At 34.2% G+C, this 144179-nt stretch overlaps 1 protein-coding gene and 1 long non-coding RNA gene across 4 annotated transcripts; both read right to left on the bottom strand.

Moving 5' to 3' along the window:
* Positions 1-31699: 31699 nt before the first annotated feature.
* Positions 31700-116013, bottom strand: MDFIC (MyoD family inhibitor domain containing). 3 transcript variants are annotated; one of them, XM_039861027.1, is made up of 5 exons: positions 115524-116010; positions 115038-115212; positions 97122-97244; positions 67834-68109; positions 31701-34402 (listed from the first exon to the last, which is right to left on the bottom strand). In XM_039861027.1, the coding sequence occupies exons 2-5, from the start codon at positions 115120-115122 to the stop codon at positions 34155-34157; spliced, it is 732 nt and encodes a 243-aa protein (XP_039716961.1). In that variant the 5' UTR covers positions 115123-115212; positions 115524-116010; the 3' UTR covers positions 31701-34154. The 3 variants fall into 3 exon arrangements, with proteins under 3 accessions (XP_039716963.1, XP_039716961.1, XP_039716962.1); XM_039861028.1 differs by lacking the exon at positions 115524-116010 and adding an exon at positions 115393-115411; XM_039861029.1 differs by lacking the exon at positions 97122-97244 and having other exon boundaries at positions 31700-34402; positions 115524-116013.
* Positions 57453-61679, bottom strand: LOC120601235 (uncharacterized). Its single transcript, XR_005652405.1, has 2 exons — positions 59849-61679; positions 57453-59530 (listed from the first exon to the last, which is right to left on the bottom strand). It is a non-coding gene; the product is annotated as an uncharacterized LOC120601235 (long non-coding RNA).
* Positions 116014-144179: the final 28166 nt, after the last annotated feature.

The raw sequence follows: 144179 nt of genomic DNA on the forward strand, positions 1-144179 counted from the left end.
CAAAGCCATGTTTTGAGAATGCTGATCCAGCAGGTATATAAGACAGTTTGAAGTATAGAGGAAATGACAATGAAGTGACAAATTACTAATGCAGTTGTCTAAAGAAGAGGTATGAAAGACCTTAACTTAGGTGGTAACAGTAGCAATACAATGAAAAAAAAAAAATAGGGAATACACATGAGACACATTGTAGTATTGTGGAAATAGCTCTACAAGATTTGGCAACTGATTGAATGCGAATGTTACACAGGAGGAAAACTTCAGAGAGCCTTGACAATTGTTCCTAGCCTGATTCCAGAAGTAATTTGTTACCCACATGTGGTAAATTAACACTTTGAGTGACGGTGTATCAATTTACAAATTACTCCTTTCAGAGTATTAATGATTCAATAGCATAATCACTATGGCATTATTTTTATTGGCATTTGCATTAATAAATATTTCATGAGCAACCCAAAATTACAGTGCCTATACTTTGAAGAATAGGTATTCCTCCAAAATATAAAATACAAACCCCATGCCAAAAATTCTGTAAATATTTATAAATAAAATAATTCCTTTGAGTAGAAGATTAATTATGATGATTTTCACTTATGCTTAATGTTAAGTAGTTTTGTTTATGTCATTATAAATTGGAGCATTTGAAGAATTGAGCAGCATGAATTCCAGCAATAATTTAAGTGTTACATTGAGAGAGTTTCATAAAATCTCTAGATCTCAGTTGTCTTATCTGTAAATTGAAGAAAATATTTTATCCACCTGACAGCAATAGTCTGAATCAGATATTTTCCCCTGTGTTAAAAAAAATGTGTGTATGTGTGTGTGGTGATTATGGAAAAAGCAATGGCTGAGGAGTCCAATGTCTTGTGATCCACTCTATTTCAAATGATGTAAGAATTAGATAAACAATCTCTAATTTTCTTTTGTTTTGCGTTCTAAAGTTCAAAATTTAATATCATGGAATATGATACTTTCAAGAGGAGGAGTGTAGCAAGATAGCAAGGAAAACTAACATACTAAATTACTATAAAGATGGTAAGACAGTGGCCTAGATCTAAGAGAAGAGGAGTCATAGAAATGTGCTTAGCCTTCCTTCAGATGATGGCAAGGCAAGGCCTTTCTCTAAAAGTGTATATATGATTTTGTTGCCGTTTTCAAATCGAGGAGATGGCTTTGTTTTATAGAAAAATATAAGAGAATTTGCAAGAGAAGTCTTCTGCTCTATACAAATGCCAGGGATGCAATAAAGAAGGCACTTTATTTGGTGGCATTTTTGCAGATTTCTTTTCACCATGCCTATGTAGGCATGTAAGTAAAATAAATTAGTGATTTAGTAGGACTGAATTGATGAAGTGCAGCAATAAAGACTGCCAGGTATAGGAATAATTCAGTCTTTTATTTTAAGCCACTGAAAAGCTATAACACCAGAGGGAAATAGTCACACCATCAGCAAGTGCATAGAAAATGCTTTTACACCATTGGAAAATGCTCTGCCAAATTTCTCAAAGAATTATGAAGTGAATCAAACTAAGTAAGCCAAACCATCAAACATCAGGAAGACAGGTGTGAGTAGCTGGTACGCACAATTTTCCTGACACATGTCATTTAGACAAGCAGGCCAGAGGATTATATAAAATGTAAATACAAAATGATGAAAATACAGCATCAAGACCACTACTTTCAGAGAAAAAAAAAAAGATAAAATTAGAATTATGAGCATGGCACTGAGCTGTGGTAAAAATAGCAAGTTACTTAACAGGAAAAGTAGAAAGAACTGAAGTTATTCAGTTTGGAGGAAAGAAATAAATCAACAAATATTTATATAACACTTACTATGTGCCAGGCTTTGTGCTCAGGTACTTCAGATGCCTTGTTGGGGCTTATGTTCTAGAGGAAGAAAAATAGACAATAAACATAGTAAATTAGACAGTATATTAGAAAGGGATATGCAATGGATAAAAAGAAGAAATAGAGTAATGGTTGAAGTTTTGGTTCTACCTGAGGAGGATATAGACAGAATAGTCAGAGTAAAATGCATTGAAATGTTTAGCAAAGACTTGAAAAGTCTGAGAGCATTAGCCAAGTGATAAGTGGGGGAAAGGCGTTCTAGGCAGAATGAACAGCTGGAGCTGAAGTCCTGAGATGTGTGTGTGCATGACATATTGAGGAATAGCAAGGAGTTTAGTGTAGCTTGAAAAGAAAATATGAGTGGGGCAGTTGTAGGCAGCCAATAAGGTCAGAGAGTGGGTGGTTGTGAGTAGACCATGTAATCAAGTTGAGTGTGGAGGACATCTTGGAAAGAATGTTGACTTTTACTTGGGGTTTTAGACAGAGGGTAACATTATTGGCACAGAGGAATTAGAACCTCTGTGTCGAGAATAGACTGGGAATGGTGCAGGTAAACTATTAGGAGGCTATGGAAATCAGAATACAAACAAATGTAGCACAACTTCGATGAAGATGTGTTCTGAGCTGATTACCTGTAAAGAAAGTTATGTAGTATGTTATTTATTTTTTCTTTCCCAGACTGAATTGTATCCAAGTGCATATAAAAAGCATGGTGAATTTCAGAAGAGAGGAAGGGAATTGTCCAAACCTGGAGATTTGGCTTCTTTCTCTTTAAACATCTTCAGAGAGTCCCTCCATTTATTAATTCGAGTACTTTTTTTTTCTCCTCTAAATCCAAAACCATATTGCTGGTTCTTTCCTCTAGCCTAAACTCTAATTTCTTGCCTCCAAATACCTGCTAGTTTCCACTTGGTCATGCATCCATTTTCTCAAATCAGTGTTTCCAAAACATATCTTCTCACCACCCAATTTAATTGTCTTAATCATGAGTCCACAAGTCTGTCAGTCATTCTGGGCTAAAATCAGAAGCCTTTCTCATTCATAACTCTTTATCCCATATATCATAGGCAATCTTTGAAAGATGTTAATGATTTCTTCAAAATATCTCTTGTCTAAATTGTTGCTTTTTTTTCTCTATGTCCATCACCTAAAACAAAGTACATCTCATCCCTATATTACTGTAAAAGTTCCCAATGTTACCTCATCCAATTGATCCTAAGAATCTCATGAACACTATTTCACTGACATGCAGAACACTTCAAATATATGCAGTGTGTGAACTAGCATCTAAAGAAGGATCATTAAATGTACCAATATTATTTAAATGAGCAAAAGAAAAGGTAGTTTTGTTTGTATGAGTATTAATTTGTCAAATATATAATGATTTGAAAGATAGGCCAGGAAAAATAAAAATTTTTAAAAATGAGATTTCATTTGCCGACATCAAATTGGAAAAGTTGTTTTCAATGATGACATTCATTGTCAATGAGGTATTGGTATGAGGTCAAATGGACACAACCTTTCTGTAAAGCAATCTGGCAATACCTATTGAGAGCTTTCAAAAATTCTCTTGGTAGTATAATTAAAATTTTATTTGTTTACTTAAGAAAGAAAAAATTTCAGGATAAAGCTATTTATAAATATATTTTTAAAGAATTAGTTACAAAAATAAAGAATGTCTTTCATATTCATCTTATCTTCTTTATCTTTACTGTTCCCGTTCCACAGAAGAATCCTTTATCGAGATTCCTAAAATGTTCTTCTAACTAGACTCTGGTCATGTTTCCTTCCAATGTACTCTCTATGCTTGCAACTAGAATGAGCTTTCTAAAACATTGTTCTCAGTGATACTTTCTGCAATGATTGGAAAGTTCTATGTCTGGATTTTTTAATATAGCAGCCACTAGACTCATGTGACTATTGAACAGGTAAAATGTGGCTAGTGCAATGTAATAAATGAATTTTTAACTATACTTACTTTTAATTAATTTAAATTCAAATAGCCCCATATGCCTAGTGGCTACAATATTGACATCTCAGTTCTAAAATATATGTGCCTTTTGACGGCTCCCTATTGTTAAAAAGTTCTCAAATTATAACATACTGGATAGGCATGATCTTCTGAATAGCTTGTTAGTAAAGTAGATGCTAAGGTTTTATTCTATTTGTTTATAGAATTGAAAGGCTGAGTGCCTATTAGACTAATAGTCATTTTCATACAGAGTCTGAAGGTGAGGGGGCTAGATGAGATGATCATTTTTCTTCTACTTTAGAGATTGACAGAAATAAGAGAGGAGAGTGATAGTCTTGGCTTAAGCTTAGACAAATGGTTGATATAGAACAGACCTATCTTTCACCACCCCCACATTCAGAGGCTTATTCACTTTGTTTTAAACAAAATGCTTTAAGTGCTTTCCCTAAATTTTAGGATTTTAAAACTCAGATCTAGGAATGATGTCCTTTTAACTACTAATTTTAAGGGCAAGAATCAACATGACACATAATAGAAACATATAATTAACTCTATTACATTAGAAAAATTCATTTATCACATGGGTAAGCCATATCTCTGTGGGTAGGATGTGTGAATATCTCTATTATTCCACATTCTTCCATTATGCTTTACCCTATTTTGCCAAACAATAGTGAACTTCTTAATATATACTAAGTGTTCCTATTCACTGAGAATCTCTTATGTGCTAGGTACCTGTCATGCATTTGTTAATTTAATTTTTGTACAATTTTATGAGGTGAATATATCATCACTAATTTTATATAAGAAGAAAATCAGTCGTGGTTTAAGTAATTTACCCATTATTATATAACCAATAATCAGTATGATAGGAAGAACTATATGTAGGAGCAATTGATGAGATACTCATAAAACAGCATGGACAGATCCTAAAAATTTGATATGAGTGGAAAAAATAATATTATGTACAATATCACTTACTAAAACTAAAAACTATATGAAAGAATACCTCAATAACATATATATAATAGAATATATTTAATAGAATATACATTTAATAGAATATGTGTGTGTGTAATATAATATATGGGAGTGGGGGATGTGGATAAAATAAACTAAATGAATAGATGCATGCATGCATGCATGCATGAATAAAACTAAAGAATGGTCTTGTTTGAGCCAATTATAATATGCCAAGATGCCAGGACCTGGAAACAGAGAGAGATAGAGATACAGATAGGAAAATAGAAGAGAGAAGAGGAGAGAATGAAAGAGAGAGAGAGAATAAGACAATATGTTAATTATAGCAAAAGTTTTCCTTTATAAGGAGAGAGCTAGCATTGGACTATATTAATGACAATTGTGAATTGCCTTTTAAAGTTTTAAAATATTAATCTATCATACTGTATGCATTACTGAATGAAAGCATTGGGTACCAAAATTTCAGGTTTTAGCAATATCTCCATTATTATTCACAAGTAAACTGATGTTTTGCTAGGGAGCTGAGAGAGCAGTTAACTTTGTCAGTTTATGATTCGCTCACTGTTTGTTTCCCAGTTGTCATAGTTGTCTTGCACATGTTTATTTTTAAGCATCGTTTCTCTTAGAATAAAAATTTCTAGAGAGTTGTTAGGTATATAATTGGTTTGGTATATTCTTTTATGTATTATATTTAACAAAATCATATCTACACCTATCTCTTACTATGTGCCGGAAATTGCTAAATTCTTTAATGAATGTAAAATACTTCTGATGATTATGAAGTATGAAGTACTCCCAAAGCCTGATTTTTTTTTTTTTACCAACTATACTTATCATGGTTAGTATTAAATTTAGTCCTAACATCTAGAACAATCAAATTTATGCTAACACATGCAGATTGTTTTAATTATATAATTCCAGCCAGTCATTCCAGGAAATTATATCAAAAAAAAGATTAAACTGCAGCTTGAACAGCAGAAAGTACTACTAGAAAGATTCCCTGTGCATAAAAAAATTGATTCATATTTAACTATTCTTCAAGATGTTTGTCAATATTTTGCTACCTTTTGCTTATGTTTGTGTATATATTCCTCACCAAAATGACTAGCAGAAGGAAAATATTTAAAAGTGGTATCTAACCCCAAAATAACCCAACATTCCTTTTCTTTGTTGTTGTTGACCAAATCTGGTTCTAATACTGAGTGGAATTTCCAAACATGACCCCAGGGCAAGACAGAAAGAAAAAGTCAACATATTTCCCAAGGTATTAAAACTATCAGAAGGAAGTTCTAGTATTTCCTTAAATACACACAAAGCGAAATGAATCAAGATATGATGTCATGCTTTATTGAAGTATTTATTTTCATTACAATTTGCATAGTTCTTCAAGGTCAAAATGACATCGGTTTTACTAGAAAATATGGGATTTGCATCGCATAAATCATTCTCTACTGTTTAGAAAACAAACCATGAATTTTCATGAATTTAGGACTCAACTCTAGGAACTAGAGGGTATCAAAATTCAAAGATAAATGAGTACTCCTTTTTAAAGGCTTTGTTGGGGAAAAAAAGTTAACTTTTGTGGTTATTTTGAAAAAAAAAAATGCAAAGACCAGTACTGTCTATCCTTTTTTCTTTTAGAAGTTGTGGTGGCCTTTTTTTCAGCAGTATAATTCCCTGACATCCCCCTACTCTGCCATTCTACTAAATTTCCTCTCACATCTTCTATACCCCCTCCCACATACACAGGACAGAAGTGGAACAAGTAGAGAAGAAAATGATGAGAGTAATGCTAAGGGAAGACAGCAGTGTGTTTAATATCACAAGATCAGAGGGAGCCCAGAAGCAGAACCTAGAAAAATCCTTTCACAGCATGCAACATAGAACAAAAATCCCCAGAAAACTCAAATACTACTATTATCATGTTTCAAAACAAGAAAGCTAAGAAAGGTGACAAAAGGACCCAAGAAAGGATAGCACATACTTTCAGCTACCTGTGTGTCAGGTGGAAAGTTTTCATCAGAACCCTTTAATTCTTTCTTTTGATGTGTAAGCCCAATCAAGACAATAATATGTCCTTGAACCAAAATGAATTCTCTATGATGGACTATCACTCTGGGTGATAAACAAAGCTTTTAAAGATATAAACTAGCTCCATAGGTGGCCTTCATTCACTTCAAGAAAGCTTTTGATTAAAATAAAAATGTATGTAGGAGCAAAGTTGAATAAAGGCGTACAAAAAGTTTTATTCCATTTGGGACAAATAAACAGGAAAATGAGAGCTTTTCAATAACTCTACAAGAGAGACAAATTGATCAAAACAGACAGTAAGATAAAAGGAGAAAAAACAACTTCCCTTCAACTGCTTCAAAATTTTTGCTTTTGGAAGAATAACCATTAAGTGTTGAAATACTCCTAAATCTTTTCTGTAGTGTTGCCTTACTTGCTCAACAACAAGTATGAACATAAGTTCAATGGGCTTAGCTAAGAAAGCTGAAAAGCAAATTAAAGTTAAAGGAAACTTGTGACTTCTGACCTAATGGCAATCTGTTTTGAGCAGCCTTCACAGATGGAAAGGTAGATACCGATGCAAGCAAGTGAAAGAAACCAAAAAGCAAGTGAGAAATGGAAGAACAATGGGAAATAAAAGGAAGAAATTGAGCCTGGATTTTCAACCTAAAGATAAATTCTAATGGATAGGAATTTCTTCTGGCTCAAAGCTATAGAAAGCTACAGTAAAAATGGTATCTCATGCTACCTAGTCAAAATGGAAATATAGAAGCTCTAATTATTGAGTGACAAGAAAAATTAGTTATTATAAATTTAATGACCTAAATAAGTATTCTGTTGTGTGAGTATAACATAAAACTTTCCAAAGACAGCTCTCTCAAGGCAATTTCGCAGGTGCGATCCCTAGAAGCACACCTATTTTTCAGAATTTGGAGCAGATAAGAGAAATTTGGAATGGAGAGTATTGTTAGTAAATGTACCACTTAATTTCTTAGAGTACCAGAGTACTCAAAAATGTCTGAGGTAGTGCCAAGCCATTCACTTCAAGTTCTCCAAAAGCACATTTTTAAAAAATACAAACTTTGGGAAAGAGAGAGGTTGAATTTGGTTAAGTTTGGCTGAATTTAATTAGCTATTATTTTTCTAGGGGAAATAAAAAATGAAAACTGTACATGAACCAACATTTAAGCTACCACACAGAAGTTCTGCTGGCAGATTGGATGGTTCATAGAGCAAAGTTATTGCAATATGACTTTACTGTAGAGAAGACATAATATATGATGTTGTATTTTTTCATTTTTAACTTTCAAAATTTTGATCGTTAAGAATTATGAAAATGTTAAAATGTTAATATGTAAATAAAAGATAAATATTTAAATTAATTTAAAATGTTTCCTTTCTCATTTATCATATTGTATTGAAATAAAAGTGAATATAATGAAAACACAACAAATTGAACTCGAATTCTTCTACAATTCAAATTATTAGGCAAATCCCTCAAATGTACAATCAGATAGTAACGATTCTTTACTTGTCTTGATAATGGGGGACTGGTACAACAAGAATAATTTAAATCAATATTTGTTACTCAAATTTATTTAAAATAATGTTTTAAATAACATTATTTTATCCATTTTCTTATATCAAATATGCTTATTAAATCAGAACAAATGCTTAAAGACATTAATAAATTCACTAACAATAGGATTCTGTTTTTTAAAGTTATATATATTTCATTGTTGAAAAAGTGCTAAATGCTTGAAGGAAGCATAGAAACATCTATAAGTATTGATGTTCATAAGGAAATCATGTACCAATGCATTTAAGCAATTTTAACTGTTTTATTCAAATAATTTTAAAGATCTAGGCTGAGTGATTTTGTTTTTGTGCAAAACATTATGTAAAACATCAATATAAATAAATCATCAGTTTAAAAATAGTATTTAAATATCTAGCCTTTAAATATTATCAGCAATTTTTCCTAGCATAAAAAGTAGAAATTTGGAATAAAACAAATTACAAAAATCATTAAAAGTATCCTAATCTCACCAAGAGAAAGTCACTATTAAGTATATTTTCCTGAGAGAAAGTGACACAATACTTTATAAAATTGGGATTGACTGAAAAAAAAAGCAATGTTTTCATATATAAAAGATATTTGTACTTTCCCTGTAATATTTGTTGTAACAATTTTCCCACTTAGCCAATTTGCCCCATAATGATGTTTTTGTGTTATTTAGTCATTTAACTTTTTATGAAATCACATCAGGTTTTTTTCTTAATGATTTCTTCCATTATTTTAAACCTAAAGTCATTAAAGATTTATCTAAAAAGTGTAACCTGATTGGAGCTGTCCTTTCGAGAGACAAATCTTGAATGTTTAGCTTTAGGATCTCTTTATTCTCTTTAAAATTATTGAGAACTCCAAAGTATCTGTCAATAGTTTCTATATTATATATTAAAACCAAGGAATTTTTAAAATCTGTATTTATCAATTCATTCATAAAAGCAATAATAAACCCATCATATATTAAAACAAATAGAATGTTTTTTGAAAATTAACAATATTTCTAAGAAAAATATTATAGAAGAAAACTTTCATAGTTTTATAGTTTTGCAAATCTCTATTACATATATAATATCTTCTTTTATATTCAATCTGTTGCAGATTGATGTTTTGGTTGAAATATGGGAGGATAATCCAGCCTCACAAGGATATGTTGATAGAAAATGAAAGAGTATTATAATAGCCTTTTCAAATAATTATGTATTTTTCTTTTTTGATGCCTCACTTCCACACACATGCACAGTATACAAGTAGTAATTTCTTAAAGCTGGGGTCCCCAATCTTTTTGGCACCAGAGACCAGTGCTCCTATGAGAATCTAATGCCTGATGATTTGAGGTGGAGCTGAGGTGGTGATGCTAGCTAGCACTGAGGAGTGGCTGTAAATACAGATAAAAGCTTCCCTTGCTAGCCTGCTGCTCCTCAACTCCTAACAGGCCATGGTCCGGTACCAGGCCACAGCATGGAGGTTGGGGAACCCTGTCTTAAAGGTTAGTTGCAATGAGAAACCTGAAGACATTAATAAACTTTTTGTACTATTGCATCAAAACTCATATTAACTCATCTTGCACTTAGAATGGTCTTTAAGTCACAAATGATTTTTTAACATCATTTCTTTGAGAAAACTTGGTTCCCTAAGTTATACATATCTTCCAAATGTTGACATATTTCATATAAAATATTTTTTAAAATCACATTCATTGCTATATTGACCAATTCTTTTAATAAAAAAAAAAAGGATTTTGAGTATTGGGTATAAGCTTTCAAAAACTAATTTTCACTTGAAAACTCAAATGTTATTATTGACAGCAAATACTCACAGTTGTGTTTCTTGAGGTGATAGACTTACTTCATCCATTTTCAAGATAATGTCTGCCAGGTACCCAAGTCTGAATAACTATATTTGCCTATTAGTAATTTCTTCATGTAAAAAAATGGTGTACCATGAAAAAAAGTGGCTTGTTCAGCTTTTGTAATTTGTTTTTTTCCAAATTTCTACTTTTTATGCCAGGAAAATTACTGATATTGTTTAAAGTCTAGATATTTAAATATTATTTTTTAACTGATGATTTATTTATATTGTTGTTTTACTACACAAAACCAAAATCACTTTGCCTAAATCTTTAAAATTATTTGAATGAAAGAATTCAATCATACAAGACTTTTTCCTCAAGGCAATCATTTTATTGTAGCATGCAGAAGTGCTCTAATTTTGTCAGTGTATTTTAAAAGTCCTGTACCTAACGATTGAGATTTAATTTATTAATAATTATTACTGCTTCATCAAAGACATTCTCAAGTAAAAATGGCATCTTCTTTTAATTTACGTGGGTGTTTATTCCAGACAAGCACACTACAGGCAGCATCACTTTCTTTGTTTACAGCGTCAGCCTCCCGACTGTCTGTCTCCTTGCATCTACTCATTCTCACAATAATAACCAGAATGATCCTTTTAAAATGTAAATCATGCTTCCAAAACATAGCGTATGGAAAGGGAAAAATAGTAACTTTAAGTGGAAAAACGTGGCAGACACCACTGTAACCAAACAATTAAGGTTAATGTTACCAGTGAGGTCCTGTGACTATCACATATGCTCTTATGTGACAGGATGAGAGATTCATTTCTGTGGTATTCTTTCACCAAACCTGTAATCTCATTCTAATCATGAGCAAAACATCAGAGAAACCCAGGATGGATGACACTGTACAGGATAAACAGGCCACTATTTCTCAAGATTTTCAAAGTCATGAAAAATAAGGAAAGACAAACTATCACAGACCAGAGGAGACTGGGGAGCTACACCAACTCAAAGAAATGTGGTACTGGGTTATGGAACAGAAAAAGAATATTAATGTGGAAACTGATAAAATCCAAATAAACCTGGAATGTGGCTAATGGTAAAGGACCAGTGTTGGTTATTCACTTTTGACAAAGATATCATGTAAGATATTTACAATGGAGGAAACCGAGTGAGATGTATATGGGAACTCTCATTATTATATCTGCAAAGTTTCAGTAAATCTGAAATTATTTCAAAATGAAATATTTATTGGGAAGGGGGAAACTTAAGGTAGATCATTTCACTCCTCTGCTCAGAATTCTTTGTTAGCTTCTCAGCTCACTCAAAGTTAAAGCCTTAAGTGGTTAACAATGCCTACATATTCTGGTAACCCATGAACTTTCTAATGTCTTTTCCTACATAGTCTCTCCTAAATAGTCTCTCTTAGTCACTTTGCTTCAGCCATTCAGGGCTCTGTGCTGTTTTTCTGACACATTAAGCATGTATCTGCCTCAGGACCTTTGCTCTTGCTTTTTCCTCTGTCAGGAACATCCCTCTCCCAGATAGCAACATGATTTATTCTCTGACTTTCTTCTGTTCTCTGCACAAATTTCACCCTATACCAAGTCTTCTTCAGAATATTTATATACAATAATAACCATGTGTCCCACTCTGACAGTCCTTATTCCATTTACACTGCTTTATTTTTTTTTCCATCTGCTATAACATCACTAGCTGATATATTTACTTGTCCATTTGTTTATTTCCTCTCTCTAGAATGTAATCTTTTTGAAAGTAGGAACATTGTCTTGTTCACTGCTGTTCTTCAGCGTTTAGAACAGAACCTATTACTACACAGTCACCTCTCAGTAAATCTGTTTTGAATAACAAGTCAACAATGAAGTGTTCATGGTTTTGATTCAAAATAAGAAATGTAAGTAATATATATTTATGTTTTGCTATGAAGCTGCCAACCATTATTTTGGGGGAAAACCTGTAACTTATTCTGACATTATAACTTTAATTAGTTTTATATGTTAAAATCTTTTGATGATATTAACTAGCAAGGTTTTTTTCAATGTCTTTTGTTAGCAAAATAAAATAGTCTAAAATCTTATGTTTATTTTCAAAACTGATTCTGAAAATTTTACTGGTCTAAGAAATGCAAAAATTTGATTTTGACTTCTATATATTACAAGGTTCTAGAGAGATTCAGGGAAAAATATACTACTAAATATCAGCATAGGACTATATTTCAATGGATGCCACTATTAATTTAAATATTATTGGTGTGAAATAGCAAGTTTCATATCTTGTAATTCTGATAGCTTCTCTCAAGAATCAGGTAAAAAAAAAAAACTCAATAAATCTTATCTTCTGAAAGGGAATTATTTTTATCTATTTGTAGAACAGAAAAACAGGCTGGAAAAATAATCTAGGTCTTTTTTCCAAGACAAAGATATAGTTAAATGATGTATTGGTTATGCTTATCTAATTTTCCCCATATGAATATGTAGGTCTGCTGTTTTTAAATATATATATTTCTTATTTTAATTCACATTGTCACTAGATAAGTGACAATCTAAGTAAAAAGTACACAGTATTAGAGAAAAACGTCCTTCAAGGTCTGATTGCATTGTCCTTTACTAATTGTGCCTAACAATTTATTCAAACTTTGAAACCTTTTTTTTTAAAAAAAATTATTCTTTATACAATTTATAAATAACAATAGGAAATGAAAGGCTATGTTATTGTATTTCAAGTTACTATATTTCTTGAAAATTAAATTATTTTCTTTATATATTTTCAGAATTCTAAATGATAAAAAGCTTTCACTGGATTTCAAGCTTTATTCAAATGTTATTTCATATTTTTAATTGTTTTTATTTGGATTAACATGGTTATAATTGAACTAAAAAATAATGTTTTATTTTTAATATTTATAGAACTAATACACTTAAAAACTAAGCTCACTGAGTCCCTATTTTTCCTGCTTCCATTCTCTCTACCTCCTAGAAAGTTGGGTCTAGATTCTGGGTAATTGTGATTTAGTAGACCCGATAATAATATTTTATATATGGCAGTGAAGAGAACCAAATTTTGCTACTCTGAAGCTGCTTTTTGGTTATTGATTTAAGAAATAAGACTTAGAGCATTTGACCCTCCCAGTTTTCCTGCCCAAGAGATTCAGAAAGAAAAACCAGCTTTAGGAAGGGGATCTTGGTTTAATCATCTTAGGAATCTTCAGCCTGGCATTAGTCAGAAATATTCCAAGCCTATTAGCTAGATATTCTCTGTGTCCCATTGTTTCTGAGTTGTTTAGCAAGAATTTGCCTGCCATATATGTTCCATTCTTCCTCAATTATCTATAAATTGCTCATTCTCACTTTTGAAATCCAATACCCTATTCCCTCCTTTCACCTTCATCCAAAATGTCATATATGCCCAATGTTGCCTCACTGTCCTTGGAATTTTCATGCATATGTGAATTCCTCATGCTCATGCTCATGTATTAAAAAAGTTGATTTTCTCCTGTTAATCTGTCTCTGTTAATTTGATTTTTAGCCCAGCTAGAAAAACTTAGAAAGTGGGATAAAAAGCGTTCATTTTTTTAGGTCCAACATAAGCTTATATGTGTTTTAAGATCATCAAATTATTAAAGTATGGAAGAAAGTTCTGAGGTTAGAAATGTAATTAATAAGTGCTCTCCTGTAGAAGAACGCCAATTTGAACCCTGCTCAAAACTAATCCTAAACTTTAGGTGTCAGTTTATAACCTGCAAAAGACTTACATCACATGCATTTCCACAATTCTGTGTAAATTAGCTTTTTCTATGTGGAAGTTTTATCTTTTGACCACCTTCACCCATTTCGCCCACACCCTGCCTCAGGCCACCGCCAATCTGTTCACTGTATCTATGAGTTCAGGTTTGCTTTTGTTGTTTTGTTGTTGCATTTTGTAGAGTCCATGCATAAATGAGATCATATAGCATTTACCTTTTTCTCTCTGGCTTATTTCACTTAGCATATTGACCTCAAGTCCCATCCATGTTGCAAATGGCAGGAACTCCTTCTTTTTTTTTATAACAATATATTCCTGCATGTGTGTGTGCATCACATTTTCTTCATTTATGTTATAAATGCTGCAATGAACATGGCAGTGCAGATATATATATATTTTGAGTTAGTGTTTTTATTTCCTTCAGATAAATATTCAAAAATGGAATTGCTAAATAATATGTTAGTTCCATTATTATTTTTTTGAGGAATCTCTGTACTATTTCCCATAGTGGCTGTACCAATTTATAATTCCCATCAACAGTGCACAAGTATTCCTTTTTCTCCATATCCTCGCCAACACTTGTTTGTTAATTTATTGATAATAGCTATTCTGACAGATGTGAGATATCTTATTGTGGTTTTGATTTGCATTTCCCTAATAATCAGTGATATTGAGTATCATTTCATGTACCTGTTGGCCTTTTGTATGTCTTCTTTGACAAAACATCTATTCAGATCCTCTGCTCACTTTTTAATCGTTTTTGTTATTGTTGTTGTTGTTGTTATGTTGTTTTGTTTCGCTATCGAGTTCTATAAATTAGCTTTTTTTAATATTATATTTGCTTCTAGTCAAGGTAGCATTTTAAGTTTATTATTTAAAGTCCTCCTTTACTTGAAATATATAGCAATGTGGAAAACAGAAATATATTTTTGTACAGAAAAGATATATAGAGAGATCTACGTTATGTATCTATCTATATATGTTCAAAACAGGACTAAATGGCACTATGGAATAGTCTCGAATAGGTACACAAAGAGGTAAGGGAAGCTGAGGCCATGGGATGACTGGACTCTAGACTTAGGTTAAGATAGCAAGAAGTTCACTTACTGCAATGTAATGAAAATTACATCAGCCTCAGTTCTTAAAAAAAGTGTAGGATATTCTTTCCTATTCCCTGTACCCAGTTCCCACTGTACTTTGAGAGCAGATAAAAATAGTTGCTTTGGATCACTAAGGACTATGGTTTAAATGATGATATTTACCTTGTGAGGCAGGAGTGAGGGAACTCAGATTTCAAGCCAAGCCTGAACTCAATCTAGATATTGGCTCAATTAATCAATTTGAAATATTTCCAGTCAGGAGTCACTGATCATCAACCAAAACCTGATTCTGACAAGGTGGCCCAAAGGGGCCAAATGGAACAACTCAACAATTCCTAGACAGTAGAAAGAGAAAGACCTGGAATTGAGAGAAGGAAAAATAAGTATGCATTGAAAAATAAGCATTCAGAAAATGAGTTCATATCACATAAAATAAAAATAATAAAACGATTTGACAATGACTTTAGAACTTTGGCTCATTAAATAAATAATCCTGGGAAATAATTATTTGAAAAAGAATTTGTTCTATCTTAACCATAAATAACTATTAATAGGAAAATGGTTAAATGATGTCCATATTGTGAAATCGTATAAACTTGTTTGTTGGGAGAATATCCTCCATAGCACCACTCACATTTCTGCAGGTCTTGCAAAAATGTTTGTATAATGAATAGCCTGGGAAGATAGAAAAGCGTATCTCCTTCTGGAGCGTGGACCATGTTTGTTTACCTTCCAATATATTAAACATAATATCTTCCTCCAGAGCAGAAAAATAAAGCATGTTTACTTATTGCCAATTAATAAAGATTTGGGTTCTCTAAGCTTGAGTCACTCAACCTGTATTTACAGGCATTGCCTATCCTTCTTTGTGTTACCTGTGGGGACTGGAGCACAGGGAATTGGTATAAATGCTGATATTCTGGATATTGCCATTGATATTAGTAAGAAAGTTCTTTGTTTCTAACCCAAGAGTCTTGTGTCTTCTGCCAGCATCTATGATTTGGTGGCAGGCTAGCTTTTAACTTACAAATAGAGTAAAATCTCAGCCTCTTCAGAGTTATCGATATTTTTTAAAAGTTGAAGTAAGTTTTTATGATATAATGTGGGAAGATCTCCAAGACATACTGTTAAGAAAAAAATTATATATAAATACACACATACCACACACAGTATAAACCCATATCTAAAACCAAAGTATAAAAATAAGCATGTAAATATTTAAAGAAAATTTTGGAAGCATATATACCAAATAATAAAAAATGATTATTTACCTATTGAAAGAAAAATATGATTGGGAATTTGAGTTAGAAGTAGGTGGAACAATGACTAGGGTACTGAGGAGAAAAAGTCCAAGCAGTTGACTTAGGATCCATTCAGTCTCCTTGGGGGTGGGGAACACATTTGAGTGAAAGAAAATAAAGAAAAATAGATTGATCTAATCTTTTACTAGACTTATATGTAAATAGACTAATAATATTTGATAGGAGAAAGACAGCTTATCCACAGAAATGGCTCAGCAGAATGTCCTAGGATATATGATATGGATTTATAAGGCATGACTCTTTGAAGAATGCACCATAAATTATAGAACTCTGGGTGTAAAACGGATGTATTTTATAAGTCAAATGCTCCTGACTATGTCAGATAACTCTGTAAAACCTTATTTAGAGGCCTTATATATTATTTTGGGCCAGAGATAGCATGTCTAATTGTAGGAAGAGAGATCTGGAAAGCCACATGGAAACCCCAGATCTCTCTGTTTCATCTATGCTTTGATTGAGAATATCCTTAAAATTATTTATAAAGCTTGATACTGGGTGACATATCTGATTTGTGTGAGTCTGATTTAACAATTCAATACTTTACTCCTTAAACCACTAACCTCCTAACCTTCTCTACCCAATCATTGTACTTTGATTGTTCTTGACAAAATCATCAAAATTCCAATGAACTTATTTAAACATCTTCTTATATATTTGCCTACTGAAACTATCATTTGTTTCTTTTTATAATTTTTTTCTTGGATTCTATTACACAGTTTCTTCCTGGTGTTTTTCTACTTTTCTGATAGTTCATTATTTAATGAGCATTTACTTTACCGTTAAGTACTTTGCACACATTTTTATTTAATACAACACTCCTATGATCTAAGTGTTATTGTCTATTTATTTCACAGAAGAGCAAAATGAAGCTCAGAGAATGCAGCAATGTGCTCCAATTCAAATAGAGCCTAGATCAAACTCAAGCCTTTATGATTTAAAATTTTGTGCACTTAACACTTTTTTCTCCATCTTTTCCTCTTTAAATCTTTTTTTTTTCTTTGCTTTTCTACACTTCCGTTCTTCCTCCAAATTTAAGTTTTTAAAACTAAAGGAGAAGCACTTTGAGAGTTTGATGAAAGCTTTGAACTTATTTCTTAGGAAAGGGCATATAGAAATAAATACAACCGTATTCTGCATTATCAATGGGTTTACTCTGAAATCTGACCATGTCAAGATGTGTCTGTCTACATATTTACTGTGGTGATCTCATCAAGTTGAGTAGCTTCAACTAGGGTCTATTTGCTGTGACCTTTTGGAGCAGACATATCTGGTGCCTTGACTTACATCCTCTAAGTTTGACCTCTGTTTTCAGCTGTAAATGGGGTAGATAGTTCCTTGTGGGTGCCCACCTATCTCATGTTAACCAAATCTGGCATCAAGAATCCCCTTACTAGCTTTCTGCACCAGGGTTTCATGCTCAGATCCTGTGGGAGTGGGGCTGGCTAGAGCAAGTACAGCTTACAGGTGTAGGGTTTTAACACTCTCTGGGACAATGTCAGCCAATGAAGTAAGAGTTCATAGATCAATGTCCCTGCCTCTTCTCCTTTAGGTGCACATTTCTGGAATGCATTCTGTGCCTTTCTCGGCTGCTACTGGCAAAATTGTGCCTAAATATCACGGTAACAGCCTCAATAACACTTTCAAACTAGCTTTTCCTCCTTACCTATCTCCCTCTCTCTAATCTCTCAATCCTGCTCTCTGGATCACCTCCTAAATAAGCCAAATACAAGTTCCTGCTTCAGCCTCTATAATTAGGGCAATTGTATTCTACTAAAACAACTCTCAAGTTTACTTTTTTGTCCTGACCTCTTTTTTTTTGAGAACTCATCTCTCATGTCAAGCTGCCTGAATATTTTAATTTTCATGTGTGTTCATTTTCAGCACATTCTGCTCATCTAATGTTCTTTATCTTAGTGACATTACTATAGATAGTTCAGGATAAAAATTTTGGTGTCATCTTTGACTTTTTCCTAATCTTCATTCTTATATTCTATTACTACGTCCTACCTGTTTGATCATCAATATATCTCTTGAACAGTTTATCCCCATTCTCTTAACCCTACTTCCAAAGCTTTGGTAGTCTTAAGTTAGAGACAACCATTGACCTCTCTAAAACAGTGGTCTCATTTATGACCTCAGTTTCTCCCTACTCTCTTCCTCATCTACAATAACTGTTTGCCTAAATGATGTCTCTAAAACACAAACTAGAAACTGTATTTTCCCACTCTAAATTATTACACATAGAAGAAAATATGAATTGGTTGACATGGCATAAAAATACAATTTGGTCACAATTTATATTCTCGGTCTAATTTTCCACCCTATCTCTCCCATATAAATTGTTTTTTTAGATACATCGTACATTCTCTGGTCTTGGGCCATGCTATGCTCTCCAAAGCTTCATGTATTTGTAGATGCTATTCCTTCTTCTTCAGGTGTCCTCCCTTTCCTCCCTTGCCTGACTGGGAAACTCAAAATTATCCTTCAAGGACTGGCTTAAATGATATTTTCATCATAATTTTTGTTTTCATAAACCTCAATTTTTTTGTAATCTCATACAATTTTCATATTTCTTTAAGTCTTCTTACAATGCATTTTTTTCTAATTTATTCATATCTTTATTTCTCTCAGTCTACTTTGTGCTTTGGAAATTCAGGAGCCAACTCTGATTCATGTCATCTTCCCAGTGCCTAGAAGAAAGTAACCACTTAAAAATGTGTGCCAAACATAACTGGAAGGTACTGATAATGTCAAGAGGGAATTAAGCATTGAAGAAAAGCTCATGGCAAAGAGGATGGTAGACTTAGGAGAAGATATTTATAAATAGGCAATTTGGGAGAAATGAAGAGTGATGAATGAAAATAGAACTCTAATATAAAAAGAAAGGCAAAAAGTCATAAGAAGAAAAATGTCCATAGATAAGATACAAAGAGAAGAGAGATGCAGATGATACAGATAGATGTTCAGGTTCAGGGATTTTGCTATAATTTACATATATATTACTCTGTGTGTGTGTGTGTGTGTGTGTGTGTGTGTGTGTGTGTGTGTGTGTGTGTGTATGTATCTCCACAGGTTAATAGTGTTAAATTTTCTAAGTGCTATCATTGTTTATACAAACTCTGTATTATCAGAATTAATTTAACATTGCAAATTATTCCTTAAAAATTATTGTACACATAAAGGCAACATGTATACAATAATGTTAAGCGATTAAGATGATAATTTCTATTTTGAAATGTTTTACAACTGCAATTTCCCTCTTGATGCTCCAGGCTTGTATATAAGAAAGAAGGTTGAATATAAGTTTCTGAGTTTCTCATATTTTACCCGATCTAAATGCCAGAAATAGAGCTCCATGAGCAGGTGTTAGGCTGCCATAAAATCTCTGAAACTTTCACAATTTAAAAAACTTGACATGCTTCATCCTACAAGTAACTTCAGAGGAAATAGAATTGATTTACGATATTAATTGCTATTGCTAGACCAGGGCAAGCAAGTAGAAAAAAATTGCAACTTTTTAAAATTTTAATACAGAAGACATGTTGTGGAGATACCAGACCTGTTATGACATCCAAACTTTCTGAATTCATGTGTAAAAGGATTTCTCATAGCTCTAATAAAAAAGAGTTTTTACGTTTGAGAACAGTGTTCTTTATCAAGGCCCTGCAGTGATATGATAGTCTTTTGTGCCACAATTTGATGTTCTATGAATTTTTTTTGTCAGATACACTGCCAATATTTTCTTAGTACATTATAATCACATTTACCTCTTCTTTCCCTAACCACGTCTTCTGTTTAACTGGGCTATTTTGCCATGTGTTTCTCTTCTTAAAAGTAGACAGCAAGGATTCTGATGTATGTGTTACAGTCAGATTTTGCTAGAGAAGTGTAAGCAAACCTCTTCAACTCAGTTATTCTGGATATTCTTCCATAATATAGGTGGGCACATTCAATCTTATTTTTATCAATACACCATAAAATGTTCATAGTTTCTGGGATCTTTTTATAATGGATCTTATCTTTGTATGTGTAGCTTATCTGAATATGATAGAAATTTATATATCTAACTGAGTTGGAAGCAATCGGAAGATATAAATGCAAACCGGAAAATGATATAAACGGTTTTTAGACTAAGTGGATACCTTACAAATATAAACATAGAGATTGTATTTTTAATTTTTATTATTCTCCCATGATGAAGTTCAATATAGGTTATTAACATTGCTTCTGTCAGAACTTATATAGGGGTGTGTGTGTGTGTGTGTGTGTGTGTGTGTGTGTGTTCCTAGTTTCTCCCATTACCTTGTAAGAGTTCCTAGACCATAAACTATCCCTGTGAATTGATTCCACACTCTCTCAAATATGACTTTTCATAAGGCAAGTCCTTTAAAAATACAACATTTCATGTATTTCTCAGACTACATGTCAAATCAGTATCATGCAAACATAATACTTTTACTACCTTCTTGGAGCATGGTGTTGAGAGGAAAAAATTTAATGTATCTGTGCGACATCTACATTAATGCAATGGCACAATATTGAAACTGCTTTTATCTGCCACATTTCTCAAATGAAAGCGGCAGCTAAATTTTATGGTAGTTTAACTGTGAACCTTGCATACAATCTTGCCTATGTGGATATGGCCTTTTGGTATGATTAAGGTAGTAGTCTTTATTCTGCATCTTAGACTTTAAAAGTTGCTATGGATATAAGCCTATCATGTAGTCATGTCTATACCGTAAAATCTTTCCAAAGTGTGCAGCAAATTCTTGATAGAATTCATAGGTCTTTCAAGAAATTAGAGCAAAATTTCCCCTGGCATTCTGAAGCAGCTGTAGAGGAGACAGTAGTGTACCTAGGTTTACAGAGATACTGGACATGAACTTGTCAATGATTCTTGAATGGTTTTGGAACAATCTCCCAATTATTTGCATCTTCTGCTGTCTACATTCTAATAACTTTTTACTCCACACACAAGAAGATTTTAAGTTCCATTATTTGAATAAACAATGGCTGCAATTAATTATTTGGAGGCAAATACAGCCTCTTTTAGGTAGAGTTCAGTTCAGTCTTTCAGAGAGGTTTACCACTAGACAGAAAAAGAGGCTGCAGATAACTTCCCATGTGAATATGTTTAAATGGCTTAGAAAGGGATCCTGTTTTAAATATACTTATATTTTTGTGTAAATTGAGTATGCTAGAGTCCTTGCTGTGATGCTGGTAAACTCCTTGTATTACCCAGAATCAACATTAACTTTCCTTTAGCTGTTCTGATTAAATGAGAGACATTCACTATTGGCAAATCTCCCATGGAGTAAGCAGAGCTCTCATGTTCCTAGCCACAATACCAGTAATGACATGATTCTGAGAGGATTTGAAACTCTACCTCAACAAATTTATTTGTTTTTTAATATATAGTCAAAGTAATACTTTGGCATTGTAATGTGATTCTTGACAGGGCTAAGGTAAAGTTATCATGCTAAACTGAAATGTTTTTGGCAGTTGTCTCCTCTGTAACAATAAAATTGTGTGTACTGTAATATCTGACAACCACAGTGCTACTTCTAGTTCTAAAACTTATAATACTTTGTTAATGCAAACTCAGAATGTAATTATGCAATGTATTATCCCATTATTTTTTTCATTTAGAAAATCTTTTTGAAAGACAATCTCCAAATTCGACATAATGAGAATTTTTCAGTGAACATAAAAAGAATATAACTTTTTCATTACAAAGATATACAGGAATTTTGATATTTTTCAAAATCATATTTGTTAAAATTTAAGAAAGCATAAAAGTAAAATGTTCTCTCATTAAATATTAACTTCAGAAAAAGTAATTTATCTTAGGCGGATGCTCTTTTTTTTGAAAATTGCAGTATAATTGATAATACACTATTATATTAGTTTCAGGTGTACAACATAGTGATTCAATATTTACATACATTAGAAAGTGATCACCATAAAAAAGTCTACTTAGTATCTATCATGTGCAAAATTAATAAAATGTTATTGTCTATATTCCCTGTGCTATACATTACATCCCCACAACTTGTTTATCTTATAACTGGAAGTTTGTACCTCTTGATACTATTTACCTGTTTTGCTCACCAAACTCCCTTCTACTCTTTCAATCATCAGTTTGTTCTGTGTGTCTTTGAGTCTGGTCTTGTTTTATTTGTTTGGATTTGTTATTTGTTTTTTAGACTCCACATATAAATGAAATCATATTACACTTGTCTGTAAAGAATAAATGATTAAAATGCTAACACTGCATGTCAGCGCTAAGCTGATCGAGAAGGGAAGGTTTCGGTGGCGAGACGCCCAGTTGGAAGAATGTACAAGAGGCAGATATGAGATTGAAACAGCAGGCACCAACTTTATTGCAGGGAGTGCAGTTCTATTGTGGGGAGTGCGCTTCTGCTTCTGTTCTTCTTCTGCTCCCCTTCTTGTGCTCCTCTTCTGCTGCCCAGGCAACCACATGGCTCCACATATATCAGAGTACAATAGTGGCATTCAGCCACATATGTGATACAATAAGTTGAATTATGTTTACATATTTTAGGCACAGGTGCCCTACTACTCTCACGTAACATTCTAAATCCGGGTCCTATTTCTAGCCAAGGGCCAAATCACAGCCAGACCTGAGACCCGCCAGGCCTGGGACTCACACTGCACATTGAAATATTTTTTTAAATAGGTAAATTTGGGTATCACCTCTGCCTAATTATTTGTATCACCTATATACTTGAGTATAATTTATTACATTTTAGGTCAAAGAACTTTTTAAAAGTGTTTTTTTCTAAAAGAAAATATAATCCAGATGAATGGCAACCTTTTTACTTTATAATATATGATAAGCCTCAGCATGTGACTTCTTTTATTCTATGCCATGGTTATAGAACAAACACACTCAAAAAATCAGAATATACAACATTAAAAAATTTGGCCAATTTAAGTTTCCACTATTATGGTTTGGATTCCCATTGTGGTCCTCCATACTTTCAACAATTATTAAATAGTTTTATAAACAGATAAAAGCCCTCAGCTCATATTTTATTATTCAGTTGTCAGATACAAATTGAACTTCTAGCTGGGCAGTTGCATTATTATTCCCTTCAAGTACCAGCCTCTACCACTAGGGGTAAGAAGAACTCAAGTGGCTCCCTTTGCCCTGGTAGCTCCCCTTATTCCATATTAATCTTAGTAAGCATCTATATTTTAAAGAACTCCTTGAAATTTTATTAGTATTTGCAATGTGAATTTAATTTTTTTTTTAAGAAAACAATTTAATTCAATGATCATTTTGCAATTTTTGTGAAGAATAAAATAGTTAAAGAAGGATTGGGTCATTTTATTGGAACTAAGGAAACAGAAAGTGTGACGCACAGAAATTAAGACAAATTAGGTAACCTCTTGGGGCCAGTAAACACCCTTCCAGACTAACACAAAAGTGGGAACACACCCAGTTGAAAATTTGAATCAGGTTGCTCAAAAAGGCAAAGGCTGGCAAGAATATAACTCTAGAAGATTTACTCACTAAAGTCCAACCAAAGAGATTTGGGTAATACATTACCTAAGACTTATGACCGAAATACATTTGCTCATTAAGCCAATTAGATGATAATTTATTTAACCAACCAATTAGTAATCAGTAACTGGTTAGTGATCTGTCAATTTTCTTAAAAATGAACAAACTACTATGTTTATAGTCCAGTGAAATTTCTCCTCTCATTTATTATGCTAATTATAACATTATAATCCAGTGTGATGTTGTAATACATATCCCATTTTATACATTGTTATTCATTCTATATATATATATATATGTATATATATGCATATATTCATTCATTTTTATATTCATGAATTACTTCAACAAATATATAAATTAGCACTTCTTATATATCAGGCATTCAAGAGATCCTTTGTCTATGTCTCTTTGTTCCTGTCTTCCTCTCAGTTCTTCTCCCCACACTTTGGCTTACATACATTAGCATACATCCCTAGCAAACCAGAGAACTGGAAGATTTTACTCTGTCTTTGCCTTACTAGTTCACCCACATGAACACCCACGTACACTACCATCTCCACCATGTAAACCCTAAATGGAATTCTGATGAAGTTTTCTACTATTGGTGAAACTGTTTACAAGCACTTTCAGATCTGTTATCTCACTTAATGAAAACATGGCATTTGCCGCCTGTAACAATGTACATTAAAACTTCTGTGAACTAGACTTTTATTTAACATTCATACAGCTGGTTTTCTATTCAAACACCAAGCCCATTCAACGTGTCCATTCTTCTGGCATTATCTTTCAGTTCTCTTTCAGAAATGTGTTAAATTCACTTTCCCTCTTTCTGTTGCTATAGTCAGTGCCTTAGTTCGGGCCCTCACCATCTTTTGCAAAAATAAATGTACAATCTTTTAACTGTTTTATTCTTAATCCCCTCTAGTCCATCCATACTGCTGCCCCAATCAAATTATGTCAAAATATAAATTTGATATCACCATCACCTGGATTAAAATCCTCAGAAGGCTTCACATTGTTTACAGAAACCATCAGTAAGGCACTTATGGTGCTGCCTTATTGGATGGACTCAGTTCTGCTTCTTCCCATTGCCTGCTACTCTCTATCCTTTCCACATCGTTGTGACTTCAGAACATATAAATAAGTACTTACTTTTTCTCCAAATCCCAATTCAAACGTTTACTTCTGAGAAACCTTCCTAACTTTCCTAGGGAGCTTTAGTCACTCTCACCTCTCTGTTCTCATAACAATTATGCCTGTCTCTATTATAACTCTTTAATTCTATCAAACAATGTGCATTCTCTCTCTCTCTCTCTCTCCTTCTCTCTCTCAACTGAGAATGATGAACACTCTGCTATCATTTGTATCAGCACAGGGTCTAGCACAAACAGGTGACCAGTAAATGCTTCTCCACTTACTAATTGAATATTTGAGGCATCAATTAAAATGTTGTCAATTTACTAACTTAGGTTTGAGCTGGATGTCTAAAGTTGATATTAGACCTACTTTAGCTTGGAATTATTTAACTCTGAAGGCAAATGGATGTCATGATAAGTTGTTTTATTATTATTGGTTACATTCATATAGGGTCCCCAAATAGAATATTTCTGGAGAGATTAATTTTCAAGCTAAAATGGTTATTGTGTGACTATTTTTATTAATAATGATGGTTGAATCATTTCGGGTTGTAGGTGAAACTGTTTACAAGCACTTTCCTCTCCCATTCCCAGCTTCTTTATAGTGTCAAATCTTAGCATGAAAATGTGTGAGCATTGAACCTGAAATTACTAAGTAAATTTCAGACTTGTCTACTGATGATATTAGATTTGACTAACTGTCCATGTTAAAAAAAAAATCTAAGAGACCACCAGAATTTACATTATTTTGATAAATCTTAGAAACACATGATAACAAGTTTTGATTCAGGATTTGGGTGCATTTGCATACATACAAACTCACACTTCCTCACTACCTCATTAGAGTACTGGCAGGAAACAGATGGCTCACTCAAAGGGCTTAATTGAAGAGCATTTAATAAAAGAGATTGTTTACAGAGGAATATTCACTTGTAAGGTAACCAAAAAGGGAGTTTAAAGTGCCAGGAACTAGTTACAGTGGGAAACATTACTTCTTCATGCCTGAAGGGGCAAGAGCATGGAGCTATAGCTGTGGGATAGGGGTTGCTGCACAAGAGCACCTTGTGAGAAAAACGGAATTGTAAAAAAATCACTGCCTGGCAGGAAGGGGTGGGAATTATTACCTTGACCTCTCTCTATCCTTCTACCTTCTGATTTCTGGTCAGCATTTGTCATCAGCCAAAGCCAACTAGAAACCAAAATACAAGGTAGCCTGACACAAAGCAGGCAGAAACAGTGAACAGATCTGGAGGGACAAATGGCAAACGACCAGCAAACTATCTTTGGAAGAATATCTAATTTTTGATTCCTCATCCATCTAGAAAAAAAAAAAGACAAATCATTGTTAAGTAGACACAAGACCATGAGATATTGACTTTTGGGTTAATGCATGCAATAAGAGATGAGAAACACAGTAGTTCTGATTTTCCGTTTCCCTTAGAGCTCACACTACTGAAGGTAGGAAAGATAGGAGACAAGAGACAAAGCAGGTAAATACTTCACATCCCCATCTCCCCACTTCGGCTTTAAGCAGAGCAGTTGCAATTAAATCTATTTATTATATTAAGTTATATGTAAGATTAGTTAAGAAATATACCATTCTAATGGGAAGATCTGGGAATAGAAACCAGATTTCTTAGGTCTATTGGGAACTGTGTTAGGAAATAAACTTCAGAAATGTGTCCTCCTATTTTTTTATCTGTAAAATGGAAGTAAAAGTATATATCTTAGATAAATCATAGGGTTGTGAAGATCAAATGAGGAAATGGATATGGATTCCTTTTGAAAAGTTAAACAAGTTCTAAAATGTCAGGCCCAATCACTTTTGGATGCTACCTTACAAAGCTGGCCCCTGAGTGTATGTTTGCCAATCATCACATCCTCTCTTTCTGGCTATCTTTCCTCTACACATGGAGCACTTCACTCAACTCCAACTTAAACATCACATACAAAGGAATGATAAGCAGTAAGAAAATCCCAATGTGGTGGCAATACCATGGCGTGTTAAAAAGAAAGAACTATATTCTGTTGAACTCCGTTTTCGTGGTGCATAACTCCCCTTTCCATAGGTCCTATTAACTTCAAAGGGAGCTTCGTGCATGTAAATGATTATATTTATTGGATGCGCTAACTCCTTCTTATCCTCCGGGCACAATTAGAAATATCATAGAAAAATGAATGTCAGAGACTTGGATCCATATTTGATATTCTATGGGAAATTTCCCATAGTTACAGATGTTAAAATTCCTGCCCAATGGTCCAGTCATGAATTTGTAGTATTTATTTTTCTATCATTCTTGGAATTATTATTTTCTCTGCTTTTAGAATATTCATTTTTACATTAAAGAAAAAATATTATCTTTAGGTCCAGATAAGCTAGTGATAAAATCTTAGCTTGTCATACAACTTGATACAATAATAGAAATTTAGACTGCATGGCCTTTCTCTTTCAAGGAATTGTTACTGCTTCTCTGAGATTATATCATAAATACTTATAACAATTCTGTTCATACTTCAAGTTCACTCTGGGAACTGCTGGTAGTGAGTTTATAGGAAGTAAATTCCTGGTTGCCCAGTTTAATATTATATACACTAAACCACACTGTAATTTTAGTATTCATTGTAAACTTAGGTCATTATCAATATTTTTGTTAGGGTAGCTATAAACTCAGGTTTTCTCCAGTTGAAATCACCACAATGAAAACAGATGTATGGAGAGCTGCACTTTTACACTGATTTGTTGTTTGTTCTCTTTATTTTTTTAAATTTATTTTTCTGTTACAATTGACAATATTATATTGGTTTCTGGTGTACAACATAGTGATTAGACATTTGTATACTTAATGAAGTAATTCAGTTGTTTGTTCTCTTTAAATTCAGTTAGTTGTCTCATAGCTCTTGGTGGAAGTGTCTTCAGAACTAATTCTGACAGCTTAATGCCCTCATCTCAGCAGTGAATATAAGGACCTTGAAAGTGTTGTAGACATGAATCTTCAGTAATTTTATAAATATTATACATCCAAGAGGGCAGCTTAACTTTTGAACTGTACATTTTTTTAAAAGAGACAAAAAAGGAGAAAAATAGGAGAAGTGTCTCAGATTAAATATTTAAAACTATTATGAAAGAGAAAATGTATACTATTAAACAATGAATATCTTTACTGGAAATGTACCCACATGTAATTGGTGGTGTGAAAGAAACAAAGATTTTTTTTGTAATATTTTGATAAGCAATACAGCTTACAAAAGATTTATTCCAACTAACCTTGTAGACAAATAAAATAGTATCAAGTTAATATGCATCCACTTTGAATTATTTGTAAGAAGTAAGCAAAGACAGTCTAATTTTAGTAAATATTTAGAGAGCAAAACAATCCAAAGTATATATAACCATCAAATTTCTAGTGAAAATGTATGTAAGTGGGCTTATTTTGAAAGAAAATTCCTACTCCCAGTGTCATAACCAATTAAATTCTCCAGGTAATGACCCCATTTGCATAGTGAGTGAAACCCACAAGTGGGAATTTTAATGGGCACACCACCTGAGTACAGTAATTGAGAGTGACACAACTTGAACTAGTTTTGTGCTTACCCCACTGAAAATTCTACTCATATTATTTTTAATGTCAAGCTACAAGTCAAATTTCAAGATGATGGATTTGTTCTTTTTTAAGCACCGAGTCTGAATAAAAGAAATGCTTTAATTCTGTTATGCATTGCATATCTTTGCTTTAACTAATCTGTAGTTCTGATTCTAACCATTGCTTCATTTTCTTTAGTGATTGGAATTTAATTTTATTCATTAATTTGTGAATAATTAGGTAAAAAATAATGTCCTCAGCAGCCAAATTGCTTTTGGATTGCTATTTAATGTACTTTTACCAGAATATTTATTATAGTTAAGCTGGCAGAATAGTTTACTAACGTGTAATTGTGTAAATATGCTCAATTATTTTTTCTGATGATCTAACAAAATCTAATATAAAATGTATTCATGGGTATTTCCCTCCTCCTTCACCTCAACACCAATAAAACAGTTCCTGCAGAGCTGATCAGAGATGCCTTGTCATCTGAAGGTGTTCCTTTTGAAAAATATTCTCCTTATCTCTCAGGCACTATTCATGTCCTTGAAAGAAATGTGCATTCTGATTGAGGGATCATATGATGTCCACATTAAATTATATAACAAAGCTGATCTCAAGATTCTAAGAGTCATTACACACAGGTTGAACTGCGCTTTCTGGATTTTAAAATGACATTTTAAAACATCTTTTGTTTCATTCTAAGATTGCTTGAGATCCTAACTATTTGTAGGTGTTTGACACCACTCTACCACATCTGTAATTGGCATAGCATCCAGCAGACAAGCTCTGTACATTTTTACACTGCAACCTACCAAGTTAAGAAATGTATTGGTTCAATATAAAACAGCAGGCTGTTTTTAGACATAGTTACTAGTGCACAAGCTTTAATATGGCTTTGCTTCATCCTATAATGAGATCTTTTGGTTCCCTGCTCAACAGGCTTTTATTCCTTTGCAAAAGGCTATGAACTATGTCAAGTGAATCAGCTGCTTTTGTACACCCTCTTTCTTGGCTTTGGAATGTAATTCCTTTGCTTCCACCATTTTATGCATCAGATAGGACTTAAGAACCTTTTCAATTTTTCAAGTTAAACTTAGAATTTGTTTGAATTTGCTTTTCACTATTTTCCTAATAATTACATTCTCAACTGAATCTCACACAAAGACCTGCCTGGAAGTGAACACTTACTTGTAGAGCTATACTTTGTCTTTAATATATATATATATTCAACCAATATATATATATTCTTTAATATCATATATCTATAATACATACATACACACACACACACACACACACAACACACACACAAACACACCCCACAAAGGATGGTTATCTAAAAATGATTTCTTCATGATCACCTCACAACTAAATTCAGGATTCTCTTTTCGTGAGCACTGAGGTAAGGGATGGAGAGCATAAATAATGGCAAAACAATGGAACTAGAAGTAGTAGACACAGTTCAGTTGGAAGGCAGCAAATTCCTCATGTTAACATTTGGGAGCTCAGGAGCTATAGTTATAGCCCCAGTGGAAATGTTACACTACTGTCCCTGTTTGATGAAGAATGGGGTGGTGTAGATTTCTGCTTGCCTACAGATCCTGCTTTCTAGGTGGGGCTTGGCTCTGGCTTTGCTTATATTTCTTTTTACCTCAAGACTGTCCATTGACTTCATTACAATTTATTTATACAATATTTTGATTCATAATTCAAAGTAGAGGGAGTAGCCATTGGGAATTTTGCAATGTGAAGAAGATACATGATGGGTTTAGTCATCGGTGATAGCTTTTGCAAAAACTACCCTCCAGTTAGGGCTATATCATAATGTTATGCCCTCTCCACAACCCCTTCCATTTTGACCAAAATCTCTAAAAGTAATCTTAAATAAGCAAGTAAATATTAGTAGTCTCACTATAGGAACTAAATTTTTCTCATAGGAAATATCAAAATCAGACTTCTTCCCTGGATTGAAACTTCCTTAGTGTTAGATGACTCTTCTGAGTAAAAAATTATAGGTTAAAAGGGAGTATGGAAATGAAGGGTTAAAAGGACTTCCCCTTATAGTACTTAATCCTTGATTTAAAAAAATAGTAAGTGTGGAATAAACCCTATTGATATATTAACTGCCTTTTAAAAGTACAAAAGAGAAAAATGGATATTATAGTATTTGATGAAATTTTACCTTGCCTGTCAGATTAGATGTAACAAATCTACAGGCCTACAAATCACAAGTAATCGGAAAGGGCATAAAGGTCTTGAATAATTTAAAAAATAATCTTATTAATAAGTACACTTATTCATTAGATGGTTGGGTAAATCTAAGCATTTAAACTGGAATTCAAGAAGGCAAGCCATAGAGATTCTGGACTTGCGTCTTATTTATGTTAGGCCGTGACTTTGACGTTTCTAACATTAGAATCTAGGACACTAATAAAATTTATATGGAACATTACCCTATAAGGTTGCCTTGGTTACTCCTTGAACTGTTCAGAGAAAAACCGACTACTCCAGGTGAGAAAAATGGGTATAGTTGATACACTGTAAGAACACAAAAATTAAATTATTATATTTATAAATAAAAAGCCTCCTAAATAAAGCTATTTGGGGGTTAAATACTAAAACTTTCCTACCACTTAAAAATTGTGCCAACTTAAACTCTAGATGAAAATACTTCTGATGATTTACTTTTGGGTAAAATTTATTAAGTCTAATACCTAATTTCATAGACCTTTCATGTTTAAGTATATTAAAAAATTACCTTAGTTTTTATGTTAGGTGATAATTCCAAAACAAATAAATAGAAACAAGTTACAAAAAAAAGGTACAATTTTGACCTATTACAAATCTTTTAAAAACACTATGTTTTGAAATCAAATCTTAGTTGTGATTTGCAGTATAAACTGATTTGAATCTTTCATAGTTCATTATGCATATGAGACATGTGACTTACATAAGAAGACTAGGAAATCTTTAGAAAGGGAAGTAACAAGATTTAAAAAAGCCTCAGGTTTTAAAATTATAATTGAATTTGTTCAAATATCAGTCAATTAGTGTATCAATTAGATAGAAAATATGCTAAAGCACAATAGAGAAATCATTTTTTTATTTAAAATAATGTATTCAGGATAATACAGGTCCAGTTTAAAAATATTTAAGATTAAGTTTCCACATTTAAAATGATACCAAATTTATAACTCTAAATATAGCACTTAGTCATGATGGCCATATAATCAACAAAACATTTTCATACAGAAATTCTAAAACATATTGAAACTATTTTCACATTTGCCTACTTTTTTTTTTCACTTTTTAAAAAAATCATACAAGGCACTTTATGGAATGTCTGTAGTCTACAGGAAAAATACTGTGAATATAAATATGAAAAAAGAAATTCTGCTATTAACGTTCTCTGTTATAGAGAAACATTATTTTAAAAGTGCTAATATTTTTATCTCAAATAGTAGCAGAATATATTTAAATATTAGACAAACCACTTAGAAAATTCTGCAGGATAAAAAGTGAAATATTTTAACAATTCCAGGTTATCAGAAGGCTTTATATGTCAATACACAGATGACACTCTCACATCTTAATATATATGCCTAAGTTAATTCTGGGTATATGTAAATATTCAGATTCTGGTTACTATAAAATAGTACAAAGCTATTCGTATATTTGATGTAACAAACAAAACTCTTTAGACAAGGATGAGAAAGACATATGTTTACTAGAATTCTATTTAAAACAGAAATTTTAAAGGTATATGTGTTTGTTTGTGTGTGTAAATAGCACTAAATGGGGAATTAAAGATTATTTTCTTTTTAAAGTCCTTTAAATAATGACATAACTAAAAACTAGGTTTCACTTCAAAGAAAAAACCAAAGGTAGCCTTTCCATGCTTTAGGTTTAAATCTCTTTAAAAGTTGAGATTTGCTAAAAGCTTCCTAAAAAATATTTGTTTTTACTATTTGTTTTACTATTAATTTGATATCCAGTAAGAAGAACTGAAAATAACTCTTAATCCAAAGTATATTTTTAAAATCTCTAAAAGGAATTACATTAAATCAAACAAAACTACAACTGTGGGAAGATCAAATTTAGTAGGAAAGCTCATAGTATGAAAATTTTCTCTCCCTTTTATCTGCACAACCAGTCTCTATCTCAATAACTATACACTTACTCATGTAATTGACTTATTTCAGTACACTTAAGGTTCTTTATAACCCGCCATATTGGTTTAGTTTTATATGAAATTGCAATACTGAAATTTGGTCACAGTAGTGGATATTGAGACTCCCACTACATCAGAACGAATGCTTTGCACTGAAGATTAACTGTGTTTATAAAATATAACATTGGTTAAAAAACAATCCAAAACAAACAAACGTACACCCCACCCTCTGAAAAAAAGACCTACAGCTATGAAATTAAAAAAGAAAGCTTTTGAATAAATCAAAATCAAAATATTGAATTTTAATATTAAAGATCTCCTAATTTAAATGCAGTTCATCAAAAGTATTCCATATTCTTTATAAAATATAGCTCTTTATTTGGCAAATCATTGTTTTATCACAAACAATAATTTTTAAATTATATGTAATAAAATGAATATTTGAAATTAAATTTTATAGTTTTCTTAATATAAGCTGTAGTCCTATGACTAAAGAAAATACTTACTTAAGAAGTTTTTAACTGCTTAAGTGCACACAGAGTTCAGGCTGTTCACCTAAAACTTTGTCCTAAATCTAAATAATTAATTCAAACAGATGAATCACTCATCCTAAGAAGCTTCCTCAAATGCTACATTCTTCTTGAAGCCTCCTGAATATTCCAGTAGATATTAGCTGTTTTTTTCTGTGTATTCCTATAGGTTTTTGAGTTTCATTCTCTTATAATCCTCACTTCAGTATGCCTTCTGGAATGGTTCATTCTTTATAGGTCTTTTTCTTCTGTTAAACTGTATTCTCCTCTGGATGGGAACTGAATGACATCTGTCTCTGAGTCTCAGCAGGAGATTATACACAGTAGGCACCCAATGTCTGCTGAACAAGTGGAGAAAGTGGAGAACAGACAATGGAGATCAATACTGGGTGCCCAACTATTGTTTGGGTTTGTTTCTCAAAGTTTATTTTAAAGTAAAATATGTTTACTGTTAACCATTAATAGATAAACATCAAAAATAAATTGTCTAGTTTTAACACCCACTGAAAATAATACATTTGGAGCAAGGGGCTCCTGAGAATTATTAAAAGAAATAGAAATATGCATATAAAGGAGGAGACATTCATTTTTTTTTCGGGGGGGAGGGGTCAAAATGTCTCTCAGTCATTGTAACCCATAAAAAAGTTTAAAAGTAGTTAAAACTTCACATATTAAACCATGTAGATTTGGTTAGAGAATAAAGGTCTTCTGAGATTACTTAAAATGAGTTAACAGTGCAAACACTGAGTTGCTTCATGAGAATCTTGCCATGTGCTTTTTCTTCCTCCTTAAACATTTTAAAAAACTCTCCAGTTTTAATATAAACAAAAGATAAATATTTATGAAGGAAAACAAATTCCACAGCATTCCATACAAATTTCCAAACAGTCTGATGATTCACAACAGGCATCCATGATGCCACAATCCATGTCACAAGGGCAGTTGCAGTCATCCCCCATTTCATCTCCACAGCAACAGCAGCAGGCTTCTGATGTGCATATGCCACACGAAGCTTGTCCCAGGACAATATTGCAGAGGGTTAGGAATTCACAGAACAAGCAGGCCAGGATACAGTGGACACAACAATCTTCATTTTCAATTGGGAAGAGTCCACATAGTGAGAAAAAGAAGAAACACAAAATATATAAGTGTCATCAATAGACTGAATAATGATTTGATCAAAATAAGTAATCCAGAACCCAATGACAAACAGTCCTAAAAGTCTTTTGTGGGCAAGAAGCTCAAGAAGAAACTTAAGTTAAATTTTAAATGATCAATCTTTAGAGGTAGATAGATACTCCATATGAGAAACAAATATCATAGTTGTGTATACATGCGCATGCACATCTAGACTAGATTATTATTCTCTTACACTGTGCAATGGTCCTTGTTCCTAGGTTCCACTTTTCTATGCCTCTTACCCATCTTCCCTATATTCGATTGCTCTCTATAACAAAGAATAAAATGAATCTATGACACTAAAATCCTTCAGAAATAGAAATTTCTTTCAACTCCACTGACCTGCTCTAAAATTAAAAGGAAAAAAAAATGTAAACATGACATACTTGGTACATTATTGAATAATTGAATAAATAGTTAAATTTAAATCTATTAAACTGGGATCAGCATGTTTTATTTTACAATAAAACTGACTCAATTTCATAGTATCAATTTTTCTTTTCATTTTGTAGGAATTAAAGAAAAATAGACTCTCTGGTCGGGTCTAACCATTGTTTCTGGAATCTAAGTTCTGCCTATTTCTAACAAAGAATTTGTACCTTAGCAAATATGAATAATGATACAATAACATGGCTTTCCTACTTCCTGTGTGGCGAAGTACTTTACATTTTTTATTATTTCCTGAATCATCTCTAATAATGCCTCTCTAATCAATAATGTTTATCAAACTTCATGAGCTGACATAAAGGGGTGAAAAATCAAACAGATTACAATCTTTAAATTTAGTACTCCATATTCTAAACTTTTCTTTAGAATTTGGGAGCAAGAGAGAGGAGCAGTTGAAGAAAATTTCTATTTCTAGAGGATCTGAACATGTCATAAAATCATTTACGACCAATGTTATAAGACGTTTGTCTAATTTCAGAAGCATTAGTGAATTTTATCAGGATTATTTCCGGGTTTTGTGTTGCTGTTGTTGGTTGGTAGAGGTTTTTTATCTTTTTTTTTTTTTTTTTTTTGTATTTCGTACAATGCAAGCTTTAATGAGGCATTCTGCTTTCAACAACAGCAGCAATACATAACAATCTCCACTCCATCCCACTGTCATAGCCCTTTGTGTTTCTGTATTTGGCTTTAAAGCTGAGTGCTTTTAATGAGTTTCAGTAAACTGTGTGACCATCTATAATAAATCACCCAACTCGTTGAACATACATGTTTCTCTATACTCTCCAACTTCATAGAGAGTCTCTAACTTTGTAAAAGGAAGGAATGTGGAAACACAAGGTCATACTCTACATACCAGATGGCGAAAGCGGGGAAGGTCAGAAAAGAACTCAAGGAAAACTCCAGAGTTGTTGGTACAATTAAAGGTTAAAAGAAGACACCAAGCTTTCCTTCTACTCTTCTCAGTGCCAACCCCACCCTCAAATGCAATGATCTGTAGAACAGCCAGAAAAAGCTCATAAAGTTATAAGAGTCTGCAGGTTGTTTTCCATCTCCTCCTAATGTTTTTAGTAGTATCCAGTCATTTCAGGAGAAAGCTGAAAGCAGCTACATGAATCCAAGTCTGCAGCCTTGGAAAGTTCTGGGTTTCTAAAGCATATCTGTGGTTTCCTTCTTTCTACATTCTTTCTATGAACTTTTATCCCGATACTTGTCTTACGTATCTCTGTACAGTTGAGCTCTTCCAGGAGTATATTATCATTAGTTGTAAAATATTTGATGTTATAAAGAACTAGCTTTATTATTATTAAGAAAATAGTGTTTAACTAGCAAGACAATTCCATTCGATATACCTTCAACAAATACCCATATTAACTGATTCTAACAACACTTCTGACCTTAACTTTCTTTTCTTTTGTAGAATGCTTATATTTCAAGACTGAAAGGAAGAATCTACAAAAACTCATTTGGCAATGAAGACTCTTTAACTGATTAATCTTAAAACTCTAAGAATAGTTATTGAGTATTAGATTCTTTATGTATCAATCGTAAACTACAACATACATAGAACTGTATGTGATGGATCGATTGATTTTATAGGGGAAAGATTTACAGGGGTCGTCCCACCCAGCCTTCGAAATAGAGGATTATAATATCTTCAAAGCCTTCTTTGGTCCCTTACTAAGTCCCTTCCTATCCTGAGATATAATCACTATCTTGAATGGTGAACAAAATTTATTTATTTATTTATTTTTTACAACAGTGAACATGTAAACATCCCTACATAATCTATCAGAAAGGAAATGACACCATATGAATTACTGGGAGTAGCATTTTTTTGGTCAACATTATGTGTTTCAGATTTATTCTAGTTGATTCATGTAGCTTTAGTTCATCTATTTTCTAGGTGTATAGTATTCCATTGATTCAATATGTCATAATTTATTTATCTACCCTACTATTTATAAACATTTTGGTCATTTCCAGTGTTTTTGCTATTATAAACATGACTGTCTGAAACAGTTTAGTGCACGTCTCCTAGAGTACACATGCTAAATAACTAGCAATAAAATCATTGGGTCACAGGATGTGCATACGTTTAATATTATTAGGTGATACCAAATTTGTTTCCAAAGTGATTGCTCTAAAATTTACTCCCACCACCCAAGTATGAGAATGATCATTACTCCACATCTACATCAATCACTGAGATTGTCATACTTTCATATATACCAATTAGTTGAGTGTGAAAAAGGCATCTCATGGTGGTTTTACCTTGTATTTACTTATTTACATGTTTGTTGGCCATTCATGTTTCCTGTTCTTTGGAATGGCTGTTTAAGGTGTTCATGTTCTCATCTCACTTTTCTATCACCGAAATAAATAGTTTATTTATTTTTTATTTATTTATAGAAGTTCTTCATATATTCAAGATATTAGTCCCTTGTCAAAATCATTATCTTTTCTCAGTATGTGGCTTTTCTTGTTTAAAATAACAAAAGACAGATGAGTTAATTTTTGGAACTTGAGAGTTTCAAATGATGAAAAGAAATCTAAATCAAATCTTGTAGTTAGCCAGAGATATGGGGTTACATGGCTGAGGATGTGAAGTGACAATGGACAAGAGATGGTGTTAACAAGATTTGATAGCACAATGAAATAAAAAGTTTCAGTGTCTGATTCAAAACAAAGGAGTCCATCCATACCTATATACTTAAAGTTAGAAGAAACCAGTAAGTAATCCAGAGGAAGAGATCGAATGTGATCGGTGTGAAATCAACAGCCCTCAGAATGTAAAGGGATAGGGAGTGGCATTCCAACCTAAACAACTCATTGCCACTCATAGGATATATTCATTTGAGAATTACAGTCTTTTCCAGATCTTAAGACAATAATAACTGTTATAAAGAAATTAGAAGCTGTAAGTCAAGAATAAAATCGCGTCAAACTCCGATTCTTAGCCAACAAGATCTACAAATTAAGTCAGTTAAATTGTCTTTGTATTTTTTAGTAAATAAAGAAAATGGAAAAATAAAGTTCTTTGCTCTAAATAGAGAAAACGCTCCTTTTCTAGCCTATTTTCTACAACACAATGTGATTTCTATAACAAATAGGTATAAGAGGTGGTTTTATATAGAATGGGGAGCATAGTGTTAATGAAGGAAAAGTATTCATTTGCTGTTGTCAGAATTAAGAAATGTGTTGCTGCAAATATATTTTCTCATTCAGATGGTTGTCTCTTTACCTTATCTTAGGAGAGGAAATGTTTTAATCACTCTTTCATTTTTTTTAAAAACTATTTATTTAGAAAACTTACTTTATACTATGTTTTAAGCTCTTTATAAATGTTAATTCATTTATTTCTAATAACATTCCTAAGAATTAGTTCTGGTATCATCTCCATTTTACCAATACAGAGAGAGACTTTCAGGAAATTTAGGAATTTACCCAAGTCATAGAGGCAATAAGTAGCAGAGCCAGGGTCAGAACCCATACAGTTAGTGTCCGTGGTCTATGCTCTAATTCAGTGTGCTGTGTTTATTGCCACTGCAGGGAAGGGTCTCTCCTAACACTTACTTCATCTTCCTGGGAGAATGATCAGTAATAAATTTTTAAAAAATTATTTCTCTTTCTGATCTGTTTTTAGCCTTGAGTCAAGTCTCTTTTCCTTTCTAAAGATGATTCTGAATTTCAGTTTTAATGAAAAGTTGATAGTAAATGTTAACCTTCAACAAGAACAAAGTTTATGAGTTGGAAAACCGATAAACTGCCAGTCACATTGTCAAAATAGACATAAGAGAGAGATGGTGTCTCTATCAAAAGAAAAAAGTCTGTAAGTTTAAAACATAAAAATTAAGGTCCCTGGTATTGTAGAGATTACATAGGAACTCTAGTGGTAATGGCAAAGGTCTCAAAAGAATAAGCTCTTTATGTAACTATTAAAACTTACAAAATATAAATATCTTCTTTAAACACAGAGTCTACATAATTTTCTAGAAAAGCATGTTGGGCTACTCTGAAAAACCAAATCTATTAAGAGGCCCCTAAAAAAGCCACAAACCAAATTACATTTTAGAGATTAAAGTGATACTAAAGGTGCATTTACAGAGACGCCTACCAGAAACTTTCATTTCCTGTACTTTATAAGTCGAGAAATACCTTGATATAACAAAAAATAAATTTAAAAAATGAATCCCTAATACTATCATATCAACTCAATTTCATAATCTAATTTTCATTCCTTGACTGAAACATTTTCTTTTCCACTTTCTAGAAAGTGACTTGATTATGACTTGGGCTAAGGAAAAGGTTAAAATAAACTTAGAAGAAATATCTTTTACAGTTTCTACCGCTACCACTCCCCCCACCAGAGGAATCAAGAATCATAAAAGGCATTATGATATTGTTTTTATTTCAAGCAAAGAGAGAACTAAAAGAATTATCAAACTAAGAAGACTTAAATAGAGGAACAAACTTTAAAAAAGTGAGTCCTTTGTATCCATGTAGTTCACTGTCAGAAATAATTTTTGTCCCTGTTCTTGAGGTTTTTAGTTTTTATGATTTTATTCAGCTATATTTGCATTTTTTGTCAAAAGTGTTTAACTTCCGTGAAGACAACCAGTTCTGGGATAGGGGCCTGTTCCAAACTGGTCCAAGCAAGGACTGCACAACTCAGTGTACTACTGAGAGCAGAATATGTCACAAGACAACTATTGTAAATTTAGGAAAAGAAAGGTACATGCCAGCAGCCAAATGGCTGAAAAAAAAGCATAAAAGGAAATCCTTAGCACATTTGATTTTAAAAAAAGGAAGAAGAATAATTACTGCAGACACAAACCCAAACAAAATCTTTGCATTCTATGAAAATTCAGTGTTAAACCCACACAGCTGGCATATCTGGAAATCATCTAGCTTCCCAATATCATGAAGGGAACAACTGCAACCTACTTAAACAGCATCTCAGGTGACTGGTGAGAATACATGTGACTAATCCAAGAGGCTTTGTTGTGTTTAAAATGAGACTGAAAATTTGTTTCTATCAGAACATGTTACTTTAATAAGGAAATTATCCCCAGTTGATTTCCTCAATCATATGTAGCCAAAAATACTAGGAAAATATGGGGAAAACAGTCTTTTTATAGTAAAAGGAACCCTAAGAGCCATCAGAAAATTTGCACAGTAAACTCAGCTCTATTTTAAACAAGTCTCTTATATTTCTTTAGTTTCCTTTTTTTAAGATGTGGTATGACAGCTGCTCTGAATTTCTTGGAACGAAGACTGAACAGCGAAGTACAGGGAGGGCAAAGAGCAGTGAGTTCTGAGAATAACTCACAGCCCATTTTTGAGCAAATGTAGATTTGCACGTGTTTTATCTTGACCAATCTCTAATAGCATTTCCTATGACTTAAAATGCTTAAAAATACTTTCTTAATCAGGCTCTTATCATGTAAACTATATACTGAGAAACGAAGGTTCATTATCCTTTTTAACAGGTTAATAGTATGCCAAAAAGTACCACAGATTAGAACGTGAGCAGTCAGTTATATGTAACCATAATTTAGGAAATTGCAATTGAGATCAAACCTGGTAGTAAAGCTACAAAGAACCCGCAGGTATTCCCATGTCTTCAGCTGCTAAGGCTCACATCTGCCTAGCAGGAGTATAAGGGGACTCATTGTGCAGAGGAAGCTCGACTGGGTGAAGGCATTCCACTTTCTAGATAATGCTTTCTTGAGACTGTTGTTTCTCAACACAATCAAAAAGCAGTCTAGAAGTGGGTTTTGGTAATCCTGAATCACAGCCAGGATGTCTAAGTTAGTATCTGGCCTCTGTGAAAAGCCAGATGTGAGGGACGAGATGCAGACATCTCCAGGGAGTTCTGCTCCTCAAGTGTTCATGAGTGCAGGAAATACTTACTAATACAGTATGGTAGCTCAGCTCCAAGTAGTTCTGTGTTTCCAAGCCAGAGGACACACAGCATCTGGCCTACAGCCTTGGAATGACCTGCTGCCTGCATAAATTGGAAATGCGCCTCCTACACAGAACCCTCTGGCACACTGCTGTCCTCCCCGTGAGGCCCTGCATCTTAGCCAGAACACAGTCAACATTTTCCTACTGGAAAAGAAAGTGAGTTAGGTCAGAAGGTAAGAGAAAGAGAACTACATTTTCCACTGCAATACAAAGACGATCACACTTAAAGAAACAATAATAATCTTTACTATTGTCTTTCCTCTCAACGAACTCAAAAAAACTAGAAAAAAAAAATCACCTTTCTCCCACACCCCACGAAGTGACTCCTCAATAATCTTCCCACCATGTGTTCGAATTCTGGAATCCATCCATCTCCTGTGAGAGGTGCATTCATATTTTAAATTACAGTAAGTGGATAGCAGATTTTTTTTGTTTGTTTCTATTATTCTATTACCCTGCTGCTTCCTGATCTGTTGTTGATTCATTAAATATTCCAAAGCTATTTTATCCAGTAATTGTTGGTCATGACTTAACTGGAGCACTGATTCAAGTAGTCTTTCTAAAAAATCACATTTTACAAAGTCTAGGAAGGTAACATATATACTAGGATACATCTTATTTCCTTGGAGCTTTACAGACAATTCTGAAGAGGAGCAAAAGTTCAGTTAGCAGAGATGTTTATTTAAAACACTTTATATGTAGAGTTAGTATGTGAGCAGAGCGGAGGGGAAAGAAAAGCTTAAAAATGTCACTAGTACAAATAATATTTACGTTAGCTTACTGAAACTTTCCAATACTTGATGATCACAAATTTGAGAGCTGGTAATAATAACAGTACTGTTTTAATAGGGTTATGGTGAGGATTAAAAAAGACAATGCATATAATATTCTCAATAAAAGAGTTATCATTTACTTACTAAATATTATTACTATGATAGCAACAAGAAATCTACCAATGTTTCTTTCACTCACTCTGATTACCACAACAAAATAAGGCCATTCTACTTAACATAAGGAGGTTTACAAAAGGCTTAAACTTAAAATGAGAGAACCAAGAAGGCAACTATAAGAGAATCTGCGGAAGAGTAGAACAGAAATCTGCCTGGAAAGAACTAGTAAATTTTGTGTTTCGCTACAGCAGAAGGTTTAAAAATAATCAACTTTTTCCATATTTAAATTAATACCTATTTATTTTCTCAGGAAGCTAAAAAGCAAAATAGTGAAACTATACTTGAATCTATTCAATGCTGACTATATTAAGCTGGCCAGCTGAAATATCTTTAGTCCAAAAAGTTTAATCAATAACAAGGTCGAATATAACTTCTGGATACCAAAATCTACTTTAGATCTTAAAAGCATTTTCCTATGAAGAATAAACGTTTAACAGTTTGTTAAAGTTGGTCACAATACCATCTATAGCTAGAACAAAATATAAAAAAGTAAATCCTCTAGTTTTAGTGAAAATATGTATTTGTATAAAAACGATCTAAAAAATTTCTCACAAAAGCTTAACTTAATATTTTTCCTATTTTTATTTTTGCAACTGTGCTTACTTCACAATTCACATTTCAGTTTCACTTCTTCATTGTGCTTGTTTGAGTATGTGCAAGGTATATTGTAAAACGAAAGCAGCTTTTGTTTTTTTTAAAGCCACATAGTACCCACTGAGATAATCCTGCAAAAGCTGATGATGACGACGATGATAAAATAGCACCCATGCCATATTGGATGCTTTTTATTTATTTGTATTGAGATATAATTGACATATAACATTGTATTAGTTTCATGTATACAAAATGATTCAATTATTTGTACATACTGTGATATGATCACCATAATGTTAACATCTGTCATTATAATTACACATTTTTGTTTCTTGTGATGAGAACTTTTAAGATCTACTCTCTTAAAATCTTTCAAATATGTAATACAGTATTACTAACTCTACACACAGTGCTAGACATTACCTCCCCATTACTCATTTATTTTATAACCGGAAGTTTGTACCTTTTCACATCCTTCACGAATTTTACACTCCTCCATGCCCTGCCTGTGCCCATGGACAATCGGTTCTTTGCATCTATGAGCTCAGTTGTTTGTTGTTGTTGTTGTTGTTGTTAATTCCACATATAAGATTATATTTGTTTTTCTCTATCTGATTTACTTCAGTAATGATCTTGATGACCTAAGGGTTTATCTATGTAGTTGCAAATGGCAGGATTTCTTTTTTTTTTTTTTAATGCTTGAATAACACTCCATTGTATGTATATACACCACTTTTTTATTCATCCATTCATCAATGGACATTTAGATTGCTTCTATACCTTAGTTATTGTAAATAATGCTGCAATGAACATGGGGGTGCACATATCTTTGTTAGTGTTTTCATTTCCTTCAGATAGATACTGAGAAGTAGAATTACTGTATCATGTGGTAATTCTATTTTTAATTTTCAGATGAACCTCCATACTGTTTCCCATAGAGGCTACACCAATTTACATTCCCATCAATGGTGCAAAGGTGTTCCCTTTTCTCCACATCCCTGCCAATGCTTATTATTTCTTGTCTTTTGGTAACAGCCATTCTTACATGTGTGAAAGGATATCTTATTGTGGTTTTGATTTGCATTTCCCTTATGATTAATGATACTGAGCACCTTTGCATGTACCTGTTGTCCATCTATAAGTCTTTTTTGGAAAATGTCTATTCAGATCCTCTGTGCATTTTTTAATTAGATTGCTGTTTTGTATAACCCTTTATTGGATATATGATTTGCAAATATTTTCTCTTATTTCATAGGTTGCCTTTTCATTGTATTGATGGTTTCATCTACTGTGCAGAAGCTTTTTTAAATTTGATGTAGTTCTACTTGTTTATTTTTGCTTTTGTTGCCTTTGATTTTGGTGTCAAATCCAAAAAATCATCACCAAGATTGATGTCAAGGAGCTTACCACCTATGCTTTTTACTGGAAGTTTTATAGTTTCAGGTCTTATGTTCAAGTCTTTAATCTTTTTTGAGAGAGAGAGAGAGAGAGAGGGGGGTGGGTGTGCGTGTATGTGTGTGTATGTGTGTGCGTGTGTCTGTGTATGGGGTAAGATAATGCCCATGTGGCTGTCCTGTTTCCCCAGCACCATTTCTTGAAGAGACTATCCTTTCCCCATTGTATATTTTTGCTCTGTTTTGTAAATCAATTGACTATATACATGTGGGTTTATTTCTGGACTCTCTATTCAGTTTGATTGATCTATGTGTCTGTTTTTATTCTAATACCATGCTGTTTTGATTACTATAGCTTCATAATACAGTTTGACTTCAGGAAGCGTGATGCCTCCAGCTTTGCTATTTTTTCTCAAGACTGGTTTGGCTATTTGGGGTCTTTAATAGATCCATACGAATTTTAGGATTGTTCTATTTCTGTGAAAAACGCCATTGGAATTTTAATAGGGATTGCTCTGAATCTGTAGATTGCTTTGGACAGTATGGACCTTTTAACAATATTAATTCTTCCAATCCATGAGTATGCAATATCTTCCCATTTATGTCACCTTCAATTTCCTTCACCACTATCTTATAGCTTTCAGAGTATAGATCTTTCACTTCCTTGGTTGAAGTTATTTCTAGGTATTTTATTCTTTTTGATGCAATTGTAAATGGGACTGTTTTCTTAATTTCTACTTTTGGTAGATCATTATTATACATAGAAATGCAACATATATTTGTATATTGTTCTTGTATCCTGCAACTTTACCAAATTCATTTATTAGTTCTAATATTTTTTTGACAGACTCCTTAGGGTTTTCTATACATAATATCATGTCATCTGCAAATAGTGACAGTTTTACTTCTTCCTTTCAAATCAGATACCTTCTTTTTCTTTTCCTTGCTTAATTGCTCTAGTTAGGATTTCTAATACTCTATTGAATAAAAGTGGCAAGAGTGGGCATCCTGTCCACTTCCTGGTCTTAGTGGAAAAGGTTTCAACTTTTCACCATTGAGTATGATATTAACTGTGGGTTTATCATATATGACCTTCAATATGTTGAGGTATGTTCCCTCTACATAAATTTTGTTTAGAGATGTATTTTTTTTTAAATTATAAATTGATGCTGAATTTTGTCAAATGCTTTTTTTGCATCTATTGAGATGGACATATAATTTTTGTCCTTCATTTTGTTAATGTAGTGTAACACATTGATTGATTAGTAGCTGCTGAATCATCCTTGAATCCCTAGAATAAATCCCACCTGATCTTGGTGTATGATCCTTTAAATATATTGTTGAATTTGGTTTATTGGTTTGCTAAAGTTTTGCTGAGGATTTTTGCATCTATGTTCATCAGGGATATAATTTACTTTTCTTGTGGTATCCTTGTCTAGTTTTGGTATCAGGGTGATGCTGGCCATGTAAAATAATTTTGGAAGTGCTTCCTCCTCTTCTATATTTGAGAAGAGTTTGAGAAGAATTGGTGGTAATTCTTCTTTAAGCGTTTGGTAGAATTCACCGGTGAAAGCATTTGGTCTTGATTTTGTTTATTGGGAGGGTTTTGATTACTGATTCAAACTCAATACTAGTAATTGTTCTGTTCAGATTTTCTATTTCTTCATGATTTGGTCTTGGTAGGTTATACGTTTCTATGAATTTCCCAATTTCTTCTAGGTTGTCAAATTTGTTGCCATATAATTGTTCATAGTAATCTCTCATGATCATTTGTATTTCTGTGATATGAGTTGTGACAGCTCATCTTTTACTTCTAATTTTGAATCCTCTCTTTTTTTCTTGATGAGTCTAGTTAAAGGGTCTTGCATTTTGTTTACCTTTTCAGAAAGGCAGCTCTTGAGTTTCACTGACCCTTTCTATTGTCTTTTTAGTCCCTAGTTCATTTATTTTCACTTGATTTTTTATTTTTCTTTTCTTCTACTAACTTTGGGCTTCATTTGATCTTCTTTTAGTTCTTTGAAGTGAGCAGTTAGAGTGTTTATTTGAGATTATTCTTTTTCTTGAGGTAGGTATTTATCGCTATGAACTTCCCTTGTAGAACTGCTTTTGCTGCATCCCATTAATTTTGGTATGTTGTATACCCATTTTCATTTGTCTCAAGGTATTTTTTATCTCTCTTTTAATTTCTTCTTTGACCATTAAACAATGATCAGTAGCATGTTCTTAAATTTCCACGTGTTTGTGAATTTTCCTTTTTTTTTTGTAATTGATTTCTATGTGTCAGAAAAGATGCTTGATATAAATTTCAACCTTCTTAAATTTATTAAGACTTGCTTTGTGGCCTGACATGATCTATCCTAAAGATTGTTCCACTTGAGAAGAATGTGTATTCTGCTGCTTTTGGATGGAATATTCTGTGAATATCTGTTAAGTCCATCTGATTGTTAAAGCCTTTGTTTTCTAATTAATTTTCTTTCTGGATGACCTATCCATAAATTAAAGTGGAGTATTAAAGTCCCCTACTATTATTGTATTTATGTCTATTTCTCCTTTTAAGTCTGTTAATATTTGCTTTATGTTTTTACATGATTCTATGTTGGATGCATAAATATTTACAAATTGTTATATCCTCTTACTGGATTGACCCCTTTATCATGTAATGACTTTCTTTGTCTCTTCTTATAGTATTTGTTTTAAAGTCTCCTTTGCCTAATATAGGCATAGCTATCCCATCTTTCTTTTGGTTTCCATTTGAATGGAATATCTTTTTCCTTCCCTTCACTTTTTGTCTGCATGTGTCCTTACAGCTGAAGCGAGTATGTTGTAGGTAGCATATAGACGGGTTTTTCTTTTTTTTTTTTTTTAAATCTATTTGACCATTCTGTTTTTTAATTGAAGGATTCAGTCCATTTACATTTAAAATATGTATTGATTGGTATGTACTTATTGCCATTTTGTCCATTGTTTTCTGGGTGTTTTGTAGTTCCACTGTTTTTTGTTTTTTTTGTTTTTTTTGTTTTTTTCCTTCTCTTGCTTTCTTCCATTGTGACTTGATGATTTTCTATAGTGGTATGTTTAGATTCCTCTCTCTTTATGTTCTATGTATCTACTATAGGCTTCTGCTTTGTGTTTACCATAAGGTTTCCGTACAACTACTTATATTTCTAACACTCAGTCTACTTTAAGTTGATAACAACTTAAGTTTTAACGTACTCTAAAGCTCTACTTTTTTACTCTCCCTGCTTTTTATGTTTTTGATATCACAGTTTACATCTTTTTATCTTGTGCATCCCTTAACTACTTATTATACTTATAGCTATTTTTACTACTTTTATCTTTTAACCTTGATACTAACTTTATAAGTGATTAATCCACCATATTTAAACCATTAGGTTATTCTGAATTTTACTGTATACTTACCTTTACCAACGAGACTTAAATTTTCATATGTTGTCCTGTTACTAATTAGTCCCCTTTCTTTTCATCTTAAAGAAGTTCCTTTAACATTTCTTCTAAAGCTGGCTTAGGGGTACTGAACTCCTTTAGCTATTGTATACCTAGAAAATAATTTCTTTTGCCATTCTGAATGACAGTTTTGTGGGATAGAGTACTCTTGGTTGGAAAGTTTTTTTTTTATTTTTATTTTTCTTTCAGCACTTTGAATATATCATATCATTCTCTTCTGGTCTGCAATGTTTCTGCTGAAAAAATCTGCTCTCAGTCTTATGGGGGTTCTTTTGAATGTAACAAATTGTTTTACTATTGCTGCTTTGATGATTCTCTCCTTGTCTTTAATTTTTGACATTTTAATTATAATATGTCTTGGTACAGATCTCTTTGGGTTTATCTTATTTGAAACTCTCTGTGCTTCCTGGATCTAGATGTCTGTTTCTTTCCCCAGATAAGGGAAGTTTTCAACTATTATTTCCTCAGATAAGTTTTCTTCCCTTTCTTTTCTCTCTCTCTTCTCTTTCTATGACCCCTATAATGTAAATGTTGATCCACTTAATGTTGTCCCATAAGTCCCTTAAGCTACCTTCACTTTTTTTTTTTCATTCTTTTTTCTTTCAGCTACTCTGATTGGGTGAGATCCACTGCCCTTTTTTTTCAAGTTCACTGATCTTTTCTTCTTCATGTAGTCTGCTGTTGAATCCCTCCAGTGTATTTGTCAATTCAATTTTGTATTCTTCAGTTCTGTGACTTCTGCTTGATACTTTTATATTTCCGTCTCTTTGTTGAAGTTTTCATTGTGTTTATCCATTCTTCTCCCAAGTTCAGTGAGCAACATTATTTTCAACTCTTTATCAGGTAAATCACTTATTATCTGTTTAATTAATCCATTTCACATTTAGAAAAAAAAAAAGCAGAGCTTGTTGCTCATGTTAATTTAATTTTACATAAACATGCTCTTTGGGGCTGAAGCAAATCTGACTGGTTTTCAATGTGAAAATAAAATATAAAAACTGTTCTTGGAGTTATTTCTAAATAGAACTTGTCTCTAATCCTAATATAACAGAAATGTATACATAAATGAGATTCATCAAATGAATCTTTGGCTAATAATTGTTTGAAAACAATGTTAACATTACATGTTGGAATGCTGCTTTTTCTAGGATTTGACATTTCAGCAATCGAGAATTACTATATTTTGTATATGAAAATAACACTACTAAAAAACAGAATGCTATAAATAGAATGATGTCATTTGTTTCCAAAGACTATTGATATACTAGAGCAATGCAAAAATAATAATAAAGGCAAGATATTTCATGGCCCTCCTTGGAGTAAGATTAAGACTGCAATCCGCGAGTTAGCTTGGGGTAAACACTGCAGCCATAAGCGCCACTGGCAAGTATTCTTGAGGAAAACGAGAAATGGGTTAAGGACTGTTTTAGGTTTCATCTTGTTCTTTCTTTCGAAAACATACTTTTTTTTTTCATTTTTCTTGACTGTGTTGTCTTCTATATATTAGATAAAACAGCCACCTCTTCTAGTCTAAAGGAGTGGCCTCATGTAGGAGATAAACATACTTGTTCAACCCTGCCCTAGCTCTTAGTTGTCTCTCAAACCTTTGTGATTTTCCAAACAACCTATTTTATTTTTAGTAGCTCCCAGTATTTGAGGGTATGCAAGACCTGTCATTGCCCCAAGGGGAGGATCTAAGTCAGCACCTAGATTCAGATTAATTAGAAGCCAGCCTCTCAGGTAGCAGCTTCCAAAGTTTGGAAATATATACAATCCTCTGGGACCACAAGCCTAAGTCTTTCTGGCTACCAGGGCAAATAATCTAGAGGTGTCTCCATGGTGGCAGTTGCAAAAATCAGAGCACCATATGAGTGTACAATTTTTTTTTTTCCCCAAGATATACTAGTGATGTGGAGTGGGGTAGAGGGAGAGCTCTGAGATGGCATCTACTGGTCTGTTTCCCCAGACTGCATACCAGTGGGCCCCTAAATGTGTGCCAAACTCGAAGCCTGCTTAAGGTTGAAGTTCAAGTCAAGTCAATAGGCCTCTTTCACAGAGTCACTGAGAATGTGTTTCAGTCTGCTATCTGTGTAGTGTCATGAGAGTGGTGGTTGTCTAAGAATTGTTTTTCTGGTGTTTCAGTCCCAGGAACTCAAGCCCTCCTGGCCACCAGAGATAGGTGATCAAGTGGTGTCCCTGGGCAGCAGCCACAAAACCCAGGGCACCAGACACATGTACAAGCTTGTCTCTGGGAAATATTAGCAATCTGGAGGGTGGCAGAAGAAATACACATAGATAGAACCTTCCTTCTTAGGTGTCTGGAGAGGATTAAAGTCAGCAAGCTGGAGAGAGAGGGAGAGAGGGAAAGAGACAGAGAGACAAAGAGATAGACAAAGAGGGAGGCAGGGGGACAGCGCAAAGATGACACCTGCCAGTCTCCATCCTTAGAGAGTACCCCAAGAGGCCCCTAAGTGCCTGACCCTCAGGCCAATGCTTTAAGATAAGAAAATAAGTCTCTTTCACATAAGGTCTTGAGCACTTCTCAATAGACTGCCTCTGTGCTAGGTTCTGGGGAGGGGAGACTCCAGACATGCAAGCCCTTTAAGAGCCGTTTCTTAGTTTAGTATAACCTTGTGAATATCAAAAAAAAACCCAAGCCCAGTGTTTTTCAAAGCTAGATGTTTTGGGGGCTCATCTCTCAGGTACTGATCTCAAAAGTCAAGGTTCCCAAAGTACAGTTCAAATACGTCACTCCTTAGTGAGAAACTCTAGGTTTGGGGTCCTTCCCAACTGTGGGTCGCCACACCAAAGGTGGGGTTTATGGTGCACTTGTGTCTCAGCCTCTCCTATTGGTTTTGATGTGTTTTGTTTTGTTTTGTTTTTCCTCATTTGCTTGATATGTAGGATTCCCAGCTAGTTTTTAGGTTTTCTTCAGAAGAAATTGCTCCATACGTAGATGCAGATTTTGTGTGTCTGTGGGAGAAGGTGAGTTTAGGATTTTCCCATATTGTCGTCTTGAACCAAAACTCCGCATAACCAATGCTTTTAGTCAGTGGTCCCCAAACTTTTTGGCATCAGGGACCAGTGCTCCTGTGAGAATCTACTGCCTGATGATCTGAGGTAGAGCTGAGGCAATGATGCTAGCACTGGGGAGTGGCTGCAAATACAATGAAGCTTCGTTCACTCACCTGCGACTCACTCCCTGTTGAGCAGCCCAGTTCCTAACAGGCCACACACCTGTATCAGTCTGTGGCCCGGGGGTTGGGGAACCTAGCTTTTAGTCACTCATATTTACCTATTACAGAGACCTATAGGTTGCCAGGTCACCTGTGACATGAGGTCTTCATGGCAGCGTGGGTGTAAACAAACACACTAAGAGGAAGCTGACAGCATTCACAGGGCTGAGGTCAGACACAACGATTCTCCAAGTACTCGAGCATTTCTTAGCAAGAGTCTAAAAGGCACTTCTGAAATCCAAAGGTCTGAGGCCAAGTGTGGCTGTTCTGCAGGCCCCCATGGAGGCAGAGGCAGCATCCCCAGCAGGAGGTACAGGCTTCATGCAAACAAGAGGAGCATCATCTTGAGAAGGCCCAGGAGGTACTCACTAGCCCTAACCAAAGAGGCACAACAGTCTAACATATACTCTAGGCAAGATGAAGAGGAACAAGCCAAGTGAAATGTTACAGCAAAACGAGACACCAGAGCATATTTCAAAGCAGTGCACAGGAGGTAAATCCTGTTATTTATGGAATTAATTTGTGAATCATGGCATTGTTACTCTTTCCACATTCCTCCCTCTCCACCCATGTTATTTGTTAATATCATTTGATTTTTTTAAGGCACTATCACAAGACTCAGATGAGATGAACAGGATAGTATGACATTGAAATTATGAGGTATAAATACCTCCACCTTAATTTAGTTTATAAACAATTCCAGAGCCAAAAAAAATCTATGAACATGTTGTTTGCAAGTGCTCTAAAACTGACAAAAGCAGATAAACTGGGTTTTTCTCATACAAAAAAAAAAAAAAATAGAGTAACTATATTATTTTAAATTGTGGAAAAGAAGATAAAAATAAAAACCTTTTTACCAAGCTGTCTCCCAATCCTCTGCACTTCATCAGGGCCACCCTCAAATGAGGTTTTCCTGAGTCACAGCTCATTACCTACTATGGTAGTTTGGGCAGGCAAATGCTAGAACTCCTAAAAGAAATCCCATTCGTGCCTGTGGTGGATGTTGCTGTTTGTATGTTTGGTTTCAGTGAGTCTTCTAGCAACAGGGAAATACCATTCTTGAGGGCACAAAAACAAAGATGTGTCAATTCATCATCACCCTGCTGCCTTCATGAGTAGCAAAGATAGTCAAGTGTTAATCCAATTATTAGGATTTAGAAAATTAAAACCTATTTTCTAATCTTGACTATGCCACTAATTAGTGAAGAATCTTGAACAAGTCTCACTCACTGTCTAATTAGTGAAGAATCTTGAACAAGTCTCACTCACTGTCTATATGTAATAAAGAGGGAAATGATCTCCAAGTGCACTTCAAGCACTAAGTTTCTATGATGATACAATGTACTTTCTATAAACAACAGATTTTAAGTCTAGCTCATGATCTTTTATTGGCCTTGAACACAGTCATTACTTGGCGTAACACAACATTCAAAGCACAATGAAAAGTTAATTAATGATAAATACAAGATGACTTCAAGCTGGCTAAGCCCCAGGAGCAGATGGTCAGATGGCATGTGTTAGAGGAAGAGAAAGCAAAGGTGATTCCAGCCAGTGGGGAAGCTATGCAAAGGCACAGAGGTAAGAATATGATAGTTTTTGAGATGAGAGTAGCTCAATATTGTTGGGGCAGGAAAAAACATAAAGCTTTTAATTTTCCGTTTCAGAAATGAAGAGGCAGGGGGATGGTATCAGTAATAACATGGTATCAGTGGGGTCAGGCAGGATGAGCTTTGAGGAATGTAAAGGAGGTAGGATTAGCAGGAGTTGATAAGATACCAAATGAGGCAGTGATGAGAACAGTCATATGAGACTCCCTGGTTTCTGGAGACATTTACCAAGGAATATTGAAAGAAAAATATAGTTCAGTTTAAAATATTTTGAACATAAGACATAGTAAGTATGAGGATACTCAAATGGAAATATCCGAGATGTGGCTGGAGACACTAGTCTGGACCTTGGGAGATGGATTTGGGCAAGGGAATTAGAAATAGCTGAAAGTTGTAGTGAATAAAATTATTACATTGCCCAGGGAGAATGTACTAAGTGCAAAGAGAAGAGAATGGAAGGGGACAACGACATTTAAAGAAAAGACTGAAGAATAGGAGTAGGAAGAAGAAACAGATTTAACAAGGGAGTAGAAGCTCCATAAAAGTGGGGTGCTATGAAAGCAAGAGAGAAAAGCAGTTCATGGAAATTGTGTCAAACACTGTTTAGCCAGAGAAATTTCAGTGATGTGATAGGGACACAAATGAATAGCATTGAGTGAGGAGTGAGTGAAAAATGAGGAAGTACAGACCAGCAAGGCAAATATCTTTTCAAGAAGTCTGTGAAGGGAAAGAGAAACCTGAGGAAAAACTTCAAAGGGATGCAGAATCAAGGAAGAGATATGCACAAACACTTACACTCTAAATATATACACTGTTGAATAGGGAAGGCTTGCATATGTGTACTGTTCTCTGGAAAAGAGTTAGAATATGAAAAGAGCCACTCAGTGGAGTGAGTGGACATTAGGATCTGCAGCAACAGGAAGGGAGGCATCTCTCTTTGAAATGGAAGATAAAAGCAGGTTCAATTTTAGGTAAGTTTGTAGGTGGGGCCCAAAGTGGACAGACCCTGAAGGAATTGCTAGATGGCCTCTTCTCTTCATGGAGAGTAAGAGAAAGTTTTGAGGAGTTTCGTTTTAATGAGAACTAGCAACAAAATGAAATAGCCATTGTGGAAAATGGGAGAGGGCAGGTCTGCTTGTCTTTAGAGTTCACAGCTCAGCCCAGCACCCAAAAGAGTGCTTGCCAAAGATCAATCCTGATAATGATTTGTTAAACAATTTAGGGACATGGAAGATTTGGTGAGTGAATCTGGGAATCCAGTTGAGATTCGAGACCACACATGGGTAAGTGACAGTGATTTTAATGGACATCAAGGTTTCTTCAGTAGTGCTCAGCAACTTGTTGAAAAGACAATCTTGATTTTTGGTTCTTAAAAACAGGTATGCCATAATGACAGGGTCTCAGGAAAGTTAGGTGATTCATCAAGAGATACAAATTTGGATTAGGAAGAAAATGTATGGGAGGGCAGATACATATATATGGTCAATTGGGGTTCAAGAGCCAGTATGTTTATACTTATTTCTAACTAAAAGTATATTTTGAAAAAATGTAACAAGAATAATTAAAGGCGCTAGGTGAAAAATAAAACGGGACTGCTTTACAGAATCTAGTACACAGGTCTGAGCACATAGCAAACCCTTAATAAATACCTGTTGACTCGATGAAATTCATTTGTATGGGCTGAAGCAAAGATTACTTTTGGTTTAACTTTAACTTCTGTCACTCCACAGAACACATTTTCTAGGAGATATCTACCATAGATGTTGAAAAGTTCTTTCTAAAAAAACTATTCTTCTGTCATTCCAAAATGCAATTTCTCGCTGAGCATAATTATTAGGAAAAAAATAAACTTCAACTTCCAGTGTCAACTTTAAATTATGTTATGGTATAGGAATATTATTCCCCAAGAGGTCCAGTTTCTCCAATTTGATTTCCCAAGAGAAGTCAGAGCAGAAATTTAAGCAGGTTTAATATGTCTTTGGAAGACTAGCATATTCATCTATTTTCTTCTTTTCTTTCAATTATTTTCACATTTCCCCCCAAATCCTGGATTTCTCAATCTTCTAGGAGACAACTATTATTTATCTTTATGAATATTTCCCCTTCAAAATATGGAATATGATTAATTTCCCTGAGAAAACTGTTTTATAATTATTCAAGTTTATTCTTCTAACTGCCTTCTATATCCACTTGAGAAAATGTGTACCACCTTCCTTTTTCCCTTCAGTCAAGAGTATAAGAAGTAGGGAAGCCAGTGCAAATTATCAGGGTCTTGAGGTGAGAAGGGGTCCTGAGACCACACTAAGTTTCTTATCAATTAAAATCTCTTTGGAAAATTTGACTGAGAGCCCTGAAACAAACCTTTCACCAGGTTGTTGACTTTTGATATGCTTCCTGTTTTCTCCTGTACTTATTTATGGAGAGTTAAATTATGATTACCCAAATTGTGGCATGCAAAACCATGAAGTTAATTTTCTCCGTGTCTCTGTATCCATGCCTTGGTAAAAGTATGTCATTAAAATACAAACATGAGAACAACAGGAATTTACTATTTACTATAGTTTAGTTTTTTAAGGTAGAAATTTGGATATGTCCTTTATTCTTATTTCAATTTCATATGATCAAAAAAAAAGCTATAAAAAACCTGTTTTCTATGTTATGAAAACTGCATACAGAAATATAAGTTTATAAAACAAGTACATTACAAAAGATATTATTTATACTATAAAGGATGCCAAGGGAGCTACAGCAGGTAATCTTGTGTGTGTGTGTGTGTGTGTGTGTGTGTGTGTGTGTGTGTGTGTACCACTTACGCAAAATAATATTTTTAAATGTGTAAAATAAAATAAAAATAATTTCAAAAGAAAACAATTATATTGAAATAGCTATCATAATTTTTTAAATGGAGGTAGAATAAATATGTGCAGCATTTTGTAACACATTAATAACAAGATCTAGTGGTAGTCTGATAACTATTCTAATTTTAAAGTAGTGATTTATATATATTTATGCTATAGTTCATGATTTCTGCAATAACTATAATATTAAAGTTTCAGTGACAAAGTCACAGGTACTAAAAATGCAACTGAAGTTTATTACTTACATTTATAGTTGAGAGAAATGTTAAATTTCATTTAAAAGATGGAAGTTAATAAAATTAAGTTGCTCTTTTTTTCTCATCAAAGTCACGGACCCCCTCCCAAAGCAAAGAACCCCTAAGCAGAGGGATCATAAGTGAATCTTTCAAATAGCTTCCTAGTATACTCAGACCTTCAATATAAAACATTTTTCACCTTGTAAGAGTTTTTCAGCAACTTTATATCATGAGCTCCCTTCTAGCCTATTTTTTAGTAGTTGAGAGTTGCACAAATTAATTATAAATGGTTCTCGAAAGTGTAATAGTTAACAGTATATGTAAGTATTAAAATTAATGAAAATATTTCTAAGAGAAACTAGTATTTCTGCATTATTTCAATTAGTTTTAAGAGACACGCAGCGTCATTTGAGAATGTAATTAGAAAAAAACAAAATAAATAGCAAAGCAAATATGTATTCTGAAAGAAAACAACTAAAATACTATGAGAATCTAATTCAATCTAGAAAAAAAAATTATTGTTAAAAAAGTTTTGAGTCTTAGATGAAGATTTTTGGAGCTATTTTTTTTTTTTAAACTATGCACCCATACTCACAAACATACAAGTTAAGAATAAAACTATTTGGAAAAAGTTTTAAAACATTACTATTGAAAATGTCATGAATCACTGCCACTTGAGTCCTTCTAAATTGCAATAAATTGTTTAACGAAATCAGGCAAAATTTCTAACTGAAATGAATCAGGAGGAAGAGAAAGTAAGAAAAGGAGAGAAAGCGGGGAGGGATAAAGGAGAGAAAGGGAAGGGAGGAGAGAGAGACACAGATGGACAGACGTATTCCTAGACATGAAAGGCATACTTTTGATCCTGCTCCTTCAGAATCTTCTTTTTTAGAAATTCCATGTTTAAAGTTAGTTTCCCCCAATACTATAATTCTCTCTTGTTAAACATTTTAGTGTCTATTTAGTCAGCAAAGCAATAGATCTTTTGAGTATATAGAGATAATAGTAGGGATACACAAAGGAAGGAATTGAAATAATGTGGTAATAAAATAATGGAGAAAAATAGGAAATTTATGAAGGAACCTAAGACAACAATAAAATATATAGTATTATCAAAACAATTTTAATTAGAGACAAAGGAACATAAATATAACACAGTTAGGCTTAAAATTTTGAATTCTCTCTTTTTTTTTCAAGATTGTCTGTGGACAGACCACATGGCATTTGGACATGAATTAAGATATGCATTATACAACAGTATTTTGTTTTTTTCAGTGTATCAGCTGATTTAAATATTTCAATTCTTCTATCCTCAAAAATGAAGTTAATTTTTTAAAAGGTAAAACACTTCAGCTAAAGTGGAAAAATTTAGGCTAAAATTAAATACAAAATATAAAGAAAGTTTTGATTTATCGTGAGCATTGAGATAAAGTTTTATTTTAATGGTCACCTCAAATATTTGAAGATAAAAATTATATTCAGTGAACAATACTCTGATACCACTTCCCCTATGTCTACACTTCATAAACTACAAGAGACATCATGAGTCATCATCCAATTTTCGTCAGAAGATTCAAAACATCCTGCACATTCCTATCTCTCCCCCAAAACTTCCCCTTGGAGAATTATAGTATTATGCAGTGTCTAGTGTCATTATTATAACCATGAAATAATTTTTTTGAAATCCTTCTAAAGTGAATGGAAACTTTTAGCATATTTAACATCATTCCAAATGATAACATGGAAGGTTTTCTTCTATGGAAGGTTTCCAAAACTGCAAATCTATTATACAAAACCCTACTGGTCATTTGAAAGACCTAGTTAACTAAATAGAAAGTACCTCATAGGTATAAGGCACTGTATTAAAGCAGTCACTATAAAAGATCACCTCAAAGCATGGCTACTTTCTTCTAATGATCTAAAAACTGAAAGAGATGATATGATTTAAATATTGGTATAGATATAGATACAGATGCCAATCTATAACCACAATAGAAAGTATTTTGTAATGGATCTCTTCCCCTCTCACCTACTCAAGGGTATCCTTCTCCTGAATCATCAATATCTCCTCTCCATGAGCTCATACCAACAGCACTCAACAAATAAAATCCCATTTCTAAACACATTCCCCTTTAGCTCACAGCCCTTCTACTATTTTCGTTCAGGAAAACTCCTTGGAGTAGCCAAGACTTGCAATCTTTAACTTTTTATTCTCTCTAGAACCCACTGCAATTAGACTTTTGTCCCCATCACAACACCAAAGTATGAAGGCCACCAATGATCTTCAGAAGACAATGTCAGTGGTCACTTCTCATTCGTCTTATTAATGAATGCGTTTGATATCAAATGCAGTTGCATTTGATACATGATCATTCTCTCAATCTTGAAACACATTATTCACTTTGTTTCTAAGATGTCTTTCTTTACTGGTTCCTTCTGCATTATGGATTACATTATTCATCTCCATTCTTTTTCATGGTTCCTTTTCATTTTCTGACCTCTCTACACTGAAGTGGTTCAGGGCTCAGTTCTTGGAATACTTAACTTTACCTACTTTCTGGACAGTTCTTAATCCTACATGCATATTAAAATCATGTGGAGAGCTTCTAAAGGATGCTGATGCCTTGGCCCCATTCCATTGCATTCTAAGGGTAAAGCCCAGAAGCTCTTACTACAAATACCCAGGGTGTCAGGGTTGAGACCCCAGTCCTAGGTGATCCTATCCACTGAACATTCTGTACTCTAGTGACTCACAAAACGTGTCTCCACCTGCAGACCTTTCCTCTGAACTCCAGACTCCTCTATCCAACCACCTATTTCACATCATCACTTGGATAGATAACAGGCATTTTAAATCCAAAGTGTTGAAATTCAAACTCCTGATCTTCCTCCCCAAACCAAACTGTTCTTCTCACAGTCTTCCAATCTGCATTAATTATAGCTCCATACTTTCAACTGCTCAGGTCAAATAAGTCAGAGTCATCTTTAATTCCTATCTTTCTTTCACAGTGAAATTTCATCCTTTAGTAAATCTTACTTTGCCTTCAAAATATATCCATATGCAACATCTTGCCACTGCTACTCTGACCCAACTCCGTCATCTCCCATATGAATTATTGCAAGAGTCACACAGCAGGCCTCTTCTTCTTTGGTCCTTGTGTACCTGTAGCCTACTCTTAGTACAAAAGGCAGGCAGTGCTTAAAAATGGTTAGTCAGATTATGTCAATTATCTGCTCAAAATTTGCCATTGGCTTCCCAGTTCGCTCAGATCAAAATCAAAACTCTAGCTTATTAGGCCCTCCATTATCTGCTCCCCACTTCATTGTTCAGTTCTTAGAGCCATCTGACATTAGAATAAGATACCTGAATGTATCTAATATCTTTGGTTACCTCCAGGAACAACACAAAAGGAAAAGGATTCTATTAACATCTTGTATTAAAAATTTGTCAGATTCTCAAAGAAGCCGATGAATCAAAAATGATCAGCATCACTGCGTACAAGACTACCACAATTAGTCAAAATTCCAATTTATTATAGGTTAAGTCTTAACTTTTTCAAGTCTTTTAATGTGTCCTACTCTTCACAAGCAAATATAAATTTAACATTTTAAAATTAAGCTACCATTTTTTATTTTTCTGAATTATGTTTCCTTATTCATCTTTTCTATACTTTTCTTCTAAGGCTTTAACTGCTTGTTTACTTGTTTATGTTTCATTGTACATCCTTTCTAATACTACATTATGTGTAAAAGCTATTATTAAATGCAATTAGAGGCGTTAACAAACCAAAATATAAGAAGTTATCAACTTCCATCAACCTGTGGTCCAAAACAAAAAGTGTCAAAATTGGAACTCAGAATCATAAATGCCTGCCCTGTCAATGCCTTATGTTCAAGTGCAATTACTGCTCCTGGAATGAGGTAGGAGTAGAACTTGATATAGGCATTTAAACTATTTGAAAGGTTACATTTCCTCATATAAAGCCATTTCATAAAAGTTACTCAAAGGCTTCTAATATTAATCGACTATGCAACTCATACAGGATGGAGTCATGTAGGTTAACCATTCACTAAAGGCTTCTCTGGTTGCTCAGATCTCTTGTTATTATAATAGATGTGCATTCACATAATTCAGTATACTGAATTCTAGATCTAAACTGTAAAGAAATGATATGTTGGCTTGTCAAGAAAGTGTCATTATTACCTTCTTAAAATTTTCAAACTTTCTCTTTCTCTTGAATTCTTTCCAACCAAATATAAACATACTCAAATCTTTCTCATACTAAAACAAAATAACACAAAATAAACAAAATGGCCTCCCTGACCCACACTCCTACTCTGGAGTTTGGCCTTTTTGGAGCTATTGTTTCCTCACATTCCACTCCCCACGTCACACTGGCTTCTCCATGAAAGTGTCTCTTAATTAGGTCACCAAATGACACCCACATTGTTAAATCCAAAAGAATTATTTCAATACTCATCCTACTGAAGGTGTCGACAATAACTGGTTCAGTATCTGTTGCAGTCCTCTTTCTCTCCTTAAAACACTCCTTCCCCAGCCTCTATGACACCACCCTCTCCAATTTGTTTCTTTTCTCACCCTTCTTATTATTTGCTCTCAGCCAGATAATCTTCCTCTTCTCTTTGCTCTAATCTCTCCCCTAGGCTATCTTATCAGTGCCATGGTCTCACTCTGATTTATTCTATCTGACATCACCTCTGGAGAAAAGTCTTAACATTCCGTGGGATTGTCTCCCAAGCGCTCAAGCCTAACCCACATTCCTGTCCCACCAAACTGGCTGGCATTCAGTGATCCCTGAGTCACTTAGTTCTCATCCATCTGACCTTTTATCTTAAATCTCTACTTAAGAAAACTCACCCAGATTCAGTTTCCAATATCCTCTCTAAGAGAACAAATGTAAATTAGTATGCTGGCTTCTAACTCCTCTCAGGCTCCAGTGTATATTTTCAAGTTCTCTTGGACTGTGTACTATCATTTGAAACTGAACAGGTCTAAAATTCAATTTACACTCAGCCTCAAACTACATTCAGCTATTCCTCATGATTTCCTAATTTCTATTCACTTCCACAGCGAATGGAACTACAAAATTAATGACAGTCCTGCTTAGGCTAAATGTCTGACTGCTGCTCCACCTCTATTCAGCTTTAGCCTTGGCCCAGGCCCCTCACACAATCCTCAAACCCTAACAAAAACCTTCGAGTTCTCTACTACCTGCCTTGGCACAGCTCTTTGTGTTGAAAGTAATCTTTCATCTTAGAGAAGCTAGCTGACCGATTTACTTAGCTTTATTTTTTGACCTAACAAAAAACATCACCTAAACTTTTCAACACTGTACAAACAAAAGAATTAAAACTTTGGTGTATTAATAGGGTCGTAAGATTTGTTCGATTCTTTCCATTTAGCCTATTATTCTGAAGCTGAGTTTCTAAAATAGTCGCTTCACTCTGACACCCCACACCGCAAAGTTTCCTGGCCAATTTATCTGTATCTCCATTGTTTTATTTCCTCCCCACCCATCTCCTGAGTGAATGCTAAGCTAATTTAAATTCTTAGAGCGGTGGCCTGAAACGGCTTGTCTATAAAACCAAAAAAACCAAAAGTGGAATTCATACACAGCTGATAGCATCTACTCCTTCTCTAACATAGACTGCAAAGCTGTCAGCTATTATAAAAGAAGTGCTCACAGATTTGACGCATATTTAAGGTGTTTCTATGTTACAAATGTTAAATTATATATATATATTTCAGGACCTCATAAAATCTTCCCTTTGCTCCTCATCAAATAGATGGGTATAAAAATAATTTACTATAAGTCATAAATTATATAGTTAACCTATTTTCTTAAAAAAGTGTATTTAAATATTTACTTTCAGCCCTAAAGTAACACTTACCACTTAAAAATATTTTAAATAGATAATTGTTTGTCGTTTTTAAGAACAGCTGATTAAATATTTCAAGTAAATTAAAAGTGATGATTTATAATTGCAGAATGGTTTATACTTTGACATATTCAACTTTGATCATGCCTGCTCTCTACACACATACACACACCTTTCTCTTTGTATTACTGTTGTTCCATAGTTTGTTAGCTGAGCAGTGAAATTTATTAAAATCCCGTTTTTCATTGAACTGGCAAATATTGCATCGCAAAGCAGAATTCCAAACCTTTCTCCCACACAATTATTCTGACACGGGATAGAAGGCACTGTGTCTGGGAAAATAGAACAAAATATCATCCAGGCACATTAAGCGCTTTGAGAAATGCAGCAACATATTTTGCCAAAGTCCCAGAAAATTGGTTTCTGGAAGCTCAGATTATAACACTACGGTCATACCATAAAGTCCTATTATAATCCTTTCACTAAAATACTAGAACTTCTACAATTACAGGCAAAACTGAGAACTTCCTATGGATAAAAAAAAAAAAAAAGGATTTTACAATACTACTAAAACAAAGAATAAACCATTCAAGTTCAATTTTACTTTTCTAATTATTTTTCTGGTTTTAGGATTTGGGAATGTGTAGTTAACTGAAAACTGTATAAAATAAGGAGAACACTTCATGGGGTTGGATGCAGGAGTTCTGAGTTCCAATCTTACCTCAGTTGAGTTTCTTTTCGCCTTTTTTTTTAGCTCAAATATTTATACTCTCTTTTATCTCTCCACATTCTCTCCTTGAGGATTTCAGCCATTCCTGAGGTTTTGACCATTATGTCTACCAGATGTTAAAGAATAAGTATCAAAGTTCTCCGGTTTATATTTCTTACTTGCTTCAGCATTTACTGAACACTGATGATAAGCCAGGCACTAGGCTGTGTGCTAGAATTTAAGGGATAAACAAGACGAGTCTTTGCCTTCAATGAGACTACATTTTAGTGCAGGAAGACAGACAGGAAAACAGATAAACTTCAGTATCACTTTGTATATATATAGAGGGTACCATGGAGACCCAAAAAAGAGACAATTAGCCCAACATTGAGGATCAGGATATGATTACTGAGTTAAGTTCTGAAAAATATGTGCACAGGTCAAGAAGGCAAATAAAGTTATGAGAACATTCCAGGCTGAAAAGAAGCAAAGGCATTCAGCTGTGTCACTTAACCATGCGCGAAGGAACCTTTAAGCATTTCAGTGACAGCACAATTTCAGGTGCAAGGAGTTAGGTCAGGATGATGAGGCGAGAAAGGGAAGCAGTAAGGTCAAGGAAAAATGTTTTTTTTTTACCATTTTACCAGTGATTCTCAAGGAAGGAAGGGACATATATGAGTCACTTAGTGGGCGTTTCAAACTGTCCTGCTCAATTGTGCTATATCCCCTTTGAAGGCTCTGTGCCTGCCTCACCCAGACTGTCTCCCAGAGAGTCACTCCTACGAAGGGTATGTTGCCCTGTGCCTATGGTATGTTCTGAAAAACTGCTACATTCGGAATACAAGGGGAAATACACTGAAAAGAGGGAAAGAAGGGGAGTCTAAAAACAGAGACAGAGAAAGGTCATAGAGATAAGCCAAGAGGCCAGTTTAAAGGAAAAAAAAAAAAAAAAAGAACCAGTAAAATCGGAGGACTGAACTTAAGTCCTTCCATAGGTCCAAGGACTTCCTAAAGAGCTTGTTAGCTTCCTAAGGTCAAAAAGTCTAAACCCAATTCATTGGTTTCATTTTTGATAATAGTTCATGACTAAAGTATAAAAAGATTGTAAAGGAAATTAGAGTGCAGGTACAGTATTTATTACAGGTAAGAAGGCATCCTGGTTTCAGATGACTGATCTACGAATTTCTGCATTATTGGAGAGAAAATAAAATATAATGTTTCAAAGAAATATACAGTATAATTGATATAAAATGATGTCCTTCAGAGAAGTCATATATATCTGGCTATACAGCTTCAGAAGAACAGGGCGTTCGAGGCTGTGTACGGACTAGTTCTTTCTCACCATTTCAGACTCATTTCTCCTAACTTAACTTCTTAGCAACAATAATTAGTTTATGGGTCACTGCACAAAATGCATGATTCCTTAAGGCCCCTTCAGCCTTGAATTCCTCCCTCAACTCCCTAGTCTCACCTTATCTTTCAGATCTCCATCCAGGCATTGCCTTCTCCAGGAAGCTAACATACCTGACCTCTCCCTGCGTGCTCCTTAAGAATGATGATGAAAACCAGAGGTAACATTTCGAATATTTCATCTGGGCCAGCTGTGTTCTAACTCAACTAAATACAGTATCAACTCCTTTTCACAACAATCCTATGAAGTAAGTATTAATAATATCCCCATCTTATAGATAAGACACTGAGGCACAAAGAGGTTAAGAAACCTACCCAAGGACACATGGCAAGTCAGTGGTAAAGCCAATATATGAACCCAAGACTAGTTCCAGTCTATGCTCTAATGACTAGCGTATATTTCCTCCGTGTGATTAAAAACAAGCCTGATTCTGGGTGCTGCTTCGTATATGATGCTCCCGACTCTCTTGTTCAGTATTTGTGTTCGATGAGCTGCTGGGTTTGGATATACATTTCTCTATAAATACTAAATCTATAATACCAACATGAAGTGTAAATTATCAAACATTGCTGAAAAGCATAAAATCTCTTCTAAAAATATCTTTGCTGGAACTTAATTTTTACAAAATTGTACAGCTGTAACTGGAACACCTAAAATGTGTTAGGATTTGCCATTCCTAGGATAAGAAAACTATCTTAAAGTCTAATGAAAACCCTTGGCAATTTGAATGTTATATGATACTAAATTATGCTATAATTATTTCAAAGGTCAAGAATCTTAAACATTTAGTCTTAAAACTCTACACTGGGTGATGCAATCATAAAATTAAAGTATGTATGAAAATATTTAATTAAACAAAACAAGTAGAAATCTACTAATTTAAATACCTTTAAATAAAATGTACAATATTTTCTCACATGGTATTTTTTTCCTCTATTGCATAAAAAGAACTTTTTACAAGAACATTTTTATAATGAACATGAGCACATACTTTATTTTCCATTGCTTGTTTCAAGAAAGAGGAGGATAAAGTGGTTTGGAATAAAACATTGTATTGCTTATTAACTCCTGGGAAACTCTTTGAAGCTAAAGTACTGGGGTATCACTGTAAATTAACAAGGAAAAAAAAAATGACTCAGACACAGTCCAGGCTTTTGGTAATTTGGAGTCTAGTAGAGAAGGAAAATGAACATTGAGTATAGGTGTGAGAATTTTTTTTTTAAATTTTAGTAGAAAGGCAAATCTATACTAATAAGAAGATCCCTGCCTCACTTGCAGCTGTAACACCAACATCCAATATGATATTGTAATGGCCAATAAATTACCTTTTACTCAGAAGACTTTAATAAGGCAAAATATCAGTGGTTAATAGCATAGACTGTGGAGCCAGAATTGTCTGGGTTTAAATCTCAATTCTATCATGTGCCAACTGACTTTGGTGAGTTCATTTAACCTATCTGTTCCTCAGTTTTCTCATGTATAATCAGATAATTACATAAAATTCATAGAATTACAGTGCTTTTGGGAGAATTAAATGAGTTCCTGTGAGCAAAGCAGGTAGAACAATACCTGGTATATACAATGAATCTATGGAACTAACTACATAAATCAACATAGCTTAAAAAGAGAATATGATGGAGCACATGTCTCTTTGCATTCAGGCTTTAGGTAACCCATAGTTAAAGACATATTAAAATATGTCACCAACCCACTGTCTCAACTATGTGGCTAGGACAATCAACTCCGTATAAGCAACAGATCCATATCCTAGCAGTCTTTTCCAAATTTGGTCAGTAAAACCTTTAGTGTTCTTAATGAAACACTATGAAATGGTTTAATATTGAATTCTGTCATCTGAACCAGAAAAATGCCCCTCTACTTGTCAATATTATTTATGTGCAATACAAATATCATAACCATAAGCACCACTTATATAGGGAAAAAAAAAAAAACACCGCCAAACTGGGCTTGGTAGATATTTTTTGAGGTTTTCAGTGAATATTCTTTTACTATTCATTTGATCATTTTGCTGAAAGAACAGGCATAGATGATGAAGACAAGAAAAATGTGCAACAAAAAGAAAACCACAGAACTGAAAACATTTGAGCTATTAAATCTCCCCATTGTTATTTCTTTTTAAAAAATAATTTCTAATCATTTTGATAAGTTTCACAAATTGAGCCTGTTCAGAATTTTCTGTTCTGAAATATAGGCCTTCTGAAATCCTGATGCTATCCCTGTTCATCAAAACTCTTTCTGCTGTTGCCTTATTCTATTCTTCAGGTATTAGATTTCTCCTCAACCAAGTATCCCTCATAATCTACGCAGCAAAAGATCTGTCCTGAGAGTGAAGCAGCTTTGCTGTAGAGAGAGCATCACAGAATCTTGAAATCAAAACTTACTTTGAAGATTTCTAAAGCACACCATTTTATGGGGGGGCGGGGGGCGGGGAATAAGCCCCAGAGAAACCCAAGTCTCCCAGCTAGCTGATGGCAGAGCTGAGAATGTTTTCTTTTAAATTTGCCATCTACCAGTTCTGTGCTTGTTCTGTTTGTTCCTTTGTTTAACTACGGCACAATGCCAGAAAATAAACTTAACTTCAAAACTGAAAATCAGAAACAACAAAGATTTCAGACCACAACCTTAAATAGCGAAAAAAAAAGCATGAAGACATCTAACTTTGAGAAAATATGAACTTGGACAATGGAATTTACAACAGTCAAAACAAAATAAACCTACAACTGGCTAAATTCTATAGCCTAAGAGTGAAGTTATGGATAGGAAATTGTACAATGTATTTAGTTATCTTCATTTTGTTTTATACTCCTTATGCCCCCCAAACCCAATCAGGAACATGTTTTGTGATAAAATCAGGATTACAAGGGACTTCTCTTATTCATATCTTTGTGGTGGGCCAAAAGTGTATGTGTATGTAAGAGGGGAAAATGAAGAAGGGAAAAGGGAGAAGGGGAGGAAGAGAGATTTCGTTTATATACTATTGATTTTCCTTTTCCTTTATATATTGCTCATAAAGCTTCATTATTCACACGTGATATTATAAGTAAGAAAATAATGAAAAATTTTATAAAAATTCCATAAGCAATTTCAAGTTGGAGTGATATGTAAATGTTACTATTCTTTACAATAATTAAATATCAAATGGAAAATAAGAGGTTAGGGGCATAATAAGTAAATTCAAATGTATAAAACAAGTAGAATTCAATTGCATTCAATTATTTTATCCAATCACCTAGAAGCAAAGATCCTCTAAAGAAAATTGCATTGCCTTCCCAACTCCTTGGAGAGCCAGTTTAGTTAACAGCCTACCTATGCTTCAGAGATGACCATGCAGCTAACATGTCAAACTCATTTTAAAGTGTCAATCATGTCCCTTTCAATCTAATTAGTTTGGAAAGTAGTGTCACTGACCTGGATCTATGCAGACCATTTATTATCATATCATTTGATCAACCTAACACTTTACCTTAGTTGAGTTTGAGACACCTGTAGCCAAAATGTAATATCCTTTCTTCCCTTCATTATGGGTAACTCTCAATATGATTTCCTATTTACAACTTAATTTATCTCTATGAATAAGCACGGCCAATTTCAGAGGCATCCATAGAATTTCCATTATTTAAGATTTCATGAAAATTATATATATCAGAAAATAGAATATTTGAGTTGTGATGCTCAAGAATGGCTAAAAAGCAGAAAGAGGAAGAGCAGAGGAACAAGGATACTTTGGGAGAAATGTGAGACCTTAGGTATAGAGGGGAGATTATTCTTTTTTAAATATAATACAGCAAGCTATTTATATATTTAAAAAAAATGTCTGTAAGTTATAAACACATTGTCATCACCTGGGTTTGTGTTATAATAACAGTAAGCTTTCTCAGGTTCATAGTAACCTTGACTTTATTTAACCTGGGCAAGGGCAGGATGAGGCAGAATTGAAGAGATAATAACTAGTTCCTACGAGGAGCTAAAGGCAAGGCCGCAGTGAGCTTGGAATGGGGCAGGATATCAGGGTGGTTGGTGGCAGCACTGGTGGCCAGAAGACACTGGTCAGTCAAGCAACAGAGATCACCTAGCCCACTCCCTGGCAAGAACATGAAAATTAACAAATCCTTTTCTGGTTTTAGTTTTACATATTTAAGAATCGATTTACAAGACAAAAATACAAGCAGGTAATCTTATCTCTGAACCACAGAATAACATACTACATTAGGAAGAAAAAAAATACTTACACATGTTCATATGTCACTGTAATGTTGTATTCATATTTTTAAATGTGGTATAAAAAAAAAAAGAATAGCAGTTATATTTAAAGTAATGACTACTCACTTTAGGAGACAATAATCTAAAAGTAGGATGTCAACTACAAATATTTCCTTTCATAGCCGGTGCTCTCCTTTAGGAAAGTTAAGTTGCATTTTACCAAAATCTCTGTTTGTCTGGCAAATGAGCAAGATTCTTCATTTAAGTTTGCTTGATCAAATAATTATTAGTGAAAACTATTTTATACCTGGTCAAATAAAATATGCATTTATCTCAAACTTACCTTCAGGTGAAGAGCCTGGCTTTTGGGAAAAGACTGCATTCACTCTACTCTTCTTACTGATATCGCTGTTTACGGACAAGCTGGATTGTATTTTTCTATGCATTTTTTGCGAAACAGGTGCTGAAAGTTTTTGATTTTCTGAAGATACATATTTGTCCCCATGGTGAATTCCATTTCCATTGCTCAGACTTTTGTGGCAGTTCTTTACCTTGCCTATTTCTTCTTCACTCAGTTCCTGGGCTGAAGTTTGAAGCTGAGGCAAGCGCTGAGGTTGGGCTATGTAAAAAAAAACAGGAAAAGTTTATCTGGTTAAAAAAGAAATTAATATTTGAAAATAATCAAAATACATTCAGTAGCATACTTTTTTTGGATTTCACCCATGATACTAAAAATAAAGAGGAAAGGAAAAGAAAGTAAAATACTAATAAAAATGGACATAATGATAATAAACATGAAATGTAACATAAATAATAACAAATAAACATAGAGAAAGTATACTAAAAAGGAAAATGAGAAAAGGAATCCTCAAAGGCAACTTTACCCAATGGATGTAAAAAGAGAAGAGAAAACAGTGTTTTCTTTGTAAAGAAAATTTAAGTTAGAAATCTAAAAAAAGAATTCAATCCTCATTCAACAGTAAAAGTGGATTGTTTTATACGTACCAAGTCCTCTTTTGCTAGAGACACTAAAGTATTCTCTTGCTATCCCTGATAACACTAAACTATTCAATTATCTTTTGAAATAAAAGAAAAAAGATGTCAGGTATCAAGCTAGATAATATTAGAGAAATAGAGTTTTCTTTTTAATTCCATTTAAAACCCTGGAGAAGAAATTTTTCTTTATTTATTCCTTAATTTGATTTTAAAATAAACCATTTATTAACAGTTAGGAATAGAAAAGTATGTTTTTAATCTGATAAAACATATGTTCCAAAATTAAATGTCGACATTTTAGACATGCTCCCATTTAGGTCAGAACCAAGAAAAGAATCCCTACTTTTCCCGCTCTGATGGAACATTACACTAGAGGTTCTGGTGAAAGCAATAAGCACAAAAAAAGAAATAATAGGTCTGAGTCTTTGAAAGAAATAAACAACATTTTTGATATGTGTATATAATCTAAGAAATTATAACTCTTGAAAAACTAAGAATTAAGCAAGAAATATAGATAAGATTAATCACATTAAATCACAACAAAGTTCCTCTATGCCAAGAGTAACCAAATAGCAAATATACAAGAGAAAAATTAACTCTTCACAATAACAGAAGTAATAATAACTCAAAGCACACCCCACTGTCAAAAAAAAAAAAAAAGCCAAGAGAAAAAAAAAATACCTGTAAGTATCTAGAAATTAAGCTACAAAAAATTAGGCACAGATTTTATAACAAAAATTATAAAACTTTATTGAAGGTCATAAAAGAAAGACTTAATAAGTGTAGAGAGTATAAAGGTTAATTCTGATACGTTAATTCTCTCCAATTTACTTATTTAGTATAATTTCCATAAAAATTCCAACAGGCATTTTTATGGAACTTGGCAAGCTAATTCAAAAGTTTATAAGGAAGAGTAATCAAGAATCACTAAGGAAATTTTAAGGAAGAAAAAGAGAATTGTGGGACTTGACTTACTAAATAAAGAGTCTTATTAAAAATGACAGTCAAATATGTGGTGACAGAAATCTAATTATAGGAGATGAACACACAATGCAATATATATATTCCTTATTGTTAAATTGTACATCTGAAAGGTATTGGATTTCATTAATCAATGTCATCGTAAAAATTAATTTAAAAAATAAACTAAAATAAATTAAAAAAGAAAAAAAAGAAAAAATTGACAATAACTAAAGCAGTACGGTGCTGGTCCAGATATAGACATATAAACCAATGGAACAGCAGAAAAAGTTCCTAAAATGTATGTGTGTGTGAATGTAAATGCATGTATATCTCATACAAGTAAATTCTAAATGTATTAAATGCCTATATATGAAAAGCAAAACTTTTTAGCTTAAAAGAAAAATATGAGGCTATTTTAGTAGCATGACACTAAGGAAGGTCAAACTAATTTGATTCTTTGGATAATGAATCATAAAACAAGCAGGATAACTAGTCAACATCCGTGATGCCCAGCACTTCTGAACACCCTAACAGATTTTTGGTAAGTTCCTCTGTCCCATTCCTAGACCCCTCTGCCGTTAGGAAGCAGGTATGTGACAGAAGTTCTATCAAGCAGAAGTGTGCTTTACATGTAGAAGTGACCAATGCAAGATGGTAGCCACACCAGGGAGGTGGAGCCTCTAAGCCCAGACAGTGAAGAAGGTCTTGGAAGTGGTGTTTTCAATAGAGAAGCCCCATTAAATACATAGGCATGATCCTTGGCTGTGTAACTTTAGGGCTTGTCTCTGTGCTGAAATTAATTTATTTTCTATTTAAATTAACCAAAATGGATTCTGGCTTTTGCAGTAAGAGCCCTAGTTGCTCCCCAAAAGTTATCTGTTTACATAGATTAAGTAATGAGATTATTAAAATCAACATTTACCTTGATTATGTAGCTCCTAAACAAAGTTATCAAATCATAGGTAGCATTTCAGTTAAAAACAAGAGCAACAACAAAAACCGTCCGTGGTCAAAATTTATTATTTTATAATTTCTTGGAATTTAAAAAGCTAAAACTGCTGTTTTAATTAGTGTTATTTTCCATTTATGATTATGAACAGTTATGAAATGTAAACTAAATCTGAATAGTAAGAACTCTTCAACTTAAAAAAACGTATCGCCTGCAAAGCCATAAGATATATATGGCATTGATAATGTCTAAAAGGGACTGAATATCTGTGACCTGCAGAACAGCTAAGACTGGATATATATTTTTATCAAAGAAGTTTGCATTTGAGTATGCCTTTGGCACACATTGTTGACTTCTGTTCTAGTTCACATATCCTATGTCTTTTGAAGAAAACTATCTTAATGTATCAAAATATTTTACTCATGAATGTACATATTTCAAGAAGACAAATTCATTTTTGATTTAAGAAAAGCATGCTTTCATACCAAGTCTATTAATATTTGTAACTGATTTATAAAATTAATACATAATTCCTCTTACAGTTTTTTAATCCTTTAGTAATAAAGAATAATTGTCTAAAAATTAAATATTTGGGAATACCACAAATTAATGGTTGTAAAATGTATCAAAATATTTTGTTTTTCTCCTAACTTCTGATGAAAAGGAAAAAAAGAAGAAAGGTTACTTCTCTGTTTAAAAGCTATATACACCTTTCTCATAACTAAAATCAGCAATCAAAGCATCTGCAAAAGGAGATCTATTTCTTATGGGTGAGCAGTCATTTGATCTAGAGATTAATTTGCTGCTCCTGAAACTTCTTGTATCAACTAGAATGACATCCTAATGACTGCTATTGAACATAAAGCTAGTTATGCATATTTATTTAAAAGGATGCCAAAGAAGACAGTTAAACCTAATTTGGTGTTCTTTTCAGAGCACTTTCCAGCAATCTCACCAAATAAATTGAATGTGTTGGGCCACTTTTTCTCTAAAAAGAATAATTTAAGCAATCTAAGAGCTTGATTACTTTGAAATGTCACTGACCAATGCTGGGGAGACTCGTCAATCAAAAATGTCCTGTCATAATCCATAAATCAAAACAAATTTAAAATTATTATTTTAAAACTTAAATTAAAAACTACTGTTATAGTTAAACATTCTGAATAAATAAAAGTAAAGATAGTAAAAGACAACTATGTCTTGTCACCAAATTCTAAAACTGACAGATCTGACCTTTTTCTACTATCAAAGTTGACTATTTGCAAATTACTGGGTATGGGCAAAGTGATATTCAAACACATCTTTAATGATTTATCTACATTTCAGTCTTCAAAATGATATCTATTTCTGTTGGCAGATAAATGATTGTACATTTATTTTTCTTTCACTGTTACCTAATTATTTCTACTATCAGTTGCATTATGTTCAGGTAACCAAGTATTATCTCTTCACTCCAGTTTTTTTTTAACATTAAAACTTTCTTAGTTTTATTATTTTTTCAGATGCATGCAGCAAATGTCAAATAAAAACTGAAGAAAACTTAGAGATATTAGTTATCTCAACAGACATTTATTTTAACTTAATTGATAATTTTTCATGAGTGCGACTTGAATCTTACAGTAAAAAGACAACTAAAACCAAGTTGGAAACACGATTTTATTCTCAAATAAAGAATAAAAACATTTGACTGATTTAACCATAACTACCTGGCTTTAAACAGATTTCTTTTCCTTATTGTGTGTGGCTTTAAAAAAAAAAAAAAAAGCACGCTAATATGGGAACGACACAATGCTCCTTAAAACACAAGTGATGCCTAGGGACCTTCACTCTCCCTTTAATGATCCACTGCTCTCATTCAGCTGTCTTTCTTTTTTCAAATCTTTACATATGTGACAGCTCTCAAAAGTAGACCATAGACCATCTGGCATTTTCAGAGGTGTAACTTGTGCAAATTCAGCTCTATTGGGAGCACACTGCTATCTTCTGCCTTCGTTATAAAGGGACAATAGAATGTAGAACTTACGAGTTGTTTTGAATTATTCATTTTTTTTGCCTGTATATTCAAGAAATTTTACAAACTCTGCATTTTGTACTACATAATCACATGTGTTAAAGGTACAAAGAAACTTTTTGACACCTTTTTTCTACAGAAAGCTGGCATTTTGTTTGATATGTGAACATTCAGGCATCTGTTATATCATTCTAAACAGGAAGGGTGCTTCTACAAAAGATTCCATTTTAAACTTACTCTATAAGAGCAAGAAAAAAAAAGTATTCTTGATATTCAGTAACAAATACAATACACATCAAAATTTCAAATACCAGTTATATGAACATTCAGCATCTTTAAACTTAGATAGCATTGGTCACCTGCTTACCATATGTGTAAAGAACTTTAAAAAAAATCATTACTCACACAAGGCAGCATGATTGTAATTTTAATGAATAGTTACAAATGTCTTAAGAAATACTGTGCTTTCTATCTAGGTTCAAACGTTTTCAATCAGGAAGGAAACCAACAGAATTAGATGTAGTGATTTTCAATAAAAATAATAAATATGGGAGTAATGAGTCAATAGCATGAACTTCTTCTGATAATGTTTTTTAAAACCTGGGTGATATTGTAGCTTAGTAATAACTATACTTAAAACTGTGGCTGCTGCAGCAGCAACATAAAGCAACATTTTGTTATAGCATATAACCTGTTACTATGTGTAAATCATCTGCAGTTGCTGGTCTCTACATAAATCAGATTTAATAAAATTATAAAAGAATTCTCATGCCACTTAGTCATTTGAAATGATCATTGTGTACATACAAAAAAATCAAAATTAAATGCTTAGGATTTAAAATTGTCAATAACAGAATGATACAGAATGATCTAAATAGAATATTGAAGAGAGAAAATAACTTGGTACAAACTGAAATTACTGTTCCTAGGAATAGTTACAAAGTTTTTACTGGTTGCCCAATAACTCTGCTACTCTGTGGTCACTATGAAACAAACGCACGCATGCACAATAATAATAAGTCACACACACATACAAAGCGAGCACACACACACACACACACACAGTATGTATGGTAATGGTAGAGAATTTATATATATACATATAAATTTATATATATATAAAACAAAAGTGTTTTATAATATAAATATATAATATACATCTATGTATACAGCTTTAAGTTACTGCAATATATACTAATATATTAAACCTATATTACTTTATTATTATAATTTAGGCTAAAATCAACTAAAATAAATGTGCTAATGGACAACTCTGTTCATCAGCTCGGTGTGCAGACCCTAGGTGGCCCCTGCACCCTAGCATGTAAACAGTCTCAAAGTTCCTAATATTTTCTACCTCTATTTCCTTAGTTCTCCTCCATGGGCCTTCTGGAATTTTTTATTTACTTCTTGAGCTTCTGAATTCTTTCATTGTATATTTTATTTTCCTTCTTTATTTTATTTAATGTATATACAAATATATTGAAACAGATTTTGAAACTGTGACTTTTTCTGAAACATTGATCAATTCGAAAAACCCAAATTCTCTGACTATATGATGGGGAACTTGCATCACGAAGGGGATTGTCTTATGATATTGCACATCTAACAGCATTTCAACAGTAATTCAGTTTTCATTACTGCAAAATAAATCACGGGGTGGCAGGGGTTAGAGGTACTTCTCAAAACAAGAGGATAAACGTTTAAAAATTCTTTGGAGAATCATTTTTTTCTGTGTTTGATAAAGAACATTTAGAAAGTACTAAACATTTTAAGTAGAGCCTGAAGGGAGAGACTGCTAACTTTTTTACAAATCCATTCTCCCTTTGTCCTGAGTGCTTGGCTAACCCATTTCCCAGCCTTCCTTGCAGTTGATTGAGCCATGTATCCATGTTAGTTCTGAAGTAATAAGAGAAGAAATTATTTCTGCCACATCTGGGCCTGGGCCTTAGGTCTTGGGTGCGTCCTCTCTATGTTTTCTTTCTTCTACTTGACAGCAACCCAGCTTTGACCACAGCTGAGAGAATATCTTAAGGGATGCTCGAGAAACCAAACAGAAGGAATCTGCATGGCAGCAGGAAGGAGAGCTTCTCACTGAGTGAATGATCACCTCATACAGTTATATAAAAAATAAACTTTTATTTAGCCATGGGATTAATACTGAGATCCATTGTTATAAAACACCCATAGCTTCTACCAAGGCCTACTAACAACTGTGCATAATTATATACATATATATATGTGTGTATATATTATAATATAATATAATATAATATAATATAATTAATATAATATAATATAATGTACTTGAACTACCCTAGCCCAAATGATCCAAAAGATACCATATTTCACTAGAAAAAAAGAAACACAATATATTAGTAGCAATAGAAAGACCACTGCCAAATCCAGCCTGTGGTGGATCTCAGAAAGTAGCTGCTCAGCTTTACAATGCAGGAGGTGGTTAGCGCTGAGGGATGATAATGCTTCATGCAGTTTTAGAGAAAGAGTACCCCGCTATATTCTGCCATTTGAAGACAACTTCATAACTAGCTCAAATTTCAATCCTTACCATGGCTGGGAGGAACTGAGATAGACAGCCAACCATCCTGCTTTGCTCAGGACTCAGAGATGTAGAACTTTCAGTTTTAGAACCAGAACAGTCCCTGACAAACTGAACGAGTTGGTCATTTTTATATCAGAAGCAATTTGTACACAACTATTTTCCATAAACAAAATACTGGCAATAACAGATGGTGGGAAGTGCATAGGCTTCGAACAACACCCACCAGAATTCTAGAGTCAGTATTTCTCAGTTCTGTGAACTCGAGAAACTTACTTCAACTCTCTAGGCATTAGGATCATCACTGGCAAAATAAGATAGAATGAAAGATCCTCATAAGTATGGGGAGGTTTAACTTCCTAGTTCCATACCATTGTTTTTCCCATTCCTTCCCCTCTCCTACCTAATTTTCCCATTTCTTTCTAGTTTACAATTTGGCTTTTATTTTTTTATTCTGTGGTACCAGGTTTTTCTTTCTATAAATCAACTCAAAACCTTCTGTAGATAAACAGTTTTCAAATACATATACAAACATTACCTTTCATTTTTCAGAAAAATTACAACTTGATAGAAAAATATAATCAAAGATAAAGATTGAAAAAAGCAATTGGCATTCTCTTTAAAGATTTGCATGTATTACTGAAAAGTCCCCAGACAATAAACCAATGAATAACAAAAATCTTTATTATATCTCCTCTAAATGTAGCTTTACTCTAATGCTTGTTTTTATCCTCAAATGAATGACAAGTTTGGTCTTACCAGCTATTGTGCATCATAGTTTCTAGTTAACTTATCTGGATAATATGAGCCTACCACTCATACATTTGAGAACAGAATATTGTCAGTTAGAGTTAGCAGATTTCATTATGGATTGCTGTCTGCAAACTTTATTTATATTTTAAAAGATCATACAGCCCTCCCATAGTGAAGATGGGGTTTCTGTCTGTTATGGTATCACTTTATTTTCTGACTCAACTGACAAAGTTGCCCTCTGCTTATAATTACTTATAATTGTATAATAAGTATTTATAAATGAATATATATGTACCTACGTCCTACAGATAATAAATACCCTAACAGTATTTCTTTATGACAGAAAATATTAATTCAATAAAAAGAGCACAAAGGAACCATCTTCCAAAAACCTATTTTACATATTGAAATCTTTATAATACAGTAAGCTTACAAGGAATAATGTCTTCATGTTCTTTTGAAGAATCACGCCTGAGTTTTCTAATAGGTAATAATGGGCATATTCAGGACAAATATATCTTTTTTTTTAAGATATAAAAGGTATTTCTTTTGTTTTTTTAAATAATCAATTATTGGGCAACCAAAATTTTGAAAGTCCTACTGTTACTGTGTTGTTTCAACAAAGAAGCTTTCCTCGGAATCCTCAAAACACTAGCAAGGTAAGAAGTACCAGGTAGCTATTACTCATACTTCAATCTTCAGACCATGAGTTAAACAGCTCTTTGAACTTGCTAATGTTTCACTGTAAGGTTTTAGGAAAAGATGACAAATAATTATTAGTTTTTGTTTTTATAAGTAATCACCTAAAATGCACCTGATTGTCTATCACAACGGGTAGAACATATACAAGTCTTTTTTTTTTTTTCTCAAATCTTATCTTTTTAAAGAACATGTCAGACATACTTAACTAAGTTCAGCAACTACAAACTTTAAGCAATTTATATATAAATTGGTATTGACTTTTCTTCTGCTGTTTTTAAAAAGGTCACTTGACAGTGAAAATAGGTGGATAACAGCTATGAAAAGTATACACTGTAAACCCCAAATATGTGACACTTCAGAATTCACCCAAAGACCACAAAGCATGTAAGCAGACTTCCCATTAAGAAGCACGTGATGCTGTTAAGTTTCAACTTAATACACTTGTAAACACACTAAGAAAAACACAGAAATGCTTTCTGATACAGGTCCTAGAATCCAGTACGTCATTTGAGTGCCATTTGCTCTCCTCCACGTGATAAGAGCTCTCTGGTAAGGGAAGCATAGAAGTCAAAAAACTAGACACCAAGAACTCTGACCTAATATAGAAAATTACATCAGGAATAGGCTGTTGAGATGTGATATTAGCAAAAAAAAAAAGGAAAAGAAAGGCAAGAATGGGAGAAAATAAGATCATCACTCCATCCTAGGCTGGAGGATCAGCAGTCAGTATGAAACGATAGTAAAGTATTTAGTTAAAATAAGCCGCCATCAGTTCTTGGGACACAGATCATGTGCATACTAAGGCTGGAGCTATAGGGTAACTATAAAAAACTACTTATATATCAGTATATTGAACTTCTTATGGCTTTCAGTAGCTGCTACAATAAAACAACAAATTCCACTCTAACTGCCCAAGGTAGAAGCCAACTAGAAAAAGTAGGCAATTTTATTTTTAAAAAGCTGTTTTTACCTGCAAGCAACAGAACCCTAGCCAGCAACATTCAGATACACTGGATATTGTATAAATTCAAGAATGTACTCCCCTCCTCTGTACTGACAAATTTCAAAAAGCCTTCATTGCCTGACTGCAGGCCTTGGTGAGTAGAGCAAGGGCTGGATTTCAGCCCCCACTTGCCTTTGTGCAATTCACAAATACACAACCATAAGCAACAGCCCTGGTAGCCAATGATATGGGACCACTAAAGTTCAGATAGTTATATATGTTAGCTGAGTTTCAGCAGTCAAATTATTTATTACAGTCTAAATTAAGTATGCTGAATAGGTAAAAATGAAGTGCTGGGAAATGGAATAAGAGATATTAGGAAAGAGCATGAGCTATGGAAGCCTAAAACTCCAGGTTTTCCAAGTGTCTCCCTCACCCACTGCCCATCAGTAGTTCATATAACTCATTCACGAGGGATACGGCCTGGGGAAGAAGCAGCTGTAGGGTCAAGCCTACCACACTCAGAAATAGAGCTAGTGACGGGAAGCCATTAAATTGAGACTAAAGGAGACAGAGGGAGCCCAGAGCTCAAAAGTAAAAGTGGCAAGGCAATGGACTGGAGTCAAAGATCATTATTTGACACTTTTTTGGTGGCAGTTACCAGAAAATGGAGTCCTCCATCACCATCTCCAAAGAAAGGACACTGATGCTAACAAAGACATTAAAGAAACTATATTGCTAGAAAAAACCCTATCCTAGCAAATAAAGGCTTGTGATTGTTCCATCCTAAGGCAATCCCTGAATCTAAGTCCCCATTAAAAAAAAAAAAAAAAAAGAACTACTAAGGCCCCTGAAAGAGAAGAATCTTCCTAAAGGCCTTTTCAGAGATGGTGGTAAAGGACATCCAACAAGGGAAATCTTAGTAGATAATCCTGGGATAAGACATCCACTGGCCACAGAACCCAGGCCAACGTTAGGAAAGAAACTCAATAAAGAGTCCCTGCCACAGCACCTTCTGTACTATTTTTAACCAAGGAATATGGGTATTCCCTAAACAAGTACTGTACTTGAGAAGTTACAGTGCAGCTATCTTATATTTCTTTCACCATTATACAATCAGATATGTTTTAAGACATAAGTTACAGGATCATGAGGAGCTACAACCAAATTTGATCAAGATTTCTAAAGCATTTTAGAGAAGAAAAAACATCACCCAGAGTCTATGGATCAATGAGCACATAACATTAGCTCTAGATGTATCATCTAGACGTGACCTCTTTGTTTCTCAGAGAGGCAGAGTACACATTTTTGCTTGAAGAAAAATTAGATCTCATTTAGTAGAAATATTTTGAAATTATATATGGGAATAAAAGGTATCTGTGCATACACACACACACAAACACAAACACAAATGTGTGCTGGTTAGCCAAGAACTGGACCATAGTAGACACCAACTCTTGGTCCATCCAACATCACCCCCTTTTTTCTGGTGGAAATATAAATAGTAATGAGAGTGGGACCTCAATTTACTGACAACAACCCTTCAAAAAAAACACTTTTAGTTACACACATTTTACACATAGAACTTAACACTAGACATTTTCTGACTTGCCTTTGATTATATAGTGAGCTCCTTAAGGATAAGATTCCATCTTCTTAGAGTTCCATCAACCTTATCAAACATATACTTGCTGACAAAGAGCCTTGTGTAATGTTCAGCACCCAGTGGACACTCAGTGAAAATTAACTGATGATGATAAATTATACTAGCTTTTAAGCTGTCACTTGATCCCAGTATATAACAACCTTCCTGAATAAATCAAGCAACAGTTTGCTATTCAATACCATTATAAACTTCATCCTTCGCCTTCATGAGTCTAGGGAATTGCTGTAAAAGCATAATATGAGGATGGTGGAACTATAGCAAGGATTAAAAAAATTATCTATTATAACAAGGGAATTAAAGCTTCAGTTACAGATATCTTAGTATGTGTAGGGAAAAACATCAAAAATACTAGTTAAGTGAACTTTTTAATAATAGTGGAAAAAAAGTCAATACCAATTTATATATAAAGTTTTCCCCCTCCCTAATAAAAGTAAATCTAACTTAATATACAAGTAAAACTGGTATCTCCTTGAGGTTAGAGAGCAATGGAAATGCAAATGAAATCTCATTTAGAAGATATAAAATTATGTAGAGGAAACTATGAATTGCTAACTGAACATTTAAAAAGTAAATGTATTTCCAGTAGCTTATACAATGTAAACCAGAAAAAAAAATGAATTGTTATGAACTCCCCAGTTTTAATATATCTCACAACCCTCGAAGTTCATTGGTGAGTATTTGTTATTAGGATAGCTTTTCACTCTTCAATAAATTCCTTTAAGATATGGCCTGAGACAAAGAAACCCTTGTGCTTTACTCCTAATAAAAATTCTCATTATAGATGAAGCTTTCTCTGACATAATTTGAAACTTTAGGACTCCAAGCAAAGTTCTAAGAATTGACTCTAAGACTAGGATGGTCATAATTATCATGCCCAACCTCTACCTATTAGAGATCTGGTGAACAAGCTGCTTATCCCACATAAATAACACTATTCAAAAAAAAAAAGTGCAATAAAGTTTTCTAAACCTGTGAAGATATATTCATATACATATATTTTAAATTATTTTTTATATGTGAATCATAGATTACAGCTTCATGATAGTGGAAAGCTTTCAATATGTAAGTAAAAATAACACTATTTGCTCATTATTCTCATCTTGTCTTCTATGATGAAACCTCTTCCCTCCTTATATAGGGCTGCTTTAAAATCTGGGAAATAAGAATTTTAGATCCTTGTTGTCATCAATATTTCAAGACTATTTTAACCTCTGTGGGAATGTTACCTAAACATAAACACCAGGAAATGCCTAAACACAGAGTAACAAAGTCATTAACCATATTTAAATATTAACATGAATGAGACTATTTACACAAGCATTTCTTCCTCTAATTTTGCATTAAAACCCAGTAAATCTGTCAAGGTACTTTGGCTGCGAACTAAAGTTATTATAAAATATTTGTTTAGTATATACTATAGTGCCAGCCACTGTTTTATGCATAAGGGATATTACAGTGAACAATTTTACAAACACCTTGCCCTCACGAAGCTTGTAGATATTTATTATCTCATATAATAAGAATAGGGCAACTATATTATTATTAATTTTGCAAGATCTATATTTTCTTTGTCATCCTTAGCCTGTCAACTTTCCCATCAGGCTCTCCCCCTCACAGTTATAGGACTCTTTGACACAGCTCAAAACATCACATCCAAAGATGACAGCCTCAAAAAAAGAGGGTGCTCTTTCCAACTGTATCTTTAAGAATACAAAAATCCCTTTTCCGGAAAGCCTCCAGAAGATGTCCTATTGGTCAGTACTGGGTCACATGTTGACCCCAAAGCTCCTCCCTTTCTGCCCCCAGAGCAAAATTTGTTTAAAGGTCTGCCCTCTCCACCTTACTGTGTGCTCCTCTTTAGGAAGAAACATGCCATTCATTCATTTGTACAGTCACTCAATGAGCATTTATGTGATACATCTAAGTGCCTAGCACTTCTGAATATCTGCTCTAGCACCTCAAACAGTGGTCAAGTCACTTAGAAAAATGAATGAAAGAATGATAGAATGATAGAAGGAAACAGTAATGATCATTCTATAGATCACAATTTCAATCATTTAAATAAATCTTAATAAGTATATATTGCTTACCTAGAAAGGTAAGCAAGAAAAACAGAAGCACACTTGCCTTCTTCCTCACCTCCCTGATAATGACTTCTATTTAATCCAGACGATTTTTCAAACCTCTAGCAAGTATCTTAATTCTCCAAACCTCAATAACAATCCCACACACATTGTGTAATTTATAAGGCCAGTAATTATTTGTAATTTAACTGAATTGAAAAATAAGAATGCCAGATTTATTTATCACAATAGGCCTCATATTAATTTCATCAATATTTAGAAGAATATCACTCTGTTTTTCAACAATAGACAAAAACTTATTAATGATAACTGTAGGTAGTAAAAATTAATCTGAAACTATAAGAAATCTTAGCACTTGAAGATAAAGATGTTTTCTTTATGTGTTATGCATTCTTTTACCAAATATTTATTGAACATCTACTATGTATCAGACACAGTAGAGGTGAATAAAAAAAAATTAAACATGGAACTAAACAAATAATAAACAGAATATACAATTTAAAATTATGATAATGCTATAAAAGAAAAGTACTACTTAAGAGAAAATGACCAGGGAAACTATTTTGGTTTGGATAGCTAGGCACGGCATTTCAACACAGACCTGAGGGGAAAGGGGCCTTCAAAGAGAATGAGTAACAGGATTTCAGGCCAGGCTAACAACACCTGCCAAGCCTGGAAGCGGGCTGGGTCAGCACATATTTTTTTTAACTGATGGAAAGCCAGTGTGGCTAGAGAATATCACAAAGTTCTCTGGACAATCATATATTCATCGCCCAATTCAAATTATAAACATTATCAAATATATTAGAAAAATCACAGAATGTGCTTGCATAAACTCTTCCTGGCAATATTCTTTCAGATAGTGTACTTTTTATCATATATGCCGTTATTACAATAAATCATTTACTTATAAGACCACTCTCTTGGCTTAAATACATACTGTGAATCAAAACATTCCCAATAAAAGAGTTCTTAGGAAGTTACATAAAGAGGCCATCAACTGTATATAAAAATTAAAATATAACCACAATTTGAAATATTAAGAAACATTTATAGAAATCTTACTTTAATTACTTTCCAAGAAAGAAACACATATAACCATTTCTCCGAAATGCACAAATCTATTTATATTGCAATTGCATGGGAACTGTTCTGAGTCTAGAAAGAATAACATGAATAATTTGATGTTCTTTAATAGTAAAATGAATGGATGTGAGGAATCTTGCTGCTGTTCTTACGAATCTGCTCAGATTTTAGAAATGAGACTATGACTCATATGTATTTGTCTTCATATTTTATTCCAGTTTCCTAAATCAGATTCCTTTTTTCATTTAAAACACTATCCTCTACTAGTAGCTCTCGCCCTTTTTCCACCTCCCCAGGGTTTATTTGAGCAACATGCACCCTTTAGTAATACCTTGTGTGATTGCAAAAAAAACACACCCTCTCCAGAGATTCCCCTATCTCTTGCCTTTCGCACTCCACTGGAGAATCTTAACTCTAATACTGGAACCACAGATGGATGGAATGCTGACCAAGAGCAATTTTTATCATAAAGGCAAACTCTAAGAAGAAAACAAAATAGGCAATTGGACAGTGAATTCAATCTACCTGGGCCCTTAAAAATTCCTATTAATTTCTAGTAATTATTTTCTATTAATATAGTCTTTCGAATCCCACCAAAAAAAAACACACTGTGGTTTATAAATTGCAAATGGTAATTACATATTCTCATTGATAATCAAAGACCATTTTCAAGACTTATTGCCCTGCTTCTGCCAATAACTACCTGGGTATCTTTGGACAAATGGTTTATCTCTTTTTGCTTCAATACTTCAACTGAAAAAACACAGAGGTTGAACACACTGATCTCTAAGATACCTTCCCTAACTTTATTGCAAGAGAATAGGTCCATAATTCAATGTCAACATGTAGAAAAACATAATATCTTGAAAACAATCTGGAAAAAAAAATGTAAGCACATACTTCATCAGGTCCCTGTAATTTAGAATCTAAGCAACCTAGATAATATCATTTGACATCATTATTAAAATTTTATTTTTCTAGAGACAGAAGGATAAGAGGATAAAAGATATGACACCTTAAATGGAAATATTCATCAAGAACAAGATTATACTGAAGGAGTGATAGTAGTGATTGAGTACTTTTCTGTCCATCTATAGCCAACAGTTACTAATTTAACAAGGTTCAAATCCCCCAGCTCTTAGCCAGGTGTCAGGAGCTCTGGGCTGCTATTAGTGACAATGGCAACCAGCAGGAGGTAAGATTAAATCTCTTCCATCATTTTTTTTTTCAAAATTGGAAAATGAATAAACAGAGAATATAAAAATTAATATTTTTCTCTATTGGTCTGCGACATCTGGATCATGATCATCAATGCTTAAAAGGAAAAGAGGATGTGACTGTTATATATGTCTCCTCATTCAGGCAGTTGATTTCACTATGCCCTGTGGTCAATATGCCACTCGTACCCATGCTCTTCTATGTCAGGCACTGAGAGTCTGGAGCCTCCTTGGTTTAAATTCTCCAGAGTATCACCCTGTGAGAGTCCCAGTGTGGCAGGTAACAAGGCTGCTCAGTTTGGGGATTGGAGGAGAACCAATGTCCTAAGTCTTCCGTATTCAGACTTTCAACCTACACTCTTCTCCGCTCTCATCGTCATCCCATGCCTCCAAATTTTAAGCCTTTTAGGGTAGTGCCATATTGTGTCACATTGGCACTTTGGTTCTGACTTCTCAGCACTACAAAGTCAGTTATTATTTTTCCATCTACTTTCTATCTTCCAGAAAATTCTTAACATGTATGATCCACTGTTTTCTTTTCTATTTTTTCTCTCCTTAAATTTATGTCTTTTAAAAATTATTAATTTACTATCATTTAAGTCGGAATTCTAGAAAATGTAGAATATGTATGTTCAAGCTGCCATGTTGAGAAAAACATATTTTATTTCTTAAAAAAAAAAAACCTCAAGAAAACTTGGCAAAATGTTAATAGTTGTTAAATCTGTGTGGTTGGTACATTGGTGTTTGCAATATTCTTTCATATATTTTAATATCTAAGATATTTCATTTAAAACTGAAAAATAATTTTGAAGTAAAGAGAGGTCTACTCAGTGCAGTAGCTCATTTTCTCACATTTTTGTAGGAAGCTCTGTTGATGTGTTTTGGGTTTTTGTTTTTGTTTTTTTCTTTTCAGGATCATATAAAAGAGACTATCACATGCATACTCAACTCTATCCCCTAACTCCTAGATAGTAAAAGAGAGAATCCAGAGGGTCATACTCTACTTTTCTCTGCCAGTCCTCTGTATAGTATCTCTGGATTAGCCTTAAAATGTGATTAAAGGAAGAGAAAGTTTCCATTCTTCCCAAGTCATAACTCAAAGTGGTCATGTACTTCTTTCTTTAACTTACATAGTAATTATTCTCATCATTTGTGTAAAACTATTATCTATCTAGAGACTTAAACCTAACATTTCCATTGAGATTTTCATGTCTGAGAGAAGGAAGTACCTCTATCTATATTCTTAAGATGCAGAAGTTGAAGTTGAAAGACAAAAGTGACTTGCGCAATACTCCACAGCTAATAAGTTTTAGGCAGAAGCAGAATCCAAATCATACGTATAGGCTTTCTCTAAGCACTGGTCTTGCACGCCACCCCTTTACTGTGTCTGACCAGGAGCCTCACTCCCGCCAAAAATTGAGCAAGCTAACAAGTAAGTCAAGCTTTTGGCCATTATTTCATTTTCATTTTTCCTCCATATGCTTTTTTTTTGGGGGGGGGCGCTCTATTTAGAATATGGGATTTAAGCTAATTGGCTTGGCACATGTGTACCTTCCCTTACTCAAAAAAAGCACCATGCAATGTCTGTACCTTCCATCAGTGACACCTCCAATTTTTCCAAAGTCTTCATGTATAATCATTATCAGTGTGTGAGAGTTCAGCAGTTAGTTGGCAAGGCATACTAGAGTGGATTGCATCAGGTCTGACTGGCTGGAAACTCAGTTAAACCAGCCCTTATGAAGACTTAAAAAATTAAGTTTCTGAATAATTAAATTCCTTTATTGCATTTTCCAAGGGAATGAGTTTAAATATCGTACGCCAAAAAAAAAAACAAAAAACAAAAAACAAAAAAACATAGGGATATATTGGATGTGGAGAGGCAAATAATAACGAGCCTTTCCTGCAAATAGACCACCCACAAATATTCCCACATTTGTATTAATACCCAAAGAAGTGAAAATGACACTGTACCTGCAATTAAAAGAAAAATAATAAAACCATCCCGAAATGTTTACCGTCATCCTTACCCTCCTCAAGAAATGCTATTTTAGGATTATAAACTACTCATTTTTTCAATTCATTGTAATTTAGTGTTTCAAACACTAAAATGGACACTAAAATCTGTCATTATTACTGACCAAGCTATAACCGCTCTTACTCAGGCTGCCAGAGCTGTAGATTCTGACTCTGTGAGCTTAGTTATCCTATTTTGTTTTTTAGGTCCAAGAAGTGGTGGTTGGGCTTTTGTTTGTTTGTTTTTGTAAGAAAAAAATAAATGCAGAAAATGAGCACTCCCACACATTTGCGCTTTTTGCACATTAAGTATGCACTCTGTGAACTGTTCCTTTTAAATATTTTTACTTTAACGCTATAGATGTCATCAGAAAAACAAATTAAATTGAAGACTTCTTCCCAGTGAGTGTTATAACAAACCTCTCATTTTCTTTAGGCTTAATGGAGACAAGGAACTGATCACGTACCTAGTGTTTATCAAAATAAACAAACCTGAGAAAGATGACGAGCAAGGAGCAATGAATCCTTGGCTAAGCAATGGGCTCCTTTTCTCAGGAAAAGAATCTTTTGAATGTATTTAAGAAAACAATGATAAACTGAACAAATTTCAGAGTGCAAAAGAAGAAAAGGTACAGTATTTTCTTTTTGTGTTTTAAAAACCCAGGAGTAGATGGTAAACTGTATTTGAGGAGGATTTTACACTATATGCACTGTATGTATGATAGCCTATTTTCCACAATAAAACTGTAAGCTTTGAAGGAACTCCCTCAAGGTAAGAATGATTAGATATTTTACTGTGCAAGGATGATTTAGTTAGGAATATTTTTTCCTAGTAGAAAAGTTATTTCTTCCACAGAGGCAGTTTCTTCACTTAACTTACTAAAATCAGTTTATTCCAAACTCTGTTTTCCTCTTCCTCTCTCAGAATATATTTATTTCACAATTCTAAGTATTACTCTGAGTGCCAATTTTCTAGAAGATGCATTATTCAATTTTGTAAATGAATAACTCTTAATAGCTTAATGACCAAATCCAAAGCTTAAATATTATAATTCTGATTATTATTATATAAGCAAATAATTATTATTGGTTATTGGCTGCAAACAATTGTGCCAGAAGTTGTATAGAACTTGCATTTCCCAGCAGGCCTATAAATATGTTATTCTTTTTCTTTTAATAACTCATCCTAAGTGAGCAAACTATGAACTTTTATACAATAAGAATGGTTTAAAACTATCCCTAATAAATCTTCTCACTCTTTCGCTATACTTCCATACCATTGAAAGAAATAGCTGATATTGCATAAAGTTTTGAAATACACTATTCTCCAAAGCATATGCTTTATCAGCAATTTATTTTAACATCCACATCTCCTTCTCAAAGGGAATTGAAACTAATTATATATTGTCCCAAATGCCTAGATACCACTGATAACATATGAATTCATATATTATTCAAAAAGCCGATCTTTTTTTTTTAACTTATTAATATGACTCTTAGGTAAACTGTATCTCTATTATAAGGGACTTTGCCTTACTCCAAGAACAAACTCTAGCTGTAATAGTTACAGAGATATTCCTTTCAATATATCTACAAACACTTGATTGGAAAGCTGTTTATTTCACAGGTTGTTTAACTGAAAGCTTACTCCAACTCGGGAGATAATGCAAAAAGAAGATGAAAGCAGCACCGGACATTTATAATTCTTCAGAAAAACAAGCAAAAGAGTTTTCATTAATAAAAAAAATTGACTCATATATGACATAATCCTTGATTTTAGTTTAATATATCAGGATTCCTAAAATAACCAAATAATTATTTATAGCTACATCAAGTTATAGAATCTAAGGTCTTTCCATTGTGCCATCCATCCTCACTGTGCCATTTAACAAGGCTACAAATATAAATAATAATAGTTTTTTTCCAATATTATAAAACTTAAATAAAATTTATACCTTCATACCACAAAAAGAACAACAAATGCTAAGATTCTCTATCTCTTGGAATGAGACCAATTTCTAATGGAGGCAATGAGTAAATGAGTTCTGAAAACTAAAAAAGGCTTTTTTCTAAGATATTAAGTAAAAATTAAGCCCAGAAATTGTCTTGAATTTATCACAACGAAGATGAAATTCTGAAGGGGTAGAGTATGTTGCAATTTTCCCAAATTTTTCTGACCCAACACAAAGGCAGGATATAGTCACATCATTAATAGTGGTAGAATGACAATAATTTCCAACTAGGGAAATGCATCAGAATTTTGGGCTTTGAATAAGGTAATAACTGCCACCTCCCCTGTGATTTTAATACAATCTCTAGGAGACCATAAACACCACAAAATCTCTACCTTTCCCTCTATTCCACCCTTGATTTGAGGATCACTGCTGGATAATTGCAGTATTAGCTGTGTGACCCTAGGCAAGCTGCCTGACTTTTCTGAGCTCAGTCCCATCTACAGATAATACTCATCCTACCTGCCTGATGAAGTTGCTGATAGGCCAACTTAGATCATTAATTTGAAATTTTTCATTAACTATAAAAAACTATAAGTAATAACATTGTTAATATCACTAATAAAAAGCATCCTTTGAAATGCATGAACTGTAGACTGAGAAAATTAGCTCCTTAAGAGCAGCAAAGATAGTCAATCCGCATTTTAAGACAAATTACTAAAGCTTAACCAATTCAAAGCTGTCAGTCTCCTACAGAGAAGCTAAATGTAGTGGAAAGGTGCAAATTTTCATTTATTCAACAATTAACATATAAGTGTTAGGAACAAGCTCTGTTCATGGCCCTGGGTTATACCCTGTTAGGGTTGCAAAACTGAATGAGATGCCAATCCTGCCTCTAAGGAGCCTTCAGTTCAGTGACAGGGAAAAGGACCATCACTATGTGCACTATAATTTTGAAGTTAAGAAGTCCTTTAGGAGAGACAAAGATAAACACTCTGCGAGTCCAGGAGACAAGGGAATCACAGAAGGCCTGCTCATATGGCTAAAGATGTGGGGAGACAGATAACATGCGTGAAACTTGAGAGAAGGAAAACACTGGACAGGTAGAGAGACATATTTGTGCTATGGCAAAAGTCAATGAAAGGAATTAGTGGAGGGAAAAGCAAAACATTTTTTATTTCCACAGTCAATCATCCAAAATAGTTTATTGAAAGTTTACTATGGTCCCAGAATGAGGCTAATTGCTGGGGATACAACTTAAAGCCAGTAGACATTAGACATATAATAGCAAAAATTAATTTCAAATTGGGACAATGACTAAAAAGGAAAGGGTGCTATGAGAAGTAGAAAAACTCATTTCAGCTTGAGAAGTCTAGGAAGGCCTCTAATACCAGTATCTGAAGGTTTTAAAAGAGACTTCCCTGACTTTTCATGTGTCTTGCTGCAAAACTCAGGGACTTGGTTAAAATGCAGCTTATGGTGAAGAACTGTGGATAATAGATTTACCACCAAGTCCCGAAGTACTGCTTGAAGGAAACACTAGGCAAGTCCCAGTGTTGACTCTCAGTGGTGCTTTGAAGAAAGGGGAATGGAGCTCCTGAAAGGAGTGGAAAGGGAATTCCATCAACACTCCTCATTCTGATACACCTCCTCCCATTCCCTATTGAGCCTATGGAGCAAGAGCAGGTCCTACTCCTTCTGTGGCTGGATAAAAGCAGGGAATCACTGCCACTTGGCAGTTGTTCCATATAGATACACAAACTACTCACGCTTGTGACTAACAAATCAACTAATTTGCCAAGACCATAAAAACTCCTCCAAAAGCTCTTCCCAATCTAGTACTCTGGGTTTAGGATAAACTATCTCAGTCACCTAACCTCATGACCATAACTTGGGCCTTACCTTCCCCTGGGATTGTTCCACCTCAGAAATCTTAAATTCATATTTCCAATTCTCATAATCCATGTTCTCTTTCCAGTTGTCCCATTCACTTACTGTATCCATACCTGTTTTGTTTTCTTTCTTAAAGAATAGAAACCTTTAGGGATGGATAGCCTTTCTGGGTTTTTTTTCCCCTTATTTGTAAGACCCTTCCTATCTTTACTTCCTTCTCTACCCATCCAACATCCACCACTTATCACTGCAAACTCTTTTTGGACAATGTTCTTAAATCCTTTCTCCATTGTCCTTTCAACACATCTATCATCTGTCCAAACTAAAAACCTTAACTTCCTTCCAGCACCTATTATTTCCTTTCCCCGTATGTCTTATTGACTATACCCCATAAAAAGTGGAATCCATCTACTTCTTGTCATCCTACCTGCCAGTACCTCAGTCTAAGATACCTTCCTTTCTCAGTTGGATTGATACAAGTCTCCCAGCTGGCATCTTAATGCCTTCAGGTCTTCCCGTTCTTATTTTCTAATGATTGCAAGAGTAATTATCATAAATATAGCCAAATTACAATATAAATTTGATTAAGTTGCTAATCTAACATCTTCCATATTCCTTTAACCCTTTGATAACAGATTCTTTCCTTCCCACCTCTCTCCAAACCTCATCTAACATTTTACATCCTAGCTTGTACAAAACTTCTCCAACTCACCTCAAACTGGCCAGATTCTCTCTTATCTCCAACCTGTATGTATGTTATTCTTTTGGCTTGAAACACTCTAACTCCAACCCTTCCCATGGGTTGGCTAACTCCTTTAGATATAATCCTAGACATCACTTCCTCTGGAAAGCCTTTTCTGACTCCTCCCTCAAACAAGGATATGTGCTTCTCAAATGCGAACAGACAGCACCTGCACTTCCCATCATAGCACTCAAAACACTCATTATCATTTCAGGATGAACAGTCTGTCTCTTCCACCAGACTGTAAACTCTGAATGCAGACACAACACCTGTATTGTTCATCACTGTAGCCCCATCATAACATTGTATCGGCATACTGTAAGCACTACTTCTTAATGTAACTAATTTTTATTGTTTTCAAAGTTATAGTTTGACTCCTAATCCTAATAACAATATGTTCTACAAAAAATAATTTACATGAAAATTCACAGAGTGTTTATTCCAGGAAGTTTGAAGATTGAGAACTAAAGTTATCTAGACTGCAGCATTTATGGTCTTGATCATTAAATGTTATTTATTTCTTCAGTGGTTAGCATTTCAGAGTAATCTTACAGCTAGTTCCCAGGCCTTAGCTCTTCCCTAGGTTTTAAGAACTCCCAAATGGAAAAGGAATAAATCTGGTTCCCTCACTGAGACTTCAGTCACCACTTGTTATTTCAATACCATCTCAACTTCTTTAAGAAAAATCAATCAATTTTAGGAATATCAGGAAGAGACTGAAAATCTTTGACAAAGTGTAGTAAAATATAGATTGGAAATTGAATGAGTCATGGTATGTAAGAGTTAAGAGTAAAGTAACAAATTAGAATAAAAGTAACAAATACTACTACTACTACTACTACTACTACTACTACTATAGAATAAAGTAACAAATTAAAATAATAAGAACAATAGTAACAACATTCATTGTTATACTATACAAAGCACTTAAAAAACATTTAGAAGAGCAGAGAAAGATAAGAGAAGGAAGAGGGAAGGAGAGAGAGAAGTAAAGAGGGCGAGAAGGTAGGGAGTAAGCAGAGAAATGAGGGATGAAGAAGGGAGGGAACTAAAGTAGTCTCAACTTTTTTCTTATAGATAGGAAGGAAAAATAAGGAATATGGGAGCAAAATGCCATAAATAAAGTGTTATTCTTACCCACCTCAATAGACCCTAAATGTTATCAAAGCACTGCTATAAGTTCACTGAGAACTCTTCAGATTAGCCTTATTGGTGAATAGCAGTCAAACTGGGGGCTTGATTGCTTTAATATCATTAGAGTCATCTATAAATATTTGAAATGACATGAATGAACCATGCGTGGTTTGGGAGTACAAAGGGGGTTAGAAGGAATTTTTTAAAATGTAGTGATTTAGAATCTTTATCATAGGACCTTAAAGTCTGAAATAATAGGAGCAACATGTGTAAAACACCTCTTCCCTCCTCTTATTAATTCAATACACTTAAGTTATCAAATATTTATTAAGCTGATTGTTGTGTACATAAATATTAAGGGTCTCAGAAAGACCTGGTCTACGTCCTGCATGTCTAGACATGTAACCCAATGGAACCATGGAGGGAAAAAAAAATAGCAGAAAAAACAACAACAAAGCCTTAAAACTGATATTTTGGCCTAAAGACAATAAAAATAAAAACTGATAAATTCTTTGAACGTTTACTCTCTTAGTAAGCACACTATATGCATTTTCTTGTATAATCCTCAAAAATTACACAATGGAGTATACAGTATCAGTACCTCCATCTTAAAAATGAGAAAGTGGAGTTCAAAGAGGTTAGGTGACTTGCCCAACACCAGTAGTCATGACACATCCAGGGTCTGAATCCTGGCACTTGGCTTCCATTGGCTCCAGGACCTTGAACACAAGATGCTCAAAACAAGGGATGAGCAATGGTTCACTCTAGTTTCTTGGGCAGAACACAGATGAGTATGGAACAAAGCACCCTGAAGAAGAACTGCCAGAGAACTTAAGCTCCATTCTGGAATGCAGCCTAATGGCTATCTTTGACTAGTGAGATAAATATGGGTAGCCATCAGAATGGCTTATGATTATCCACCCAACACTAAATCAATTCACAAATTGAATTGTGGACTAATTGATCATTAAAAATTCCTCTTTAACAGCAATAATCAAAGAATCTATACCGCAGCCCCGTAAGTGTTTAGTCAGTACATTGAAAAATATATATATCTTTTTTTTTTCTGAGAGACAAATGGGCTAAAGACACTAGCAAGATGAAAGTCCTGTGCCTTTCTCCCAAGATGGGCTTCAAAAATGAATGAGCATGAAATATTAGAGAAAGAATAAGATTACCTGAGAAAGGTAACACAAAAGTTACATCTCCCAGCTTACTGGGTGTTACTTATCGGGGGTGAGAGTGTTGTTTATAGCCTCTTTTATTTAAAGTGAATTCTAAAGAAAACCAAATAAGCCTTAACATAATGTGCATTCAAACATGAGGGCTGCTGAAAAAAAAAAAAATTAATCCAAACCTTTCAGTGCTCTTTCCTTACCATCAAAAAAAGAAATGTCCTAAGTATAGAAATTGTACATCTGAGTATCTGCCTTTCTTTCAGTATTTTACATAGAGGAAGAGTTCTCGACAGTGATGAAATGTTATTATTAAGGAATGACCAATTGTAAGTTGGCAAAGGCTAGGAAAAGAAATAATAGTGTTTCAAATATCGGAGGATGCCAAGAGAAAGGTTTCAAGTAGTAAGATGAGTGAAAAAGCATAATGCATCAGCTCCATAAAAAGGAGGCAGGTGTGAATGAGAGAAAGAGGGCTTGCATTCTACTATCAATTTAGCGCTTACTATTATGAGAGCTAAAAACTCTTCAAAATGAATAAATGGGTTAAATAGAATGGGGATTACCATTTAAGTAGAGCATTCTAACTTTGCTTCAGATCATGGGAATTCTACAAAATCACAAAGGAGAGAATTAGCAGAACAAAATAGTTTAATTTAATGGGAAATTTATTTCAGAAGAGAAGCTAAGGAAAATTTCTGGAGTTAAGTAATGACATTTAGAATTATGAAACATTTATGCAAAAGCAATATCCAAGGATAAAGTTAAGAAATAAAAATTTTCAGAAAGACCTAGAAAAATCTGAGATAGAGACCTGAGGCACTTTAGAAAAAAGAACAAAGAAAATGTAAGCTCTCTCTATATAGAAAATAATTAGAATAGTAGAATTTGACCTAAATTAAAGGAAAATATTATACATGCCTATGAGTAGAAGCAAAGAAAGATACGCAAACACACATATACACATGTCTACCTTAGAAAGTCACCTGAAGACTGAGACCAAATGTTACTTCTGCTTCTTTTCTAGTCTAATTAAAACATGAAATGTTGCCTATTGCTCCTCATCAGTTTATACATTTTACATATATTATAAATTAAATAGAAAAATGAATACTGAGGTTGTCACTTCATTGCAACATTCATTTAACTAAGTCAGAGGAATAGTGATTATTTAAAAAAAGCATAGCTCCAAATCATATATTGTATCACTTACGATAATCAGAAAGGAAAAGCCAAAGTCTTAACTGGTGTTTCCATAAAAAGATGAACTTGACAATTTAAGCCCCACTTCAAAAATTAAATTATACCCCCAAATATTTTCCCAGACTATGAAAGCCTTTTAAACTGTAAAAGAAAAAAAAAATCAGAAAATGAAAAATAAAACTTTCCAAATATAAAATTTTCTCATAAAACTTCTATTTACTTTTTAACTCTTTACTGATTTGATTTAGTTTTTTTTTTTAAAACAAATGAGTAGTTTGAATCATCTTTTTAATTTACATTTCATAAGAAAGAGAATCACAATGCGCATTCCCTGACCAGATTATGTGTGGTCTATTTATTCGAAATGTTTGATTCCATATGGACTTCTTCTCTTTTATTTATAACTTCCAGAAAGAATTCTGTCTTATGAGTTAGCAACTCAAGGGCAATTTGGAATCCAGGTCCTAAGAACGCAGTACCTAAGGTCTGCCACCTGCAATGTTTTCTAGAAGTACCAAAATACGCAAACAAAGTTCGAACTTCTGTGTGCATAACCAACCAAATATGAGCCACAAGTGGGTGGTCCACCGAGGTCAGGGTTAAAGTTCATAGAATAATTTGGAAATTATTCTCAGCTTGGATCTCGTTTATGAGGCCTGAGAATACACCCTTTAATTAGAATACAATTTCCAAAGCAGCCACTCCCTTGACTTTCCAGAGCTCAGTTATTCTCAGAAAAGTAAAAACAGCTTCATCATACTGACAGCTAACAGTCCCCTATAAATTATGCCTTAAATGTCCAACAAAGAAGGCAGCAGCTATGTAGGAAAACGAGATGTTAGCTGTCAGCTCTCACTAACCATTCTCAAGAATAGATAGAGAATAAGAAGTCATATTAAACAGACTCACTCTCCTTTACTCCTTGCGTATGCAGCTGAGCTGTCCCATGGAAGCTTGGAAAAAGAGTGGGTTGTGCATTTGAAAATGTTCCCACAGCCCAGCCGGCCTCATTTTTCTGACGATTCCTCAATCCTGTCAACCTCACACTACAGTGGGAACACTAAAAGCAATTCCATGAAAGCTAACTGTCTGCCTCTTCCTCAATGCTCAGGGAGCCACACAGGACTCCTGGAACAAGAGCCAGCTGGGTCCTGACTCACCACAAATGTCCCCGTCCTCCCCCATGCATCTCTGAGCCAGAGCTCTCTTTCCAGGGTCTATTGTTGTTACGAAAAGTTTACTAGGCCCCAAAAATGTGCTAGATGTTGAATCAAGAGGAAAATACATCTCCCTAACAAACACTAAATTATGTCAAGAGAGTCAAAGATTCTATGGGAAAGGCCAAAGAAAGAAATTCAGGCAGCTTTGTAGAGTTTTGTATTAGGGACCTGGAATAGCAGAAGCTATCACAATATTAAACTTTCAAATGCTATCCAGACTTGAATTGGGTTTAAAGATGACATAAAACATTCCATTTTGGCAATCCAGACATCAAATCTTTTTGTAGACCCAACAAAAATCTCTTTTGTCTAGAAAAATGTGACCAGGAAAATAACAAAAAAAATAATTTTTGAAATTTGTTATCAGAATTCCATGCATGCTAAAACCCAGAAATATTTGGAAATTCTTGTCAGCTTATGTTTCGGGCAGGAGCAGCATTACTATCTTTGGCCATTATCCTCTGTATATCCATTTGTCTGTCAATTTTCCCAGTACCTCTCTCAGAGGGGGCCATAAATCTCTCTCTGCATTCTTTCAGTGCATATTAGTAAGAAACTAGACAGTTCCCAAATACTCCAGCATCCTATGGTACGAGCTGCATCATTATCTCAATAAAGAAACGATTTCATGTAATTTACAGTATTTTTTATCACTGTCCACTTAATCCATATAGACAATAGAGTACTTCATTTAAAATCCATTCCCTTTAATGGTATGAATTCTATGATAAAAACGAGCTTGATCAAAGAGCAAAAATTTTTAACACATTAAACATGACTCTCCATATCCTTATGCAATAGTGCTTACATTTCAGTTTTTGTCATGAGTTCTTATTAACTTTTTCCTAGTTCCCTTGGGAAAGTAGGGAACTAAATCAATTATATGAAACACACACACACACACACACACACACACACACACACACACATTAAAATTCTGACTATAAAAAAAAATGAGAAAACAGTTGTGCTCCTAAAAGGTGGAGGTAAAATTGTCTCTACGAACTCTTCTAGCTCTAACTCTCCAGTTGTTAGGAAATCACAGGTAAAATATGCCAGTATCTCACAAAATCATTTTTCACAACAGCAGAGTTAACATTTGGGTAGAAGAAAACCAATACATGTTTGGGGGATAAATGTATACTTGAAATAATGTATTGCTTGATTCTTTGGAAAAAGCTATATAAATTTTGTTCCCCACTAATTTGAGTCTCATTTTCTCCAATTTCATTCCATTCTCCAAGACAAAGTGTTAAAAACCAAAATGATTCTAAAATTAAATCAAGACAAACTCTCTTTTAGAGCTCTTGTTTGAAATCTTGAAATTTCCTTCAATGGTGTTTTTATTCTTATTGTATGTTTTCTACTAAGTTGATTTTTCCCTTTTATTCTGCTTTATTCAGGTTGGTTTTCAGTTAGGGATAGATACTGGGCATTCTAGAAGTAAAGGAAATATTCAAAAATCCAAAGTAAGTGTAATATGTAACACACAAAAAAAGTCTATATTATGAAGTTGTCTGAACCGAATTAAATTAAATCAAAACAAAACAAAACAAAACAAAAAAAAAACCTTTGTTTCCAGAAAGGAATCCTTTTCCTCTGACCACACTGGGAATAAGAATAAGACATGGTAACTTGGTTATCATAAGTGAGAATTCCAAAAGATTTACTCCTATGCTCTTCCAGGTGTAGCATAGCAGTGATCTTTATACTTACACATTTACTACAGAGAATAATTCATTATATGGTAAATTTATCTCACGCCCACTTAGGGAAACTTAGTGACCAGACCTAAGCTTCAGAGGAGAAACTGACAGTCATCTGAATAGCAGCCAAAAGATATTGGTATTCCCAGACATTCTCAGAGTGAAATGAAAACATACCAAAGCCTTTATATGTATTCTGTTGAGCAAGAACACAGAGAAAAAAATAAAAAGAAACTAAGTAGTGATAAAAATGTTAATTGTAAAAAACAAAGTTTGGCTAAAAGAACAGGGGCCACAATGGCATTATCAAAGTACTACTTAATGTCTTTTAGCTTTGTCTTTATCTTTTCAGTTTCACAGTCCACTATGCTGAGAATTGTCTGACTTCCACTTAGTCACTGCTCAAGAAGGAATTAGGTTTTGTCTAAATCTCTATGAGAACTGAGTCCAAAATGTACAGGTCAATTCTTCCTTTCTAAAGAAAGAATGAAAACAAAGTATTATTTACATCCTAGTTCTAGCTTTACATTTTAAAATACACATAAAAACACTTTCAGAAAAACTCTGAAAACTCTGATTTCTAGATTTCCAGAGAAATTAACTCAGAGCATATTATCACAGTCATATCTTTAAGTCATTCCAATTTTCTCGAAAAATACTTACTTCTGATGAGTTCATCATCTGAACAATTTCCCCAAATGGACTGGTCTTGCATCTCTCCATGTGTAAAGCAACTATTGGTGACTTGAGTTATATCTCTCTCAGTATTTTCTTTATCACATTTTTCTGAATAAGAAAACATACATTTATTATCATTAAATGTGACATATCTTTCTTTTTTCACTTTATAGATTTTTCTTCTAAATGCTTCTAAGTCTGCCATAAGAAAATGGCAACAGTATCTCTGTTGACTGTTGCATACATATTGACTCAATAACAGATATTTATTGAGCACCTACTATATGCCTAGCATTGAAGAAATGGAGATATTCACAGTAAAAGTAATCTTTTGAGAGTATTGTAAACACATTACAGGAACACAGCAAGCGATCTGCCAGACACAGAAATGTGGAAATGTCGTATCAAAAATAAAAGTGAGTGAGTCCATACACGTAGAGTGTGGGGGCAGTAGGGAAAACACTAATAAGAAGACACTCTAATGAGTGGTATATATAAAAGTCAGACTGCAGTTAAATGAGAAGTGAAGAGATACAGAGTTCTCTCCATAAATACTTAGGAAAGAGTCAAGAATTATGTTATACATTCTAGAGAGGAAGAGTGTTTAGAATTAGGGACTTATATGTGGGTTTATAAGTTCTCAAAAGGAAAGTCAATAAGTAAGGAAAAGTAACATCTCGTTGACAACAAAACTCTCACAAAAAGAAAACTACACAGTAAAATGCATATTATAAGAGGTCTGAGCACAAAAACATTCAAAGGAAGAAAAAAATTCATTAGAATTCAGAGCTCAAGAAAGGCCTTATTTTAAAAAAAAGGGGGGAGTGTATGTTGGATGGTCTTTAAAGATCAGTGGGAATTCTAAAAGTAGATGTGGGAGAAAGTTCATTCCAGGTGGAAGAATAGCATGGTCGAACTCCAAAAGCAGACACTGGGCAATAATGGTCCTAAATCTGGACTGAGAGTACTTTAAGAGGAACATTAGGAGATAAGACAGTAAAGGTTTGAATAGAGACAAAGAATGGATATTTTTATGCCAAGGTAAGAAATCTGGACCTAATTTAAAAAGCAAGATAAATAAGTGAAAGTCGCCATTGAAGCTTTAATGAATTGCCTAATCAGGGCCATGCATTAGGAAGATTAATAAATTTGTGCACATCAGTGGTTCTCAATTCTGACTACATTTTAATTCACCTGGCGGAGGGGGGGGTGCTTTTTAAAAAAACATATTTCTTGGCCTCATCACCAAAGATTCTATTTCAATTTAGGGGAGGGGCACTTAGGTGATTCTACTTCACTTGTATCCTTGAGAATCACTGGAGTATGGATGTATCTAACAGGGAGAAGAGAGTAAGAAAAACCAAAGGGAGACTTGGCATGGTAGAGGTAGAAGTTGATGGGAGTTTAATCAACTGGATAACAAGGCAGAAAATGGGGTTGATGTGAGAAAATAACTAGAGGTTTGCATATATAATTGAAAAGAAGGGACTGGAGATGACTGAGTTCTCTTAGTCCAGACTTGACTGAGAAAACCTGGAGACCAGGAAAATAAATTATTAGTCAAATAATTTATTAATCAATATATATACACACACACACATACACATACACACACACACACATACATGCACACACATATATATATATATATATATTTATACATAGTATATGTTTAGGCATTATGCTAGGCAGAAGGCATACAACAAATTATGAGACGCAGCCCAGGCCTTCATGGAGTTGACAGTCTAGTGAATGAGTTTAGTGGTGGATATTTGAATTTGCAGTCACAAATAAGATTAGAGCTAGAAACAATCACCTTCCTAAACTTGATTGCTGAAGCCATCCAAATGACTAGTCTCACCAAAAGAGTGAGTATATTAAAAGAAGTGTATCAAATGGGGTCTGTACATTTAGAAAGAATCAAAGAAGGAAGAAAAGCTAGATAATATCAAGCCATGGAAGTAAGGAAAGGAGAGTCAAACAGAAGTTTTTAGTCAACTGTATTAACATTTCCTGTGAAAGGAAAATATGTCTGCACAAGCAAAAGTTTCTCATGTACCATGGAGATTTCACAATTGGAAAATTCTGCCATGAAACACATTTCAACACATGAAAATAGATGGACACCCACTTAGGACTAAGTCCAGAGGCTAAGAGCTCCAAAAAATATAGGGCCTTCAATGCTGAGTATTTTTAGAAAGCAAAATCATATTCAGAGAGCAGTAAAATATAAATTGGAAGCATGCTAAACCAATATGGTCTAGATTTATGTAACATTTACTTAGTATTATCATAGAGAAAATTATCTTCATGAGATGTGTTAGTTTCAATTAAAATTTTTGTTTTTTTAAACTCCAAAAATATTTCCACTTCTACAGTCAATTCAAGGCCTTTCTGAGAGTCTCAATAGAAAAGATCTTTAAACAAACTCACTCGTACACATGAGCTCTCTCATCAGCAGAGTCCATTACTTGTTGTTACTGTTATGTAGTTGGCTGCCGCCAGGTGTCATGCTAGTAGGCTTGATTCAATTAGTAACTTTAATAGAAGCTGAATGAAATTAATTATATAATTTTGAGCTGTTCAAGTTTAATTCCATTAAAATTAATTCATGAAACCAGGGCATTATGAAGCATTGCTGACTAAAAGAAAATAGATATGAATAAAGCCTCTAGACACACTTGACTCACATTTGAATCATGTCCAATATTCAAGTACTAAACACAGAACCTCTCAACAATCCATTGAATAAATGAAATTGCCATGTGGTCCATATACACACAGATTTAGTACTGATCTACTACTAAGAGGAAAATAAAGTTCTTCCTGCTCTAGATATTTTTAAAGAATAGCTTATCATATGTTTTTTTCATATGTGAAATTCTAGAATTAGATGATCCCAAAGTCCTTCTCAAATTAAAAAAGAAAACTATCATTCTCTTTCTTATGTTCAAGGAACAATAAATGACATATAATTACTATTAAAACACAATCATTAGTCTATACAACTTTGCCTCCTTTGAAAACTAAATATCTTGGCTCAAAAGTTGGTGTCAGGCTTTTGCTATGATCCCTAGCACCCAGCCCAATGCAAAACTCAAAAAACAATCCATGTATAAAATTTAAATTGACCATTGCCAATTCTCCACTTCTATAAACTAAACTCTGTGACCACTTTACTATTCTATGACTTTCTCATGTGTGTACATTATTTTATGTCATTATCGTATATGGCCAGGTTGGAGGTCTCTGTTCTAAGTAAGCTCTACTGTACTAAATAATTTAGAGAAAACTTAGAAGAGCCTATCAGATATTGAGATACATACCTTGCTTCTCCTTACCTTGTCACAGTACTCCAATTAATCAGAAAACGCAATTTTATCTAATTGCAATTAATACAGAGGTATTTAGTTCTGTCTCTATGTCAGGACAACTACAAGAATACAAAACCTGAATTATATATAATGCCAATCGGTTGTACTAATAGATGAATATTTAACATGATTTAGATATTAAAATAAAAAGTAAAGACACTTTAAAATAGCATTAGACCAAAGCATAGTCGTATACCACTGGCATTTGCTTCCAAAAGGCTAGTTCTCAGGCATTCCAGTGAGCCTACTCTGAACACAGAAGTGCAAAAGAATCTTTGAATAAAGAAAAAAGAGCTTTGTTCCTGACAACAAATCATCTAGCTTGGGAAACCAAACATACACATGAAACAATCAAGCAAGTACAAAACAGAAAGTAATGAAAACTGCCCTGGGTCATAATTCTGGCTCAAAGACTGACCAGCTGTGTGACTGGGTCTGGGCTTCATTCTCTTTAGTGGGAAATGAAGGCAGTGAGCTGGATGGTTGTGGAGGCCTTTTTGGCTCTAATATCCTGTAAACCTGACCCTGTGCAAGGGCTAAACAATAGAACCAAAACTTCATATCCACACTGAAGGGTGTCTAGAACAGAGTAGAAGGAGTCATAGAAGAACGTTTGTAAGGCATTGGATTTGAGTTAATTCTCAAAGAAAGTGACAAGCATGAATTAAGCAAAAGAATCAAGGGGAAAAAAGAGTTCTAAACAATGAATTTAAATACAATATGTCCTATTCAAAAATCAATACTCTTTAATTTTTGCTATTTTTCTAAAGAAGGGCATGGATGGTGAGAAGTAATCTCTCTCTAATCTTGATTATTCCTGCTGAAGAAGAATGAGAAAGATTCAGGTAAATAGAATTTCCATTCAATTTAAAATTACATAGTTGGCATTATCCAAATTTAAAACTTTGAGAGTTTTACTTATCTCTGACAATTGGAGAACAAAATAATTGAAAAGAGAAAAATGATTAAAAAGTGATTAAAGAGAGAAAAATTTAAGAGCATTACAAATAGGTAAATTGAATAATAATAATAGATGTAAAGTATTATATGTGCCATATAGTAGCCACTCAGCTGGTATGTGGTTGTTAAATAAATACAAAGAAAAAGTGAAATACTTTTTTTGTTGAAAAAATTAATGAATTTTTTCAATTACATTATCAGCAATTTTCAAAGGACTTTATTTGATCTTCAGAACTATAACCAATATAAAGAAGAAAATGTTAGCTGAATTTTATTGATGAGAAAAAAGCGTGAGTCTCAGAGACAGATATTCAGTTGGAAATAGGATGTTAAAACCCAGAATTGGAAAGGATTTTACGTTTCAGCTAACTTAATATCCTACCAGTGCAGAAAACCCAACTGCAACGCTCATCCTTTCCCCAAAATCCTAAGGAAAGAGAACACTTTATTCTTGGTCAGTTTGGTTCATAAATAAATTATTCTTCATTTTGAACATCAATCTGCTGTCAGGTAATTTATAACTAGTCCCAGTTCTGAATGTTGTAAGTAGAAATAGTAAGACTAAACTTTTCTATAAGACAACCATTCGAACTATCGAAGATGGGTTTTTTTTCCATCAATTTGTAATCAAGTCAATGTAATATCTCAATAACTAAATACTTTTAACAGATAAAGTAACAGGAGAATCTAGGAATGTTGCATAAGGATGGAATTCACTTGTCGAAGTTACTAATGAACTTTCAAATACAGTAGAAAGTACTCTCCAAAGTTTTCCAAGAAATAGGAACAATACTGTCCCTAAAAGTCCAGATATTTGAATCCTTCCTGATAATAAAAAGACTCTCATTATGGTCTCTGGGACAGAAATACAATCCCTAAGTTGTACTTTGCACTGAAGAAGTGGTTTAGGGCACAGGATCTGAAATCATGGTGCCCAGGTCCACCACAAATGATATGGATCCTGGGCAGGTTAATCTTTACAGATTCTTCATCTGTAAAATGGGAATAACAACAGTACCTAACTCATAAGGTGGTTGTGGAAAGAAATGGAATCATGCCTGGAAAGCAGAGTGTCTGGTATGCAATAAAGGCTTGATCACACTTGTTATTATTAAGAGTTATTGCAATAAGCACCTTTTTAAAAGCTGCTATAAACGTATCAGAGGGAGACTCTTGAGGGAAATATCTAATCCCTAAGTGAAAAACCATGCAAGAAATCTGTTTCCAGGCTGAATATAAGGAAAACTATTTCTTCCTCTGAGAAGCTGTATGTTATTTCTTTTTCATTATGGACAATAAAAATTGTATTAAAGAAAACATTTTCTTTTTTATTCAAATTTACAGACAAAATTGAATACGTGGGTTTGACTCCACTGTCTAAGACTGTACATTTTGATTTCTCCCCAGGTTTGGATTTCCTTATTTTCATTATTCCGTAATTCTGTTTTAATCTTTTTCAAAAATGTTCTCTTATAAGCCACCTCAAATATTTTGCTGAAGTAGGCAGAGAAATATGTAAATGCACAAACTATTTATCAAATACATTTTCTATTTGTTATTCATACTTTATTTGCTCACTTCATGAAAGACTAATGTAAATGACAGAGCTTAGCAGATATCCTTAGAAAATCTTATAAAACCTCATAAAACATAATCAGTGTAAAATATACTTATTGCTTATAGAAAGTAGTATAGCAGCTTTTTTTTTACTTGAATTTTGAGACTTTTCAATGTCAGATCACATCTACTTCAATTAAATATTTGATGATAACCTAGGACAGAGTGTAATCCACATAAAATTTGTATATTCTTATTGCTATGCAATCTATATTCATATCTCCTTTATTTGTAAACAAAATTTCTTTAAACAGTTTTACTCTTCTATTCACATACGAGCATTATTTCAGATAATCTATTTTATTCCAGTTTATGAAATCTCAAGCAATCTAAGACAAAAATCTCTGGGAAAAGTAAAAAATATAGGTCTGTATTTCCCAGAGGCTCAGAACAATGTGGAAATATACAAATGCTTCTCAAATGTAACCTTTAATAAACCAAAGATAAGGAAGACCTGAGGCTCTGGAATTTTACTTCTTCACTGATCCAGAAAAACAAAAGTCCCTCAAGCTGAATGACCTTTAAGAAAACCTACCTGCTTTGCTTAATGTCCTGAAATGGATTAAAATCTCATTTCCAAAACACATGTTGCAATAACCAAAGCATTTTTAACAGATAAATAAGCAAATACATAATGTTGTAATTTTATAAATACAAAAAATTATACAATCACAGATATACTGTTTGTTGAATAAATTTAATGCTTAAATCAATTTAATCAATTAATTATTACCAATATTTTGAAACACAAGACTGAGCAAAATCTAAAATGCATTCTTTCCAAGGGCTTCTTATGCTTTTAGAAATTTATAGTGTGTTCGGATCTAAAAGAATGAAAAGGTTGGGAGTAAATACCGAAGACTGAGTTATACAGACAGCAAAGTGGCAAAAGATTACAAAATTACATGCATATGTAATTACTATGTAAGTGATAGGTACAAAAATCCTGCAATATTTCAAATAATATCTCAAATCAGGGCTCTAAATAAATTGGAGAAGAGAAATTAGGTACTTTCCACTTCAAAAAGAGTATTGGAGAGGTTAGATGACAGCAGGCTGATAGGGGAGAAGACCAGGACTCATTATCTCAGTCATCTTCATCTCCTGTACCTTTTATATCTAAATCTAAAGTTCCTCATCTGCAAAATATTTTTTTGCAGGACGACTGACCCTGAGGCAAAGTAAACTCCAGCCTCCTCAATTACAGGTTCAATTGTGCTCTTTCCACCGAGGAGTATATTCATGTTAAAGCCACTCATGGGCTCATGAAATTTGGAGTTAGATGGACTCTTAAAGGTCTCTTAGCCCAACCTAATAGCATTAATTTATATGAAAACATTCAATAGCCAACATCCCTGAGAATAAGCCAAGGAGAGTTGGCATGAATACTTCTAAGAATAGGAAAACAGCCTCAGAGGACAGTTTACTCAATTTTGAGACTGCTTAATTATTCAGACTTCACAATTGTCTAAGATCTACTTCCTTATAATTTCCACTGATTTACCAAATTTTGCTCTTTGCAGTTAAACCAAATAAAGTCTAACCTTCCCTCAGTGTGACAGTCCCATATTAGAAAGCCTCTCATGTGTTTGTCTTTTTCTTCCCTGTGCTAAATACCCTCAATTCAGTCAATGGTTTTTCAGTGTTCACATTCTATTCACTCCCCTAGGCATGACAGTCTTCTTACTCTTGCCTAGAAAATTGTCATGAAAGAGTTTGCTCACTCATTGCTGAAATCCAGAGACGCCCTATCTATAGCTAAGTAAGTTCCCTTACTTAGCAGTCAATTAATACTATTACCAAAAGGAACTGACAACTCTACCATTTTCTCCTTTTTAAAAATGATGACACACACCCTTCTTTAGTCTTTTAGCATGATTACTGTTATAAGTGCCACAATTTTAAAACTTTTCTGTTACCTCTCAGTTACAATGAGTTATTTATCAAGAACACTTTCTTTCCCAAGCTCTCCGGTTAACAAGAATGAAAGCCAATGGAAATTAAAAGTGAACCAAAGAGAAAGCATTTGAGATCTTGCTCTCCAGCATATATTGTCAGTTTGGCTCACATAAACTCTTGTAAAAATTAAAAAAAAAAAAAGAACCAACCAAAGATGCTTGTTTAATCTGAAAAGATATTTCGAAGATATGATTGGAAGCTGTCTTGAAATAAATAAGTGACAGAGGATGGAGAAGAACATTCCAAAAGTGGTAGGGCCACAAATAAGATAAAAGAATTAGAAGTATATTGAAATTGATTTCTTAGACTTCAGAATAATGGATATAGATTAAAAGTCAAGGGATGTGTCCTCACTGGTAATTTTCCTATAGACCAAAATCAGGGGCCCCTCATTTAACTCACTAATCCAGCCTCTTACCTTCTGGACCATCTCTCTGGGACATTGCTTCTTTGGATTGTCCTTTGGGAACACCGACCCATTCTTGCTCTTCAATCTTTGCAATCTCATTAACTCCCAGTTTCAGTCACTTCAAGGAGGATAACTTGTAAATCCATTTCTCTAGCCCTGATTCCTGTTCTGACCTAAATATTTGAAGTTTCAACTCTACATGATTATATCTTTAGCAACACAAACACATTTCCTAAAATTCATCTCTATTTCTTTTCTATCCCTGCCTGTTTTTCCAATGGTGGTCCGAATTCTGGTCGGTGGCAGTCAAAGAGTCATTTTTCAACTGCCCCAGCATAATCAAGTACCAGATCCTGCTAGTTAGAACTTCCTAATTTCTCTCAAATCTGTACTTAATTTTCCATACCTACTACCAGGGCCTTTAATCTTTTTATCCTCAAGCCATAATTTTTTTTCTTAACACAGAGATTGAATATCTTAATCTTTTGCTCAAGTATTAAATTCATTTTGCATATTGATGAAAAACTGATATAGTTTTTTTAACATTATACTCTTACACGTTTGTAAACTCCTACGCTTTTCTCACGCTCCAAAATTTTATCTTGTATCTCAGTGAGAAATAAATAGTAAAATACCTCAACTAAAGAGCTTGCATGTTGCTTGGGTAATGGAAGAAATAAGAACAAAGTAGGTCTACGTACAGAGAGACCCAAAAGTTCAATGGCTGATCTATCATAAAAGAGAAGAAGTATATCTTGGAATAGAAAACGTGATGAGAGGAAGCTGGTTCCTTTGTACTCAGCCACCTACCTACCTTCAGAAGGCCTGTCACCTGTTCAACCACAAGATGCCTTATTTTTAGTCCTCAACTCTGTATAATTTAAATCAAAAACATCTACGAACTGTGTATTCTTCAGCTGGGGCCAATAGCAGCACAATTCAAACAAAACTAACTTTTTTTGCCATCCTGAGATTCCCTCTCAACCTCTAACTTTGTATGTTCCATTTTGTACCAGTCAGCTGGCAACTCACCATACACTAATCTTTCATATGGTACTTATGGTAATCTTGAATTGATACTTAGACAGGGATTACAACTTAATTTGGCACATATTCATACCTCATCCTATAAGTTTACAAATTCCTTGTAGGCAAAACTATGTATTAAACATTTTAAATATTCACAAGACTTTGTACATGATAGGCACAAAAAATACTTGTTGACAGGGTTTCTCTTTCAAATAAATGTTGATATAAATGTGCTGGCATGAAAAATTATTTCAGACTTTATTCCTGAAACTACGAAAAAATAAGGCACAAAAGCACATGTAGATGAATCATCTTACTTCAGATCTTGTGGGTGTGAATCTAAAAACAGAAGTGGACTGCAAGTAGAAACCACAAACGAAATTAATGTTAAAATAACTCTTTTCATAGTTCCTACTTAGTGAACCTTAAGTGATTAGAATTAGAATCTAGAAAATACAACTCAATTTCAAAAAGTTAAGGTTAAAAACTTGCCTCCTTCAGGATATGTGTGCTAATATAAAAACAATATGAAAAGTTTAAGTAACTTCAGTAAAGTGTTAATGGCAAGATAGAGAGCAAGGGGAACAAAGAGAGAGAGAGAGAGAGAGAGAGAAAGACAGAGCAAAAAGGAAAAAGAAAGAGAGTGGAGTACCCAAAACACTGGTGCATTAGCACACAGCTGATCAAGATAGCAGGAAGGGTTGCAGCGTCTTTAATCTGCTCTAACAAATCACAAAAGTTAAACTATCCAAACTTCTAGAATCTAGCCAGTACCTAATCAATGAGCCCTTAATAAAAATTAAATGAATATTTTTAGAAATAAAAACATAAAAATTACGCCCCCTTCCTTTACACAGTACAATAATCACAGTAACTTAGAAAGACAATTTGGTTGGTTTCTCTTTTTTTGTTGCTCTAATTTTCCATTTGCAAATGGTATAACTCTAGATTATGTCAATTTTTGTTTCCATATTTCCCCATATCTTTAGGAAATAAGATTCAAAGAAACAGGAAAGGCCCTTACACACCCTAAAATTCCACAGCTTCCCCAGTAACTCTGTAAAGGTCAATTATGTATATTAAACCCTTGTATGTGAACTGACCAAACAAGGCCAACTGGCATGATTCTTGCTGGCCAGAAATGTTAGCTTGCCAGTTGCACTTCTGGTTTCTCTGGCTCCCCAAACAGCCTGAAACACAACATCAGTTAGTACAAATATACTCTTCCCACACATATGCGATCCTCCTCCCTTCCCCTTGTCCCCACTACTTTCACTCTGCCAACTTCTAATTCTGTACTAATTCTAAAAATCCATTCTATCTTCTTCTATTCCCATGTTCCTGCATGCTCCTTGCTAAGAAAGGCAATCAACCATGCTGACCATGTCCACTAAAATTTTATGCTATTTGTTCTTAGCTAAGCCTTCACTGTTACTGAGTAGCCCTTTTGTTTGCCCCAAACTGACTCCCTCTTGAATTCTTCATTCTTCAGATCTTTTCCACACATCTCATATTTCCTGACTCATCTTGACCCCATTTGCTTTCAGTGAATGTTACCATTTTTTTTACTGAGAAGATCTAGGCCTTGAATATTCTTTTTATACCAAATTTTCTCTTAGATTATCATTCATCCTTTTCTCCAATTCCCATCTCAAAGGGGAACATTCCTACCTTTCCTAAGACTGGTCTCTTCACCCCATTCCTTCCCAAAATTTTACTCTTTAAATTACAAATACCTACCACATCGCTGCTCTAGCACATGCCCTTTTTATCTTCAATCTATTTCTATCCTTGGCTTTCTTTCCATTAATGTGTGGTGAGCATGCTAAAAATTCATGCATCCAAAAATAATCCTCTATACACCTTGTTTCTCCTTTAACAAACTCAACTCTTCTCATCTTCTCATCTTCCATGACTGCTAAACATCTAACGTTTCTGTGACCAACCCTAATAGACTTTTTTCTGTATTATTTTCCTTCTTTTCCTTAAAGTATAGTCATTCCCCCAAATCTGGTCCTCAGTCCTCTCTCTCACTCTTGTACCTGGTTGTGAACTCAGTCTGTGAGCCTGACCCTTACTACTCTTTTAGTTACAAATTCTCTTTTTCATTGGCTACTGACTATCATGGCTATCATGCCTAGGTATAAGTTCCATAGACCCAACATGATCAAAAGAAGATTCAGCAGCTCCTCCTATATTTTCACTCAGGCTGAAAAGCAAATTTATGAATTACCTTAACTTTCTATCTTTCCACTATCTCCCACATTAAATGTTTTACTCAACCATATCAATTCAATAAATGTGGCCACTGAGATTGGTTTTAAGAGATTCCAAGATGAATAAGTAAATATCAATGCCCTCAAGGGGCTCGCATAGCTAGGAAGAGCTCTATCTTTGGCTATTCTTAAATCCATTTTCTCAATTCCACTTCCAATGGTGTTGCCCTAGGCTCTCTAATCTTTTGTCAGGCTATTATAATATCCTTCTGGATAATCACTGTCTTCACTCTTGCCCCTCCCTCCAAAATCATCTTTTAAATTGACATCAGATTTATTTTCCTGAAAACACCAATTTGGTACTGTCCTTCCCCTTTCAAGAGCTTTTAAGCCTACCAAAAGCATATGCAAACTCCTTTGCAGGAGAATCGGGGCCATCCTCGAAATGACTTTAGCCTGTCTTTACAACTTTACCTCATTCCCTGCTCCTTCATGCAGTCCAAACAATTTCTTAGCGAAGCTGAAGTACTTAACATTCTGTAATAAACCCCTCTGAGGCTTGGTTTCTACCATCCATCTCCACAGGGCTGAGTCCTGTGACCATGCTTCTTGGTCCAATTCAAATCAAACATTTCCTTGAGGTTTTTCCAAATGCCCTAGCTAGAGATGCTTTCTCTATTCCATGTTCTGCCATCTCATTTTCTTTGTGTCTCCATTATAGCACCTATCAGTCTACCTTGTGTGAATGTGTATTCCCCCATCATTCTGGAAGCCTCAGATTTCATTCATCAATTTGTTTCTCTCTGCACTTGTCATATATCAGGGATATTGTGTGTGTGTGTGTGTGTGTGTGTGTGTAGAGAGGTGCATCTAAGTAGGGCAGAAGTAAGCAATGTAAAGAGAAACAAAAAAGCTATGATAAAGATGAAAATCAATACTAAAATTAAACCTGTATACAGTGCCCTGAATTGCAAAGACACAGATATAAATGCTTTCCCTATTCATATCTTCCACCTTGACCCCAAAATTGTTCTTTTTTCATTGTCATTTGTTGCCCTGACTCACACTTGTTCTGGACAGCAATCAAGCCCTCCATTTACTCAATCATTTATTCCACAAATACTTTGGGGGACTCTTTCAAGGTCAGCAGTGCTACCTGTCTAACTCAAGATTTTACCCCACCAGCTACTTTCTTAACTTGCCAGCCGCCAGCTCAACTCATACCATGCTATTCCCTAGAACTTTTTTTTCATGGTTCTCAGTTCAAACAGTTCAACTTCTCCAAAGGCTTTCTTAAATTTATAGACTTCTTCTTTAACCACTTCCTTCCTTCCTCCCACCTTCCCCTCTTAGTTTTTTTCCTAGCTATGTTCTTTCTTAGTCATTTGATTCTTTTTCTTAGCAAAGGGAAAATGAATATGCCTACCTGATAAGCCCTGTACTTCTATAACTAAACATAAAATAAGCATTAGTTCATAGTTCTAAGGTGCTTAAAAATGTCCCCAAATCCTCTTCGAAATTTAGACAAGATTCTACAGTTTTCTGATTAAGTCTTTCTTTTCTCAAGCTCCTATATTCAAAAGTGTTTCAAAACAATTTCTATTCAACTTAATTTATTTTAGTTTTAGGTTATATATTTTTGGTTACCAGCATTGTAATACCATGTTCTCCATGATTTATCATTATAAACATGTGAATAAAAAATTTAATAAAATTTAATTCTAATAATCTTTTGGGATTTATTATGGAACTAAATGTCATTTATCACTCTGTTTCTATGAGAAAAGATAATCTGGGTTCCAAAAATCTGACTCACACATGAACACAACTCATATGCAAATTAGGGACTACTTTGTTCCATAATGCTGGGATCCCCAAAAAGATATGTAGGGTGGCAGGCCAAGAACATCTACTAACGTGGTAGAAGAAAATATTAACATATCTATTTATTTACTTATTTTTATCTCATCCTTTTTAATTTTTATTTAAGTATTTTTTCTAATGTTCAAAATCTACTTGTATTCTGTACATATAATTTTGAAAAGAAACTTTTTTAAGGATTAATACTCAGGACAAATTTTTTAATTGGGGTATGTGATAAAAATGCTGGAGATCACTAAATGAAAATATACGTACATAAAGTGATATGATTTAAAGTTTGGAACGTGAAAAGGGTACTTTTTAAAAGCTTTTTGAAGCTTTTCTTCTAAAAAAACTTTTTAAAAATCAATCTGTACTTCTATAACTAAACATAAAATGAACATTAGTTCATAGTTCTAAGGTGCTTAAAAATGTCCCCAAATCCTCTTCGAAATTTAGACAAGATTCTACAGTTTTCTGATTAAGTCTGTCTTTCTACAGATAAAAGCCTCTAAAACAATAACTCTCAACTAGAGATAAAGAGCACCTGTAGTGTATTAAAAAAATGCAGGTTCTTAAGTCTTACACTAAGAGATTCTGAGCCAACAGTGTCTGTGGCTTTGAGAGATTAGGATAGTATCTCAATACTACTGACATTCTAGGCCACATCATTCTTTGATGCAAGGGGCTGTCCTGTCCTATGCAGTGTAAGATGTTTACTATTATAATTGGCCTCTACCTATTAGATGTCCAGAGCACCCATCCCACTACCTGTTATGACAACAAAACACGCCTCTAGACTTTGCCAAATGCCTCCTGGAGGGCAGCAATCTTCCCCAATGGAGAACCAGAAATAGAAGCTATCCATATATGACACACTTTGAGAAATGCCAACTTTAATCAAAAGAATAAAATAATGTGATAAGAGTAGAAGGATATGGATATTACAAGCATACATTGTATAAATTGAAATAAACAGGCTTCCCATAAAAGAAATCTGATTAGCCTCTATAAACTCCTGACAACTCAGCTAAGCTTCTAAGTCAAAGCTCTTCTCATGTAATTTCAACTTGAATATTTTCTCCCTAGCTTCTATTTAAAATTATTTTTAATTAACTTCACTGGCATTTTGCATCCTGCTATGAAAAGTCCGCCTAATAGTCTCAGAGGACTCTCCCAAGAGAGAAGAGTGCATTAAATCACACATTATCACATTAAAGTATATTCTGGCACTCCAAGTCCAACAGTCTAAATCTTGGCAAATGCAATGAGGTGGCGGGGGTGGTGCAGGGAAGGGAACAGGCTCAAGTGATTCACAATATCCAAAGCCTCTTTTCTTTAATTCACCATCCACAGGAAATTTGTAGTGATTCTCTGCTTCAACCACATTTATCACAATGACATATATTTTACAATTAGTGCTTCCACACTGATTTCTGACTATGTATGAGACCTTGGGCAAGTCACTTAAATTCTCTGGACATCCTTTCCAAAAAATGAGCCAGCTGAACTAAATTATTTCTAAAGATCCTTCTAGTTACAAGTCTCAGGTTTCTGAATGAGCACTTAATTAAAAGGTTCTTTTGACTATATGGATTTTATTAACCATAGTGCAAAAAAAGCAAATATCTACATTTTGAGTGCTGATAACACAATGAATTTTAAAATGCTTAATCCAAAAAAAAAAAAAAAAATTGACAGCCACATTTACCTTCACCTATACATTCAAGGGTACTTTGAACAGATATGCAAACCAACTCAATCTTTCAAAAGTTAGTCACATATAAGGAAATAGTTTTAAATTGCACTTTTAGTTTCTATTTTTTATAGAGATTGCAAATCAGCTGCTTGGAGGCTAAGCCTACAGGTGTTATTTGTTTGGCCTAGACAAAAATTATGCGTAATTCGTTGCCAACTGTTAAAAAATAAGAGATGATCTATAAAAATCTATATTTCCAGTGTCTCATAAAATATTGGAAAATATTAACCCAAATGACAACAATGAACTGGCCCATGAGCTCTCTAGTGACACCCAATCCCAACTGCTCCCTATTTTCTGATGTTCCCTCTTACAGACTGGAGCATATGACCTTATGTCCTTGCTCTATAACAATTTTCAAAATCCATAAGAAAGATTTTTAATGTTATCAAAGCAACAGAATTTTGCTTATAGAATTACAGCAAAAGGATAGACATTCTAAAGAGACATATGCTCTCAATAAGGAAAACCTTCATAACTCTGAATGCTGTAAAATGCACGACACTATAGGTTTCTAACTAACCAGAAATGTAGAAAGGAATTCTAGACTTGATGGGGAGTTCAGAAGAGACCCCCTAAAATTACCTTCAACTTTAACATTCTATGCCTTTGGTTAGCATTATAGAGAGCTCATCACAACATAGGTTATACTATATTTCTTTGTGTGTTTATGTATTTAACTTTGTTTGCAAGGAAAACTTAACCTTATCCTTTTTCTACATGGAAAAATATTTTCTGTTAGTTTTCATAAAACATTCCATTTTTCTCACTTATTTTAATATATAAATTTTAAAATTAAGTTTCAGTTAACTCAGTAGCCGCATTCTACTAGAAAATCATTAAGCTATTCTTCAGAAAAGATGATAAAGAATTCAAGGAAAGAAAAAAGGGGATGAAAGGCTCAAGAGTTGATAAGTCCTGTTTGCAAAGCTCCTCTTACATGTTTATCAATAAAACCAACCTAACCAAGGAGGTTACATCTTGAGGCTTTTTTTCTAATCACTTGCCCTAACAATTGTTTTTCTTTCAGTACACCTTATGAAATCTGCTAGTTTGAGACATAATATTTTAACAAGATCCTGAGGATTTTCTTTTTAAAAAGTCAACTTAATATTCCATTTACAATTAAATCAATACCTATCTAAAGGATGCTGTGAGTCAGTCAAACTAAAAAAAAAAAAAGCAATATGCAACTTTGTTGCTGAGGTTAAGTTAGTTTTCAGGTAAAATCTAACCTAAGAGTTTCCACACTGGTAATGTATGTGCTGTAATAAGCCAACATTCTCTTTCAGACCATTCTTAAAGTCAGATTATATACCTTACAGCACTACATCTGCACAGGTGCATTAAGCATCACGGCAAGATCTTTTAGCTTATTTTAAAAATGCATAGTTTTTTCAGTAGGACATTGTAGACATCAACTATTTCCAAATCAATTGTTTTTCTAGTGTGCTTAATGTTGATTTTGACATAAGCATTGTTTAACAATAGTGATTAACAACATATAAGAGTGAGGCAATGACTACGAAGAACATGCCCAAGGATAGGAAAATGGCTGTGTTGGCAGTACAATGTGTGGAACACGGTTTGCTTCTGGGAAACGTGTTTATCATTCTAGTTCTCTGATTTTCAGATTTTCTCTATTTTCTGTTTAGAAAAAAGTGACTCACTGTTTAGGAAAAAAAAAAAAGATAGACATAATTCAATTTAACAGCCCTGAATGCCAGAACACTTTGATTTAGCCATGGATGTTTTCTGCTTTCTATTGTGCGTTAAACATTAACTTTCCCATTTTTGCTGCCTTTAATGAAAAGAATGTGAAGAATCCCACTATAGTACTGTTAAAGGGGGAAAAAGGCATCAGATATGCTTAAAATCAAAAGTATAAAGTAGGTTTTTGAGCTCTGGGAAATTATTTAGTTGATATCAGTATCAGAACTCTTCAAATCAGAACCACCCTGCCCAGCAGAAGAGTAAGGCCCTTGATCTTAGTAACCAATGGAAACCTGATGTTACCTTCAAGAGAAGAAAGTCTGACTTGTTCATAAGACTGTTACAGAAGTTTCTCAGTAACAAGAGTATTTTCTCTCATAGTCTGTGTGTGTTTACACTTTGGAAGAACACTTGGAAAGTGTTTCTTTAAAGGAATGTTTATTTCGAAACAAAACAGTTATTGAAAACCTATGCATGAGCCATTCCAAAGCAATTGGTCACAGAAACCTAGATTAGAAACCAGAGCTACAGAGTAGCCCACAAGACACAGAAAGATGAAGGGAATGCATACTTGTTCAGAGTACAGAGGCAGTCCTGGATCCGAAGAACACGTAAAAACTAAAGAGACCTAGTGTAGAAGTGTTTCAGAACCCACACATTCTGAGTTTTAATGCCTATCCCATACATATGCTTAAAAACGAAGCGATCCTGTTTCTCCGCAGCCAAAGGAAAGGGGAGTGGAGGCACCAGTGGATTCCGCCCTCTTATCCGGTTGTTGATCTAGGGCAGGAATCCTGGGGAACTTGATTGAGTAACGCTAACTGTGCAAAAAGTTCATAACAATGAGGTAGGAATACGTCCCTGCCACATGCCAACTTTACCTCACTGCACGCCCCCACCCCCCAAAAAACACTCACACATACACACCGCCATCAGTAAATGTGTGAACAAATTTTAAAATTCAGCAATGACAAAGAAACTTGCAACTTGCAAGTTCGCACTCACCCTGGGCCGGTGCGCCCAGGCGGCCATCACCCGCCTCGGCCCCGCGCTGGGGCCCGGGAGTTAAGGATTCACTCACGCCGGACATGGGCTGCTTCACCGACTGCCGCCTAGCTGGCCGCCCCGCGGGGCGGACGCTGAAAGGCCGTTAAGTGTTGGTGCAGGGAACTGACCGCTTCTGGAGTAGGGGGGGAGGGGAGAGAGGGAAAAGGAGGTGTTTTAGAGAAGAGCACACCACCCCTGTGGGACATTCCCTCCCCGTCTCTCCATTTCCCTCCCCGTCTCTCCATTTCCCTCCCCGAAACCCCACCCCTGGGAAGTTTTGATTTGAAACCAACCAGGGAGGAAAATTGTTTACCCAGCAAGCTGACAGCAGCAGAATCTCGGGGGTGCCCGAGCCACTGAAGGCGGGAGGGGATTGGATTTGGGAGAAACTCGAGGGAAGGGACCAAATCCCTCCTCCTCCCAACCCAGGAGACCACTACCTACCTCGGCATCCCCACCAATTCGCTCAAAGCCCTTTCCTCCTCCTCCTCTTCCGCAAAGTTAGTGAGGCTCCGGCAGAGGTTGCATATCGCCCCACTGGCCTGATGGTGGAGGCCGCCCCAGCGTGTCCCTCCCCGCCTCCCTCTGGCTCAGCCAGACACCGCAGTGGCGGCAACTGCAGCAGTGGCTGTTCCTCTGACTCCGTGCTCTCCGCCCCCTCTTCCAGCCAGTTCAGTCCAGCGAGTTCTCCTCCAAAGGGGACTTTCTCCTCTGTCTCTCTTCTCCCCTTCCACCACTTCTACACTCCTGAAACACCTCTCCCTCTGTTGCTCCTTTTCACCGTATTCGGATTGGGGAGGCCTCAAACTCTTGGCCCGAAGGCTGGGGGCCGCGACCTGGCTGGCTGCCTACTCCCTCGTGCCTCACTCTGTCTGGGTCAGGAGGCCAAAGACACAGGGCTGGGAAGAGCTCATCTCCGGGCTGGGAAAAGGAGTAAATTGGCTGGTCTCTGACTGCCCAAGATCCCGCCCCCCCTCCCCCAGATCCAAGTCACCTCATCCCCTCCCTATCAGCTGCTCTTCCCGGGTCCAGCCCCAGAACAACCAAAAAAAGGGGAATGCTGTGAAAGAAGAAACCTTTAGGGTGGACAATGCAAAATAAAAAATAATAATAATAATACAAAAATATCGAACTTTACTAGTGGAATAAATTATGGCTTTGTAAACTTGACCCCTAGCTGAAATTCCTTTTAATCTGTTTTTCAGGTTTTTGTTTATTTTGGTCAAACAGGATTTTGGATCTGGTAAAATCAGTTACAGTTGCATGAATGAACTGGAGGCATCCAGGCAGGGAAGGGTGCCCTGACCCAAAGCCCCAAGCCAGGCTCTTTGCAGTCTTCCTGAACTGATCTTTCTGTGTGGCAAGATAAATTTGTGGTTGGAAGTAAATAGCACATCAACTCTCCTTTTATAAAGTTGTTCTGATTGTGGCTTAATCTGATGAGCCAAGAACAAGTATAATTTGCAGATATAAAGTACTTAAAATATGCATTCAGATAACTTTTGCTCTTTATTTAATTGAATGAAATGCAGAACTCATTTGTAGAAAGCTAGAACAAACACATTCTTTGAATCTCTAGGACAAGTGAGGAATCATAGTAATGTTACCAAAATTGAAGAAAATATACAATGGATAGATCTTCTTTCTATCATTAATGCATCATTAATAAGATCTCAGAGATTTCATTTCTTCAAAAAAAAATTGCAAATGATTCCAATTGATTGAAAAAATCCATTTCTTACCATTAAAAAGTCAGTGTCACCAAATATGCTTTTAGTTAAACCTGAAAAACACTCAACTTTGAAGTTTCTGATGACAGTTACTCAGATCATACTTCCAAAATACAATGACATTTTGCCCAATGACCTATGACTAACAACTGCTTTTTAATTTTAATTTAGAGATTTCAGAAGTAGTGTTTATAAAAGTGCCTTAACTCTCCTGGAAACTTGTGTAGGGATCTGTACTATTTGGAAATTGCTTGATGGAAGTCAATCAATTCTGAGGAGGACTGCACTGCCATTAGAGAATGAATTACTGCCTAGTGCAACTCAATCTACAACCAAAGGAGCAAAATAGAAAGTAGATACTCAGGAAGATTCTGTTTTATCCCTTTTTTACATATTTCCTTGCCTCTTTTTTGTTTAATCTCCTAAGATATTGTCAGAATGGAAAAATTAATTTTTCCTCATAGTTTTCTAAGTTATTCTGGCTGGACAAATTAACATGAGACAGATTGAGAAAACGACCATATTTATCACATATGACACATGAGATTTCCATAAGACAATGAGATCCGAGGACACATTGGGCAATGGAGCCTTATAAGCCTTTTTGGAGCAAGGGAAAAGTAGTTTGGGACTTCAAAGGGCAGGAAGGCAATTCACAAGAAGATGGAAAAGCAAACGTTTGGTAAATAAATGTTTGGTGGACCCTTTTCAAAAATGGGACACAAAGAGGACTTTGATCAAATGATTCTTGCTAGGTTCCTCCCTGTCACACCTAGTTTATATTAAGCTATAGTTATCTGTAATGATATCTCTGTTCCTAGAGCAGGTCTTCTACCTAAATTCTTTTAGGCCCTTAGGGGAAGGTTACAGGTTCTTTCTGAGTCTTTCGTTTCTTAAAAATAACCAACTTAAAATAATCAATATCCCAAGAAAGTTATGTCAATGATAAATATTTTGCAGTGGGAAACTTTACTCCCCCCAATGTTTAAAGCCTATGAATATCAAGTTACAGCACTCTTCAAGAAAGTCATAATCAGTAACAAATATTTGTTAATTTAAATTCACGCTATACCTAATGTGGCACACATAATAGATAATTCAATAAATAATCCTTGAATTAAATTTAAACATTATACCTTTTAATGGAAAAAAAATAAAATTCAAATAAAAATATAAGGAAAAAATGAGAGACAGTGGTAGAATCACTAAGATAGACAAATTCTGTATCTTGCTCAGCTGTGCGAATTTGGGCAAGTTGGTCAACCTTTTTATGCCTTGGTTGTCTCATTAAGTGAAAATAAGAGAAACTCTTCAGAGGGTCCCTTGAGGACTAGATAAGATAATTCTCTTATGCCTTTTGGAAAAATGTCAGATTTGAGGACAGTTGTTCAAAAATATTGACTATTACTATTATTACACAGCAGAAGCATTTTGATGGGTAATGTTGAGCATGGCATAATGACTATACTATAAGGGTCACATCAAAAAATCAGGTAAACATGCCATGAACTTTACACAAATTTTCTCAGTGATTCTTACATAGGCTTTATCCGTAATTTGCCAGGGTTGTACTTATAGGATTTAGTTAAACTTCTAGTTAAACTCAGGTCTCCCCTCTGGGGGACCTAGAAGTCCACAAGCCTGGTATCTGCTACACCAGGAATTAAGTGTGAGCTGCTAAGTGTTCCAAGCTGCCCATTTACCCCATCCTTTGCTGTACTTGTTTAATCCGTCTGACTAATCTGTTAGCTTTGTTCTTGATGAGCACTTCAGGGCCTTCATCCTCTCATTCTTTTACTCAACAAACATGTATGGAAGTGGAGGGCCTGTCACGAGTGCTGGGGATGCAGCAATGAAAATGACAATGTATTCATTGCTCTCATGGAACTCATAGTCTAGAAGGAAATTAGGACACAACCACTTACAACAATAGTCGTTGAATGGGATGGTGACAGAAGTTCTGGGATGCTAAAATAATACCTAGAAGAGATGTAGTCTTATCTAGGACTTAGAGAATCTTTGCTGGAAAAAAATTATGTCTCCACTCAAACAAGAAGGAGAAAGTGAAAATAGGAAAAAAGACTGTTCTATGAAGAGTAACAGTATGGGTGAAGGCCCAGAGTTTTGAGTCCTAGCATCCTTGAAGTACTGCAATAAATTCAACTTAAGAGGATAAACAAATGCAAGGGGAAGAGTGATGGGGGATGAAGTTGAAGAGAAAAGCAGAGCAGGAGTCTTATCTTCTTTGAACAAGGAGGATATATTATCCAAATTTCTATTTTTAAAAGCCACTCTGGTGTAATGTGTAAATGATTTGGAGGCACAAGATTTGAGCTAAGAAATCCAATTAGGATGCAAGGAATGATGCTGGAAGAGGGAATAGAGCCAGAGAGACAGAGGTAAAGGATGAGAGAGCTAGAGAATCAAGGACAACTTCCAGATTTCTGCACATAGGTGGATGATGGTATTACTTCAGAGATGGGAACATTTAGGAGAAGCAGGTTTGGAGAAAAACTACTGAGTTAATCATGTAGATGATGTATTGTCTGAGATACCTGAAAGAGCTAACTGGAAGCATCCAGTAGGCTGCTGGACCAGTGTCTGGAATATGAGCACATAGGTGGTACTAGCTAAGTTTTGAGTGCCCAAGGTGAGTGTGTAGTGTAGGAGCAAAAAGTCTAAGGCACAGTTATACCCTAAAACTTAGTCCAAATGTGTCCTTACTGACCCTTCTCCAAACCCTTCCCAATGTCATAATACTGTTATCTGCCTGGCTTTGAGAATCACCGTTATTTAGTTACTACTACTGCAAGTGTCCCAGCCACTATTCCAGATGCTCCTGAGTATCACATTATGGTATTTATTAAGCCAGATTCTGCCATGGTTCATACTATAGCAATCTGGATGAATGGAAACTTTGCATGGGGACCAGCTTTCCACTGGATGCGCTATCCCTGTCTCAAAGCTTTCTGCCATTGAAATCCCAGTGTGCCTTACAACCATTCCTGCCTAGTGATGTACATAGTAATGATGACATAACAATATGTGACTCATTGTGAAAGAGGTCTGACATGAGCTAAGCAAATAAAATAAACTAATGAAAAGTGTTTATAAAGCATCCTTATGACTATTTAATCTTCATCATTCATTCGTTCAACATTCACGAAACATCTTTTATGTACCTACTATATGCTAAGCCAAATGTTAGGTTCGGGGGATAAAAAAAAAATGAGTTGTTTAAAAAGCAACTAAATTAATTTTCACTTTGGCAGAGGCTTATCTACCTAGCTAAAGTCAAAGTTACTCTCCTGACATAGTTATCTAAACCAGAGATCTACAAGTGGATATTTAATTGTGCATGCATCCCGGGGGGTGAACAAGACATAGAAACCAAGAAATACCCAAAGCCTCTAAACACCTAAAATAATCTTCATGACCTTTACATAGTGCCAACACAATAGTCATCAACTTTCTCAAATCTTACTAATTCTTTTTTGTGTGTGTGTGTGTGAACATACCCTTCTAAACAAACTTTATTTGCTATTGCTTTAGGGTTTGGGGGCTTTGATAAAAAGGGTTAGCTAAGGGAGCTATTAGATCAGAAAAAATGACAGCTGAAAAAATGACAGCTGACAGAGAAAATACAGGACAATAAACACGTCATGAAAACGCTTTCGTGAATTCAGCTCAGTAGAACAGCACAGTGAGTGTTCCTAATGAGGGCCTGAGTCATTAAGGGAAGATTCAGTTACCACAGTGCTGCATTCTGTTTTTGAGGGAAGCAGGCCAGTATTCTTATATTTTAGGAAAAATTGCACCACAAAAAATGTTCACATAAAAAAATGTTGCTACTTGAAAGAATAACTTTCACAGAATTACATTTTTAAAGCTTCAAGGGAAATAAGCAATTGCAATTCTGGGGTAATTTGTTTTAACTATATTTCTCCACCTCCCAGTGCTCTCTTAGGAAAGGTCAGTTGGGCAGGTTTCTGGAATCCTGTTCTCACTTCAAATGGAGCACTATCTTCTTTTTCTCCATAAAGTTGTGGTCCTTCCCTTAAATTTTTAACTGAGAAAACCAGTTCTTCCACTTTTTAAACATTTGAAAACTATAACTATTGCCAAATTCCCTCATTTAAGATAGGAAGAAATACAAAGACAAAAAGGTTTTCATTGGGTTCAACAAACATATATTGAGTGTTTACGTCCAATCATATGCTGAACACTAGGGTTTCAAAAACAGAGAAAATGCTGTGTGTAAAGCTAAGGGTGAGGGGAGAGAGCAGAGTGGGAGAGAGACAGTCAAATAATCACTGTAGTACAGGAGCACAAAGGAAGTGGCACCTAACTGCACAGGCGTAGGTGGGGAGAGTCAGAGGATATTTCAAAGGGAAGATGATACTGAGTATTACTGATGAGTAAAAGTTTGCCTGTCAAAGAGCTTAGGGAATTCCAGATTGAAAAGATGATGCCTGCAAAGACACAGAATGTGAAAGCCCCAGAGAAGTTAAATGACTTGGCAAAGGTCGTTTAGTAAGTTCAGTACTGAGCCAGCACTAAGAGAGCTTAAGTTTCTTTATATCCATGCTTCTTCCTCCAGTTATCTGGATAAGTCATGTAAATGAATCCATCATTTCTAAGAGATGGCAAAGCCAGGGCATACTTGATCTTATATTTAGGAGTTCCAAACATTTTCTGTTGTAAATGTGTGACAAAAGAACTGGGCACAAAATCTGTTGCTGAATTAGCTAGACTTCTTTTCCTCTAAGCTCTCTGTTGGCTAACTCCTATGTTCTACAGCATTGGCCTGCAGGGTATTTCCTTGCTGTCACTGTAATTTTCTGCTTGTGTTTTGAATGAAGAAAGGGAGATGTTAAGGCATACAGTGGCACATGTCAGATAAGAACATTATAAGTGACGACAGAAATGAAAATGAGCATATCATATGCAAAAAACAAGAAGGAGATTTTTTATCTTTGTACATAGAAAGTGAACCTAGATATTCCAGGTATTGTGTTCAACTACAAGATGTCAGTTACTCTGCTACACACTGGAATAAAATAGAAAATAAAAAAAATGTGTCCTGGACTTCATAAAGTTTTAGAGTCTTGGGGCATGTAGATGTTAGTCAAGTAATCACAGATAAGTATGTAAGTACAAATAGTGGTTATTGAAGAAAAATGATGGAAAACTGTGAGAGTGTGTAAGAGGGACATAGAATTAGAGATCAAGTCTCTGCTCTGAAAGAAATGAGCAGCAGAGCAGGTAAAGAATCAAGTAAAGAGAAGATTAAAATATAATATGATCCATACTATTAAGCAGGAATTGGGTCCTGTGACAGGACACAAAAGACAGCACCAAAATCAGCCCAGAGAGAGGAATCTGAAGAATGAAATGTGTTTGAAAAAGACTGTGGATAAGGACTTCACCACAGGAAGAGGGAGAGGAAGGAGAAAGGGCAAGTGAAGAAGTATGGGATGAGAAGTGGGCACATTCAGACAACTCCAAATCTCATACTTGTTCTATTGTATTTCTTACAATGTGTATGTCTGTATCAAAAAAACTTCATACATTGCAGAAGTTTTTAATTCATCTCAGAATTTTAAGTGTTTTACTCTCTAACAATGAGACTTTTTTATTCGATTTCCCCCTGGTGACCGAACAACCAGTATGAAATGTTCCCAAGATGTTATTGGCTACGTGACACTGGCAAAAATCTACCTGATGAGTGACTCATGGGAAGGCGTTGGGGGGGAGGAGAAGAAGAAGAAGGGAGGGAGAGGAAGCTCAGAAGTCTCACTTGTATTTACGCTATAAATTGTGCCATCAATACTAACAATATGAGAAAATTGTTGGCCCATGGTACTGCTGGAGTATAACATTGGTTAGAGTCCCTTGGTGACATCTGTCTCTTTTTATCCTACAGCCTTTACATTTTAGACTCCGGAGAGCAGAGAATACCTCCTGGGTTTCTCTATATTTAAGAAGGTGGTATTTGGAAAGCCCATTAATAAGCAAAAGATAATTTTTTAAACAAAAGAGAAGGAATAATGCTTATAAAGGTATAATTATAAAATTATTTCAAAATATAAGGAAATCTTTAAATTATAGAAAACATAATTATTCATGCCAAAGATTATAAGAAAGATAAGGCTGAAATAAACTATTACAAAAAAAAGAAAAAAAAAACCATGACATTTACAACTGCTGGACTAACTTCGGAATATTCCATTTTGTCTGTTCTGAGACCCAGAGTGCTCTTTTCTTACATACTAGCTGATGGACACTCTTGTGATCATTCGGCATTACAGACACTAAACCTCTTTCTTACAAGGATGTGAATACCTTCATAACCAGAAGGAAGCAACTTCTTAGGACCACCTAGACATTTTTTTTTTTCTGATAAATCAATCCTTGGAGAAGATCTGGGATTTTCTTAGCATCATTTTTTAAAAAGCCATTTTAAAAATTGAGTATAAGTCCCAAAGTAAGAATAACTACCTTAAAAACAAGCCTATGGAGGATTCTTAACTCAAATTATAATTCTAATTTTTAGTTTAGTATAATGAACATAAATCATTCCCATTTTTTTGGCTCTGCTACAGTCATGCTTCCCACGACTCAGTGGTTCTTAAGTAAAAGAGTCACATCTGTCTCTCAGCTCCTTGCACCATTCAGGGTAGACAATGAGGCAAGAAGAAAAGAGAATACTTTCGATTAGAAAATTTAAAACCTTATTTCAAGAAAAAAATAGAAAAAAATAACTTTCCTTAGTGGCCTTTGAACTGGGGTAACAGATACATTTTTAAAAATTATACATTTTAAGCAAGATGAAACGAAAGAAATCTTTTTTTTTTTTTTTTTTTTTTTGTCCCTGACAAGCTTAACATCAATCTTTGGTTTGTTAAAATTCCTCCAAGAAATGATAACCTCTGCTTTAAAGAATCTTGCTTCCAGGATTATGAATGATACAGAAACTTGACTCATAAAACCTGTCTATGTGCATGCAGTTTAGTGTATTCAGTAGATGCTCAATGGTAATTTAAAAATATTGAGTAAAAGAGATAAAATTTCTTCTCATATCAGGAATGTTTTCAAACTCATTTAGTTTCCATAACTGTTTTAAGTGCATAATAAATTTTAATCACTATTTTAGAAAGCCAACTTTAAAGTTAAATAATTATTTTTGATGGTTTGGGATGAGTTCTGTCATTGAAAAATCAAGCCAATACATAATCAATTGTCTATACAATCAAGTTATGTCTACTATATTATAGACAAGTTATGTCTACCATATTATTATGTCTACTATTATAATATACCATGCACAGATTTATATTTCTAAAAATGATCCATTTGTCTAAGAAACTGAATTAAAATAATTATTTAAACCCTATTCCCTTTAGTACTTAACTTTACAAATTGTAAGGCAAATTTAATAATTTATAACTTTGTAAAATTCCTTCATTCTCCTGTCAATTAATGTACTTATAATTTCATACTATGGAGGTATATTTAAAGATTCTTTTATTTACTCTTTATTATGTAAATTTCTTAATATTATTCAATATAGCTCATGCATATATATATATATATGAAACTTTCTGTAAAACAGTACCTGACAATATTCCTATGCTAGGTACATTAGTAAGTATCTCAGTAGGCAGCTTGTTAAGACAAACTTCAATGATCTTCACCTCCTGTGTAGTTCTTTTCCTTAAGTGTGAGCTGAAACTAGTGACTTGCTTGCACTGAGCAGAAGAGGCAAAAGTGATAATATATATCTTCCATAATTAGGTTACTAAAGCCTCAGAAATCCGTCTTGTTAACATGCTGTCTTTCGGTGTCCAATAACAAGAAACTGAGCCAACAGTCCTCAAAAACCTGAATGCTGCTCATAACTACATGAGTGAATATGGAAGCAGATCCTACCCCAGTTGATCCTTCAGATGAGATCAGAGCCCTTGCTGACACCTAACTTGAGCCTGAGAAAGACCCTTATGGAGAGGATCCAGCTAAGTCTTACCTACACTCATTAACCACAGAAACCATGAGATAATAAATAGGTGTAATTTTAAGTCACTAAATTTGGGGATAATTTATAATGTAAGATAGATAACTAGCACAATCATTTAGCAAGTTTTTTTTTTTTTCTTACTAAATCCACAGAATACAATAGAACATCATTCAGAATTGTAAAGAGAGAGCTTAAGCCTTGGCAATTACATTAGTGCCTGCCCAGGACTTAGCCTAATATTCCAGGAGCAGAGGATCAATTTTGCTTTGCTTCTCTCAAACAAAGGGCAATTTCCGAATTTTTTCCATCATATCTCTGGGTAAATAAGTGAATTTTTCTGCCTCCTTAAAGAATCAAATATTCTGATATTTTAAAAAATTGACATATTAATACATAATAAAATGTACAGATTATAAATGTTTAGTTTAATAAGTTTTGACAATTGTATACATCTAGGTACCATCACTCCAAATAGGCTTAGAGACCTAAAAATTTTATAAAGAGGTAAGCAAGCCTACCTTTTACTCTGTATGGAGATACTGTCTTCCAGAGACGACATTTCTAAAAAATGTTTTTCACAACAAAAACACCCTTGAAAAGACAATTCAGAACAAAGACAGGCAATGTCTGCACTGGTAGGACATGCCAAAATGAGAGAGATGCATAGACAACTGTCTCCCAACAATCTTAGGTTTTGGGTGGCATTTTAAATGGAATCTTAAAATTTAAATTTCCCACTGCTTATTACTAGTATATAGACATGTAATTGATTTATGGATATTTTTTAAAAGTAATAAAATAATCAAAGTTATTTAAACTACCTTAAAATTAGGAAACATACTCCTGGAAAAATTATTAGATAAAAGAGAAAATAAAAACTGAGATTATGGACTCACTACAATACAAAGAATTGAGGAACATTTTGAATCTAAACCTAGAAAGACATAAAAAGCTATACTCATAGATAAATGTGTAGCCTTAAATAAAGGCATTTTATTTTATTTAATTTTATTATTATAAAATTAAAAGACAGGTGAATAAGAAAATAGTATTTATCTTAAGAAACTTTAATAATAAGTATTTTTAAACTATCAGACAGATAGCTTAAAGAAATAAAGCTTTAATTAATGGGGCACTATTTTTTAAAAAAATAGAATTGATAAATTAATCCAATGATTAATCTCTGAAAAAAGATCTATAAAATAAGTAAATCCAACATGGTCTTGATTAAGAATAAAGTCAAAATATATATACATATATTTATATACATGTAAATATATATTATATATATATACACACATACATACAAAATTAGAAAGGATTCAGAAAGACCCGCCTGTGGAGGTGATATGAAAAGAATTATAAGAGCTACATATGATCCAGCAATTCCACTCTGTGTATATATCTAAAGGAAATGAAAATAGGATATCAAAGAGATATCTGCACTCCCATGTTCACTGCAGCATTATTAACAATAGCCAAGATATGGAAACAACCTAAGTGTCCATCAACAGATGAATGGATAAAGAAGTTGTAAGATATATGGAACAGAATATTACTCAACCATGAGAAAGAAGGAAATCTTGCCATTTGTGACAACAGATATGGAACTTGAGGATATTACGCTAAATGAAATAACCCAGAGAAAGAAAATATTGCATGATATTACTTATATATGGAAATTTAGGGGAAAAAACTAGTTGTATACCTAGAATTATGAGACTAGTAAAAACAGTAACTAACATAATGGTAATGCAGTGGATACAAATTAAGCATTTTTTTTTAATTTAGTAAGTTTTCTCTAAATAAGCAGTAAGAAACTAGAAATGGAAATGAGATAATTATTCTTTGTCCAATAGCGAAAAAGATTATGAAATCACTACAGATAAATTTAACAAGAAAAAGTACATGACTTACATGAAGTAAAAAATCTTTTTAAAAGACCTAAGAAGATTTGAACAAATAGAAAAACAGCCTATATTCTTAGATAAGAAGTTTTAATATTATAACATTTCTCTCAAATGTAATTTATATAGTAAATGTCATTCCAATTGAAATTCCAGCTATATATTTTTTGTTATCTCTTTGTTTGGGGGTACAATAATCTTAAAATTATTATGAAAGAAAAAATACTTGAGAACACCTGCATGCTCTACTCCCAAATATATAATAAAGAAAAACATTGAAGGGACTTTCCCTATTAGTTATCAAAAATTTCTATATAGTCACAGTAATCAAATCAACATGGTATTGATGAAGAAATAAACCAAGAAATTAGTGGAACAGATCCAGAAAAATACACATATATGACAAATATATTTTTTCATATGTACAAAATATATGTGCATATATATGTCAAAGGTATTCAATTTAGTGGAGAAAGAATTTATTTAATAAAAGAAGGTGATATAATAATTTATTTCTTTGGAAAATAAAGTCATATTTTATTTTAAATCATTGGCAATCAATTTCAAATGGATATAAGTGTAAAAAATAAAACTATGAATCTTTGTGGGAAACTAGGCAATTATATAATCTATAAGTAAAACTGTATCTACAGGAGATACTTCTTACCAAGACAGAAAAACTAGACTTCATATATACATAATAGATAATACATACATATTATGTATTTATGATCTATATTTTATATATTGTAATCTAAAGAACACACATACATATATATATATATGGTGAGGAACAACAATATCCATTGTTGCAGAGGACACTACAAATTATAATACTGGTAGTAATATGAGAAAAGACTGGTTTTTAAAAAGTAATCTGGCAACTTCAATTAAAATTAAAAATTACAAATATCTTTTTACCCATGGCAACTCCTAGAATTTATCCCACAGAAATATAATTCCCAGTAGGTGATGATACATGCACAATGCTGTTTATGGCAACACTGTGCTTCGAGAAAAGAACTGGAAGTAATATGACTTTCCATTGTTAAAAGAGTCATTGAATATAATGTACCACAGTCCACATTACAGTCTACTATAACATCATTAAAGAGAAGGAATTAAAGCTCAATTAAAACAGTCCCCAGTAGATACTGTTGAGCTACAAAAGCAAAATGCACATATGTTTAATATACTGTATTATAAAACATAGACAAAACATAAAAAATCCCCTAGGTTCTAACATCAATATGCATTCATGTGTAAACATATAATTTTACCTAACCTTTATTATTACACAACTCCTGGAGCATTATTCATGTATACAATACTGTATGACATTTTATTCATGTATTCTGTGTATTGATTATAGATATAGACACAGATATGGACATAATACACATATGAATGTGGATGTGTATATAGATCAATATAAATATAGATATGTGATGCATTTAAATATGACTGTATATACATAAAAATATAAAAGCAGGGAGTTTAAGGTGGTAGCATGGATTACTCTGGGCACAGGAAAGATACAGAAAGTATCTTTATTGAGAGAAGGGAAGAGACAAAAGGAAAAAAGGAAAAGGCTACATGTGTACACATAGACACACTGCCAAGAGGCATAATTTTATGCCACCTACACATACATTAATTTGTGTCTTGTATAGGTATTAAATTAAAATTAAGGACAGAAACTAGTTATTTCTAAAATAATAATAATCTCTAACACAATGTGCCAGGTACTGTGCTTAGCACTTTATTAGCATCAGCTTATGAGAGGAATACTGATTGTATGCCAATGTAAATTTAATTCATAAGCATATTTCTCAACTTTCCAAGCCACTTTTTCATTTATAGTCTGACTGAATATTACTTTGTTTATTGTTCATTTATTTGTCTGAGCTGTTGATTCCTTGCTTAATATAGCAGATAAACAGCATCTGCTTACATTTTATCTTTACTCAATGTTAATATTTATCTTCATATACATTCTTTTTATTACAAACCTTCAGTCAACATTGCTAGGGTCACATTGTGAAATGGATAAGAAATATACACATATATATGAAGAACCACTAGAAACATCACTAGGCAATTGCAATAATTTGGTAATGAAATCCCAATTAAAACATTCTGTTATGCCTTTGGGCAAGTCATAAAACTTTAGTATGCATGAGAATAAAAAGAAGTGGCTTTAGTACACATATGAATGTGGTGATTTTAAAGACCACTATCACTATGATTTCCTAATTCTTTAATTCTGCTCATGAATATTCAGAATTGGAAATCTATCTTCCTTTATACTTTTATCTTCCAATTTTTAACATACGGTAGGTAGAGGAGTGTGTGAGGGCAGGTGGGTGTTTTAGTTCTCTATTGCTGCAAATATTGCTGGAAATTACTCTAAAATTTAGTAGATAAAAAATAGCATTTATTATGTAGTAGTTTCTGTAAGTTAGGAAACAGACTGGTTTAACTGGATTCTCTGGCTCTCAAAAGATCACATTCATCTCAAGGCTCTACAGGGAATGAATCACGTCATAGCTCACTCATGAGATTGTTGACAGAATTCAGTTCCTTGTGGGTTGTCAGACTGACATGTCAGTTCCTTATGAACTAATGTCTACAGCCTTCATGTAGTTTCTTGCCACTTGGGCTTCTCCATAGAATATCTCACAGCATGGCACCTAGCTTCATCAGAGTCAGCAAGCAAGAAGGCAAGAGAAAGTACCAGCAAGACAAAGGGTGTTAGCAAGATAGAAGACGTGATCTTTTGTAATGTAATTACAGAAATGACATTCCAGTACCTTTACCATATTCTATTAGTTAAAAGCAAGTTATTAGGTTCATGCCACACCAAAGAGGAGTGGATACCATGATCACTGAGAGCCATGTTGAAGCTTCTTACTATAGTGTGCTTAAGCATCATAATATTTCTGTGAAATTCTCTAGTATTTTTCTGACGCAGATATTTGAAGACTCTAACACCCCACCATTAGAAAAATATATATAATACCAAGAATCTACTCCCAAACTCTGTGTTTTATTCAACAATTTTACTGAAGTATAATTGTGTGTGTTTTCTAAGAAATCTGGCGTATACTTAGGTCACAGATTTTCTGTTTCATCCTGTGTCAATTTTGGAAGTTATATTTTAAGTAGTAATTTTTTTTTTTTTAGCAGAAAGTCATCCTTAATATTCTTGTGTTATCCTTTTAATATCTGTAGGATATGTGATGATAATCCATCTCATTCTTGATCTCCCCCTCCTCCCTGTCTTTCAGTCCCTCTCCCTCTTTCTTTATCTCTAAGTGTTGCTTTAGCTCTATATCACCAAGTTTGACTTTTGTATTTTCAATATTATTCAGTTAAAAATATCTAAATTCCCTTGTGATTTCTTCTATGATCCATAAATTATTTAGCAATAGGTTATTTTCTAAAGATTTTCTTTGGAAATTTTATTGTTATCAATTTCTAACATTTTTTCTTGTCAGAGAACATACTCTATATGATTTTTATTCTTTTAAATATATTGAGACTTGTTTAATTGCCCTGCTTGCAGTCTATTTCAGTAAACATACAAGGAGAACTATATTAATTGGGTTAAGTTATTTTTATAGTTTTTTTTTTTTAGATTTTCTACGTGTTTACTAATATTTTATCTAGTTTTTCTATCAAATGCTACAAGAGTGATATTAAAAATCTCTTTTGTGAAATATAGTTCTTCTTGGACCTCTTGTGTTTCTACATATTTTGCTGGGTGTACTAGGACTGAAAAATTCTGACTCTTCTTTATCTAGGCTATTTCCTAGGTTATTAATGCCAAAGATAACCTTAAGAGATGAAGAACTAAGCAAGTTATAAAAGCAGTGGATTCCTCAATTTCGATATTCCTAATCTCCACTGCACACTCACCTAGTTTCTTTTATAACATTTGAGAGCAAGGAGGATACTGACACAAATATGCTGACCTTTATGCTGCTTGCTGTGAAAAATAAACTCCTTTTACTCCTTTTTTTGTTTCTCTTACCTAGGAGTCTTATATTTTTTCAGACAACATCCATGAAAGAGTAATTGACTATTTTAATAACTTATAAGTGAGGTAAAGTCAAATCTCAGACCTAATATTCTACTATGATCATAGAATTATCTATTTCTCGTTTTACTTCTATCCATTCTTGATTAAATGAGAAGCCATACTGGATAAGCCCACATATCAATGGACTATAGATTGCCTCTAGGAACTATTAGTAGCCTCTAGTTCCTGAAGGTGGCCTCCTATTGACAATCAGCAAAAAGTTGGGGTCCTCAGTTGTAAAAAGAAATGAATTCTGCAACAATCTGAATGAGCTTAGAAGCAGATTATTCCTCCGTAAAGCCTCCAGATGATTGTTCATTCCAGCAGAAACCTTGATTGTAACCTCAAAAGAAAATTCAGCTAAGCTGTGCTTGGACTACTGATCCATGGGAACTGAGAAATAATAAATGTATATAGTTTTATGCTGCTAAATTTGTGATAATTTTCTATGCAATAACAAAAATAACTACACTTTATATTGATTATTATTTTCCTGAGAATGTGTCACAATTTCCTAGTTCTTTCTTTGTCAGGTAATTTTGGATTGTATCCTAGATAGAGACTATCTAGGATTGTATCTTAGCTAGAGTGCTATAGAGACTTTGGATTCCTTTATATTTCTTTGAAGAGTGTTAATATTTTCATTTTGGCAGGCAAGTAACTTGATTTAATTTTCAAACTGAAACTCTTCTTCACCTATGGCATCTCAAATCCCAGTTCAATTTTTTTGGTCCTTGTGATTCAGAAACTTAGGTAGAATTAATAGACAGAATCTAGGCTTATCCTTCTCTGGCTTTTTTACTTTCACGGTTACTTGTTTTTGTTTTGTGTTTTGTTTTTGTTTTTGCTTTTTTTTTTTTTTTTTTAAGGCTGTGGTTACCTTGAGATGTCTTTTATTTCATACACCAGAAAGACCATGGGTTGATATTCTGGTCAAAATGGTAGAACAGGTGAAGGTTATGCTTGCCTCTTCTTACAATCACATCAAAATTACAACTAAACTACAGAACACCCATCATTGAGAATAGCCTGAAGTCTAGCCAAACAAAAGTCTTACAATTAAGGACATACAGAAGAAGCTACCTCAAGATAAGTAGGAAGAATGGGCCAGTTCCACACCCACATGTGATGATGGTTTAAAATTAGGAGGGAAATCTCAGCAGTGGAGGTCCCCGCAAAAGAACAAGGGGTCCCAGCTCCAAACCAGGCTCCCTAGCATAGGGTTCCAGTGCTACAAACTGCAGTCCCTACAACTTCAGGCTGTGAAAACCACCAGATATTGTGGCTGAGTGAGAAGGAGGACAGCTGGAGTTCTAGGCATTCCTATTAAAGTGCCTGTGCATAGACTTATTCGCTGACAGACTCACTCACTCTGAGCTGTAGCACGGGTACAACAGCTTGAAAGGTACCAGGAACATAAAGGGAAGGAACTGAGTTGTTTGGCTTCAGGGTGAGAGCTGAAGGGGCAGCTTTGTCTACAAACACTTAGACAGAAGTGCTAGTAGAATCCACTGTTTCTTTGTGAGCCCTCCCCACTCCAGGCATGCAAACACAGGCTGCCACAATAATTGAGTCTCCATCAACCTGGCTAACACTGGTCATCCAGCCTTGCTGATTCTCTGAGATCCCCACTCCACCCGAATTGCAGGCCCACCCAAGCCACTTCCAGTGGCTTTTTTCATACAAATGGCCTGTCTTAGCTCATCAGACTAAAATTCTCTCAAACAATCACAGACCCTAAACAAGCAGCATCTGGCCTTGGCATGCCCCATACATCTGACTAAGAAGCCCCAAGACTAGCACTAGTGGCAGCCAACCTTACTTTGCAGGTTAGCCTCTCCTGGGTACCTCCAAACACAGCACAAGTGGCAACATCTGCAGATCACTTTGTAGCTCATGTCAAGTGGCCCAGAGCAGAGCATAAGCAGCAGCTAAACTTGGCCTACAATAGAGCCCCTCCTAAGAGATCCCAGAACCAAGGCCTCAGAATCAAGAACCAAGGCCAGCTTCAGACCCTGCCAGAGCACCATCCAACCACCTCCACAAAACACATACCAAAAGGTAAAATGGGCAGGCACTAGAGCCCTGCTAAAGTGAATCTTGTTCTGTAGGGTCAGCACATGCATAACAGCTTCTCCACTGTAGTCACAGCAGGTTCTCACAATCAATGGGTCTGAGGGCCAATCCCTTTCATTGACATGCAAATGTCAATCAAGGCTCAACTATAACAGGAGGACACATACAACCCACAAAAGAGAAATACCTGGGGCACCCAGCCCACGTGACCAGAAAGACTGCACTGCTGAGCTCCACAGGACATCTGCTACAGAAAGTCACTCTACTAAGACCGAGAGACATAACAGCTCTACCTAATACAAACAAAATCAGGGAGGCAGTTGAAAAGGACTGGCAAAGAAACATGTCCCAAATGAAAGGACAGAACAAAGCTTCAGAAAAAGAACTAAACAAAATGGAGACAAGCAAACCAGCATCTGCAGAGTTCAAAACAATGGTTATAAAAATGTTCAATGAACTTAGGGGAAGAGTAGAGAAACTCAATAAGAACCTTCACAGTGAGATAGAAAACATTGAAATAAAGTCATTCTGACTTTATTAGAGGGAATCAATAGTAGATTAGATGAAATAGAGGATTAAATCAGTGATTTAGAACAACTGTCCTCAACTTTTTTGCACAAGGGACCAGCGCTCCTATGAGAACCTAATGCCTAATTATCTGGGGTGGAGCCAAGGTGGTGAAACTAGAACTAAGGAGCAGCTACAACTACAGATGAAGCTTTGCTCACTTGCCCGCCGCTCACCACGTGCCATGTGGCCAAGTTTCTAACAGGCCACAAATTGGTACCAGTCAATGACCTGGGGGTTGGAGACCCCTGATTTAGAAGACAAGGTAGCAGATAACACCCAATCAGGATAGCAACAAGAAAAAATTCCAAAAGAATAAGGATAGTTTAAGCATCTTCTGGGACTATATCAAGCATACCAACCTTCACATCATAGGGGTATGATGTGAAGAGAGAAAGGAGAGGAGAGTAAGCCAGGGATTTAAAACCTATTTGAAGAAATAATAACAAAAAACTTTCCTAACCTGGCAAAGAAAATAAACATACAACCCCAGAAAGTGCAGAGAGTCCCAAACAAGATGAATCTAAAGAGGCCTACACCCAGACACAATATAATTAAAATGCCTAAGGTTAAATAGAAAGAAAGAATCTTAAAAGCAGCAAGAGAAAAGCAGTCAGTTACCTACAAGGGAGCTCCCAGAAAACTGTCAGCTGACTTCTCAACAGAAACTTTGCAGGCCAGATGGAATTAGTATGAAATATTTTAAGTGATGAAAAGCAAGGACCTACAACCAAGATTATTCTATACAGCATAGCTATCATTTAGAATCAAAGAACAGATAAAGAGCTTCCCAGAGAAGAAAAAACTAGAATTCATCAAGAATAAATCAGTATTACAAGAAATGTTAGAGGCATTTCTTTAAGAAGAAGAAGACAAAGAAGAAGAAAAAGATCAAAACTACAAGAGACAAAGAAGGACTCAATAATTCCACTTCTGGGTATTCATCCAAAGAAATCCAAAATACATGAAAGGAACATCTGCATCCATATGCTCATTGCAGCATTATTTACAATAGCCAAGATATGGAGGCAACCTGAGTGTCCATCAAAGGATGAAAAAGAGTTGGTACATATATATGAAATACTACTCAGCCATAAAAAAAAATAATGAAATCTTGCCATTTGCAACAACATGGATAAGCTTAGAGGATATTGTGCTGAATAAAGTCAGACAGAGAAAGACAAATGCCATGATTCAACTTACATGTGGAATCTAAAGAACAAAATAAACAAACAAAACAGAAACAAACTCATAGATACAGAGAATATTTTGATGGTTTCCAGATGGGAGGGGGTTGGTGGGTAAAAAGGAGAAGGGATTAAAAAGCACAAATTAGTAATTACAAAATAGTCATGGGAATGTAAAGTATAGAGTATATCTTATAGATCCTTTGGAACCATTATCCATCTATGCTATGAATGCACATTAACAGTAAAATACATTTGCATAATATCTCATCATATTGAATGCATAGTAAAATATTTATAAAAAAGAATTATAACAGTCTAGAGCTATTTACTTAAAAACATTACTTACAGTTCTACCATTCATTAAATATTATTCCTAAATTTTGTAGCAGAAAATAGAAAACCAAGTTTTCAGAGGTCTACATGACCAAAAAGTTGTTTTTATTTTTATAAGCTCCTTCCTACTGATATCCTCAACAACAGAATGTGGTCTATGTAGGTAAAAGAATCATCAGCATTAGTCATAATGAACATATTTTCATTATGCTCAGTGCATAGCTATTATATTTAAAGGCCTTGTAGTAGATGCAACAGTTTAGATAAACATTTGAATATCTCCCAATTCTGCAATATGTACATGAAGTTAAATTTATAGACACTGAATAAATCATATTGTATCACAGCTAGCTAGCTTTTTACTGAATAAATGAATCTAGAGATAACCTAAACTCGTAATGTAAATCCAACATGTTTTTTAATTTCCTGAGGAATATTTGAAGATCTGCTGGTCACTGAGTAAATGAAAGCAATAAGATCTATGATTTTTTGTGTGATTTTAAATACTTTAGATAGTATTATAGGGTCATAAACATAATGACTTTATAATGAAAACCATAAAGCATTAATGAAAAATTAAAGAAGACATATAAATAGAAAGATATTCTGTGCTCATGGACTGGAAGAATTAATATTATGAAAATGTTAATAATACCCTAAGCAATCACAGATTCAATGTAATCCCTATGAAAATTCTAATATAATTTTTATAGAAATAGAACAGTTCTAAAATTTGTATTTAAATACAAAAGACCCCAAATAGCAAAGGCAGTCTTGAGAAAGAACAAAGATAGAGGCGTCATGCTCCCTAATTTCATACTATATTACAAAGCTACAAGTAATCAAAACAGTATGGCATTGGCATAAAAACAGATATATAAATCAGTGGAACAGAGATCCCAGGAATAAACTCACACATAGATAGTTAATTAATTTATAACAACAGAACCAAGAACATACAAAGGGGAAAGGACAGTCTCTTCAAGAATTGAAATTAAGAAAACTGGATAACCACATGCAAAAGTATAAAACTAGACCACTCTCTTACACCATAATCAAAAATTAACCCAAATGGATTGAACATTTGAATGTAAGACCTGAAACCATAAATCTCCTAGGACAAAACACAGGTGATAAGCTCCTTGATATTGGTCTTGGCTATTATTTTTTGGATTTGACACCAGATCAAAGGCAACAAAAGCAAAAATAAACAGGTGAGATTACATCAAACTAAAAAGAGTTTGCACCACAAAGGAAACTATCAAAATAAAAAGGCAACCAATAGAATGGGAGAAAATATTAGCAAATTCTACATCTGATAAGGGGTTAATATGCAAAATATATGTAGAACTCATATAACTGAATAGGAAAAATCAATCTGATTCAAAAATGGGCAGAGGATCTGAACAGATATTTTTCCAAAGACATATGACTGGCCAACAGGTACATAAAAAGGTGCTTAACTTCACTAATCATAAAGGAAATGCAAATCAAAATCACAATGAGATATCACCACACACTCATCTGAGTGGCTATTACCAAAAAAATAAATAAATAAAGTAACAGATGTTGGCAGGCAATGGGGTAAAGGAAATTCTTTTGCACTCTTGCTGGAAATATAAATTGGTGCAACCGCTATGGAAAACACTATGGAGATTCCTCAAAAAATTAGAACCGCCACATGACCCAGCAATTCCACTTCTGGGTATTTATCTGAAAAAATAAAAAAATACTAATTCAAAAAGATATATGCAGTAATCATAGGGATACATATATCCTTAGAAACAAATGTTTTTAAACATATATTAGTTTAATATAGTCCCATTTTATTTTTGCTTTTCTCTCCCTTGATTTTGTGGTCAAATTCATAAAATCCTCTCTAAGACCAAGGTCCATAAGTTTAATACCTATGTTTTCTTCCATGTATTTTATTGTTCATGTCTTATATTTAGGCATTTGGTCCATTTTGAGTTAATTTTTGTGTGTGGTGACAAACAGCATTGTAGTTTCATTCTTTTACATGTGGCTTTCCAATTTTCCTAGTATCCTTTATTGAAGAGTATCTCTTTCCCCCCTTACATGTTTTTGGTTCCTTTGTTAAAAATTATTTGCCCTTTTATAAGTGGGTTTCTTTCCGGGCTCTCAATTCTGTTCCATTGGTCCGTGTGTATATTTTCCTGCCAATACAATGCTATTTTGATTATTGTCACGTTGGAGTATAAATTGAAGTCAGAGAGTGTGAGATCACTAGCTTTGTTCTTTTTTCTCAGGATTGCTTTGGTTATCCAGAGACTTTTTGTGGTTTCTTACAGAACTGATGGCTTTTGGTTCTATTTCTTTAAACAATACCATTGGGATTTTGACGAGAATTTTATTAAATATATGTACTGCTTTGGGTAATATGGCCATTTTAACTATATTGCAGCATTATTCACGGTGGCCCAGACATAGAAACAAGCTAAGTGTTCTTTGATGGAAGATTAGATAAAGAAACTGTGGTACATATGTGCAATGGAATACTACTCAGCTATCAGAAAAGGTGAAATACTGCCATTTGTGAACACATGGATGGATCTTGAGAATATTATGCTAAGCAAAGTAAGTAAGACAGAAAAAGCCAAGAACTGTATGATTTCACTCATAGGTGAAAGTCCTATGCTTATGGATTTTTCTGTGACGAATTTAATCATAGGTTATTTATATATCAAACTGGAAACACCAGATGACATCTCTTCTTTTGGCTCAACTCTTGATTTATGATAGCCTTTCTGAAGACATATGTCTTCTATACTGGCATTTATGTTCCCCCCCAAAAAATTAGCAATTTGTCCATGTGTAAAGCAAAGCCATTACCTGGTTTGACAAGGAATCCAAACTGAAACAATCTTTTCCTTTCTACAAAAACATCATTGCTTTGTTCAGAAAAAACATTGACTTTTGTTCTTTACTTAACCCAATAAAATATAGCAAACAATTCTAAATTGTTTTTATCAAATGCTATATATCTATTTAAATGGAATTGTGTATTGTGGTACACATGCTCATAAAAACAAAGCTATTTTTATGCAAGTTTTTTTATACATGATAAATATTCCCATTTATGTAGACTTTTTATATGTGGTTTCCATTTAGGCAGTCTCATTTTACAAGGTTCTTTCTTTTCCATTTTCATTTTTATTCTTTCTAAAAGTCAGTAGCTTAATTCAGCAACATACAAATATTTATGAACACAAAATTATTTGCTATTGGATGGCAAATAAAAAAGCATGGGTGACTACTGATGTTTTTCAGGACTGGTTTTACAAATGTTTTGCTGTAGAAGCTGAAAATTATATGAAGAAAAAATGTCTTCCTTTTAAAATACACTTACTTTTAGATAACATACCTGGTCATCCACACAATTTAAACGATTCAAATATAAAAGTTATAAATTTGCTTCTAAATATAACTTCCTAAATGCAACCTTTAGGTCAAGACATTATTTCTATCTTTAAGATTACTTATATTAAATGAAATTTTGATGATATTTTAATAAACTTGAAGATAATGAATCACTTACAGTTACAGAAGCCTGGAGTAAATACACAATTTTAAGTTGTCAAGAATATTGCTTTAGCTTTGAGTGATATAAAGCTGTCAATTTTAAACTTGCTGGAAAGCAACATGGCCAGAAGTGGTTGTACTAGGGAATTTGGTTCTAACAATTGAAGAGGAATTGATTGGCATTATTAATTTATTAAATAAACTTCAAGAAGAAGGCTCTGACCATTGAATGTAGATATTAGTGAAATACTGGTTGATCATGAATTAAATCATAATGAATTAATTCACTTAATATCTGAAGCCCATCCTGCTGATGAATATGGCAGTGACTATCAACCAGTTTTATTCACTGCAGAAAATATTTACAAAGTTCAATTGGCCACAAAACTGAAAACTGCAATTCTAGATATTGATCCAAACATTGAACAAGCCTTAAAATTTTGAAAAGATTTTTAAAATGTTGCAGTGAATATCAAAGAACTTATGAAAATTTAGCCAAAGCTAGGGTTGCTAAAAACATAAACATAAATAATGAAACTGAAGTAGTACTTTCAAATATTTTGAATGATGAAGATAGTGACTTTTGCCAATTAAAAGGAAAAGGTCGAATGCTCTAGATTACGCTACAGATACCAAGATCAGATAAAATTTATTTTGTTTTTTTCTGATTATTCATTAGCATTTTTTTGTGAAACTATGTAAAATAAATACTTTTATGACATATTGGCCTATTTCTTTAATATTCTTTTTTTTAATTTTTTTGTACTGGGAGACTCTTTTTACATGGGTTTCTTCTGCGTGAAAAAAAGCACATGGAACAGATCATCCATGTAAATTGAGAAATGGGTGTAATTCTTTGTATTTCTGTGGTGCTAGTTTTCTTCTCCTTTTTCATTTATTATTTTATTTATCTAGGTCCTCTCTCTTTCTTTTTTATGAGTCTGGTTAAAGGTTTATTAATTTTGTGTATCTTTTCAAAGAATCAGCTCTTGGTTTTATTGATCTTTTGTATTTGTTTTTTAGACTCTATTTGGTTTATTTCTGTTCTGACATTTATTTTGTTCTTTCTACTCATTTTAGGCTTTGTTTGTTCTTTCTCTAGTTCCTTTATGTGTAAGGTTAGATTGTTTATTGAGATTTTTTTTCTTTTTATCTTGATATAGGCCTGTTTTGCTATGAATTTGCCTCTTAAAACTGCTTTGGCTCTGTCCCATATATTTTTGTGGGGGGAGGGGTCATTGTACTTTCATTTTTTATTTGTCTCAAGATATCTTTTGCTTGAGCTCATTGTTAACCCATCCATTATTTAGTAGCATGTTATTTAGCCTCTGTGTGTTTATGCATTTTTTAGTATTTTTTCTTGTAATTGATTTATAGTTATATACCATTGTGGTCAGAGAAGATGCTTGATATGATTTCAAACTTCTTAAATTTATTGAGACTGTCTTGTGGTGTAATATGTCTTCTATCCTGGAAAATGTTTCATGTGCACATGAAAAGAATGTATATTTTGCTGCTTTGGAGTGAAATGCTCTAAAAATTGCAATTAAATTTATCTGGTCAACTGTGTCATTTAAAGCCTCTGTTTTCTTGTTGATTTTCTGTCTGAATAACTTCTGTATTGATGTCAATGGAATGTTAAAGTTTTTTACTATTACCATACTACTGTTGATATCTCCTTTTATGTCTGTCAATATTTGATTTATATATTTATGTGCTCTTACATTGGGTGCACAGATGTTTGTGAGAGTTATATCCTGTTGTTGAATTGATCCTTTTATCATTGCAAAATTCCTTTCTTCATCTCTCGTTACATCATTTATTTTAAACTCTATTTTGTCAGATGTAAATATTGCTACCCCAATTTTTTTTCCTTTTCATTTGCATGAAATATTATTTCCATCCCTTTATTTTCATTCTTATGTGCACTTCAGTCTGAAGTGGGTCTCTAGTAAGCAAATAGGTACAGATCTTTTTTTTTTTTTTAATTAATTCAACCACCTTATGGATTTTGATCAGAGCACTTAGTCTATTTACATTTGAAGTAATTATTGATAGACATTGTTATTGTCATTTTATTTATTGTTTTCCTTTTGGTTTATGGTTACTATGTGCTTTACGTATATTAAGCTATTCTTTTAGCAATCTATTTTAAGTTGATGGTCACTTATGTTTGAACGCATTGTAAAATCACTGCAATATTTACTTACTCCACTACATTTATGTTTTTGTCATTTCTTGCTACTTTTTTGTGTGTGTTTGTGTGTATTTTTAAATTTATTATTATAATTACACATTATCTTTCTACTTTTGTCTTTTTATCGTCATACTACCTTTATAATTGATTAATCCACTGCTTTTACTAAGTGTTCATCTTACAGAAGTTAATTTAACATTTTTATAATACTGGTTTAGCGGTGATTAATTTCTTTAGCTTTTTCTTGTATGAGAAACTCTTTATCTCTCCTTTTATTCCTAAAGATAGCTTTGCTGGGTAGAGCAATCTTGGCTATATGTATTTGCCTTTAATCGCTGTTAATATTTTCTGCCATTCCCTTCTGTCTTGTAAAGTTTCTGTTGAGTAGTCAGCTGATCATCTTAATGGAGTGCCTTTATAAGTAACTAGCTGCTTTTCTTTTGCTACTTTGTCTTTAACATCTGGCATCTTAATTTTGATGTATCTTGGTGTGGGCCTCTTTAGGTTCATCTTGTTTGGGTTTTTCTGTGCTTCCTGTACTTGTATATCTATTTCCACCACCAGGTTAAGAAAATATTCTGTCATTATTTGTTCAATGGGTTTTAAATCCCCTGCTCTCTCTTTTCTCCTTCTGGTACCCCAATGATGCAATATTGGTACACTTGATGTTGTATCAGAGGTTCCTTAAACTCTCCTCATTTACTTTTATTTCTTTTTGCTGCTCTGATTGGGTGTTTTCTGCTACTTTATCTTCTAGTTTGCTGATTTGGTCCTTTGCTTCATCTCATTTGATGATGATTCCTCCTCATGCATTCTTCATTTCAGTTACTGTTTTCTTTATTTCTGATTAGTTCTTTTATGTTTTCTATCTTCTTTTGTTTTTTCTTTGTTTTTTCCCCTAAGTTGAAGTCTCACTTAAACTATTCTTCCCATAAGTTGATTGAGCATCCTTACAACCAGTGTTTTGAACTCAGCACCTCGTACATTGCTTGTCTCCATTTTGTTTAGCTATTTTTTTTTCTTGGGGTTTTGTCTTGTTCTTTCATTTGGGACATTTTTCTTTGTTCACTCAGTTTGGCTGACTTCCTGTGTTTGTTTCTCTATATTAGGTAGATCAGCTATATCTCTTGGTCTTGGAAGAGTAACCTTAAGTTGTAGGTGTCCTGTGAGGCCTAGCGGTATAGTGTTCCTTTTCACCTGAGATGAGTTCACCAGTGTTGACCCTTGTGTGGGTTGTGTGTGCCTTCTTGTTATCATTGAGCCTTGATTGCTGTTGGTTCACCAGTGCAAAGAATTGACCCTCAGTCTGACTGACTGTGAGGGCTAGTTATGACTATAGTAGACAAGCTGTTGTGGAGAGGCTAACTCCACAGAGTTGGAGTCACTTTAGCGAAGTTCTGGTGGCCAGCATAGTCTACCCTTCAGGTATGTCATTTGAAGAGCTAACTGGTTGGGTTGTATTCTTGTGTTGTCTAATGCTGGCCACTACATGTGCCTGTTCTGGAGTCTCTTAGAAGGGGCTCTGATGTAGTCAACCATGACTCTTACCTGGCTTAGGACCATCTGTTAGGAGCTATAAAGTGATATACTATTGGTTGCCACTGTGCTGGGCCTAGAGATGCATGGGAGAGGCTATGCTGCCAACTGAGTCTAGCTGCTACTAGTGTCATTCTTGGGATGCTTTGCTGGGCACCATGATGTGAGCTGAAGTTAACTGCCACTTGTGCTGGAGGATTTGTGGCTGCTTAGTTGAGGCTACGTTTCAAGCCAAGCCTGGCTGCTGCTTATGACGGTCATGGAACTATCTGATGGGAGTTACAATGCAAGTTGAGATCGGTTGCCACTTGTGCCAGCCTTGAGGCCACTTATCAAGAGGTACAGGGCACCTTGAGGCCAGCAGCTGCTTGCTTGGGGTTTTGGGCTTTTGGAAATAGGGAGTTGAGGATAAAGAGAAAGTTAGGAAAAGTTTGTAGCACAAGCAGAACAAGACTTCTTGTGTGGAGGAGTCACTGGAAGATGTTTGACTGGGTACAAGAGTTAGTCAAGGTGGGGTCCCAGGGAATCACCAAGGTGAGGCAAATAGTGTTAACCTGGTTAGTGGAGAGCTCAGACTTGGTGCCTTGCTGTGCCAGACTGGCTGGGTAGAGGAGGTCTCAACAAAGAAACAATAGTGCCTTCCAGCACTTCCATCTTTGGCGAGAGCCATATTGACCTCTGCCCCTCCAGCCCTCACCTTGAAGCCAGCCAATTTAGTTTTTTCCCATATGTTCTTGTGCTTTTCAAGCTGCTGCCACAATGCTGGAGCCCAGAGTGAGTTTGTGAGTGACTGCATCTGTGCATGAGTCCTTTAAGGCTTGCAACACCTAGGTTTTCAGCAGCTTCATTCTCAGATGCCATCCTTGCAGGTTTTCACAGCCAGATGTTGTGGAGACTCCTCTTCCTGGCACTGGTTATCTGGGCTGGGAAACCAGGTGTGGGGCTGGGACCACTCATTCCTCAGGTGGGAACTCTGCAGTAGATATATTCCTCCTGATTCTTTTTTTTAAACAAGTTTATTTAAATTAGTTTCAACTTTACAGAACATTGGTTAGACGTCTATATTGTTCATGAAACGATCCCCCCAATTGCTCCTTCTCTCCCCTGGCCCTCCACATAGCTATCAAATTAATACTAACTGCATTCCCTGTGCCATGCTTCCCATTTCTGTGACCAGCTATCAACTACTAATTTGTACTTCTTTAATCCTTCACCCTTCTCCCAGGCCCCCTCCCCTCTGTCTGTCACCAAATTGTTCACTGTATTTGTAAGTCTGTTTTTGATTAATTTGTTCTTTTTGATCCTTAGATTCTGCATATAAGTGAAATCATATGGTATTTATCTTTCTCTGTCTGACTTATTTCACTCAGCATAATAACCTTAGGTCCATCCATGTCATTGCAAATGGTAGGATTTCATTTTTTTAATGGCTGAGTAATAGTTGTATATATGAACCTTAATTTCTTTATCCAGTCATCTGTTGATGGGCATTTAGGTGCTTCCATATCTTGGCTATTGTAAATTGTTCTGCCATGAATACTGGAGTGCATAGATCTTTACGAATTATTGTTTTGGTTTTCTTTGGATAAATATCCAGAAGTGCAAGTGCTGGGTCAAAAACTATATCAATTTTTTTTTTTTTTTGAGAAACCTCCTTACTGTTTTCCATAGCAGCTGTACCAATTTGCAATCCCACCAACGATGTATGAGGATTCTCTTTTGTCCGCATCCTTGCCAACACTCGCTGTTTTTTGATTTATTGATGATAGCCATTCTGATATGTGTGAGGTGATATCTCATTGTGGTTTTAATTTGCATTTCTCTGATGATTAGTAACCTTGAGCATCTATTCATAAGTCTGTTAGTCATTGGATTTCCTCTTTGGAGAAGTATCTGTTCAGGTCTTCTGCCTATTTTTTA

Source organism: Pteropus medius, unplaced genomic scaffold (genome assembly GCF_902729225.1).
Source record: "Pteropus medius unplaced genomic scaffold, Ma_sr-lr_union100, whole genome shotgun sequence".
Lineage (NCBI taxonomy): Eukaryota > Metazoa > Chordata > Mammalia > Chiroptera > Pteropodidae > Pteropus > Pteropus medius.

Coding starts and splice junctions, on each gene's coding strand:
- MDFIC (XM_039861027.1), bottom strand. CDS start 115,122: ATGTCCGGCGTGAGTGAATCCTTAACTCCCGGGCCCCAGCGCGGGGCC. Junction 97,245..115,037: donor CCTGGGCGCACCGGCCCAGG/GTGAGTGCGAAC, acceptor TTTCTTATTCAG/AAAAATGTGATAAAGAAAAT. Junction 34,403..67,833: donor GCCAGGCTCTTCACCTGAAG/GTAAGTTTGAGA, acceptor TTGAAAATGAAG/ATTGTTGTGTCCACTGTATC.